This window comes from Budorcas taxicolor, chromosome 11, assembly GCF_023091745.1.
Source record: "Budorcas taxicolor isolate Tak-1 chromosome 11, Takin1.1, whole genome shotgun sequence".
NCBI lineage: Eukaryota > Metazoa > Chordata > Mammalia > Artiodactyla > Bovidae > Budorcas > Budorcas taxicolor.
Genome location: NC_068920.1, coordinates 19,718,766 through 19,840,661, shown reverse-complemented (window position 1 = coordinate 19,840,661; position 121,896 = coordinate 19,718,766). Strand labels below are relative to the sequence as shown.

General features: G+C 45.0%; 1 protein-coding gene across 2 annotated transcripts; it reads right to left on the bottom strand.

Annotated features, from left to right (window-relative positions):
* Positions 1–1,740: 1,740 nt before the first annotated feature.
* Positions 1,741–62,128, bottom strand: GMPR (guanosine monophosphate reductase). Of its 2 annotated transcripts, XR_008200153.1 has the most exons (10): positions 61,955–62,128; positions 52,340–52,459; positions 48,718–48,801; positions 43,629–43,802; positions 31,844–31,925; positions 28,143–28,249; positions 10,963–11,005; positions 8,262–8,421; positions 3,301–3,368; positions 2,088–2,225 (listed from the first exon to the last, which is right to left on the bottom strand). XR_008200153.1 is itself a non-coding variant. In XM_052648909.1 (9 exons), exons 1-9 carry the CDS (start codon positions 62,039–62,041, stop codon positions 2,045–2,047), a joined length of 1,038 nt encoding a protein of 345 aa, XP_052504869.1. In that variant the 5' UTR covers positions 62,042–62,125; the 3' UTR covers positions 1,741–2,044. The 2 variants fall into 2 exon arrangements, 1 of the variants encoding a protein (XP_052504869.1); XM_052648909.1 differs by lacking the exon at positions 3,301–3,368 and having other exon boundaries at positions 1,741–2,225; positions 61,955–62,125.
* Positions 62,129–121,896: the final 59,768 nt, after the last annotated feature.

Below are 121,896 nucleotides of genomic sequence, written 5' to 3'. Positions count from 1 at the left end.
GACTACTTACTGGCAGTCCCTTTTTAAGAGCTTTAAGACTTCTCCTCCACTTCTTTCCCTTCTTTTGCCATGAAGGATCTCTTAAAACTAATGAACTCAAGGGCTCGAGTGGGACATACATCTAGCTCAGGTTACAGGGGTTCACACCTCAGACAGCCAGACAGAAAAGGTGGAGTACCTCCAGCAGCAATGCACATCCTGCCAGAGGTTCAGTACCCTTCAAACCCTCAGGTGTGTGGGCATTTGTGTTCCTACAAGAATTACTCTGGGTGGATTTAGGAGGAAAAAGTATTACCACAGAGCTCAAGTTGCTGAATTTTTTAACGTATTCTTCTAAGACTGTAAGACTGGACCACGAAGAAGGCTGAGCGCTGAAGAATTGATGCCTTTGAATCATGATGCTGGAGAAGACTCCTGAGAGTCCCTTGGACAGCAAGGAGCTCAAACTGGTCAATCCTAAAGGAAAACCACCCTGAGTATTCATTGCAAGGACTGATGCTGAAGCTGAAGTTTTCCAATACTTGGGCCACCTTACGCGAAGAGCTGACTCATTGGGAAAGACCCTGATGCTGGGAAAGATTGAGGACAGGAGAAGGGGGTGACAGAGGATGAAATAGTTGGATGGCATCACCAACTCAACGGACATGAATCTGAACAAACTCTGGGACATAGTGAAAGCCAGGGAAGCCTGACGTGCTATAGTCCATGGGGTCACAAAGAGTTGGACACAACTGAGCAACCGCATGGACAACAAAGACTATAAACTCAGGCCTGTAAGTCCCTGGAGTGTGGTGGTTTGTTCGGATTCCTCGTACAGTGTCAGTCACCAGGAACGTCAGGCTGTTAATTCGCTCTCACGCAGCAGGAAGGAGTGGCTCCTCTCTCCTCTAGGGCCGTCACTTGTCTCTCCAAAGAAGAATTAACTCCTGTATCTGCTTCTTTAGCCTCATTTAAAAGGAAATGAAGCAAAACATCCTGGGCTGCATACACTTCCCAGTCCTAATACTCAAGTAATGCTTCAAAAGAAGTGGCCGGTCATCATTAATGCATGCGGGTTCACCGTTTAGACAAGTGTCACCGGGCACTGGGGTGGGACTCCCACCAAGGCCATGAGTCTTTTCTCCAAGAAAGTACAAATGTCACCAATGAATGCATGGACCCTTAGCCATGCCCACGGTCCCTCCTGGAGAGTATTCATTGCTGTGACGAGGGGATGCTAGCTCTGATGCTAAACCAATGTCAAGGCTTTAGCTGCTTTTCACTGGGACTCTACCTGCCAAAACTTTTTAGTGGATAACCTTGCACTGGAAAGATCCCCTGGAACTTCCTTAAAATAATGTTCTCTAAGAGAGAGGAAAGCCTGGAACTGAGGGGGAGAGAGATGGAGGAAAACGAACCGAACGAAAACCCAGGACAAGACTAGAAGCAGTGTGAGCACAGTGACAGAGGCCCTTTTCCCCAAAGGCATGGGTAAGAGACGTGGCGTCAGTGCGTCCCCGCACCTTGGGGACACTGAGAGGAAACCAAGTTCAGCTGTCCGGGTGATGATTGCTCTCATTCTTCTGCAGCACCTGTGATCTGGATGGAGCGGGGGCTGGTTCCCCTGGCTGCAGCCCCCTCCCCCCACCCTGCCCACCCTGGTACCTTGACCACCAAGAGCCAATCGTGGGAAGGAAGCAGAAAACCCCCAGCCCCCCAACAACGTGGTCCTGTAAATGCGAACTCCAGCACGCAAGCAAGTCTTTGTAACATTATATTAAAGTGAAACCATTTTCTTAAAAAAAAAAAAAGGCATGAGTTTTAGTTTTACCAATGAGGTTACACATTTTGGGTAGGTAAGCTCCAACCGCTGAGCCACTGAGTGCCTGACTTCTGGGCCCCTAGACCTAGGGGAGCCCTGCAGCCTCCAGGTGATGGGAGGAGGAGGGGGGCCCCCCCCACACCCCAGGACCTGCTGGAACCTCTGCCCTAACATGAGGAGGGAGATGGAAAAGCAGGCGTGTGTGGATGCCTCCGCCAGCCGGAGGTGGCCTCGTCCGCAGGGTTAGCTGAACACGGTGTTGTATTGCTGGGTCACTCGGATGAACGTCGCCCTCCTGCTGAGCTCTTTGAGTTTGGCGGCCCCCACGTAGGTGCAGGTAGACCTCAGTCCCCCAAGAATATCCAGAATAGTGTTCTCGACGTCACCTTTGTAAGGCACTTCCACAGTCTTGCCCTCAGGGGCCCTGGAAGAAAAAGGAGGTGTTTCTTTCAGTCTGGTTCTTTTCCCTGAACTACCCAGCCGGGATCCCCAGCTTTGGCACTTGAACCCACCCCAAGGCACTTGGGCGGCTGCATGCCACCCTCTGATCCAACCCACCCTGGGAGGACCTCGGCCTCGCTGCACACGCCACGTGGGTCAGGCCAGCATCTCAGGTGAACGCACTCCTCCCACCCAAGACGCACAACCTGGCTGCTGACTGCCCAGAGTGCCAGGAACACAGTCTCCATCAGCAACTCCTGGAAGAGTTGCAGACCCGGCCCGCACCCCACTATCTCCTGCAGGTACGCCACACCTTCCATCAGAAACCAGCCCCCCCTTTCCATCCTCTGCTAATCTGTACACGGGCCTCCAGCTGACCCAGAGTCCCGAACACCAATGGGGTTAGGGGAACAGACCTCCCGGCCACCTCCCACCACGGCCTCTCCTGCTGGCCCGCCCTAACCAATAACAGAACAAGCCCAGAGTGTCCCCTTCCCCCGTACCCCTGCCAGCCCTCCAATCGGCATCAGACAGAGCATCTTCACAGGAGACAATTGAGAGAGGAAGAAGGGACAGGGAAAATGGACGGGCACTGTGAGGTTACATGGAGACCTCCACAAGTAAGGTAAGTGACTCCACTCACACGGCCTCTCTTGGGCACCCCTCAGCTTACTTCCCTGCGTCTGCACAAATCACCACGCCTAGATGTGCTGCGGGGCCTCTGCAAGGTGGACCCAGAGCAGAACTAAGGACCTCCTCAGCACCCAAGGCTTTGGTAAGCATCCTTCATGTTTTCTGAGTGACACTTAGAAATCCAGGTCTGGCTCATGGCACAAACGTTAAACCACATCTGACTGTCCGGCTGAGTCCTTGTCCCACTCTTCCTAAGGCCACCAAGCAACACTGCCAGATTCCGTGTCACACCCCCTTACTGCAGGTTTTGAAGATACCATCTAGACTTGCGTTAGAAGGGGCATTGCAAGAAGGGAATCTCCAGTCCACACAAAACTCTACCCCCCATCCAAGGGTCAGGAAATCTGGAAATTCTAACAATTTACCAAATACCGGAACTTTAGCTGGTCTCTTCACATGAAAAAACAGCATCTCTTGATCAAAAAGTCATTACCTAGAATTTCAAAAGGGTATTAACTCTTGTGCATTGAAATCTACACATGCAAGACTACCCTCAGGTAAGATCTAGCAGTTTAAACCATTGACCAGAACAAGACAAGGATGTCCATTCTCGCCACTTGTTATTCAACCTAGTTTTTGAAGTCCTAGCCTCTGCAATCAGAGAAGAAATAAAAGGTATCCAAACTGGAAAAGAAGTAAAATTGTTTGCAGATGATGATACTATACACAGAAAATCCTAAAGAGGCCACCAGAAAGCTACTGGTGCTAATCAATGAATTTGGTAAAGCTGCAAGATACAAAATTAATGCAGAGAAATCTCTTGCATTCCTATACACTAACAATGAAAGATCAGAAAGAGAAATTAAGGAAACAATACCATTTTACCATTGCAACAAAAAATAAAAATACCTTGGAATAAACCTACCTGAAGCAAAGACCTTTCCTTGGGTAAAGGAGAACAGTATGGAGGTTCCTTAAAAAACTAAAAATAGAGCTACCCTATGACCCAGCAATCCCACTCCTGGGCATATACCAGAGAAAACCCTTAATTCAAAAAAGATACAGGCACCTCAGTGCTTAATTACTGCAGCACTGTTGACAATAGCCCAGACATGGAAGCAACCTAAATGTCCATCAACAGAGGAATGGCTACCGACGTGGTACATATACAGAATGGAATGTTACTCAGCCACAAAAAGGAATGAAATTGTACCACATGCAAAAACATGGATAGACCTAGAGACAGTCATACAGAGTGAAGTCAAGTCAGAGAAAAACAAATATGCAATAACACGTATATGTGGAATCTAGAAAAATGGTAGAAAGGAACTTATCTACAAAGCAGAAATAAAGTGGGAGGGAAATCTAAATAAAGGGGATATGGGTATACATATGGCTGATTTACTTTGCTGTAAAGCAGAAACACAACATGGTACACAAACAACTATAGTCCAATAAAAATTAAGGAAAAAAAAAACAAAAACACAAACCATTGGCCAGACCAAGGGCTGGCCTAGTGGCTAGTTTACAGCACCAAGTTCATGAAGCCGGTCACTGGTCACACCCAAGATGACTGGCATTGCTGTATTCTCTGACCACAGACCAACATGTGCATGTGTGCCAGAAATGATAACCACTTCATTTTTCAATAAACATTTCCATGGCCTCCCCAGGCTTACAGACACCCTCCAGATCCTCAGCATCACTTCTTCTCTAAGTGGCGATGGTACCTTTTGCAAGTCATTTATCATTGACGCCCAAGTCTTCTCATCTGTAAAATGAAGGGCTTGGATGTGTCTCCCAAGGACAGTGTGAGAACTAAATGGGTCATGACTGGGAAGGAACTAGCAAAGCATAAATAACTCTGCCTTAATTAAATACAATGTCAAACTAGGAGAACCAGTCTTCGGAGGAGATCAGATGATGGGGGGGCAGGGTGCGGGTCAGGGGGGTGCAGAGACGGAACACGGATGCAGCCTAGAGGGCTCGCGCTGCCTCTGGATTACGCTTCTCACTCCAGCAGCACTTTCCTTCCGTGTCTAAGATTTGATTGAATCCACTTCCGGAACTGAGTCTTGGTATTCCCGAATCTTCTATTTTCTGTTTTGTCTAAACCCTGCTGGAATCACAGAAGATGGTTTTTTGTTCAGCTCCTTGGTTTCTGTTTGTGCTCTAGCCTGGTCTGGCCTTCCCTACCTGCTTTTCTTAGAAACCCAAAACAGATGCAGTGGCTAGAGGGGAAAAAAAGTCCTCCAGGCACAGCATCTGGCTGCCACGCAATCACAATGGTTCCTCTCCCAGTCCAGCACATGGAAGAAGGCACAGGCCCTTGAACAGTGGTACTGGTAAAGCATTAAGCTGCTTGGCAGAGGTTCAGGTCGAAGGGGAGGCAGTAAACCCCTTTCTCTCTCTCCCCCGACACTGTCCGGCCTCCTCCACTAGTCATCACACAGGAGAAAGAGTCCTTTGGAGGCTGTGTGGGACGGGGTGTCCCTCTTGTCCTAAACTGTCTGCAGCTTCCAGGATGAAGGTACGAATGTAGCCCCCAGCTCCTTGTTCCCACCCCGCTGTCCCCATAACTACAACATATTTTTCTTATTGAGAATGCCCCCAAAAGAGAAAGACTGCAGAGAAAGAGGAGTGAAGTTAGACTACCAGTACCCGAGGAACAGAGCTCTGGTGGGGGACCCCACCCCTCCCACCAGCCTGCCCACCTGAAATATCTCAGTGACTGAACTGTGTACCTTGAGCTTGGCTCAGACCTTACATAATGCCTCCAAATCCCACATCCTCATGATAAGCTTTTGGGTGTGGAATACGTGATAGGAAATTGAGGGTATCGGCCCATGGAAAGGGGCCTGAATTCCCATTCTTCTAAGGATTCAGGAGCCCGTCCACATGGTGCAGCCTGTCATCACTGCCAACTCTGATGAGAAGCAATGGCAGACTCTATGGAGGAGGGCGAGGTGGTGAGCAAACTCTGCCACAACGTTCTTTAAACACACGTACAAACAATTAAAACGGAAGTGGAACAGATAAGCAGACGTGAGCATCCCTTCCGCAGACTGATGTGATTAAATGCCTACAAAAGCTGCCTGTGTCAACTGTCTCAGCCTGCAGGCAGGGGCGAGTCCTGTGGGAGCTGCTGCAGGTGACCCAGGGCATTCTTCCCAAAAGGTCTGACCTCCGTGAGGGGGTCTCACCCATGCCATCTCACATGCAGTGGGAGACCCTTCAGCCTGACTCACACCAGGCTCCACAGGGGCTCTCTCAGGACAAGGCTGGGATGTTCTGGCCTAGCCCCTTGGAAGCCTAGTGGGTTCCCCTCCAGGGCTGGCTGAACAAAAGTCATACTACTCACACATACCCCTAATTCCATTTCCAACTCGACCCCAAACACTGCCAATGCTAGTTGGGATAAAAATTATGGCTGTTTTGAAAGAGGCCAGGATGGGTTTTCTAATCAAAGATGATATAAATAGATGGAAAGAAACCACGTTCTTGGATTGGAGGAATCAATATTGTCAAAATGATTATACTACCCAATGCAATCTCTTATCAAATTAGCAATGGCATTTTTCACAGAACAACAACAAAAAATTCTTACAATTTCTATGGAGATACAAAAGACCCCAAATAGCCAAAGTGATCTTGAGGAGAAAAATGAAGCTGGAGGAATCAGGCCCCCCGACTTCCGACTATACTATATACAAAGCTACAGTTATCTAAACAATATGGTACTGGCACAAAAACAAATGTAGGTAAATGGAGCAGGACAGCAAGCTCAGAAATAAATCCACACACCTCTGGTCAATTAATCTATGACAAAGGAGGCGAGACTACACAATGGAGAAAAGACAGCCTCTGCAATAAATGGGGCTGGGAAAATTGTGGGGAAAAAAGAACATTGTTTAACATCATACACAAAAAGAAACTCAAAATGGATTTAAGACCTAAATGTAAGACCTGATACTAGGAAACTCAGAGGAAAACATAGGTAAAACTCTTTGACATAAATCACAATATCTTTTGATCCATCTCCTAGAGTAATAGAAATAAAAATAAATGGGACCTAATTAAACTCAAAAAGTTTCTGCACAGCAAAGGAAACCATAATCAAAATGAAAAGACAACCCACAGAATGGAAGAAAATATTTGCAAATGATGGCAACTAGCAAGGGATTACTCTCCAAAATTTACAAGTAGCTCATGTGGCTCAATCTTAGAGATCACCTCACACCAGTCATAATGGCCATGATCAAAAAGTCTACAAAGAGTAAATGCTAGAAAGGGTGTGGAGAAAAGAGAACCCTCCTACACTGTTGGTGGGAACGCAAACTGGTACACCCGCTACAGAAACAGTATGGAGACTCCTTAGGAGAGTAAAAACGGAGCTACCGTATGATCCAGACCCACTCCTGGACATATACCTGGGGAAAAACATGGTTCTAAAGGATGCATGTACCCCAGCGTTCACTGCAGCTCTGTTTACAATAGACAGGACATGGAAGCATCCTAAATGTCCATCGACAGATAAATGGATAAAGAATACATGGTACATATAACATGTACACGATGGAATATTACTCAGCCATTAAAAATGAAATAATGCCACTTCAGCAACATGGATGGACACACTAAGAAGTCAGAGAAAGACAAATATCATATGCTAGGGCTTCTATGCACAAGCTAAAAAGAATGATACGAATGAATTTACGAATAAACTTACGGTTACCGGGAAGGAAGATGGGGGACAGACTCAGAGTCTGGCACTGATATGTACACACTGCTATGTTTACAGTAGGTAACCAACAAGGACCTACTGTATAGCACAGGGAACTCTATTCAGTATTTTGCAGTAACCTATAAGGAAAAAGAATCTGAAAAAAAAAGTATGCGTATGTACAACTGAATCACTTTGCCATACACCTGAAACTAACAATGCTGTCAATCAACTATACTTCAATTAAAAAAGTGTAAGCCATACAGTTATTTAATTAAATCTCTTAATTTTAAAAATGTTTCCCAGGCCTTTCCCGTGGTACCATAATATAAACAGACTCATATTCTTGAGACCTACTTCCATCCCCCAGGTCTCCCTCACTGCAGGTGGATTCTTTACCAGCTGAGCCACCAGGGAAGCCCAAGAATCCTGGTGTGGGTAGCCTATCCCTTCTACAGGGGATTATCCCAACCCAGGAATCAAACCAGGGTCTCCTGCATTGCAGGCGGACTCTCTATCAGCTGAGCTACAAGGGAAGCCACCATAATATAAACCAACTTGTGCTCTTTGAGACCTATTTCCATCCCATTTCTGTAAGAAGCAAGGGAATGTAACCTCACCAGTTATGGCGCTGTGCCCACTCCCCATCGAACCCCCACATACCTATACTCCGCAACCCCTCCCGAGTGTTTCTTCATCGCCGTCTCTGAGCTCATCCCATAGAAGAGCTTGAGCTTCTGTCCATTCCTCTCGATCACCTCTCCGGCACACTCAGTATGGCCTGAAAACATTCCTCCCAGCATGACAAAATCTGCTCCAGCCCCTGTACCCCAAAGTGGGGACAAAAAGCAGCAGCAGAGAAACGAGTCAGGGAAAAATCAGCTCCAGAAAGATGCAAGGACTACCAACCCCCCCTGTCTCTCCTGGCTATAGTGAGAAAAAGCTCGACTTCCTTACTCAGGGGAAAAAAGTTAGGAACAGACGAGCACCAGACAGTCTGAGCAACAGAGCCTACTGAAGCTTGGTGACTGGTACACTTGGCAGTCCTTAGTGGTTATTGTTGACTTCCTATGACCATCTTCCACAGGTCTAACTCTCTTAAAATCAGAGAAACTTTAGAAGTGAGCAGCATCTCAGTGTGCTGTCCAATCTCATACTTAATACGATACGTCCTCTGCCATGTCCCCCTTGGGCATCTGGTCTACCAAAAGGTCTCAGCACTCTCACATTCTGTATAGATGGGAAGGGACCTCAGAACAGACAGAACTTCCTGCCCTAGAGCTTGGGCATGGAGGAGCATTTGTGTGTACACATGTGTCTGTCTGTGTACATCAAACATATACACACATCTGCCTATAGATATATCCTGTAAAACTCGACTCACACCTCTGTTGTGATAAACATTTGACTTCCAGTGTAAACAACAATGCATATAAACCACCAAATTACATGAAACTTCCAGGACAGGTACAGAGGACACTGGGGTGTTGCAGCGGCCTTTGGAGGTTATGTTGGATCCGAACCAGGAGTGGTAGGACCCGGGCTGGCTCACTGCTCTGTCCTCAGTGTTTATCACAGCACATGGCAGAGGTGGCACAACTAGCTGTCAGGAAAGTAGAAGGCATACACGGAAGAAATAGAAACAGTCACCGTTCGCCATCCTGACCATCCTACTGAGGGTTTACATTCAGAATCAGGGGATATCAGGGTACAGAAGTGTTACACAGTCAGGATGAAGGACCAGAAGGAGCAAGCACAGACTCCCCTAAAAACTGGCCTTGACCACTTCCAGCTGGTCGCTTAAATATTTGTAAGAGGACTTTGACGTGTGCCTCAGGTGTCCCAGGCCCTTCCGTCCAGCATCACAGAAGGCCGGCTCTGCAAGGCTGGACCCTGGGCCTGGCAAGCAAGACATAGGGCCTCTCGACTTGGCAGCAAGCTTTGACGACTTCCCTGCAGGGTCCCCAACACAAATGCCAGCTCCTCCGTCCCCCTGCCACGATGATAAGGGGGCAGGGACAACTGGTGTCCGGTCAGGACTCCTGATGACCACAACTCAGGAAGCAGTGCTTTGAAGTGGCTCCCAATCACTTCCCTTTCTGAACGCTCTTGTGTCCTTTCCCAACCAGCATTTTTCCCTAAAGTGGTTCCTCTCCGTCCGAAGGCATGGCTACACTTCCTGGAATGGGGGTGGGGGCAAGCCTTCAGTGCCCGAGTGCAGAGACCACTCTGCACAGGGTGCCCGTGTGCACTGTTAGAGGGGAGCCCGAGACAGAACACCCTTCAGTGTTCAGTACATCCAGCTGAAAACCCCACAGGAGAAATGTCCTTGGCTGCTGATCCTTATTATAAGAGGTGAGTGAACAGACCAGTGGAGCCGGAATCCCGACTCCGCCCCCGAGTCCGGGACCCTTAGCTTGTCACTCGCCTCTGGGGGCCTCCGTTCTCCAGGGTTGCTACAAAACCTAGCTGCTAAGAACAGCCCCCTGCATTGTCATGAGCAGCATTCGAAAAATAATTTTAAAAATGAACTCATTTTAGATAATTTAGAATTATCTAAATATTTAGAAAAAATAATTTAAAACATGAACCTAAGATGATTTACGACGGGCTGAACTGAAACAGCAGTAAAGAAGGACAAGAGGGGATGTCACCTCTTACAGGTGAGAGGAGGGGCCCGCAGCATCTCTGAGGGGTGCCCAAGGCAGAAAAGTTCCCTCCAGCGAACAAGAAAAAAATAAACCAGCAGCAAACCCGGTCCTGTTATCAGGAAAGGAAGGAGGGGCTGCCTCTGGCTGGTACACCTCACAGCTGCGGACCGCAGTTGGCAAAGGTTCAGTGGCGGGCACGGGGCACAGCCTGCAGAGATGCTGCATGGCCCAGTGCCTTCCCAAGAAAACCCCTGGCCAGCCAGCCCGTGGTCCAGCCCCACCAGACCACAGCCGGAAGCTGCTGCCCCCTAGTGGGAAACAGGCTCCTCAGCATCTGGTATGTGAAACTGCGGCTTGGCTCTCAGTCCCTCCCTGGGGATATTAACCCTAGGTTAGGCTCCAAACACCCCCTGGCTGAAGTTTGAAGTTTCGTGGGGCATCAGACCTGGTACAGTCCTCTTCCAACAGGTCCCCTGAGCCTTCTCAGTGGTGACTTCTGGGCTCTGACTTTGCCCACTATCTATCCCTGGGCACTCCGCCTGCTCTGACACCAATTAGAACCCAAGGGCCAATCAGAGGCTGAGATCCAGGGAGAGGAAACTCAGGATTAGCCCCGATCCTCTCCCAACGTGTCTGCCCCCTCCCTCCGGCACCCCCTCAGGGAGCTCACCGCCCCCTTTCCTGCACGCTCCCTCCCCTCCACGGCCTCTTACCAAAGGCTTTGGCGACATCTCCTGGACACGTGCAGCCTCCGTCCTTCAAAAAGGGGAAGAGCAAAGAGAGGAGGTCAGTGGGAGCTGGGCCAGGCCATTCCCAGCCCCCACCATCTCCCCTGGGCGGGGAATGAGATGGTGTCTGCTGACCTAGCCCCCTCTGGCCACCCTCCCTGCAGACAACCACACAACCAGCAGAGCCCAGGCCCAACACTCCCCTTGTAACCAAGCCAGACTGTGTGGGTAGCTCTGTCAAGTTTACGATTAACCTCCTTCTCTGAACTTTTATTCCTTTTCTTGTTCAAAAACTTGTTCTCCTCAAGGCTGAGGAGTATCAGAAAAAAAGAGGAACTGTAACCCAGCAGGACCCCATGGGGCCCTTCCTGGGAGACAGGCCTCCGCCCGTATTGTGTGCTCAAGCTCCTCTCTGAAGTACCTAGATAATAGTATTTGATGCACAGTTCCTGAGTTGCTTTGCAGATATGAAAGTGAAAAGTGAAAGTGTTAGTTGCTCAGTCGTGTCCAACTCTTTGTGACCCCGTGGACTGTAGCCTGCCAGGCTCCTCTTGGCCATGGAATTCTCCAGGCAAGAATATTGGAGTGGGCTGCCATTCTCTTCTTCAGAGGATCTTCCTGACCCCGGGATTGACCCCAGGTCCCTTGCATTGCAGGTAGATTCTTTACTATCTGAGTCACCAGAGAAGCCCCTATTTAATGCACAGTTCTTGAGTTGCTTTGCAGATACGAAAACCCACCACCAAACAGATGTTAACTACTCTATTAATATTTGATGACCATGAGCACATAGCCCCAGGCTAGGACCAATAACATGAACCCCTGTGACATCACCCTGTTCCCTCACCATCAACCAATGCGATAATTGTGCACAAGCTGATCACGTGACCCTGCAATCTTCCCCCAACACCCGAACCTGGCTTTTAAAAGTGCTTTGCCAAAACCTTTCCAGGAGCTTAGGTTTTTTTAGGGCATGAGCCACTGTCTCTTTGCATGGCCCTGCGATTAACCCTTCTCTGCTCCAAACTCCAATGTTTCCGTTTGTTTGGCCTCTGCATTGGGCACCCCAACTTGTGCTAATACCCTCACCATTGCACCTGCCATTCCCAGGCCCCGTCAGTCATGTTTCAGGCCAGTACACACACCCCGCCCCCCACCACCTGCCCCCGCTCCACCACCGGGCATCAGTACTTCGCTTAGGATGCAGGAACCACTGAGCAGGCAGGATCGGGGGGCCGGACCTCACCTCCACCAGCCCCCGTACAACATGCCTGGCCACTGGCCATCCCCACGTAACTAGCATTCAGTCATCACCTCTCCCCGCTGCCCGGCATGAAGTGAAATTTATTTAGCACAGGAGCACTGGTATTTCATGAGCCACAAAGGACACTGAATTTGTTCCTTTATATTTCGAGCCTTGTGTCTCCGTGTCACTTCCTTGTAAGGTCCCCAGTTTCCTTCAAGTCAAACACAGGCTCCCGAAATCCACTTGACCCACAGAGCGCCCTGACTGGTTCCGTGCCTGTCACCGTGGGCTGCTGGCACAGTTTGGCCGTGGGGGTTATGTTTCAACACCAGGGACCCAGTATAAAACCACAGGACACAGACCTACTGGGTTTTCTTACAAGTATGAGAGGCACAAAATAACCAGGCTGCTACCTGCCGTTGGCAGTGCGGCCTGTGTGAGGTCCAAGGAGGAAAAGGCCAGCCACGGGGCCTGGGGTAGCCGCCCACCCAACAGAGAAAGGCAAGGAAGCAGCGGCCCTGGGAAGCCGGGTCAGTCCTCAGGTGAGACGTGACAGAGCCCAGGGCTGGTCTTGGAGGGAAGTGCCTGTCCCTAGGAGAGGGGACACACTCTGGGAAGGATGCAGAAGACGCAGGCCACCCGAGCTACCCATGTAGTGATGGCAGGAAGGTGGAGGGCATCTCCGTGGAACTGAGAGGAACCACCTTACAAACAGAGTCTCTGACTGAGGACGTGGGTCCCTATGACTCAGTTCTCCTTTTCTGGTCTGCTTTTAAGCCTGTCCTTCCAGGAGCTAGACCTCAAACACTCAGTTCAGTTGCTCAGGCGTGTCCAGCTCTTTGCAACCCCATGGACTGCAGCACGCCAGGCCTCCCTGTTCATCAACAACTCCCAGGGCCTACTCAAACTCATGTCCATTGTGTCGGTGATGCCATTCAACCATCTCATCCTCTGTCATCCCCTTCTCCCGCCTTCAATCTTTCCCAGCATCAAGGTCTTTTCCAATGAGTCAGTTATTCGTATCAGGTGGCAAAAATATTGAAGTTTCAGCTTCAGCATCAGTCCTTCCAATGAATATTCAGGACTGATTTCCTTTAGGATTGCCTGGTTGAATCTCAAACACTGCTTCATTGCAATTCTGATCAAAAGGCAGGGGTAGGGGTTCAGTCTCTTGTTTTTATGAATATTTACTGACTGCAATTACCTCCTCCATCAAGTGCATCATTCATGTCTGGCTTTCCTGACCCAGGAGGACCATGGGGTCACAAGCAAGGATTTATTTCAGAAGCAGACTCTCCATAGAAGGGCCAAAGCCCTTCATGTGAATACAGTCACACACATGGCCGTCTGTCTTGTTGCTGCTTCAAATTTCCTGCATATTTTTACTTTCTCTTTCAAAGGTGCAACTCCTCTATGCCCTTCACTTGACTTGCCAATTATTTTTAAATTGCTTTATCTTTTTATCAAAACCAGTTCTCCACAATAGGGTTTCAAACTTATAACCTCGAAAGAATAAATAGGGACTGGCCCTGGCAGTCTAGTGGTTAAGACGCCCAAGCTTCCACTGCAGGGAGCATGGGTTCAATCCCTGGGTGGGGAACTAATATCCCATATGCCATGCAGTATGGCCAGAAATAAAGAAGATTAAATACACTCATGCTCCCAATAAGAAGGTCCCTAGCATGGTCTGACTTAAAACCAAAAAATGTGTGCACACCTCCACACACACACAAGCGTGTTCTTAAGTCTTTATCTCACTTGTGAATAGTTCGTGACTGCTTGTGCAGGCTCTGAAAATGTCACACCTGTGTGGTCAGTGATGCAGCCTGACTCAGAAAGCCTGCACTCTAGGGACCCCCAGAAAGCAAGCTCTTCTCCTCCCAGGATGTCCACAGATGTCAAGATGTCCACAGTTAACAGGACTTCATGATGTGCTTGGGAGACGAAACCATACATAGCGCTTCATCTACTCGCTGTGCCAGGGTGGGATTTAGGAAACAGAGAAGGCATGGCCAAAAGGCAGGACTACAGTTTAACCCAGTGCAACCCAACGTCACACAACGCCTTAGGGCAAAGGAGTCTGCCCCCGACTACATTTACAGGTAATCTCCAAAGGAGGTTCAAAGCATCCTTTCATGTTCTCAGGAGGCAGAGACATGCATTTACTTTCATACATAAACATGCACAGCTGCAGGGAGTTTTTTTTATTTTTAATGCAAATATTTCAAGGGTTACTTGTTTTGTTTTCCAAGAGTGTTAAAGTCTTTTAGTAGAAAAGGTATCACATAACATGAGTGGTGATTCGATCTGTGAGCTGTCAGCATGACCTCTTCTTAAAAATACCTGCCCAGCCCTAAAAGAAGGGGCAGTGAAAACAAGCACGTGTGCACAGAGGGGACTGAATCGAGCACCAACTATGAACAAGGGGTTCTTACAAATTTCATTTTTCTATTCAAACACCACAAGTACCGGAAGTTGATACTTTGTAGGTTGGGGAAACTCAAAGAGGGAGGCTCAGAAAGGTGGAGTGACTTGTTCAAGGTCACACAGCTATAATAATGGATGAATGAGATTAGAACCCTAGTTAAGAGTAACCTCTAACAATGTCTAGAAGCATACATATCAAAACATTAGCAGTGGTTATCTTAAGATGGCATTTCTATAGAAGCAAAAACAGAGAAATGGGACCTAATCAGGCTTCTAAGCTTTTGCACAGCAAAGGAAACCATCATCATAACAAAAAGACAACCTACAGACTGGGAGAAAATATTTGCAAATGATACAACTGACAAGAGCTTAATTTTCTAAATATACAAACAGTTCATACAACTCCAAAACAAACGACCCCATCAAAAAATGGGCAAAAGGCCTAAATAGACATTTCTCCAAAGAAGATGTACTGATAGACAACAGGGACATGAAAAGATGCTCATCATCTCTAGTTATTAGAGAAATGCAATCAAAATTACAATGAGGTACCCCTCGCACCAGTCAGAATGGACATCATTAAAAAGTCTACAAATGACACTTGATAGAGAGGGTGTGAAGAAAAGAACTCTCCTACACTGTTGGTGAGAATCTAAATTGGTACAGTCACTATGGACGAGGATGGAGTATGGAGGTTCCTCAAAAAACTAAAAATAGAGCTGCCATGTGACCCAGCTATCCCACTCCTGGGCATATATCCAGACCAAACTCTAATTTGAAGAGAAACACGCACCCCTGTGTTCATAGCAGCACTCTTCACAATGGCCAAGACATGGAAAGAACCTAAACTGTCCACTGACATATGAATGGATAAAGCTCTCTCTACACACACGCACGCACACACACAGAGGAATATTATGCGGCCTTAAAAAGAACGAAACCATGCCACTGGCAGCAACATGGACGGACCTACAGATTATCACAAATGAAGCAAGTCAAAAAGAGAGACAGGGGCTTCCCTGGTGGCTTAGTGGCAAAGAAGCCACCTGCCACTGCAGGGGCATGGGCTCAATCCCGGATCCAGGAGATCCCACATGCTGTGGAGCAACTAAGCCCGTGCACCGTAAGTACTGCGCCTGTGCCCTAGAGCCCAGGAGCCGCAACTCCTGAGCCTGTGCACCCTGGAGCCCACGCTCTGCAACAAGAGAAGACACTGCAGTGAGAAGCCTGCGCACTGCAGCTAGAGACTAGCCGCTGCTTGCCACAACTAGAGAAAAGCCCACGCAGCAACAAAGACCCGGCACAGCCAAAAACAGAGTATGTTTTTCAAAAGACAAATACAGTACCACTTATATATGGAATCTAAAATATGACACAAACGACCTTATCTACAAAACAGAAACAGACTCACAGACATAGAGAACCAGACATCTTGTGCTTGCCAAGAGGGAGGGGTTGCAGGGAGGATAGATTGGGCGTTTGGGATTAGCAGATGCTGACTATTATATATAAAATGGGTAAACAACAGTGTCCTACTGTATAGCACAGGGAACTATATTCAATACTCTGCAATACACCATAATGGAAAAGTATGTATACATATGTGTGTGTAACTGAATCACTTTGCAGCGCAGTAGAAATTAACACACTGTCTATCAACTATACTTTAATAATTTTTTTAAAAGATGGCATTTCTTGTAATATTTATTTCCTCTATATTTCTAACTTGTACTAGGCTAAATGTATTTGGTTGAGGGATTTTTCAAGCCTCAAAAAAATGAAATTTTTTGAATGACTTTGTTTAGTTCAGTTCAGTCGCTCAGTCGTGTCCCACTCTTTGCAACCCCATGAATCGCAGCACACCAGGCCTCCCTGTCCATCACCATCTCCCGGAGTTCACTCAGACTCACGTCCATTGAGTCAGTGATGCCATCCAGCCATCTCATCCTTGGTCGTCCCCTTCTTCTCCTGCCCCCAATCCCTCCCAGCATCAGAGTCTTTTCCAATGAGTCAACACTTCGCATGAGGTGGCCAAAGTACTGGAGCTTCAGCTTCAGCATCATTCCTTCCAAAAAAATCCCAGGGCTGATCTCCTTCAGAATGGACTGGTTGGATCTCCTTGCAGTCCAGGGGACTCTCAAGAGTCTTCTCCAACACCACAGTTCAAAAGCATCAATTCTTCGGCACTCAGCCTTCGTCACAGTCCAACTCTCACATCCATACATGACCACTGGAAAAACCATAGCCTTGACTAGACGGACCTTCGTCGGCAAAGTAATATCTCTGCTTTTCAATATGCTATCTAGATTGGTCATAACTTTTCTTCCAAAAAGTAAGCGTCTTTTAATTTCATGGCTGCAGTCACCATCTGCAATGATTTTGGAGCCCAAAAAAATAAAGTCTGACAGTTTCCACTGTTTCTCCATCTATTTCCCATGGAGTGATGGGACCAAATGCCATGATCTTCATTTTCTGAATGTTGAGCTTTAAGCCAACTTTTTCACTCTCCTCTTTTACTTTCATCAAGAGGTTTTTTAGTTCCTCTTCACTTTCTGCCATAAGGGTGGTGTCATCTGCATATCTGAGGTTATTGAGATTTCTCCCGGCAATCTTGATTCCAGCCTGTGCTTCTTCCAGCCCAGCGTTTCTCGTGATGTACTCTGCATATAAGTTAAATAAGCAGGATGACAATATACAGCCTTGACGTACTCCTTTTCCTATTTGGAACCAGTCTGTTGTTCCATGTCCAGTTCTAACTATTGCTTCCTGGCCTGCATACAGATTTCTTAAGAGGCAGGTTAGGTGGTCTGGTATTCTCATCTCTTTCAGAATTTTCCACAGTTTACTGTGATCCACACAGTCAAAGGCTTTGGCATAGTCAATAAAACAGAAATCGATGTTTTTCTGGAACTCTCTTGCTTTATTCATGATCCAGCAGATGTTGGCAATTTGATCTCTGGTTCCTCTGCCTTTTCTAAAACCAGCTTGAACATCAGGAAGTTCACGGTTCACGTATTGCTGAAGCCTAGCTTGGAGAATTTTGAGCGTTACTTTACTAGTGTGTGAGATGAGTGCAAGTATGTGGTAGTTTGAGCATTCTTTGGCATTGCCTTTCTTTGGGATTGGAATGAAAACTGACCTTTTCCAGTCCTGTGGCCACGGCTGAGTTTTCCAAATTTGCTGGCATATTGAGTGCAGCACTTTGACAGCACCATCTTTCAGGATTTGAAATAGCTCTACTGGAATTCCATCACTTCCACTAGCTTTGTTCGTAGTGATGCTTTCTAAGGCCCACTTGACTTCACATTCCAAGATATCTGGTTCTAGATGAATGATCACACCATCGTGATTATCCAGGTCGTGAAGATCCTTTTTGTACAGTTCTTCTGTGTATTCTTGCCATCTCTTCTTAATCTTCTTCTTCTGTTAGGTCCATACCATTTCTGTCCTTTATCAAGCCCATCTTTGCATGAAATGTCCCCTTGATATCTCTAATTTTCTTGAAGAGATCTCTAGTCTTTCTCATTCTGTTCTTTTCCTCTATTTCTTTGCATTGATCTCTGTAGAAGGCTTTCTTATCTCTTCTTGCTATTCTTTGGGACTCTGCATTCAGATGCTTATATCTTTCCTTTTCTCCTTTGCTTTTTGCTTTTTTGCATTTCTTTTCCATGGGGATGGTCTTGATCCCTGTCTCCTGTACAATGTCATGAACCTCATTCCATAGATCATCAGGCACTCTATCTATCAGATCTAGGCCCTTAAATCTATTTCTCACTTCCACTGTATAATCATAAGGGATTTGACTTAGGTCATACCTGAATGGTCTAGAGGTTTTCCCTGCTTTCTTCAATTTAAGTCTGAATTTGGTAATAAGGAGTTCATGATCTGAGCCACAGTCAGCTCCAGGTCTTGTTTTTGCTGACTGTATAGAGCTTCTCCATCTTTTGCTGCAGAGAATATAATCAATCTGATTTCGGTGTTGACCATCTGGTGATGTCCATGTATAGAGTCTTCTCTTGTGTTGTTGGAAGAGGGTGTTTGCTATGACCAGTGCATTATCTTGGCAAAACTCTCATTAGCCTTTGCCCTGCTTCATTCTGTATTTCAAGGCCAAATTTGCCTGTTACTCCAGGTGTTTCTTGACTTCCTACTTTTGCATTCCAGTCCCCTATAATGAAAAGGACATCTTTTTGGGGTGTTAGTTCTAAAAGGTCTTGTAGGTCTTCATAGCACCGTTCAACTTCAGCTTCTTCACCGTTACTGGTTTGAGGCATAGACTTGGATTACTGTAATATTGAATGGTTTGCCTTGGAAACGAACAGAGATCATTCTGTCGTTTTTGAGATTGCATCCAAGTACTGCATTTCGGACTCTTCTGTTGACCATGATGGCTACTCCATTTCTTCTGAGGGATTCCTGCCCACAGTAGTAGATATAATGGTCATCTGAGTTAAATTTACCCATTCCAGTCCACTTTAGTTCGCTGATTCCTAGAATGTCGACGTTCACTCTTGCCATCTCTTGTTTGACCACTTCCAATTTGCCTTGATTCATGGACCTGACATTCCAGGTTCCTATGCAATATTGCTTTTACAGCATCGGACTTTGTTTCTATCACCAGTCACATCCACAGCTGGGTATTGTTTTTGCTTTGGCTCCATCCCTTCTTTTCAAATAATGGTCTGACCATTCCTAAACTAACCATTCCTAAGCTAATGCATTAAATCAACAAAATAAATCTGCGGATCAATGGATCCCTCTTTGCGGAAGGTCAGTGAAGTGGATGAGAGCCCTACTGACTGGGTGGAGACAAGCAGGGGGTTGGGGGTTACTCTGAATCAGCCTCACCTCTATCATTCTCTCCTCAGACTGGAGAAGCATGCTCTCTCGGTCTTTATCAAATACAATGGTTAAAATTTTGGCCCTGAGTAGGGAGACAACAGTGATTCCAGCCAACCTCATCACAGGACTTTTTTTTTTTAGATCCTGCCTGGGAAGCACTACAGAGTCCAGACTATTTTGGGTATGGACAGTGAACTCATCTGGTTCTTCAAATCCCTCCCCTTCCTCAGGGTTCATCAGGTACTGACTCTGATCTCTTCACTGGAACACAAGCTTGGGAGCCCTGAAGGAAAGGCTGAGCTATAAGCACAGATTAAGCTGAAGCTCCCCACAAAGCATGGGTGGGAAAGGGGCAGACCGGGAATGCTGGGCCAACCCTGCATTCTTGTTGATTTCAGCGAGCCCTCACCCTCTGAGTCCCCACATTTTCTAAATGAGGGTGATCAAGGGAAGGCTTGGAACACAGGAGACAAACAGGCCTCGGTTTCAAAGCTGGCTTTGCCCTCCACCAGCAGTGTGATGCTGAGCAAATCACTAAGGTCTCAAAGCTTCAGTCTCCTCACCAGGTGTGATAATGTTATATGCCAACTTAACTGGGCTGTGGAGTGGCCTTTGGTCAAAAATTGTCCTGGGTGTTTCTGGGAGGGTGTTTTGGCAATAAGAGTATGTGTGTGTTAAGTCGCTTCAGCCGTGTCCAACTCTTGGCAATCCTATGGACTGTAGCCCACCAGGCTCCTCTGTCCATGGGGTTCTCCAGGTAAGAATACTGGAGTGGGTTGCCATACCCTCCTCCAGGGGAGCTTCCCAATCCAGGGATTGAACCCATGGCTCTTACACTGGCAGGCAGATTCTTTACCAGTGGCACCACCTGGAAAGCCCTTTGTGGATGAGATTAATATGCAAATCAGTAGCATAAAGCAGATTGCTCTCCCACATGTGGGTGGGCCTCACCTAATCACTTGAAGGCTTGAATAGCACAAAAAGGCTGAGACTTCCCCCAAGGGAAGAGGATTCTTCCTCAATGACTGCCTTAGAACTGTGACACCGACTCCAACTGAAACACTGGCTCTCCCTGGTTCTCAGGTCTTCGAACTCAAGATTGGAACCACACGATCAGCTCTCCTAGGCCTCCAGCTTGCCAATTCACCCTACAGATCTTGCGATTCTTTTCAGTCCCATCATCACACGAACCAACTTATTTCCTTATAATAAATCTACTTCTATCTAAACACACAGGTGCACACACACACACACATACCCTACTGGTTCTGTTTCTCTGGAGAACCCTGACTAACACACCTGTCCAAAGAAGATAACAGCAGTATACTTAATACCTAGACCATTCCAGGGATTAGAGATTATAGGTATACTGTGCCCAGAAGATAGATGTTCAATACCTGACAGCCATTGCGACCTCTAAAGCTGTTTCTACCTTTAAAATGCTCTCCTTTGTGCCACGTCCCCAGCAGATGACAAGACAAAATGAACCGGTCACACCTTACTCTTCACCTATCCCAGGGGGTGTCTTGGATTTCTCAGCCCTCTGCCTCTCAGAAGCCCACATGGATCACAATAAATGGAAACCCAGCTCAAGTCCAGCCGCTTGGCCATGGCCAACCCCCTGCTGTGGCTTCCTTCTGAACTTCAGTAGCAAACACGTGCAAATTCAGCAATGAGAGTGTAAAATGAGGCAGCTGGACAAAGTGGCAGGATCCAAACAACTGACAGGTTTCCACTGGGTTTAGGTCTCTTGGCAAGTGGGAGAAACCTGTTTGTGAAGCTCCATTAGGCAAACGGTCAGCAAGTAAAACAGCTGCTCTGAACCACAAGATGCTCAGCTCATCAGAAGGAATGAACTGAAGTCAGGGGTCCAGAACCTATGTAAGTCTGTGAACTTCACGGGGTCTCTGCTGGCTACAAATTGAACTTCTAGCCCTATCTAGGAAAGCTCTGGCCACCCATGGAAAAATAAGAACCTCAGAGCATCAGGACCACCAGCCTGGGCTGTCACTGTCCCTGACAAACTCAGAAAAGCTGTTTTGTGGTTGTCAAAAGACGGCTCTGGCACATGGACCCAACCTGTGTGTGCTAAGCCTCGACTGTAGAAGCCAGTGCCTCTCAAGCTTGAGAACAGACCCAGATTACTCGGAGGGCTTGTTAATTTCACCTTCAGGGCTTCCCATTCACTAGGTCTGAGATGAGGCCTGAGAACTTCTCACAAAGTTCTCAGTTGATACTGGTACTGCTGGTCTGTCCACACACTTAGTGGACATACACTTAGGCTGACATAAGCTATAAAGTAGAGGGTGCTGGGTAAGGAGATCCTAGGTTGATTTTCCGAGTCATCTGTGGTGTGAGCAGAGCCTCCACCCCTACTCTCCCCAAAGTCCTATAAACTAAGCCAGTGTGAAATTTCCAGAAAGACACAAGTATGGGATCTCAGAGTAAGTCCATAGTAAAACTTCATTAATTTGACCTCTACTGATTTAAAAATGGTGGCCTTTGAAGGAATACATATAAGGTCTAAATTGTTACTAAGACTCTTGATGGTGAACGGAGAAGTATGACTAATTACCTATGGTGCTCTAGGACACCAACTATGAGCAGTTTAATTCAACAGGATTGAGGGAATGTAAACTGATATATGCACTATAGAGAACAGTATGGGAACGCCTCAAAAATCTAAAAATAGAGCTACCATATCATCCAGCAATCCCATTCCTGGACACATACCCAGAGAAAACCATAATTCAAAAAGATACATGCGCCCCAATGTTCATTTCAGCACTATTTACAATACCAGGACACGGAAGCAACCTACATGTCCATCGACAGATGAATGGATAAAGAAGGCGTGCTACACATGCACAGTCACACACACAGTGGGATATTGCTCGGCCATAAAACGGAATGAAACCGTGCCATTTGCAGAGACACAGATGGACCTGTATGCAGAATGAAGTCAGTCAGAAGGGAAAAGCAAATATCATATCTTACCACATATATGTGGAATCTAGAAAAATGGTACAGATGAACTTATTCGCAAAGCAGAAACAGTCACAGACGTAGAGAACAAACGTAGGGATACCAAGGGGGAAAGAAGAAGGTGGAATGGATTGGGAAATTGGAATTGACATTTATACACTATTATGCATAAAATAGATAAGGAGTGAGAACCACAAGGAACCCTACTCAATGCTCTGTGGTGACCTATGTGGGAAGGAAGAGGGGCTATATGTATCCACGTGGCTATGCTGTACAATAGAAACAACATCGTAAAGCAAGTATACTTCAATAAAAACTTTTTTTTAAATTAAACAGAATGGGGACCAGGAATGTGTACAGTGAAAAGCCTCCCTGGTGACTGTCATACAACTAGCCCAAGAGGCGGCTATGGTGAGTATTCAAGAACCACACTGGAGGACAGCACTGTTTGGTAACTCCAATGATATCTCTCCCTAAATCAACTCACTCCATAAATGTAGGATGATGGCTCTATATCAGCCTTTTATGCACAAGTTGTTCAATAAATGGGTCTTAATTTGTTCACTAGGGCAAAAGCTAAAAGAGAAAGATACTGAGTTGAAGACCTTAGAACTGTTGTGCATGTATGCTAAGTCGCTTCAGTCATGTCTGACTCTGTGTGACCCTATGGACTATAGCCCACCAGGTGAGAATACTGGAGTGGGTTGCCATGCTCTTCTCCAAGGGATCTTCCCAACCAAGGGATCGAAGCTGCATCTCTTATGCCTCCTGCATTGGCAGGCAGGTTCTTTACCACTAACACCACCTGGGAAAGAACTCTGTCAGCACCTGATAAATATTCAGTCATTTATTCCAGCCCCAAGCACACAGTAGATGCTCAATGAATATGAACTAACTGAATGGATGGATGGATGGAAAGCCTGGATGAGAAACCAGAAGGAGCACAGGAAGTGAGCGTGGGACCATGAATCAAAGACCTAGATCTTCATTTCGGTTTACCAAGTCGTGTGGGGGGAAGCACTGGCAGCAAGGCTCAGATGCTGCAGTAAAATCTGAAAGAGATTGTGTGCGTGCTCATAGGGATTTTTAAAGTATATTATTATACCCTCAATACCGAAATCTGATTGATTATATTCTTTGCAACCGAAAATGGGAGAGGCTGTATACAGTCAGCAAAAACAAGACTGGGAGCTGACTGTGGCTCAGGTCACAAATTTCCTATTGCAAAATCCAGACTTAAATTGAAGACAGTACAGAAAACCACTATTCTGGTATGACCTAAATCAAATCCCTTATGATTATACAGTGGAAGTGACAAAGAGATTCAAGGGATTAGATCTGACAGAGTGCCTGAGGAACTATGGACAGAGGTTCATAACACTGTATGGGAGGTAGTGATCAAAACCATCCCTAAGAAAAAGAAATGCAAAGAAGCAAAATGGTTGTCTGAGGAGGCTTTACAAATGGCTGAGAAAAGAAGAGAAGGGAAAGGCAAAGGAGAAAAGGAAAGATACACCCATTTGAATGAAGAGTTCCAAAGAACAGCAAGAAGAGATAAGAAAGCCTTAAGTGAACAATGCAAAGAAATAGAGGAAAACAATAGGATGGGAAAGATTAGAGATTTCTTCAAGAAAATTAGAGATACAAAAGGAACATTCGATGCAAAGATGGGCACAATAAAGGACAGAAATAGTATGGACCTAACAGAAGCAGAAGATATTAAGAAGAGGTGGCAAGAATGAAGAAGAACTATACAAAAAAGGTCTTCATGACTCAGATAACCATGGTGGTGTGATCACTCATCCAGAGCCAGATATCCTGGAGTCTGAAGTCAAGTGGGTCTTTGGGAGCATTACTATGAACAAAGCTAACAGAGATGACGGAATTCCAGCTGAACTATTTCAAAGCCTAAAAGACGATGCTGTGAAAGGGCTGCACTCAATATGCCAGCAAATTTGGAAAACTCAGCAGTGGCCACAGGACTGGAAAAGGTCAGTTTTCATTCTAATCCCAAAGAAAGGCAATGCCAAGGAATGTTCAAGCTACCACACAATTGCATTCATCTCACACGCTAGCAAAGAACTGCTCAAAATTCTCCAAGCTAGGCTTCTTCAACAGTCTGTGAATTGAGAACTTCCAGATGTGCAACCTGGATTTAGAAAAGGCAGAGGAACCAGTGATCAAATTGCTAACATCCACTGGACCATGGAAAAAGCAAGAGAATTACAGAAAAACATCTGCTTCGTTGACTACGTTAAAGTCTTTGACTGTGTGGATCACAACAAACTGTAGAAAATTCTTCAAGAGATGGGACTACCAGGCCACCTTACCTACCTCCTGAGAAATCTGTATGCAGGTCAAGAAGCAACAGTTAGAACCAGACATGCAACAACAGACTGTTTCAAATGGGGAAAGGAGTATGTCAAGAGTGTATATTGTCACCCTGCTTATTTAACTTATATGTAGAGTAAAATCATGCAAAATGCTAGGCTGAATGAAGCACAAGCTTGAATCAAAATTGCTGAGAGAAATATCAATAACCTCAGATATGCAGATGACACCACTCTTATGGCAGAAATCGAAGAGGAACTCAAGAACCTCTTGTTGAAAGTGAAAGAGGAGAGTAAAAAAGCTGATTTAAAACTCAACATTCAAAAGACAAAGATTGTGGCATCCAGTCCCATCACTTCATGGCAAATAGATGGGGAAACAATGGAAACAGTGACAGACTTTATTTTGGGGGCTCCAAAATCACTGCAGATGGTGATTCCAGCCATGAACTTTAAAAGACACTTGCTCCTTGGAAGAAAAGTTATGACCAACCTAGACAGTGTATTAAAAAGCAGAGACATTACTTTGCCAACAAAGGTCCATCTAGTCAAAGCTATGGTTTTTCCAGTAGTCATGTGTGGATGTGAGAGTTGGACTATAAAGAAAGCTGAGTGCCAAAGAATTGATGCTTTTGAACTGTGGTGTTGGAGAAGACTCTTGAGAGTCCCTTGGACAGTAAGGAGATCCAACCAGTCCATCCTAAAGGAAATCAGTCCTGAATATTCATTGGAAGGACTGAAGCTGAAACTTCAGTTGGCCACCTGATACAAAGAGACAACTCACTGGAAAAGTCCCTGATTCTGGGAAAGATTGAGGGCAGGAAGAGAAAGAGGCAACAGAGGATGAGATAGATGGATGGATGGCATCATTGACTCAATGAACATGAGTTTCAGCAACTCCAGGGGACAGTGAAGGACAGGGAGGCCTGGCATGCTGTAGCCCATGGGGTAGCAAAGAGTCGGACACGACTGAGCAATTGAACAACAATAAATTATGTCCTCAAAGCAGGTCTAGAAATCAAATCTCACTAGTTTCAATGCTGAACCAAAACCAGTAACAGATCATTCCACCAGAATGTTAATTTACTATATCCATTTTTTTTTTTAACCAAAATAGCCTGTCAATTATTTAATGTGAGAGCTTGGCTTAGCAACTGAACAAGTGAAAAGGACTGAAGATTTAATTTACTATATTTAATATGAGTCCATTGTTATAGCACTGCTAAAAACATGCCAAAAGTTCAGAATTTAGATATATGTTATTAAATATATATAATTCAAATGTTTATAGGATATATACGGGCTTCCTTTGAGGCTCAGCTGGTAAAGAATCTGCCTGCAATGTGGGAGACCTGGGTTCATTCCCTGAGTTGGGAAGATCCCCTGGAGGCGGCGAAGGCTACCCACTCCACTATTCTGGCCTGGAGAATTCCATGGGCTATACAGACCATGGGGTTGCGAAGAGTAGGACACGACTGAGAGGCTTTCACTTTCAGGATATACATATATAACCCCCATAAACTGAAGCCATAGCTCTGTCCAAGTCCATCCAAATATATCTGACAAGTTCTGCCCTGTTCTGAGCATCTCCCCTAGAAGGAGACACATGTGATGACTACTTGAATGATGGACATGTCGATAAAGGTAGAGAAGAATGACGGATAAACTGAGGGTTAAATTGACAACACCTTCGATCTGTAAAATTTAGTCGCTGAGTACTGGGGTGTTTTTCTTCCAGAAGCTCCATAACAGTGTTGTTAGATCACTGACTCTCTTCACCTCCATCCATATACCCCTCCACTTGCATAATCTAACTTCTGCCCCCAGCATCGTACCAAACCCCCGCTCACTACAGAAACCAGTGACCAGCCGGAGCACTGAAAGCACTGCAGATGTGAGTAGCTAAGGTGAGGTCACCTTGGAGTAGGGTGGGCTCTAGTCCCATACAACTGATGTTCTTATAAAAAGGAGAAGTCTGGACACAAAGGCAGATGTGCATGCAGGGAGGATGCCCTGTGAAAACCAGAGCTCTGGTGCCCTTAGCTGAGGAACTACCAGAAGCTCTGGAGGCTGGAACAGGGGTCCCCCTGGAGGCTTTGTGGCCCTACTGACACCTTGATCTTGGACCTCTGACCTCCAGAAGAGTGAGACAATATACTTCTCTTATTTGTTCAGTTCAGTCACTCAGTCGTGTCTTACTCTTCGCGACCCCATGGACTGCAGCACACCAGGCCTCCCTGTCCATCACCAATTCCCAGAGTTTACTCAAACTCATGTCCATTGAGTCGGTGATGCCATCCAACCATCTCATCCTCTGCCTTCTCCTCCTCCTGCCTTCAGTCTTTCCCAGAATCAGGGTTTTGTCCAATGAGTCAGTGTTTTGCATCAGGTGGCCAAACTATTGGAATTTCAGCTTCAGCAACAGTCCTTCCAATGAATATTCAGGACTGATTTCCTTTAGGATGGACTGGTTGGATCTCCTTACTGTCCAAGGGACTCTCAAGAGTCTTCTCCAACACCACAGTTCAAAAGCATCAATTCTTCGGTGCTCAGCTTTCTTTATAGTCCAACTCTCACATCCATACACAACTACTGGAAAAACCATAGCTTTGACTAGATGGACCTTTGTTGGCAAAGTAATATCTCTGCTTTTTAATATGCTGTCTAGATTTGTCATAACTCTTCTTCCAAGGAGCAAGCATCTTTTAATTTATGGCTGCAGTCACCATCTGCAGTGATTTTGGAGCCCAAAAAAATAGTCTGTCACTGTTTCCATTGTTTCCCCATCTATTTGCCATGAAGTGATGGGACCAGATGCCATGATCTCTTGTTTTCTGAATGTTGAGTTTTAAGCCAACTTTTTCACTCTTTTCTTTCACCTTCATCAAGAGGCTCTTTGGTTCTTCCTCACTTTTGGCCATAAGGGTGGTGTCATCTGCCTATCTGAGGTTATTGATACGTCTACCTGTAATCTTGAGTCCAGCTTGTGCTTCATCCAGTAAGGGGCACTTTGTTACAGGAGCCCTAGCAAGCAAACACGTGACCCTCTCATTTTCTCAAAGCTCCCCATGTATCCCGTCATGATAAGCACCACCTCCAGCTATTACTGACTACAGAGTAGTTACTTGCCAAGGAGCCGCCCCCTTCTCCACAGTCCCTAGGGAGTAGGGGCTGTATCTTTGTTGCGTGTCACCGTCAGCGAACGCTGCGAGCGTGGTCCCCAGCTGGCTCCCGAGACCGCAGGGTCACCAACGAGGTGAAAGGCGGCAGGGGGCAAGGGCCTCCCGGAAACGTCCCCCCACAGCCCCCTCCCCCAGCCCCGCCGGGACACTTACGGAGATGATGTGCCCCTTCAGGCCGTGGGCCGAGTCTGCGCACTCGATCACAGCGCTCAGCTGGGGGTAGCCCACCCCTGTCTTGGTGCGGGTGGTGCACACGGAACCTGGATGGAGGAGGAGGGGGACCCCAGGGAGAGATGGTTAGGGCTGAGCAGACAACGAGCCTCCTCTCCCATCACACAGCCATGCCCCCATTTCCTGGGGTGGAGGGGGGCGGGGCGGGGCGGCCCCCGCAGCTCAGCCGAGGTGGTTATAACAGCCGTCATGGCCACTCGTCCTTTCCGGGCCCATATCACCCTCATCCGCTCAGGTCCAGGGCACGGCTCCCTACACCGGTCACCGTCAACTCTCCACGATATCAGCTCCCTCTTACCGACTTCCCAACCTCCAACTCCACTCCTTCCCACCTTCCCTCACTTCCCACACAACCACAAGAGACCTTCAGATGCCTTCCATGGTCTTGAGCCTCCTTGACCTTCAACTTCTGTCAAATGACTCACTTCTCTAAGCCTCAGTGCCTCACTCAAAAGGTGGAAATGAAAGCATTGACCTCATGGGGCTGTGATGGAGATGAAATGGCATGAGGGATGAAGACTGCCCGGCCTCCAGTAAGCCGCTGAGCAAAGGGAGCCAGCGCTCAGGGCATGCTCGCAGCCGCCCTGACTCGGCTCTGGCCTCTACACACGCCAGCCTCCTGGTCCAGCCTCCCTCTGACCTGGCTCTGGCCTCTACACACGCCAGCCTCCTGGTCCAGCCTCCCTCTGACTCGGCTCTGGCCTCTACACATGCCAGCCTCCCAGTCCAGCCTCCCTCTGACCCAGCTCTGGCCTCTACACACTCCAGCCTCCCGGTCCAGCCTCCCTCTGACCCAGCTCTGGCCTCTACACATGCCAGCCTCCCAGTCCAGCCTCCCTCTGACCCAGCTCTGGCCTCTACACACGCCAGCCTCCCGGTCCAGCCTCCCTCTGACCCAGCTCTGGCCTCTACACACGCCAGCCTCCCGGTCCTCACCCTCTCCTGGTCCATCTCTCACCCTGTCCAGCCCGGCCTCTGAGGTGAGCTGCCACTGCAGAACTCAAACCAGCCGCCTCAATGCCTTCATCCCCGCTGACCTCTGCCCTCCCCATGGTCAACTCCAGCCCTAGTTCACTATCTGCAGTGCATTAGCCCAGTCAGGTCCAGGCCGAATCAGACGGGCCTCTCCAGCACATCTCCCTGCTCAAGCCTCCCCTTCCCTCCCAGCAGACCAGCGCCTGCTCCGAGGCCACCCAGCTCAAGCTCTGCACTGCCTACCCACCCACCCCCTCTTCTCTCGGCCCGCCCCGCTCGGCACCCCCCAGCCTCGCTGACCTTTCCATTCTTCCCACCTCGGGGATCCCCTGTACGTGATGTTCTGTCTCCCGAGCGCTCCCCTCTGCACCAACCCCCTGGTCTGGCCAACCCTTTCTCATCTTCCAGGCTTCATCTTCCATGTCACTGCCTCAGGAACACTGTTCGTCACAGCAGCTCGTTTCAAAAAGAGCATTTAAGTCATTATTTGTGTAAGAACCGAGGATCTGTTTTCTCCGCTGGAGGGTAAGCTCCGTGGAGATTCATTGTTGTCAATCTAGTGCTAAGAACAGAGCTTTGTGCATAATAAGGCCGCTATAAATAGTCACTGAAAGCATGCGTGAACTCAAGAATGAATGAGTCACGTCGCTGTCTCCACCGCTTCACCACTCACTCTCACTCCGTCCCTCCTGCCTGTCTGGAGGTGTCGCCTATGGGCCCATGCAAAAGCTTGGCATGAACTCCTCCACTCCCACCAGACTCATGCAAAGCCTCTGCCTCCTCTCCTTTTCCCCACCATCACCAGTGGCTTCCCAGATGCCCACAAACCTCTCCCGACAGGTCGAGAGCCAAGGCTATATATACTTTGAGGCCTGGGTCCAGCAGAGTCACCTGGACCAGGGGAGCCGCCTTCTCCCGCATCTAGTTGCAGAGAGGAGCTGTCTCCCTCTGTCCATCCTTACAACACGGCCACTCGCTCCCTGGGGGCTGTGGTGCTTCCCTCCCGACCAAGGCACCCCTGCCCCAGACACGCACTGTGCGAGGCACAACTGGAGCTTTACAACCTCTGGTTCTGGTTCAGAATCGGCCTTTCTCCTTTCCCACTCCACTGCCAGATCCTGGTGGGCAGGGACTCAGCTGCAGTGGCCTGGAGCTCTGCATGGGTGGGGGACAAGGCGGGGAGTGGTCCTGATGAACCCCCAGGTTGATAGGAGAAACTGGGTACCCACTTCTTCCCAGCCCCAGTGGCCGTGAGGCACATTTTTAATGCTTTTTTTCCCCCAGGTCCCAGGAGTTGTTCTGTGATGAACCTTATTTAATGCTTTCACCTGGGCTTCCCTGGTGGAGCTCAGTAGTAAAGAATCCACCTGCCAAGGCAGGAGACACAAGTTTGATTCCCGGTCCAGGAAGATCCCATGTGCCAGGGAGCAACCAAGCCCATGTGACACAACTACTGAGCCTGTGCTCTCGGGCCCAGCAGCCCTTGCTACTGAGCCCACGCGCCTGGAGCCTGGGCTCCGTAACAGAAGCCCCACAATGAGAAGCCCCTGCACCACAGCTAGAGAGCAGCCTCTGTCGACCAAACCTCGAGAAAAGCCTGCACAGTGGTAAACACCCAGCACAGCCAAAAGTAAACAGATAAAATTATTTAAAGAAAAAAAGTGCTTAGGGCCATTTACAAGCCTACAGGGCTCTCCTTCCCTAAGAGTCCCTTCCTGCCCATCCTGGTCCCTCAAGGCTGAAGACTGTGCCAGGTCACAACACAACCATGGTTTCTGCCTCCCTCTCAGACTATGGTTTGCTTCCTTTTTTGGTAGTGTCTTCTGAGAGCATGGTATTTGTTAAAAAAAAAAAAAAAAACACTTTGCTGTTTTTTTATTCCCAAATGAAAATGTATATCTCTTTTCCTTCTCTCCCATTTTAGTGTTTGGTTAATCATGGATGTGCAAGGAGGAATTTTTAATATGAAGAAATTAAAAATATGGAAGCTCATGCACCTGTCTAGCCAAAAGGGAAGGTCAGCATCAAGTGGCCCTGAGAGGAATAGGTCTACCCAGAAGAGGGTAGAAAGGTGCCACCTTATTCCTCCACTCAGAATGCCACCGGTGGTCCTGGGAGAGAAGGCCTGGGAGGATGCAGCAAAATCTGAAATGGATATGTATCAGCTGAAGAGCCAAAGGTGATAACTGCCTGGACCATGAGTCAAGTTCAAACGTGGCCTCAGCTGCATGCTTATTTGTAATGTTTGGGGTCCCTCAAACATTCACATAAACTGGAGTCATTCACATCCATTAACTGTCCCTGTGAGCTCTTCATACCTCACCTTCCTCTTCAAGGTGAATGGGATCACTCGTGAGCTTTCATTCTTTTCTTCCACAGGAATGTTCTGAAACCAAGACCTTATCTGAATCGAACCATATTCAAGTTCACTCAGAACTTCCCAGAGGCATCAGAAAGTAGCTCAGTGATATTTCTAATCAGGAGACTCTTCTGATCAGAAGCTCAACAATACTTCCAAAAGAAATGTGCTTTAAACCTGTGGCTGGATCATTCCTGAGGTCCCTTCTGGGCATCTCTGGTCCCCCCAAGCGCTAGACCCCAATCCTCCCCAACAACACACTCTCAGCTGAGCTCCCAGCAAGTCTTACCTGGTCCAACTCCCACTTTGATGATATCTGCTCCAGAAAGAATAAGCTCTTCCACCATCTCTCCCGTCACCACGTTCCCTGCCTGGGATAGAAAGAATATAGCTTTATGATCATGAACTACTCCAGGAGGAACTTGGTGAGTGACGGAGGAGCCCCACTCCTGAACACAAGGAGGAGCTGGTTCTGAAGCCATCAGACAGCCAAGGGGACAAAAGTAAAAAACAGAGAAGACAAGGGCCCAATCCCTGAATCAACTTTTAGCCAATTGGTGGCTTGGGGTTTTCTCCAGGTTTCCTTTCTTCTCAATTAACTACGATGGTGTGATCATTCACCAAGAGCCAGACGTCCTAGAGTGTGACATCAACTGGGCATCAACTTAGGAAGCATCACCACCAACCAAGTGAGGGGAGGTGATGGAATTCCAGCTGAGCTATTTTAAATCCTAAAAGATGATGCTGCTAAAGTGCTGCACTCAGTATGCCAGCAAATTTGGAAACAACCCTAAATAACAACAATTAACAAGAACACAGAATTGGACACCCCAGGCTACCACTGGGTGAGCAGACAGCATGAGGAATTTACAGAACTACATGACTTCAGAACTCCAAGAGACCTTGGTCTTTCTAGGTCAGGCAAGACAAACTCTTACAGAGAACCCAAACATATAAAATAAGCAATGAAACACTCTCTCAGCTGATTAAAATGTTAATTGTGGTTCACAGTTTGTAAAACCCCTGAAGAACTTCTATGGAACCAATAGAACCCAGAATTAGGGAACTACTGGTCACCTCATAGTTGGGAAAATACCTGGATATCCCATCCTAAAGGAAATCAGTCCTGAATATTCACTGGAAGGACTGATGCTGAAGCTGGAACTCCAATACTTTGGCTACCTGATACCAAGAACTGACTCATTTGAAAAGACCCTGATGCTGGGAAAGATTGAAGGTGGGAGAAGGGGACAACAGAAGATGAGACGCTTGGATGGCATCACCGACTTGATGGACATGAGTTTGTGCAAGCTCCAGGAGTTGGTGATGGGCAGGGAGGCCTGGCATGCTGCAGTCCATGGGGTTGCAAAGAGTCGGACATGACTGAACGACTGGGTTGAACTAAACCCATCATGGGGTCAGTGGTTCCCACTGAGATATGAAAAGGCAGATGAACCCTAGGCACCTTGGGGACTGGTACATACTTCATTTCAGAACAACATGAAACTGTGGGCCTAAGAATAAACCCATAAGCCAGGAAGTGGTAGAAACTAAAAACCAGAAGGATGCATCTGGTTTGAAAACAGTGCATGTTCTTTCACTGCAGGAGCCTGGGAACGTAAAAATAGCCCTTTTTATTACAACTCACTGGCCTGTGGATTCTTCAGTTGGTACATAGAATACTTGGCAGGATGCCTGTCTGAATTTTCACAACTGTGCAAAGTCTTATTTTGGGTAGTACATCCCTAACTCATACAACTTGTTTTTTGGCATTGAAGCCCCAAAAGTGTCTTTTCACTGAATTAATTCCCAGGGGAATTTTTCTTTCTCCACCTAGACAACGTGACTTTTAACTTTGTATAAAAGGATCTTCCAAAGGGGTGATGAGGATGGCTCAAAGTTACTTTAATCCCAACAGCATTTGACAATGGAAAATGTTAGCCCAGAGAAAGGATAGGAACATATGAGAATACAGTACATGATAAAGATGGCGTTTCACATCACAGAGGAAAGGAACAATATTTCAATAGACAGAAATATTGAAATTTGGGGGGAAAGGGATCTTTTGGAAACAGATATGGATTATCACTCATACCTTGCACCAAAATAAGCTTCAGATAAATTAAAAGTTGTCTCCTCCCAGATTTAGAGGAAAATTTTGAATACTTGTAATACACATACAAGTGAAAAAACATAAAGACAGATCTGTCTACATGAAAGTTAAAAACCTGCATAAACACACACTCATGCATATAATCAACAAAACTAATAAACAGCCTGGTGGAGAAAAAGATTCACAATTACGAAGAAGACTAACATTATGAGAGCTTTCCCAAATGTACAAGAAAAATGCAAGTACTGCACGGAATAACTTCTGAAGGACATGAACTAATGAGAGAAATAAAAGTGGGCAATAAACACAGGGAAAGTGTTTAACCTTCACCAGCAATCAAATTTCAATGAAGATATCACCAAGGTATCACTTTTCACTTAACAAATTGTCAGTGATTATAAAAACTAAATGCTGAAAACAGACACTCATTCTCTGCCAGTGGAATGCCTACTCCAGGACAAGTTTTCCTAGAAAATAATTTGCCCATATACAGAAATGAAAAGTATGTATATCCTTTGATCCAATAACTTCCAGGATTTTCTCTCAAGGCAATAATTATGGATGAGGTCAAAGATTTAACTACAAACATGTATTACTGTTAACAGTGCAAAACTGCAAATATATTCCCCCAAAAGGGAATGGTTCAACAATCTCTGGCCAACCCATGTGATGTTTATAAGGTTGGTTTGATGCCATGGGAAAATGCTTAAATGCTTTCAGTATAATGTTAGGAGAAACAGAAGGAAATAGTAAGATCTCAGTTTTGTTAAACAAGTATATGTATAGATGGAAATATACACCAAAACGCTGATAAAACACATCCTGGTGAGGGAATATTCTGACTTTTATCAGTAATTCCTTACAATTTCTTAGATTTGACAGTAGAAACTGCATTACTTTTACAATTGAAAGTTATAGTTTCTGTTTCCTTAGGGTTTTTATTTTCTCCTAAGTATACAACTCTGAACCTGGAAAAGAACTTAGTAGGAACCCAAGAAGGGCTTCCCTGGTGGCTCAGTGGTAAAGAATCTGCCTGCAGCGCAGGAGCTGCAGAAGACATGGGTTCGGTCCCTGGGTTGGGAAGATTGCCCTGGAAGAGGGCATGGCCACTGACTGCATACTCTTCCTTGGAGAATCCCATGGACAGAGGAGCATGGCAGATACAGTGCATAGGGTCGCAAAGAGTCAGACACAACTGAAGTGGCTTAGCACACACACAGGAACCCAAGAAACAGCACGCCAAGCCCTCATTCTTCCTCCCTGGTTGACTTGCTAAAAATTCAAAATAGATTTTACAAATAAAAATTAATTAGAAGTTAAAAATAAAACATCTAAAGAAGCTACTCGAAGCTCCCTACAAGGTTTCACTTTCATTGTGGATTTTTCTCCCCATTCTGGTACTGCCTACAGACCAGTTTAAAAGGGTTCACTTTATACCAAATAAGTCAATTCAAATCACCTCAGATGGACATAGCAAGTATAACCATGTGAGGTGAAGATAAGGTTAAAAGTGTGGAGGGAGCTGATGCCATTAAGAGCCCAGGGGCTCCCCAGGTGTCCCCATCCCCTCCGAGCTGCCTTCAGGGCTCCTGAACCAGAAGCAGGCACCACAAAGAGGACTGAGCATGGGAAAACTCAGACTGATGACAAAAAGCCTCCAGCCCGAGGACCACACAACAAGGATGCCGATGACCAGGCGAGGACGGTGAGTGTCCCCTTGCAGGAACAAACACCAATCCAAGTTTGAAACCAAGATGGGCAAACACAAAAGCTGAAAGAAGTCAAGTTCAGAAATGCGAGAGGCCCCGGGAGTGTGGTTAGGCTCTGGGGGAAGCCCAGCCCACAGCGCAGGCAGCAGCGGGCTCCGGGTGGGATGCGCTGGGGTGGGGGGGTAGTTGGCCGGGGGTGATTAGTGAGCAGTCGGCTTATCTTGGCCAGAAACAGCTCCTGTGGGGAGTGGATACCAGAGGCTCAGAAGTTGGCAGCACGTCCGGCCTGGTCATGATGGGGGCAGCCAGGACAAATAGAAGCTGCAGACCCTAGCTGGGTCCCAGAGCAGACAGGCGGAGGTTTCTGTGAGGCCCCCCTCTCCCCAGGGAGGCCAAGCACTGTCCGGGCACCACCTCCTGCTCCTCCGAGTCCAGGGCAGGTGGGAGGACCCAGAGAACACACAAAAGGAACAACAAGAACATTTCACGTACGTGTGTAACGTTTAAGAAAGGCCTCTAGGGGCCTCCCTGGTGGCTCAGTGGTTAAGAAGCCCCTGCCAACACAGGAGACGCGGCTTCCATCCCTGGTCCAGGAAGATCCCACAGGCTGAGAACTGACTAAGCCTCTGTGCCACAAGTACTGTAGCCTGAGCACCCTAGAGCTCAGCTCTGCAACAAGAGAAGCCACCACAATGAGATGTCCGCCAGCCACAGCTAGAGAAAAGCCCGCGCAGCAGCCAAGACCCAGCACAGGAAAAAATTAAATTATTTTTTTTTTAAAAATGAAAACTTTAAAAAATAAATTAAAAAGTCCTCTGGGCAAAAACCAACCCCAATTTTTCCAGTTCTCCTTTGGACCCAGACATCTATGGTAAGATAACTTCAGAAAGCTGGGGCTGACTGAAGGCCCTCCCACTCACTGGGTAATTTTAAGAAAATCGTATCCACTCCAAGTCTCCATTTATCCTATAAAGCGGGGCTGATCAGACCCACCTGTCCTTGTCACTGGAAGGTTTACAAAGGAACTTCACCAATATCCATCTCCAGAACTTTTTCATCATCCCAAACTGAAATTTTGTACCCATTAAACAGTAAGTTTTCTACCCACTTTTTACTGGCTCTTCGGAAGTCTTTTGCCAAGAAAAATCCTTTCTGTAGAATGAGAAAATGTGGAAAACTCAGCAGCAGCCACAGGACTGGAAAAGGTCAGTTTTCATTCCAATCCCAAAGAAGGGCAATGCCAAGGAATGTTCAAACTACTGCACAATTGCACTCATCTCACATGCTAGCAAGGTAATGCTTAAAATCCTTCAAGTTAGGTTTCAGTAGTATGTGAACTGAGACCTTATAGATGTATGAGCTGGATTTAGAAAAGGCAGAGGAACCAGAGATCAAATTGCCAACATCCGCTGGATTACAGAAAAAGCAAGAGAATTCGAGAAAAATATCTACTTCTGCTTCATTGACTATGCTAAAGCCTTTGTGTGGATCACAACAAACTGTGGAAAATTCTTAAAAGAGATGGGAATACCAGACCAACTTACCTGTCTCCTGTGAAACCTGCATGCAGGTCAAGATGCAACAGTTAGAACCAGACATTGAACAACAGACTGGTTCCAAATTGGGGAAGTCAAGTCAAGGGGAGGTACATCGAGGCTATATATTGTCACCCTGCTTATTTAACTCACATGCAGAGTACATCATGAGAAATGCCAGGCTGGATGAAGCACAAGCTGGAATCAAGAATGCCGGGAGAAATATCAATAACCTCAATAACCTCAGATATGCAGTGGAGAAGGAAATGGCAACCCACTCCAGTATTCTTGCCTGGAGAATCCCATGGACAGAGCAGCCTGATAGGCTACAGTCCACGGGGTGGCAAAGAGTCAGACACGACTGAGTGACTTTACTTCACTTCAGATGAGATGGTTGGATGCAGATGACACCACACTAATGGTAGAAAGTGAAGAGGAACTAAAGAGCCTCTTGATGAAAGTGAAAGAGGAGAGTGAAAAAGTTGGCTTAAAGCTCAACATGCAGAAAACTAAGATCACGGCATCCGGTCCCATCACTTCATGGCAGATAGATGGGGAAACAATGGAAACAGTGACAGACTTTATTTTCTTGGGCTCCAAAATCACTGCAGATGGTGACTGCAGTCTTGCAATTAAAAGACACTCGCTCCTGGGAAGAAAAGCTATGGCAAACCTAGACAGCATATTAAAAATCAGAGACATCATTTTGCCTACAAAGGTCCGTCTAGTCAAAGCTATGGTTTTTCCAGTAGTCATGTACGGATGTGAGAGTTGGATCATAAAGAAGACTGAGTGCAGAAGAAATGATGCTTTTGAATGGTGGTGCTGGAGAAGACTCTTGAGAGTCCCTTGGACTGCAAGGAGATCAGACAAGTCAATTCTAAAGGAAATCAACCCTGAATATTCAATGGAAGGACTGATGTTGATGCTGAAGCTTCAATACTTTGGCCACCTGATGCAAACAGCTGACTCATTGGACAAGACCCTGATGCTGGGAAAGGCTGAGGGCAGGAGGAGGAGGCGATGACAGAGGATGAGATGGTTGGATGGCATCATCAACTCGATGAACATGAGTTTGAGCAAACTCCGAGAGACAGCAAAGAACAGGGAAGCCTGGTGTGCTGCAGTCCATGGGGTCGCAAACAGTCGGATAGGACTGAGCAACTGAACAACAAGCCAACAGCAGCAGACTGAATCTGGCCTGAGGGCCAACTCCTAACAGAAAGTGCTAGAACATTAATACCAGAGACTTCCCCCATGCACCCGAGGATATCCCTCTATTTACCGGGGCATTCCAGGGAGTAGGAGATGCCACCAAGGCAATAACCACCTTTCACATGAAAAACACAAGCAACCAAATTTACTGCATGACTCTCAAAGGCACACATCAGCCGAATCTTGGGGGCCCTTCCTAGCTTCTGCCACAGTTTCAGTTGACACTGGTTCCAAAGAGAGGATGAACCAGAAAATCTAGGCTAACTAGGCCTGAGAGGGTGTCTGTGCTTCAGGGAGGTAAATTAGGGTGCCCACGGCTGCCACCTTCAAGAACACTGAAGAGCATCACCCGCCCCCACCCTCTCGCCTCCCCAGGAAGAGGCATAGAGCAGGTGGGGCCTCCGTGTGACTCAGAACCTTATCTGACCATAAAATGCTGGAGAAAGGATCCAGACAGGTGTCTGAGCCACTGGCCACACACGCAAAGGCCAAGGACATGCCCACAGCTTCCCAGGGTTTGCCAACAGTGGCTGACTTGACATTCCCCAGGGGAGCAGAGCTAGTCTCCTCTGAACAGATTAGGTGTCACAAGCCTGTGTCCTCAGGGCCAGATCAGAAAGAGCCACCAGCACAAAAGCACTTCCCGGACCCAACCTGGGTTTTGCAGGCAGCTCTCGTGGTAAAGAATCTGCCTGCCAATGCAGGAGGCACGGGACACTGCGGGTTTAATCCCTAGGTTGGGAAAAGCCCCTGGAGGAGGAAATGGCAACCCACTCCAGTGTTCTTGCCTGGAAAATTGAATGGACAGAGGAGCCTGGTGGGCTACAGTCCATAGGGTTGGACACGACTAAACACACACAAGAGACCCCACACAGGAACCTCTCGGTCACAAGGAGCCTGAGCTGGTAGGGGGTCTGGCTGCTGCAGGGTGCAATGGGGGGGGGAGCCTGGAAAGGGGGATTCTAGACCCTGGGGACACACTCTTTAGCTCAGTCCCACCTCTCACTGGCTGCGTGAACATCAAAAAGTTTCTTGACCCCTCTAAGCTGAAGCCTCCCAACTAAAGTAGGTGCTTTTAGCCTTACTCGAGCACCAGTTATCATAAAAGACAAATGCCTGGTCCTTGCTAGCGCCTCTTTCCACAGTCCCTGGAATCCACCCAAGAACACACCATTCCCATTCCTCTCAGAAAGCCACCAGGCAGAGGCCCAGAGGACTTGTCACACTCTAACACCCAGCACCTTCACAAGACCCTTTTCTGCCAGTGACGTTCTCTAAATATCCCTGCTTCCTCCCTCCTGACCTGCAGTGGTGCTTTCCTTAGGTGAAAGGTAAGAAGCAAAGGGTCCACGTGAATCCCAGATGTGCTGGGCAATGGGAGCAGCAAGCCTGGAACTGGGGCTCTGCCAAGACGCTTCTGAGCTGCCCTTCTGTTCACTGCAGAGTAAAACCATCAGGACAGCACTCAGCATCCCCTGAGTTATTTACCTTTCAGTTCCCCATCAGTGGACAAGCGCATCCTCACAATGCCTCCAAACACCACGAGAAAAATTATCTTCCTAAAGACCAAGGGTGTTAAGAATACTGGAGGTTTCCACGTGAACCTGAGGAGTCAATGTAGGTAAAGCAGCCGGGAGAGAGAGGCTAGAGCCTCCTGCTCATCCCTGGGGAGACCAATGCCAACACTGGGAATACGCCCCCTGGGCAGTCGGCAGGCACTGCAGAGGAATGCTGAAAAGCATCACCCCGCATCCCCCACCCACCCCGCCTCCCCGGGGAAGAGGCACAGAGCAGGTGGGGCCTCCGTGTGGCTCAGCACCCCTGGGTGCCCAGGGGGCGTGGGAACTCAGTGTCACTCTCCCCCTCCCCGCCTCACCCCTACCCCAGCAGCCCCCGGGCACTGAACTAGGCCTGGCGCCCTTTCCCTGCCCTGCCAGCCCGCCTCCTTCCTGTACCGCCCATCTCCCCTGCTCCTCTCCCTGGAGCTGGAAGCCAGGCTCCACAACAGGCAGCCCGCTCAGCCCTAGGTACAGCCAGCTGTGAGCTAAAACTCACTGGCAACTGTAGGCAGGGTGCACTGGAAGCTCTGGGGTGCTGGGGCATTTCTGCTCTCACTATCCTTATTTCAAAAAGTGGCTCATGTTGTCTCCTTCTTCTTAAAACCAATATACACCCCCTCATCCCACCCCCATTTCTTTTCTCCATCAGCCTTCAGCCTCTGGTTCAGTTCCCAGCGCACATGCCCAGTCACTCAGTGGTACTTGCCCACTTGCCACTGGGTGACTACTGCACCCTTCCCATCAGCCCATCTGATCCCCATGATGATGCTTCAACCATTTTTATCTTGACCAGCTTTTCACAGGGGGGAAGAATGAGCTTCAGAAGGTAGGTGATGTCCCCAACGTGGTTCGGCCGAATCATGTTGCTCATGTGGCCACAATGACATCCGGGACCCTCAGCGATGTTAATGCTGGTACAACCAGCATCGAAGCAGAGCAAGAGGTCAAGAGCAAGGGAGGTGCCTGGGAAACGGGATTAAGATTCACCCCAGGAACGGTATATGACCCCACAGCTTCCATGAAACAATGTGGGCCATCACAATGGACTACAGAGGCAAAGACCCAGAAGACAGGCAGTAGAATCACCATTTATATGAGGTTCAAAAATAGGCAAATTCAGTGGTGTCCTTTAGGAATGCATTGGTAGATGGCAAAACCAGGGACACTCGAGGAAGGAAAAGAGCACCAGGAAGGGTGGGGCTTTTGTCCAAGGTGGGAGGAGGGGCTGCAGAGTACAGGTATGCTGAAGGGCCCCTGCTTTTATGACCGTTTATTAAACACCCGTGTTTTATGCACTTGTTGGTATGTATGTCATATTTCACAACAGAATACGTCAATTATCCAAAACAAAAAAGTAAAGCCACTAGGTTGCTTCATTCAAAAAGTGTAATTTCTGGTCCCTAACTACTGGAGGTGAACTGGAATGATCTGGAAAGATCTAGATCCCACTACCTCAGACCAGAGGAGACATCAACAGCAACCCAGAAGTACTCACCAGAAGGAATCAATGAAGGCCTCCTCCTGCTCAAATATTTGTCCTGCTCTTCCTACCATCCCAGTCATCACTGCACAGAGTTTGTGTTTAACACCAAATGTTTGCAGGGCTCCCAGGTCCCAGCTGAGGGGAGAGGGCATCTGCCCTCCTGGGAGGCCAGCTTTCTCATTCCTCCGTTTCCCCAGGGGACTAGGGGCAGAGGAGCCAGCTGGGGCCTCAGGACTAGATACATACGCCTTGCTGGGTGATGACAGGAGCCTGAGGAAGCTGCCCAGCTCAGGACTGAGAAATAGGAAACTGGTCACGTGTATGGCCCAGTGGAAGGAGGGAGCTTCATCAGTAAAGTTAGCAAGGATGGGGCATGTTTGCAGGTCTCCAAGGCAGAGCCTGGACTCTGAATTCTGACCGCCCTGACCTCAAACCCCAGCTCCACCACGCCACAGGGTGTGCCACACTCACAAGGGTGTGAGCTTGTGAAAATCGCAAAGTCTAAGGATCAGGAATAAGGATTTCTCATCTGCAATAAACTTGGGACAACAGTTCCTTCTCTTCACAGAGATGATGTAAAGAAAAAGAACAGAAGGAAGCCTCCTGAAACATGGGAGTGAAAGTATCAGTCACTCAGTCGTGTCTGATTCTTTGCAACCCCATGGACCGTGGTCTGCCAGGCTTCTCTGCCCATGGGATTCTCCAGGCAAGAAAACTGGAGTTCATTGCCATTCCCTTCTCAAGGGATTGAACTTCTGTCTCCTGCATTGCAGGTGAAATCTCTACCTTCTGAAAGACATGAGAGGAACTCAACAAATGGTGTTTCTTCATCAAAACACAACAATGCTGGCAGCACTATGATGAGGGTGAAACGAATCTTGCTGTTCCCCACCCCCCCCAGCTTCAAACATGGTACAGCTGGTTGACCTCGGGACAATACTTGATGCGCTCTTCTCACTTGATTGGAAAGCATAAAAATACTTATCTCAAAAATTTGGTGGGGGCGGGGGGGGGCGGGGTGCTGCGCTGGTGGCTCAGTGGTAAAGAATCCACCTGCCAATACGGGAGACACGGGTTCAATCCCTGGTCCAGGAAGATCCCACATGCTATGGAGCAACTAAGCCCGAGCACCACAACTACTGAGCCTTTGCTCTGGAGCCCGAGAGCTGCAACTACTGAGCCCACGTTCCCTAGAGCCCGTGCTCCACAAGAAAAGAAGCCACCACAGTGAGAAGCTCGTGCAACGCAACTAGAGAGTAGCTCCCACTGGCAGCAACTACAGCAAAGTCTGAGCAGCAGCAAAGACCCAGCACACCCAGCACTAAATAAAAATATATTTTAAAAATGTTTTGGAAATCCTTCACAGGTGATTTAGCTTTGTCAACAGAAATACCTTCCTTAAAATGATGAAATGTGAAGATAAATTAAAAATTTGTAAAAGGAAAACATAGAGAACAGACTTGTGCTTGTCAGGGTAGAAGAGGGGCTGGGGAAGGATGGTTTGGGAGTTTGGGATTAGCAGATGCAAACTATATGTACAGAGTGGATAAACAACAAGCTCCTACGGTATAGCGCAGGGAACTATATTCAACATCTCGTGATATACCATAATAAGAAAGACTATGAAAAAATGTATATATGCACACATGTATAACTAAAGCACTTTGTTGTAGAACAGAAATTAACACAACATTGTAAATCCACTATACAATAAAATAAATTTTAGAAAAGAACTGGGTTCAAAAAAACTTATAAAAGGAGAGTTAGGTAAATTATCTAGTGGTCAATCAATAATCACCATGTTAATTAAGACCAATAAAGATACATAATTACAATATAGATTTTCCGGAAGCCCAAATTTAACCCTAAAGCTTCTAGTTCATTTTTCTATAAATCTGTGTCCCAACGATAACAGATATACATTCTCACCAGTAATGGTGTTAAAAATTAGTAAAAATAACCCCCTCAAAAGGTAGGAAAGTTCAAAGATAAAGATCCTAGATAAAACAATACACCAATTGATTTGAAAATAGCTGACTTTTGTGAAATGTTCATATTGTGGATTTCAACTCTCACAGCAGACTTTTCTACTAGCAAGGAGAGTGGCGCAGAGATGACAAATATGATAAAGAGAAAGCCAACTGCGTTGTTTTCATTTTTTTAATAGACTGTTAAGCAGTGACATGCACCTTGGTTTAAAGATCTCACATGGTACGAAACCCTTGATGATATTTAGCAGAGACAAGGAGCCAACACCCTACGGCGTTGATCTGGATTTTACTTTTTATAGTGGAACCACTTTTCAGATCTTCACAGCTGCTGCCTGTGCTTTTCCCACTGATTCTCAACTATTCTTCTAGAAAGAAGGCACCAAAAGCTCCCAAGAGAACACAGCTCTCCCAACACACCGTGTAACTCTTCTCTGCTTCCCCATCTAGAGGGTCATCCCATCACACTTACCATGATGGTATGTTCTGGAAATCTGGACCGGACCAGCTTCACGAACTCCACAAAATGTTCCGAGTACCCATTGGCCACATCCAGGCAAATAAACTTAACCTGCGGCACAGCTTCCAGGATGTCGCTCATCTTTTCCAGATCATTCTTCCCACTGCCCGAACTCACGGCTACATGCTGTACCAAATAAACCAAGAGGTGTAAGACAGGAACGGTAAGTGGCATTCAGAGGCCAGACCCTGCCTCCATCCACCCTCCAGTTCTGGGGACAGTACCGTGCCTGTCTGAGGTTCACCCTGATCATACACACAGCAAACCAGCTCAAGAAACCTGCAGCAGCAGAGGCAAAGGAGATTCTCACGGTCAGTTATCTAAACTGACCGTTGTCTTTTCCAACACTAAACTGCATATAAACGCTAAACTGAGCCCTGCGCCTTGGCCACACAATCTCATCCGTGGCTTTTGTTTAATTTCCTCAAGCTTTCCACGCGGCCATCAAACCAGTCGATCTTAAAGGAAATCAACCTTGAATGCTCATTGGAAGGACTGATGCTGAAGCTTCAATACTTTGGCCAGCTGATGTGAAGAGCCAGTCTTGGAAAAGACCCTGATGCTAGCAAAGACTGAAGGCAGAAGGAGAAGGGGATGGCAGAGGATGAGATAGTTGGGCAGCATCATCGATTCAATGGACATGAGCCAGGGTAAACTCTGGGAGACGGTGAGGGACAGGGAAGGCTGGCATGCTGTAGTCCATGAGGTTGCAAAGAGTCGGACACGACTTGGCAACTGAACAACACCGCCACATGGAACGCAGAACCATGGAGTGACTGGTGCAAATCCTCCTCTTGGAGCAGAGGAGAGGCAAGGAGAATCAGGGTGGCCAGTCTGCTCGGGTTCCTCATGCCAAAGCTGTGGCTGTTACCCTGAGCATCCCACTGAGATGGGGGTGGGGGAAGAGAGAGTGAAAGATGTCTAAAACCTCCCTGATAAAACTCCTTCCTGTTCTCATTTTTACTCCCAATACAACAATATCACAACATGCAAATTGTGCTCTCCCAGTGCAGGAGGTCCAAGTTCAATCCCTGGTCAGGGGAACTAGATCCCACACGATGCAACTAAGATCCAGTGCAGCCAAATAACTAAATATTTAAAAAGAGAGAGAGAGAAGAAAAATGACATACAAGTGTTAATGTCTCCAATAAAAAAGACAAAATGTCCCAAAGCACAAGAATGAACGCGACTGAAAGGATCCTTCCTGTCTGTGCTGGGACATGTTTCCATCTGATGCCGCCACCTCCTCCTCCGTGATACCCTCTCCCCCAACCTTCCTCAGCACCCGTGCCTCCAACCCACCCCTCTGAGGCTCTCAAAATCTGCTCTGTGCGTTTTAGCAGTTTATGCCTCGTTAAAACTAGCCCGTGGGACTGTGCCCAGAGTTAGCGTCTCACCTTCTACGACGTATTTATTTTTTATAAATTTAAAATTTGTAAATTCAATATTTTAACTCACACCTCTAAACTATAAACTGCCGGTGAGCAGCACATCTTACTATCCTTTGTTACTCTCCCCAAGCCACAAATCACAACGGTGTAGCTACACCCCGCAGACTGAGTGTAAACCTACTGGTAATGTGATACATACCGACTCCCACCTTCACTCCCCAGGACAGTCTGACCGGTGCCCCAGGTCCACAGGTTCTTTCCCTCCCACTCAGCTCTGCTATCTTTTTAATCTTTCATTTCTGTTCAAGTTTGGCAGGTGGAACTGGAAACTGGTTACGTTTCTCTCAGTACCCTTTTTTAATGAGCTTTAACTTCGGTGGCAGTGGGGTAGTGAGTGGCATGATCGCCCTTGGTAATGAAAGCCACGGTTCTGATTCACAGTATGCTGCTGGAAACGTACGCTCCCCAAACTTCCTCCAGAGGAGAGGGGGAGAAGGTGAAACGAGATAATCCATTAGAATAAATTATGCCAAAAAGAAAAGACTCAAGTGTGAGCCAGAACTGTTTTACCTCTGAAACCACCTCCTCGCCAATCAAAACCCACACACAGCCACGGCACAGCACAGAAAAATAGCCAGAAACTGGTCTAACTTCAAAATCAGTACAATAGGAAGTCACTTTCCAATCCAGATGATCTGACCATGGAGGAAATCATCTGCAGTGTAGAGATGTCTCTTTGGCATGGATGCAGGACCACCAAGGGTGCCAGGATCAAGATGCAGGATCAAAGACTGGCATGTTCTATTGGGGCCTTTATCATTTTCAAACCGCCTGTATTTTTTCTCAGTAACACCTTTATTGAGATCTAGTCACACACACTTCCTCTATTTAAAGTGCACAATTTAGTGGGTTTTAGTATATTCAGAGCTGTGCAACCATCACCACAATCAATTCTAGAACATTTCATCAACTCCCCAGAGAAATCTCCACACCCTTTAGCCCTCACTCTCAACTAATCCACTTCCGTCTCCAGGTTTCCCTTGTCTCAACATTTCATGTAAATAGAATCATATACAAGGCTTTTTGTGTCTGGCTTTTTCACTTAGCAAACTGTTTTTGAAACAAGAGTGAAGCGGGCAGGGCATGAGCTTTAAAAGAATGACACAGACCAAGGACACAACGTAAATGGTCACCGTTGTTGTTCAATTACTAATTCGACTTAGCACGTCACAGTGATGGTGAGCAAAAAGGACGTGTGCTTATCTTCTGCGAGAACATCAAAATCACAACTAGCTGCTGAGTAACCATGGACAGGAGGATGTTGGAACCCATCAACATCAACTGATCAGAATCAAATGCATTCAAGATGGAGGACGAGCAGACTTCCACTAGAAACTGAGCCTCAGTACATGCTCACTGTGACACATCGGCAAGCTAAACGACACACCCACAGGCACCATGACAGTTCCAAGGCTGCCCATCAAGGACCAAAGAGTTGGCAGTGGCCCAGTTCCTGGAAATCTCCACCCCCTCACCAAAAAAGTTGGAATAATCCTCCCACTCATTATCCTATGAAATTACCCAAGCCATAGAAGCTAGTGAAAGTGCAAAGTTGAAAGTGTTAAGTCACTCAGCTCAGTCGAGTCTGATTCTTTGCGACCCCATGGACTGTAGTCCGCCAGGCTCCTCTGTCCATGGAATTTCTCCAGGGAAGAATACGAGAGTGGGTTGCCATGCCCCTCTCCAGGGGATCTTCCTGACCCAGGGATCAAACTTGGGTCTCCCACATAGCAGGCAGATTCTTTACCAACTGAGACACCAGGGAAGTACCCCATAAAAGCTAACCACACCACATTTCAAACTTCCCAGGTGACGCTAGTGCTAAAAGAAACTGCCTGCCAATGCAGCAGATGTAACAGAGGTGGGTTCAGTCTCTGCGTCGGGAAGATCCCCTTGAGAAAGGCAAGACAACCCACTCCTGTGTCCTTTCCCGGAGAATCCCATGAACAGGGGAGCCGGTCAGGCTACAGTCCAGAGACTTGCAAAGAGTCAGACAAAACCGAGGCAACTGAGCACTAGTACCACCTTTCAAGGCCACTCCTGCCTTCTGAGATGGCCCACACCCTGTGGCATGTGTTCCTTTCAAATAAATCCGCTTCTTACCTATCTCTCTGGGCTTCCCAGGTGGCATGAGTGGTAAAGGACCTGCCCGCCAATGCAGGAGACATAAGAGAAGTGGGTTTGATCCCTGGATCAGGAAGATCCCCTGGAGGAGGGCATGGCAACTCACTTCAGTATTCTTGCCTGGAAATCCCTACGGACAGAAGAGCCTGGTGGGCTACAGTCCATGGGGTCATAAAGAGTCAGACCCAACTGAAGCCACTTGGCAGGCAGCACACCTATCACTCTGTCTCTCGCTGAATTCTTTCTGCGATGAAACATCAAGAACTTGAGCTTCATTAGGTCCTGAAACCCCAGTGTGTGAGTTCAGCTGAAAGACCGTGGGTTTGCTTGGGTTTGAGTCCCAGCTGTGTGTGTCCAAGTCCCAGTTTGAGGTGAACAGTTTCATTTCCAAGGTTCATTCATGTTGTAGCATGAATCAATACTTTATTGCCCTTCTTAGCTGAATATTCCGCCCTATGTGTATACTAGGTTTTGTTTGTTCATCAGCTGATGGGCACTTGGGTTGTCTCCACCATTTGGCTTCCATGAAGAGTGCTACTGTGAATATCTGTGTGGGCTTCCCTGGTGGTTCAGATGGTAAAGAATCTGCCTGCAATGCGGGAGACATGAGAGACCGGGGCTCGATCCCTGGGTTGGGATGATCCCCTGGAGGAGGGCACGGCAATCCACGCCAGTATTCTTGCCTGGAGCATCCTCAGGGACAGAGGACCCTGGTGGTCTGTAGTCCATGGGCAATATTCGTGTATAAGGTTTTGTGTGAACATACATTTTTATATCTGTTGGGTCTATTCTAGGAATAGAATTGTTAGGTGATATGGTAACTCCTATGCTGAACCTTCTGAGAAATTGCTGAACTGTCTTCCAAAGCAGTGGCACCATGTTACATTCCCACCAGCACGGCAGAGGGTTCCAACTGCTGCACCAACACTTGGTGCTATCTGCCTTTCTCACTAAAGTCATCCTGGAGAGCATACTGTTTATTCTGCTCCATCATATTCAGCTCCATTTATAACTTATTATAATTAGATGTTTTTGTCTAGATAAAAGGCATGTTTGGAATGGACTCAATCCCTGGCAGGATTGACCTTGCTGGGACCTCCGCAAGCTCTCATGACAAAACACTTCACTTTCCAAGGGAAAAAAATATGTTCCTTATAGGTAAATCATATTTTTAAAAAGGAGTATAGAACAGGTTTCCTTGGCAAATTCCTAGCAACAATCAAGGGCTGGGGATTCACTATTGCCTTCCCCAATATCTCTCTGGGACTGCGTGTCTGTTGTTATTGTTCAGTTGCTAAGTCGACTACAGGGCACCAGGCTTCCCTGTCTTTCACTATCTCCTGGGAGTCTGTGTGTCTATCTGCTGCCAACTCAAATCCTTTTGACTACCCTGACCATTTCCTTTCCTGGAAATCGTTGTCGGTTTCCTGGGCAACAAAGGTCATTTATAACCAGGGTAGTCTTACCTGCAGGCATTCTGGGTGATTAGCTGCAAAGAGCTTCCAGTCATCCAGGGTATAATGCTTGTGAATCGCTGTAAACATGGAGTGCTAGGAAACAAAACAGAAAGGCACCTTTAGGACGAGAAGCCAAGGGAACCCTGCCCCGCCTTCCTCCATATTGCGAGGTTAAACCACCAAGACAAAACCATCCAGTGTTCCAGCCATTCACGCTTCACTTGCTTTGAATCTGCTCCGAGGAGCCCCAAACAGAGGAAGGTGTAACCAGGGAAATCACAGGACCGTGTTTTCCATTCTAATCTCATCAGCCAACACAGCATTCAAGATTTAGGAGGCAATGCCAGGAGGCAGGGGTGGGAGAGGATGAGAGAGGGTTCTGAGAGCCCTGGTCCAGCCCACATGTGACAGGCCAAGAGCAGCCCAGAGGGCTGGTCTCCTGCTAGTCAGCAGCACAGCCCGAAGGCAAAGTGATGCTTCTTCTTCTTGTTCAGTGGCTATGTTGTGTCTGACTCTTTGCAGCCCCATGGACTGCATCATGCCAGGCATTCCTGTCCACTCTCTCCCAAAGTTCACTCAAACTCATGTCCATTGAGTTGGTGATGCCATCCAACCATCTCACCCTCCTCTGTTGCCCCCTTCTGCCCTCAATCTTTCCCAGCATCACAGTCTTTTCCAATGAGTCAGCGCTTCACAGCAGGTGGCCAAAGTATTGGAGCTTAGTGATGCTTAGTCAACCCAAAAGAACCTCAGCTTCTACCCGAAAGCTTCTCTTTGTGTTCATGACCTAAACATTTCCTGCTAAAACCTAAACCCATCAGGCAGCTGGTATTCTTGAGGGAAGGAAGCACATAAATCCTAATTCTAAAACTATGACCATCAACCCAGCAAGGGGTTACTGAACATCTATTTTGCGTAAGAACTTCACATACATTATTTCATGTACTTCTCAGAACAACTTTGTACAATAGCAGTAACTTCGTGGGCAAAGATGGGACTTAAGAAACTTACATTTAAGACATTTAACAACTGCTTGGCAAAAAGGGGGCAAAGGACAGAATCAAACTCAAATCTGAATGCAGAACCCAGGCTCCTCCTCCTCCTATATAGGGGCCTCACTCCAAAATTCTCTCAGTCTCTCCCCCATTGAAAAATTCTCTGACTTCACTGATGCAAGGAACTAACTCAGCATTCTAGAAACGGAAAATTCATAGGACCCACACATGATTAGTTATTTCAATGAACACTGTCTCATTTATGGAAAGTCTTTCCTGTGCAAATGGGAAGAGCCTAGCAAGTTCTCTGTTTCTCATGAAACAGTAATCTGATATGTGAATTAATCAGGGCTATTAATCGCTCCCTGATTCCATGCACTTTTACACAAATACATAATTCATGAAGAGCAATGGCTGATCACAGCAGAGTGAGGGGAAAGATAGGGAGAAAAAAAAAACAACCACAAATCCCTTTTCCAATTAAATTGTTAGCCTCCGGCCCAAAGCTCAACAGGGGCTGAGGGTGGACCGACGATGCAACTGATCCTGGCCTCAGACCTCAGGCAGACCACCCCCTTCACTATTTGGTGAGTTCGTAATTTGTTTGAAAATCTTCCTTCTAATCACTGGCTAATAATGAATCCCAGCACCTCCTGAAGTTAGACGTGCTGCCCACAGCAAGAAGCTCTTTCAACTAACTGGATTTATCTTTTCACTTGGCAGGCATTGTCTACGGAAATAGATGCACAGACTCTGAGCATCAGAAACACACATTTCACATCGATGATGAGTTAAGATGCACTGAACCTTGAATCCAAATGCAGACACAGATGTGTGAGATGAAGGTTCTGCCCACAGTAGCTTTGCCTTTATTTTCCCAAGCCCAGGATACTAGTCTCTTTGCAGGCAGAAAGAGAGCAGCCGGCTCCAGGGACCTTGAGCTTATATCAGTACTATGATCTGCCAGTGTAAGTTGGGAGGCAGGTCCCTGATGCTGGAGTCAGTCTGGGTTTGCATCTCAGCTCTTTGTCTATTTGCCTAAACGCCTTGGGCCAAGTGACCTCTCCTGTCTGTCTCTGGTGGAGTTGTGACCACCTCATCCACATTCCATCCAGTGCTTGGCACCTACAGTTTCTATATTGTGATATAATAAATGCTACAGAGCAAAGTGATTCTGTCTTTTTAAAGGTGCTGTCGCTCTTCTACTAAATGTGACACTTCTCTAACACTGTAATATGGCATGACATCCAACTTCGTTTTGTATCTCTAATTTCCAAAACTATCACAGGCATTTTCAAGGAAGAAATGGATGCAGGTCTGAAACTGAGTGGGGTCCTGTGAGGCTCCTGGGCACAGCTTTTCAGTGTCCCCCATTGCTTTGATTATAGGAAACAGCCTTCACTCAGCCTCCATAACCTTCCCTGAGTTCCAATGGGCAGATTCAAACAGTTACTGATTAGGCAAGGGAGGGGAGACCAGCAAGCAACAACAGTGAGGAGCAGCCTGGGAGCAAGGTCCTGTTTCCCCATCAAAGGATACACACGACTGTATCTTTGAGCTATTTTGCAGATACCGAAACACCTCCCAGGTGGCAGAAGTTAATGATTAAGGATGGTATGCTGCCCACCCTCCTAGTGGCTCAGACGGTAAAGAATCCGCCTGCCAGTGCAGGAAACACGGGTTCGATCCCCGGGTCGGGAAGACCCCTAGAGAAGGGAATGGCAACCCACTCTAGTATTCTTGCCTTGAGAACATCATGGACAGAGGAGCCTGGTGGGCTACCGTCCAGGGGCCACCAAAGAGTCAGACACGACTGAGTGACTGACACTACTTCTCATGGTGCCCACAAGCCTGTAGACCGCACACAGCTGGACCTGAAGGTTGAAAACACTGACTCCTTACCTTACCACCAACCCATCAGAGGAATGTCTGAGAGCTGATCACACCCTCTTTGAACAATTACTACAAAACTTGTCACTATCATCCCCAAGTGCAGACACACAGTTTTGAATTCATTAGTCCATTGTGTCCCCCTTTGCCTGGCAAAGCAATGAGTATGTTAGTCGCTCAGTCATGTCCGACTCTTTGTGACTCCATGGACTATATATAGCCCCCAGGCTCCTCTGTCCATGAGATTCTCCAGGCAAGAATCCTGGAGTGAGTTGCCATTTCCTTCTCCAGGGGATCTTCCTGACCCAGGGATTGAACCCAAGTCTCCTCCATTGCAGGTAGATTCAATGGCAAAGCAATAAAGCTATCCTTTTCTACTTCACCCAAAACTCCCCATCAAGGGATACACACGACGATATCTTTGAGCTATACTGCAGATACTGAAACACCCTCCAGGTGGGAGAAGTTAATGATTAAAGATGGTCTCTGAGATTTGATTGGCACCAATGTACAAAGAAGCTGAGCTTTGGGCATCAGATCTAGACCATCTCATTGAATGTGAAGTCCAGACTCTACCCACCTTCTGATGGAAGAGAGAAAAAGAAGGGCTTCCAAACAACAATCAGACTCAGAACCAATTAGTTTGGCCAAAGTGAATGACCTGAAATGTCTCACTTTTCTCCTCTCCCCTATGTATGACAACCTGTCTAGTGTGAGCACCAGAGGGAAAAAGCCCACCGTCCTACCTGTGACATCACCACTGCCATCTCAAACGTCCCCACGGTGTCCATGTTGGCCACAATGATGGGAATCCCCGAGTAGGTCTGCTTCGAGTTCCGAAATGTGAAGGTTCGCTCAAGGTCCACCTATTGCAAGAGGGAAAAGAAGTCCTTGGTTCTTTATGTGATTGGGGCAGAATTTCTAGAGTTTGCAGTGAATGAAAAGACACGAAGGAAGTGTATGTCCCTGGGTCCTCTTAGGGGTTGGGCCAGGGGTTCCAAACACAAGCGAGTCCCTGAGGAAATGGAATCATGGGTTGTTATCCCGGTGCAAAAACAGAACCCAGCTCCTTGCGATCCTCAAGAAACCAGGACAAGGCACCGCATGTTCTGCCATCAAGCCTAGCCTCCAAAGGGGAAGCTCTCTCCTTCCCATCCCCTGCCACCTTCTGTCGCCAGCCTGCTTCATGCCAGCCTCGAACACCACACACAAGTCACTGTTCTCCACTTCTGGAGGGACAGTTTCCCTTCTGGGAAAATCCACTCCAGTCTTCCCTGCCATTCAAGACTCTCCCTTTAATTCCCACCTTCGGAGAGAACCAGGCACTTCACCTTCACCCTGCAGTCAGCAACCCCCATTAATCCCCTTGCCTTCAACCTTCTCCACTGTTTCATGACAACCAGCATCTTTCAAAGATAGCCACGACTGTGCACATAACCACTGGTTTCTGATTTGCAAACACAGCTCCAATTCTACCCTAATTCCAGCTTCAGGGTATTTATGACTAACTCAAGTGATCAAGAATCCAGAACGAGAGCTAAGCCAGGAAGGTGGGCTCAGCAAAAGCAGTGAGTAGGGCCAGGTGTTCGCCAAGAGCTGCTGCTGCTAAGTCACCTCAGTCATGTCCAACTCTGTGTGACCCCATAGACGGCAGCCCACCAGGCTCCCCCGTCCCCGGGATTCTCCAGGCAAGAATTCTGGAGTGGGTTGCCATTTCCTTCTCCAATGCATGAAAGTGAAAAGTGAAAGGGAAGTCACTCAGTCGTGTCCACCTCTTTGCAACCCCATGGACTGCAGCCTACCAGGCTCCTCCGTCCATGGGATTTTCCAGGCAAGAGTCCTGGAGTGCGGTGCCATTGCCTTCTCCACGCCAAGAGCTAGCAGAATTTAAATCACGGCCTCAACGTGGGCCAGATCTCCGGCTGCCATACAAAGGCAGCCACGTATGTGCCCAGATGCAGTGCTCATCCTATGCCTGCTCTTATCTAAGTGCTCTGCTCTTATCTAAGGACCCCCCAACACACACACACACCACCATAGGCTCCACTTCCCACGCTGGTTTCTGGCTGGGTTTGGCCAATGGGGTCACTGGTGGGGCAAGGGAGGAGACAGGCCTGGGTCCAAGCAGAGTAGTTCTGCAGACCCCCTCGGCCATGGCCTGCCAGGTTGAGGTTCTAGCTCAGAGTGATCCCAGGCCTTGGGACCCTCCCCTTTGGAAGTGGTTTCTCTGCAGCCAATCTCTGGGGTCCCTCATATCCCCTCTGGCATCTCTGCTGAGCCATGCTGCCTCGTATTAAATTTCCTGTTTTAAATATTCAGTCCTGTTTCCTCAGTTGGACCCTGTGGGACACAGCCTGCACGGAAGCAAGGGGGCGCTTCCCCAAGCCAGAACTGGCAGCACAAACCCAGGTGTGAATCTTAAGCTGCCGCAAGAATCTGGACCTACATTAATCCTGGCTTACTAAGGACCATGGCAATAATCATTTCCTACCAGTGTTTATCTAGAGCCTTTTATTTTTCGTTGGAAGTAACTTTCTATTTTTTTTATTTTTTAATAAAAATTGCTTTACACTGTTGTGTTGGCTTCTGCCATACAATGTGAATCAGGCATAATTATATTGTCCCTCCCCTCATCCACCCCATCCTTCTAGGTCATCACACAGTGCCAGGCTTAGCTCCGTGTTATACAGCAATTTCCCACTAGCTATCTGTTTTACACACGGCAGTGTACACATGGCTTCCCTGCTAGCTCAGTTGGTAAAGAATCCACCTGCAGTGCAGGAGACTCTGGTTTGATTCCTGGGATGGGAAAATCCGCTGGAGAAGGGATAGGCTACCCACTCCAGTATTCTTGGGCTTCTCTTGTGGCTCAGCTGGTAGAGAATCTGCCTGGAATGCAGGAGACCTGGGTTCAGTCCCTGGGTTGGGAAGATCCCCTGGAGAAGGAAATGGCAACCTGCTCCAATATTCCTGCCTGGAGAATCCCATGGGCAGAGGAGCCTAGCGGGCTACAATCTACGGGGTTGCAAGAGTTGGACACAACTTAGTGACTAAACCACCACCACCACCACCAGTGTATACATGTCAATGCTATTTTTTTTTCTTTTTTTTAAATTTAAATTTGTTTATTTTAATTGGAGGCTAATTACTTTACAATATTATATTGGTTTTGCCATACATCAACATGAATCTGCCAGGGGTGTACACGTGTTCCCCATCCTGAACCCTCTCCCACCTCCCTCCCCATCCCATCCCTCTGCTTCATCCCAGTGCAACAGCCCCAAGCATCCTGCATCGAACCTGGACTGGCAATTCGTTTTTTATATGATATTATACATGTTTCAATGCCATTCTCCCAAATCATCCCACCCTCGCCCTCTCCCACAGAGTCCAAAAGACTGTTCTATACATCTGTGTCTCTTTTGTTCTCTCGCATACAGGGTTATCGTTACCTTCTTTCTAAATTCCATACATATGTGTTAGTATACTGTATTGGTGTTTTTCTTTCTGGCTTACTTCACTCTGTATAATAGGCTCCAGTTTCATCCACCTCATTAGAACTGATTCAGATGTATTCTTTTTACTGGCTGAGTAATACTCCATTGTGTATATGTACCACAGCTTTCTTATCCATTCGTCTGCTGATGGACATCTAGGTTGCTTCCATGTCCTGGCTATTATAAACAGTGCTGCGATGAACACTGGGGTACAGGTGTCTCTTTCCATTCTGGTTTCCTCGGTGTGTATGCCCAGCAGTGGGATTGCTAGGTCATAAGGCAGTTCTATTTCCAGTTTTCTAAGGAATCTCCACACTGTTCTCCATAGTGGCTGGACTAGTTTCCGTCAATGCTACTTTCTCAGTTCGCCCCACACCCTCTCCTTCAGCCGCTGTGTCCCCAAGTCCCTTCTCTGCGTCTGCGTCTCCATTCCTGTCCTGCAGATAGGTTCCTCAGTACCTGGGTCAGCTGTAGTGAGGTGGATAAACCTAGAGCCTGTTACAGAGTGAAGTGAGTCAGAAAAACAAATACCGCATAGTAACACGTACACACGGGATCTAGTAAAAAAAAACAGTACCGATGAACCTATTTGTAGGAAGGAACTCTCGCTTTGCCATCAGCATGTCAAGACACCAGGGGATACCTAGGTCTTTGGGCCTTTTCGCATCTCCTGTTCCTCCACACACACAAAGCTTCCTGAGCCAAGGAGGTCATCAACATGACGACATCGGCCTTAAACAGCATCAGCGAGGGGAAAAGAGATGCTGTGACTGCGGGGGCACTGGTGGGAGGCGCTCATCCCTTTCCCCCACTTCCTTTATGACCATGCTTGGTTCTACTTCAGTGAAGCAAGTTCAATCTGCATCCTGAAAGATAACTGATGGGAACTATTAATGGCACCCTTCTGGGCTGCTAATGGCCCTCTAACATTTTGGCTTCGCAGGCTCAGGACAATCAGGATTTCTTGGTCTCGAATTACTAATACTCCTTCCAAGAAGCATGGGAAGAGCAGCTACACTCTGCACCTGGCTGAGCTCACAATGGTATTTTTTTTTTTTCTTGGCACTCCAAAAACCTATAGGCAGTAGGCAAAAAACTGTTCTCCGTGGAAGAGGTCAGCCTTGACAATGAACTCTTCCCCTCATGTCTAGTCTCTTCCACATGGCAGAGTCTATGCAATCCTTAATTCTAGGAATGAGAAATAAAACATCTGCTCTGACCTTATGTACACAGAAAGAAAGACACACAAACACACACCCCAAAACAGACCAGTTGTTTGCTGAGAGAAATATTTTAAATATCCTAGCCACCAGAAACTAAACTTGGCATTTAATCTGCCACAGCTGGTCAAGGCACCAAATATAGCACCTCCAAACCCCCTCTCTGCTAAGCCTGATTTGAAAGGGCACATTAAGTAATAAGCCACCCCTCTTCCACCTCAAAAATACACGTTTGAACTGCTCTTGCTTCCCTAGTGGCTCAGACAGTAAAGAATCTGCCTGCAAGGCAGGAGACCCAGGTTCAATCCCTGGGTCAGGAGCATCCCCTGGAGAAGGGAATGGCAACCCACTCCAGAATTCTTGCCTGGAGAAGCCCATGGACAGAGGAGCCTGGTGGGCTACAGCCCATGCAGTCGCAAAGAGTCAGACATGACTGGGCAAACAACACACTTTCACTTTTATCACAGTCAGTCCTACAGCCCATTGTTTGAGGGCCCCAAAGTACAACCAGAAGCCCATCTACCACGTTTCCACATATCTCAATGTCAGGAGCAATGTATAAGAAGCTGCTGCACAAATTTTGCTCTGTCCTCCTTCCTGGACAACAGTTTCATTAAGGGCCTGGAAAGCACTAGAACATGGCATCATGGGAGCCAGTCCTGGCCATCTCCTCTCACACACATCCTTTTGTGTACACAGGGACACTTCAGTCTACCTGCTAACCTCTATGTCCACACGCCTATCCCTCAAACAGCAGTGACCTGGCCACTCTCTGAGATAGACAGGCAAGCATCTGAGCAGCATGGCTGGCCGCTAGAAAACACACCTGGGGAAGGCTCCCCACCCCCCACCCACCTGCCCCCTGCCCTCTTGCCCTGTGCAGGCCCTGGAATCAGTTCAAAGTCATCTGGGCAGGAAATTCAGGATCCTGAGTATCTAGAGCACGGCCCAGAGGGAAAGGCCGAGCCTTCAGCTCTGTCCAATGAGAAGGGACAAAAATGGGGTCTGAGGCAGGGGCTTCTTTTGCCTAAATCTATGGATGGTGCTGATTAAAGCAATTCTCTGTGTTACTTGGTACCGGTCTCACGTGTGGACTATAAGTGCAGGGCAATGCCTTTCCCTGCTGTGGTCCGAGTGGCTCAGAAGGGTGCAAATAATTAATGTCTGGCTAAGGGTAAGGATGGGATCGTGTTTTGGCTCCCAGTCTTTCAGGGCAATGTGTGGTGGCCCCAGCCCGGCCCTCTGAACGTGCCTGGTCCCCTGGATGTTTCCCCATCAGTTGTCAGGATTCATGGAAGCACGTGCAGCCGCATATCACCACAAAATGACGATGCTCCACTGTGCAAAGGCTCCAGTGGCCAGCCCCTGGCACCTGTGTGCACATCAGAATCACACATGATGATTCCCAAAATACACATGCTCAATCCGCCCCAACCTCATAAATCAGAACCTTTGTGAAGGAGACACAGTATTTAGGAGTGTCTTCCTAGGTGATTCTGATGCATTCATGAAAAGCAAGCCTAGTCAAACCCTCCAGTGTTACAGAGCAACATTTACAGAGGCTGTTACAGTTGGAACTGTCTCTCCTCCAAAAGGCATTGAAATACCAACCAGTTCAGTACCTGTGAACATGACCTTTTTGGAGATAAGGTCTTTTGGGTAATCAAGGTAAGATGAGATCATTAAGGTAGGTCCCACTCCAGTATGACTAGTGTTCTTATAAAAAGTGGGACTTTGGACAGAGACACACAGCAAGGGAGAATGCTGATTGATGGGGAAGGCAGAGATTGAACAATGCTTGCAGCCAAGGAATAACCAGGCTGTGCATCAACAACCTGAAGGAAGGGGAGAGGCAAGGAAGATTCTCCCTCATAGCTCTCAGCAGGAACCCACCCTGCTGAAATCTTGACCCGGGGCTTCCAGAACTGAGAGACAATAAATCCCTGTTGTATGAGTCAGTCGGTCTATGGTACTTTGTTACAGTGGCCCCAGAAAACACAGAGCCCAGGAAATAACACAACTGGCTCAGAGCATGGAAGAACCCAGGTCTCCTTTCTTCCAGCCAATATCCTCTCTACTCTGCCACGGTCTTGCTCCTCTCAGACCAGCCTGCTGTCCACTGAAGCTGGACCAGAACTCACCAGAGCTGGTCCATTTCTCACCGGACCTCTGGTGAGAAAAAGACTACGGAGCATTTAGGAGATTGATCACTCATTGGGTTATGTCTTGTCTGCCCCAGCCCAAGTGACCAGTTTTCCGCTGCAAACTCCTTCACTGTCCGACTTCCAACATTATGGTTGTGCCGTTAGGTTTGTGGTTTTCTTTAAACATCTTACTAGCTTAAGGACAAGGATGGGACTCTGGAGCAAGGAATGGGTCCAAAGGAAGAAAATTCTCAGGCAGTCAGGGATGAGGTCACCCCGTCAGAGTGGCAGAGGTCTTGCCCAACCAACATGTCCCTTCCTCTGAAAACACTACCTAAATGCAGCCCTGTGGCCCTCTATTCCTGCGGCCCGAGGACTTGTGGAGACAGGAGCACAGACAATGGAGGGACAGCTGACAATGGCTGTTGACGTGGTACAACCACAGGAAGGCCACCTGGGCTGTCTCCACTTGTACCCTTAGCCTCCGGGAGCTGATCTCAGGTTCATTTCCTGTGACACTTGTGGCAATGCCCTGGCAGGAGCACTAACCTTGAGTGTGAGGGCACCCTGCCTTTCTCTCCATTTCCTGCTCACTTGTCTGGTGGATCCTGCAGCTGGTCCAGCTCTGAGCAAAGCTGCAGCAGCGATGCATCTTGTCAACAGTCACCAGGCTCCCCTCCCAGCCAGACTGCTATCATGGGGGCTGTTTGCTCTCCTGGCTCCACTCACATCTGCTCTAGGGCTGGGCTCAAAGTCCGGCCATTTACCATTTAGTTTCAAATTTACATTCAGATATCCCCGTGCCTGGGGGCATGCACTTCAGGATGATACCTGGTCGTACAATGCAAAGTTTTCCTCTGCCTATGGGAAACTTCAGGCATCCACAGCCCACTGAGCACACCTTGAGAGGGGGTTAGAGGTCCTCCTAGATCCCTCAGTATCAGTGAAGCAGGCAGCCAGGTGATGGGGGTAGCCAACAGGCAGCTAAACCATGATGGTATCCAAATGGGCTTCCCTGGTGGCTCAGATGGCAAAGAGTCTGCCTGCAATGCAGAAAACCTGGGTTTGATCCCTGGGTTAGAAAGATCCCTTGGAGAAGAAAATGGTAACCCACCCCAGTATTCTTGCCTGGAGAATCCCATGGACAGTGGAGCCTGGCAGGCTACAGTCCGTGGGGTTGCAAAGAGTAGGGCACAACTGAGCAATTTACTTCCTGCTGCTGCTAAGTCACTTCAGTCATGTCCAACTCTGTGCGACCCCATAGACAGCAACACACCAGGCTCCGCCGTCCCTGGGAGTCTCCAGGCAAGAACACTGGAGTGAGTTGCCATTTCCTTCTCCAACGCACGAAAGTGAAGTCACTCAGTTGTGTCCGACTCTTAGCAACCCTTCTCCGACTGCAGCCTACCAGGCTCCTCTGTCCATGGAATTTTCCAGGCAAGAGTACTGGAGTGGGGTGCCATTCACTTCCTAGGTCCCTCAATATCAATGAAACGGGCAGTCCGGTGATGGGGGTGGCCAGCAGGCAGCTAAGCCATGATAGGAGCCAAATGGAAAGGCAACGCCAGTTAATTCAGGTTTCCAGGAAGGGAGCTGGTAAACTCCCACAAACGTGGAAATCTGAAAACACTTCTCAAGGGCACTGAGATCTCACTGCTGTGTGTGCATGTAGATTGCAATGTATCATGGGAAGCTGGGACATTAACAGCTTCAGTCAGCCCAAATTACGAAACCAGATGACTCAAGACAACGTCATACTATTCCCTGGAAAAGAGTAATTCATTCTAGTGCAGAAGAAGGGGGTGACAGAGGATGAGATGGTTGGATGGCATCATCGACTCAAGGGACATGAGTTTGAGCAAACTCTGGGAGATAGTGAAGGACAGGGAAGCTTGGTGTATTGCAGTCCGAGGGGTTGCAAAGAGTCAGGCACGACTAAGCAACTGAACAACAACAACAAACACAAATTCTGAATGTTTTACAAGAGGTTTCCTGCTTCAGAAAATACACATAATACATCCTTGCTTTAAATATATGATTTTTCTCAAAATAACTTTTTCTTTACTAAGTGAACCCAATATTTAGATTATTGCTGCCACCAAATTATTAGTCTGCCCCAAATCCCCACATCTCGTCTCAGTGTGGACTCAGGTACCAGCTACTGCTGAGACTTCAGGAGTCTGGGCCCTGCCATCCAAGCTGTTCAGTGTTCTTCCAAGTGACACAGTGAAGGGCAGGAAGAGAGCTGACCAATCCAGAGTGACAAGGGTTACTCATTCCCCACCTCTTCCAGTCTGGGCTCCAGCTGCCAACCCTCCAGCTTGAGAAAGTGAGTTGATTAGTTCTGATTATTGGCTAAAGCAGGAGGCTTGTAGTTAATTCAAACAAGCCCTCAGCTGGCAGCACCAGGCACTGCAGTCAGGAGTCCCAGCCGCACAGGCAGGCAGGCAGGCAGCCCAGATCCTCGCAAGGGGATTTATTTATGGTCCTGGAAGGGGAGGGGGGGTGCGGTGGAGAAACCTATGCTGGCTCAGCCTCCCCCTGTTTACATCTGCAACCCCTGCCTCCAGACACAGCAGGTTCCTCACCTTGCTCTCCAGCTCAAAGCCCCAAGCAAAGCCACCATCACACATATACACATCTCCAGGGGATTCTGCCTATCTGTGCAACTAGTTTATCCTTCAAGACTTGACCTTCCTCCTGCCCCCACCCTCTAGCTCTTTCCAGTCTGGTCTCCACCTGTTCCTCAGGCTTTGCTCTCATTATTAAGGCAGAATGGGCAAAACTGCCCCCACCCCTGCCCCCCAGCGGTCCCATTAGCCCCCACACCCGCACCCCAGTGTTTCCAGCTTCTGGAAGACTGGGTTGGACTCCAGCTGTCCAGTAAGGGGGTGCCGCCAGGCACAGGTCCCCAGCCTGTGCCTCCCAGAAGTCACTGAAACGCAGAAAGTAAACCCTGAACTTTTGCCCCGGAGTTTCCCTGTGTTTCAGACCTCCTAAAATAAATTCCATGGCTGGACCTGATACTAAAGCTGTCGGAGTTCTCCGCAGGGAGACGCTGCCAAAAAAATCCCCGTCCCTGTACACCTGGGCTCTGCTGCGTCCTTTTCACCCTATATGCACCCCTCAACCGGCCCCTGTCGTCGCCGTCACTCTGAATCAGCTGATCACTTGGTCTTCGCTCCTCTGGGGTTTAGTTCCGCTGTCCCTTTCCCCTCGCCGCCCCAACCGGACGCATTGAAGATTTTAGGCCAGAGTCGGACCCCTTAAGGACAGCTCGGACCTCTTACAGACACCTCCTGTCCTGGCAAGGAACCAGCTGGTTTTCCCTCTCTCCGGTGGTGAGAAGAGCAGAAGGGGTCGGCGTCCCACCCACCCCTAGACACACTGAAAAGCAGGCGCGGTGGGCACACAGTACAGCGGCTCTCACCCACCTCCCCCGCGCCACCCCGGAAAAAAACAAACAATCCCACACCAATGCGGCTTTCCAAGGGCCCCACCTCGGCTCGACTCTTGAGGCTGCTTCGCTTGGGTCGGAGCAGGACATCTTTGAAGTCCAGCTTGAGGTCCGCATCTATGCGGGGCATGGTGCGGGCAGCGCGCTCGGGCCGGCGCGGCTGGAGCCCGCAGATCCTTCCTGCAGTACAGGCGGCGCGGGACACGAGCGGGGTTTGCGGGGAGCCGCGAAGGTTAGGGCGGGCGGGGCGGGGCTCCGGCGGGCGGGGGCGGGGCCTCCGGTGGGCGGGGCGGGGCTCCGGCGGACGGGGCGGGGCCTCCGGTGGGAGGGGAGGGGCTCCGGCGGACGGGGGCGGTGCCGCGGGAGCGCGAGGGTGGAAGGCTGTGCCGCGGCGGCTGCTCTGCCCGCGCGCACGCGGCCCCCTTAAGGCCTCGGGCCGCCCCCAGCCGCTCTCGGCCCCGCCCCGCGCCCCGGAGGCCCCGCCCTCAACGGCGGCGGCCGAGGTGAAGAGCAGAGCCGGGAACTGACGCGGTGGCGACAGACCAGATGGACGCTAAGGAGTCCGCTCGTGTGACACTTCTGGCCGCTGCCCGCCCCTGTTTACGGGCTTGCTCATTGCGGTGACCAAAGTGTGTGGGGAGGGGGAGGAGGAGTGCACACCGCCTCGTCTGTCACCGAGGTCCCCTGTAGGGAGGAGACTTGGCCTGTGACCCCCTCACCCACGGAAAAGTCCACTCCTTGAAAGGCTTCCCTTCTTTCATTTCAAGCCCCGTGTGCCCGTCAGGTGCTGAGTCACACCTCTCACATGCCCAAAACGAAGAAACCCCTGGGAAGTTGGAGAGAACCGGGAAAAGAGAGTGGGCAGGTGGCTCTATTTAGCCGTGGTGGACTTGTTGAGACAACCTTTGCGTTCCCTTTGGATTTCAAGAATGTGTATTAATATAAAAGCGTAACGTCTGTAGTCGGCGGAGATCCTGAGATTCGAGGGACCTTAGTCCTTCTGAGAATGAGTGATGTCAGTTTATTTTTAGTTCACTTGTTGACCACGCTGAGCCGTCATTATGCATTAGGAATGTGCTCAAGTGCCCGCCCTGCACCTGCTCATTCACTTGCACAACAACCCAATGAAGAAGGAGCCGGTTTGCAGATAAGGAACTTGAGGACATATAAAGGAAATAGCTTGCCCAAGGTTACAATAAAGTAAAATATAAATCTCTCGGTCCTTAAAACTTACTACAACCTTAGGTAAAGCTGCTTTTGTCTTGGGACCTCTCTCTGCCTGGGTTCAAAACCTGACCCCACCACATTCTAGCTGGATGACCTTGGGGGAGCCACTTAATAATTTATCTAAACCTGTTTTCTCATAAGTTAAAAGATGAAGAAAAACATTTAACGCTATTCTCTCCCACGTTTGGGAGAAAATTAAATTGTGTGTGTGGGTTTCCCGTAATTAATACATGGGAACTGTTTATTTGGAGTCACATGTAGCATCATGTGCTTTTTGCTTTGCATCCTCAAACTAGATTGCTAACTGCACAAAAGCAACTTTCATTTTCTTTCAGTTGTCTGCAGGCTTGACCTGTTCTCAGGGAACTCATATTTGGTACAGCTGACCATAAAGAAATATCACAATGTTCATTTAACACAAATGTCTGCACATGATAAAGTTCGCAGCCCGTCCCACTTGCTCTCAACACCTTTGCACCATAGGAAGTTCCTGAAGTTTCCTGGAAGGAAATGAAAGTTATCAGGGAGAGAGTGAAAGTCACCACAATTAGCTGGGCAGGCTAAGTATTTATAACCCTTATGGAATCATTTGTTGGGAGCCAGCCAGATGGGCTGCTTATTTTCAAAGTCTCAAGTTAATTCTGATCTTGATTCTGATCTTAAGTTCCTAACTAAAAACAAGGTAAAATGTAATTATTTATGGTATGGTTATTTGAAAATGATACTCCCAACAGTGAAGAGAAACTAAACTTACGAAGGATCTACCTGGGGTTACAGTAACGGGTGAATGTGGGCTTTATAGTTGTTATTACCTACCACATCTTACTCAGACGGTAAAGCGTGTCCCTACAATGCAGGAGACCTGGGTTCGATCCCTGGGTCGGGAAGATCCCTTGGAGAAGGAAATGGCAACCCACTCCAGTATTCTTGCCTGGAAAATCCCATGGACGGAGGAGCCTGGTAGGCTACAGTCCATGGGGTCGCAAAGAGTCGGACACGACTGAGCAACTTCACTTTCACATCTTAAAGGAAAAGCCTCCTTTGAGTGACCTTGCTCATTATTAACCAGGAAGGTACCTCTCCTCTTTGTCTCTTGCCCACTCCCTTTCTATAGGATAGAGACAGAAGACCACCTTGTGCATTCCATTTTCTTTCCTTCTGGAATGTTCCATCATACCTTTCCTCTTCCCAGGCACAAAATCATGTTCCAGGGGTCTTAGCTAAGAACTCAGAAGGGCAGAGGAACAATTATTTCTTCTCTAAAATTTGTTATTTTAAGTTACAGTCTAACCAAGTTTATATGCAGAGTTGAAATAGGAGAACATAAGGTTCAACCTATTTATAATTTAAATGTAATAGATTCACAAGTTATTTAAATACAGGGGAAGATTTGACTTAATTGAAGCACTAAAAGGAAAATGAATATATTGAATTTAAATATGTGGTGTAACATGTTTATAGAAATTTAATTACATTTATGAACAGGACTAAACACTTTCAAAGGCTTCTCGATGATAAAATGTACTAACTTTAGAAAAAGATGATTAGGAACCTAACTTTGAAAAGTTAAAGAATTTGAGGTTTTAAAAGTGCAACTTTGGGGGGGAGGTAGGTTTAGCAGTGGTCTTGTTGCTATATAACAAATTATCAAAAAAATTTAGCAGTTTTAAAAACACGATTTCTATAGGTCAGAAGTTTGCATCTGGCTTAGATAGTTTCTTTACTTCAAGGTTTTATCAGACTACAATCCAGGTGTTAGCCAGAACTGTGGTCTCATAAGAACCTCAACTGGGGAAAGACCGGCTTTCAAACTTTCTCAGATTGTTGTGAGAATGCATTTCCTGCAGCTGCAAAACTGAGGATTTCAGTCTTTCAGAGGTCTCTCTCTGTTCTTGCTCATACTCAGTCACGTGCAACTCTTTGCGACTCCATGGACTGTAGCCTGCCAGCTCCTGTCCGTGGGATTCTCCAGGCAAGAATACTGGAGTGGATTGCCATTTCTGCTTCCATGGGATTTTCCCTACCCAGGGATGGAACCCACGTCTCTTGTGTCTCCTATACTGGCAGGTGGATTCTTTACCAGTAGCTCCACTTGGGAAGCCCCTCTGCTCCTAGTGGCTGCTTGCAGATCCTTGCCATGTAGGTTTCTCCAACATGCCCGCGTATTTCCTAAAAGCGTGCTTCTTCAAAGCTGGCAATAGAATTTGAGTTTACTAGCCAGATGGGGAGAAGGCAATGGCACCCCACTCCAGTACTCTTGCCTGGAAAATCCCAGGGATGGAGGAGCCTGGTAGGCTGCAGTCCATGGGGTCGTCAAGAGTCGGACACAACTGAGCGACTTCACTTTCACATTTCACTTTCATGCATTGGAGAAGGAAATGGCAACTCACTCCAGTGTTCTTGCCTGGAGAATCCCAGGGATGGTGGAGCCTGGTGGGCTGCCGTCTATGGGGTCGCACAGAGCTGGACACGACTGAAGCGACTTAGCAGCAGCAGCAGCCAGATGGAGTCCTGTCTGTGTGTGTGCGTGTGTGCTAAGCTGCTTCAGTTGTGTCCGACTCTTTGCAACCGTATGGACTATAGACCATCGTGACAGCTCCTCTGTCCATGGGGTACTCCAGGCAAGAATACTGGAGTGGGTTGGCATGCCCTCCTCCAGGGATCCTCCTGACCCAGGGACTGAACCCGTGTCTCTTATGTCCCCTACATTGGCAGGTTGGTTCTTTACCACTAGAGCCACCTGGGAAGCCCAGAGTCCTGTTCAACAAAATATAATCGCTAGAGTAATGTCTCATTACTTTGCTATATTCTGTTAGAAAGAAGCTCAGGTCCTGTCCACACTCAACAAAGGGGATATTAAAAGGGCATGAGCTCTGGGAGGTGAGGGGCACAGAGGGAACTCTAGGGCCTGTCTGTCATTGCTGTTTTTCCACCTCTCCCCCCGTTCCAGGATTCAAACCGGAATTTTGAGCTGTATTTCATTTAGTTCTTGGCACCAAGAGCATCCTTAGTCTCCTCCAATCTGTGACAGTTTCCTAGGTTTTCCTTATCATTCATGACCTTGACACTTCTGAAGAGAATTGGTCATAGATTTTCTCCCTCAGTTTGGGTTTACCTCATGTTTTCTTAATATAAGACTTGGGTTAGGATGTGTATGTGTGTGTGAAGAATACAACAGACGTGAAGCACTCATCTCATTGTATTATGTCAGGGGCTCATGATATTAATGTGATTTGTTACTGGTGATGTGGAAGTTAATGACTTTGATAAGGTCGTGTCTGCCAGGTTTCTGTACTATAAACTGATCCTTTTCTATTCTCCATGTTCTTTTCAAAGCGAGTTACTAAGCCAGTCTACACTCAGGCAGAGGGGATTTAGCTCCACCTCTTGGAAGGAAGAGTGTCAAAAAATTCATGATGTATGTTAATGTGCTGTGTTCACTCATGTCTGACTCTTTGCGACCCCCTGGACTGGGACCCATCAGGCTCCTCTGTCCATGGGATTTCCCAGGTGAGAATGCTGGCGTGAGCTGCCATTTCCTTCTCCAGAGAATCTTTCTGACACAGGGATCAAACTCGTGTTTCTTGCATCTCCTGCATTTGCAGCTGCATTCTTTATCACTAGCACCACCTGGGAAGTCCTTCATATTGCTCAGTAATTAGTAAATTAATTTGGGGAGATATTTTGAGGCTGTACAACTATCCTATTTCTCACTGAAGCTTCTATTAATTTTAGCATTCATGATTGAAAAATTTTTACTATTTGCTTTTCTTCTCCTCTACTAATATGAAAGTTATATTCTCCATTTCTGTTATGTTTTTTAAAAGTCTTTATTAAATGAGTTACAGTATTGCTTCTGTTTCATGTTTTGGTTTTTTTGGCTGTGAAGCATGTGGGCTCTCAGCTCCGCAGTGAGGGATAGAACCCACACCCCCTGCACTGGAAGTCAAAGTCTTAACCACTGGACCACAGGAAGTCTCTGTTTCTATTTTTTTATTCAGTTCCTAGAAGTTATAACATGCGTCATATCTTTTTGCCTTTTCATACTGTCTTAAAACTCAAGATTCAAAAAACTAAGATCATAGTATCCAGTCCCATCACTTCATGGCAAATAGATGGGGAAACAATGGAAACAGTAATAGGCTTTATTTTCTTGGGCTCCAAAATCACTGCAAATGGTGAGTGTAGTCAAGAAATTAAAAGACGTTTGCTCCTTGGAAGAAAAGCTATGACCAACCTAGACAGCATATTAAAAAGCAGAGACATTACTTTGCTGACAAAGGTCTGTCTAGTCAAAGCTATGGTTTTTCCAGTGGTCATGTATGGATGTGAGAGCTGTAAACAAAGCTGAGTGCCGAAGAACTGATGCTTTCGAACTGTGGTGTTGGAGAAGACGCTCGACAGTCCCTTGGACTGCAAGGAGCTCAAACCAGTTAATCCTAAAGGAAATCAGTCCTGAATATTTATTGGAAGGACTGATGTCGAAGCTGAAATTCCAATATTTTGGCCATCTGTTGCGAAAAACTGACTCATTGGAAAAAGACCCTGATGCTGGAAAAGCGAGCAGGAAGAGAAGGGGATGACAGAGGATGAGATGGTTGGATGGCACCACTGACTCGACGGACATAAGTCTGACAAGCTCCGAGAGTTGATGATGGACAGGAAATCCTGGCATGCTGCAGTCCATGGGGTCACAAAAAGTTGGACACGACTGAGTGACTGAATTGAACTGAACTGAATAACGTGTATTTGGTTTATTAAGTTCTTAAATTATTAAAATCTTTACCCCATCCCCAAATAGACAAAGATTGCAAAACACTCCAAGTCCATTCATCACATTCATGACTTACATGCTATTTTTAGCACAATATTTTGAGTCTCTTTGTTATTAATAGTTATTTTACCCCAGTAGATAATGTCATTGCTGTTGCTATTTTTAAGTCACTAATTAGTTTCACCCATGTTACCACTTTAATCTTTTTGATCTCAGTTCTGCTAGCTGGGATGGCTGTCTAATTCTGAAGACTGTTCTTTAGGATTCTTTTTTTTTTTTTAGTGAGGTTTTCCTTGTGATGAACTCTCAGTTTTTGTTTATCTGCATGTCTTTATTTTGTCCTCATTTTTGAATAATATTTTTCCCAGGTATAGAATTCTAGATTGTTAGTTACTTTCATCAGCGCACTGATCATCTTTCTCTGAGAAGTGCCTTTGGGTGTCCATTATTGCTGTGAAGTCAGTTGTAGATCTACTTGTACATCCTTTAATGGAGACAGTCCTACATTGAAGCTATGATGGCTCAGGCATTTCCCCCTTTTGCTTTGCTGTTTCTTCTATTCTGCTCAACAGTCAACAGCTCTCTTTACACACAGCTGGGCAGTGGGGAGAAGCTGGGAGCTGAATGTAGATCCCCTTCATCCTAACACTGAAGATTTAGGGTTCCCCTTTGGGGGTCCCCATTTTGTGTGGGCAGGGTCTCCTATCAGACCCTCTTCCTTGCATGAGACCTGAGCGCTGACAGTTCACTTTCCCCTGACACAGATACTGAACCGAAGCAGAGGTGAGGGGTGTCAGCAGATTCTCCAATAATGTGTTTACCTCTCCAGTTACTGATATCTTGTGGAACACTGGCCCATGAGCTTCCCAGTGTGTTCAATTCTACCGTGCTGAACAGGCTTCAAGTTGTTGTGAAGTCTGATGTTTTTCACTATTTTTAGAGCGGGAGGGTTGACCGGTATGACCTAGTCCATCATTAACCAGCAATTAGAACCTGACAATGGTCGCTCAATCACTAAAGTTTAAGGTTTCCCTTATGGCTCAGTGGTAAAGAATCTGCCTGCCAGTACAGGAGACAGGTTCAATCCCTGGTGTGGGAAGATCCCACATACCGCCACAACTTCTGAGCTTGTGCCCTAGAGCCTGGGAGCCGCAGCTTCTGAAGCTGGCATGCCCTGGAGCCTGTGCTCATCAATAAGAGAAGGCCCTGCAATGAGAAGCTTGCACACTGCAACGAAGAGCAGCCCCCGCTGCAACTAGAGAAAGCCCATTGCAGCGACAAAGACTCAGCATATCCAAAAATAAATTCTTCTTAAAAAGCACTAAGGTTTATGGATTAACAGTAACTGGACCAGCTGTCATTTTTCAGACACAAGTTTGAAGGAAAGTCGCGTTTGGTAAAGTATGGCCACGGTCCTTTCCATTTCTCAAGTGATTACTCTCCACCTGCCCTTCTGCTAAACCCTTGCAGTGCATTGTCTCCTTGGATTATGGAAACAAAGCTATGAAATACAGTCTGTTCTTATTCCCATTTAACGGTTAAACAAAGTAAAATAGAGCTGTTCAAACTAGGACCTGGCTGGCTTCAGACTTCCCCTAGGCAAGCAGTCTTACCTATAGAAAAACAAAAATCCTTGTTGAATTGGATAGAGTTCAGTACAGTTTAGTCACTCAGTCATGTCTGACTCTGCGACTCCATGAACCACAGCACGCCAGGCCTCCCTGTCCATCATCAACTCCTGGGGCCCACTCAAACTCATGCCCGTTGAGTCGGTGATGCCATCCAACCATCTCATCCTCTGTCGTCCCCTTCTCCTCCTGCCCTCAATCTTTCCCAGCATCAGGGTCTTTTCCAGTGAGTTAGCTCTTCACATCAGGTGGCCAAAGTATTGGAGTTTCAGCTTCAACATCAGTCCTTCCAATGAACACCCAGGACTGATCTCCTTTAGGATGGACTGGTTGGAGCTCCTTGCAGTCCAAGGGACTCTCAAGAGTCTTCTCCAACACCACAGTTCAAAAGCATCAATTCTTCGGTGCTCAGCTTTCTTCACAGTCCAACTCTCACATCCATACATGACCACTGGAAAAACCATAGCTTTGACTAAATGGACGTTTGTTGACAAAGTAATGTCTCTGCTTTTGAATATGCTGTCTAGGTTGGTCATAACTTTCCTTCCAAGGAGTAGGTGTCTTTTAATTTCATGGCTGCAATCACTATCTGCAGTGATTTTGGAACCCAGAAAAATAAAGTCAGCCACTGTTTCTCCATCTATTTTCCATGAAGTGATGGGACCGGATGCCATGATCTTCGTTTTCTGAATGTTGAGCTTTCAGCCAACCTTTTCACTCTCCTCTTTCATGCTCATCAAGAGGCTTTTTAGTTCCTCTTCACTTTCTGCCATAAGGGTGGTGTCATCTGCATATCTGAGGTTATTGAGATTTCTCCCGCAGTCTTGATTCCAGCTTGTGCTTCTTCCAGCCCAGCGTTTCTCATGATGTACTCTGCATATAAGTTAAATAAGCAGGGTGACAATATACAGCATTGATGTACTCCTTTTCCTATTTGGAACCAGTCTGTTGTTCCATGTCCAGTTCTAACTGTTGCTTCCTGACCTGCATACAGGTTTCTCAAGAGAGACCCCATTAATTAAAAATATATCTTGGAGACATTACTTCCCACCTATTAGGATGGATCTTATTTTTTAAATATAAAGTATTGGCAAAGACGTAGAGAAATTGGAACACTTCATTCTTGCTGGTGGGAACGTAAAATGGTGAGGTTGCAGTGGAAAACAACTGGGCAGTTCCTCAAAAAGCTAAACACAGAATTACCATATGATCCAGCAATTCCAGCTCAGGGTATATACCCCAAGCACTGAAAGTAGGGACTCAAACAGACACTTGAACGTCAGTGTTCACAGTAGCATTATTCACAGTACCCAAAAGATGGAAATATGTAACTTGTCCATGGATGAGTGAATAAACAAAATGTAGTATATTCATACAATGAAATAGTATCCAACCTTTTAAAAAGAATGAAATTCTGATCCATTCTTTAACATAAATGAACCTTGAATATATTATGCTAAGTGAAATAAGCGCATCTCGAAAGGAAAACTATTGTGCGGTCACACTTATAGGAGGAATCTAGAGTACACAAATTCACAGACACAGAAAGCAGAATGGAGGTTACCAGGGGCTGGGAGGAGGGGGATTAGGGTTTGATAGGTACATACAGAGTTTCTGCTTGGGTGATGAAAATTTCCTGGAGATAGTGGTGATGGTTGCATGACATTATAAACGTTCATAACGTTGCCAAATTGCACATTTTAACACGGTTACAATGGTAAATTTTGTGTTATGTGTATTTTACCACAGTAAAAAGTCACCAAAATGTAAATGCCGTAAATCATGTTTTGTTTTTTTTAAAGTAGTTTGTTGATATAAAATATTTCATTCCCCCGACCCCACCATATTTTACCTTAATTCAGGACTTCTAAAGCAATGTCATTTGGGGTTATGGAAAAACATGGTCCCAATCCTAAAACCATTTACTGAGAAATGTTCTATGTGGGTTTTCCAAATTCCAGTTGGAACTCAATTAACGTATACTCAATTCTCAATGGATTTGAAATGGCACACACACACACACACACACACACACAAAATCTACTCAAAAGGATATATAGATCAGGGTATTAAGGAGAGAGGAAAATTGTATTAGGAGACTAATAAAAGCCAGTGTAAATTCATCACATAGAAATGCATTACATGGTCCTAAAGCTAAAAAAAGGCCTCCAGATATGGCATTCTGATTCCTAGGATCAAAATGTGGCTACAGTATTCAATGTCCATAAATATGAAAACAAAGTCTCAGATTCTTCCTGTTCCTGAACTGAGATTTAAAAGGCATTTTTCTCATGGGTCTCTGCTAAGAGAACATTGTGTGATGGAAATGTGAGAATTTCCCATGATTTTTTTATTATGACATTTGCCTGTATAAGTAAACCCACAGCAATAATTCAAAGGAAGCAATTCTGTAGGTAAAAGATTATGTTATATAACTCAACAAATATTTCTTGAATCGCTAAGCTGTTTGCATAAATATGACAAATTCTCAACCTATCCTCAAAGATTTCATTCAGGAACCAGGGTAGGAACTGCTGACTAAGAAAGAGCCAGTGCTATTTACAGAGCTTGCAAACTTGCTGTCTCACCTAAACTTCACCTGTCTGGTTTAACTAGCACAGTGCTTTTGTGTTTTTTGTTTGTTTGTTTTGCTTTTATTTATTTTCTTTCTTTCAGTTGAAAGTGCATGCTGTTTACAGATGACACATTTTCTGACTCAGAGCAGATCCTACCAATTTCCACCATATCACCCTCAGCCTGATTTATGTATTTATTTTGTTTACCTGACCTTTGCAGACATTTATTTGCAATGTTCAAATGACTTCACATCTGTTAATTATTGCTGTAAAAAAAATACATCCTGGCTTTTACTGTTATTACTCAGCTGATTAGGGTTGTTCTGCTTCATCACCTTGAGGATTTCACTGAGGTTTGTGTGATACAAAGCCAACAGTCAATCAGTGACCTTTCAGCATCACGTTTGGTTTGAGACTTTTTAATTTCAGTGTTGCAGACTTTAGGATCTCATAGGAGATACGCTTTTCTCTTTCTCATTGACCATTACTATAAGAAGCTGGGCTTAAATAAAAGTGTCCAACTTCCCCCCTCTCCCATGGCCTCTGTCCTCAATAGCTATGCGTTTGTGATGATAATGACAATCTCATTCCACATCTACTGGTTCACTGAATTCACAAGACACCATTCTCCAAAGCTGCTATGAAACTTTAAACAAAAGGCCATCTAATTTGATTTCTACTTCTAGAATGTGTCTCTGGGGTTTGTAACAGAACCCAGGAGCACCAGAGAGCTATTTTAGGCAGAACCGTGCCTTGGAGGGAGAGCAAACAGAATGACAAAGGTTCTAAGTATGTAACACAAGTATGTAACACATCTTTCGTACACCGTGTTAAATATTTTAGGATCTCTTCAAATAAAAGGTGCTGCTAAGTCTCTTGGTGGGGAGGACTTTCAGCTGAGTTGCATGGAGACTGGATGATTGTACTAGCTCAGTTTTTTTTCAATGCTGTGCCCTAGGTGAATACCCAGGCTCTCCTCATTTTTAAAACGTTGTTTAGTGTTCTCGCCAGCTTTGATGAAAGGAGAAAATCACCTAATTTCTAACATCTGCTATCAGCTGGCTACCAAGATGGCTACCTTTTTGTCTCCAGGACTAGGTGGCCTGGGACATCAGTAGGAAGAATTAAGCTTCTCCTACAGCTGAGAAGCTGATAACTAGTTTGCTTTTTTTCCCCTTTTCTAGTTGTTCAGACACTCAATCATGTCCAACTTTTTGCACCTCCGTGAACTGCATCATGCCAGACTTCCCTGTCCTTTACTATCACCTGGAGTTTGCTCAAGCTCATGTCCATTGAGTTGATGATGCCATCCAACCATCTCATCCTCTGTTGCCCCCTTCTCCTCCTGTTCTCAATCTTTCCAAGCATCAGGGTCTTTTCCAATGAGTCAGTTCTTCGCATTCAGTTCAGTTCGTTCAATTGCTCAGTCATGTCCAACTCTTTGCAACCCCATGAATCACAGCAAGCCATGACTCCCTTTCCATCACCAACTCCCAGAGTTCACTCAAACCCATGTCCATTGAGTCGGTGATGCCATCCAACCATCTCATCCTCTGTCATCCCCTTCTCCTCCTGCCCTCAATCTTTCCCAGCATCAGGGTCTTTTCCAGTGAGTCAGCTCTTCACATCAGGTGGCCAAAGTATTGGGAGTTTCAGCTTCAACATCAGTCCTTCCAATGAACACCCAGGACTGATCTCCTTTAGGATGGACTGGTTGGAGCTCCTTGCAGTCCAGGGGACTCTCAAGAGTATTCTCCAACACCGCAGTTCAAAGCATCAATTTTTCAGTGCTCAGCTTTCTTCACAATCCAATTCTCACATCCATACATGACCACTGGAGAAACCATAGCCTTGGCTAGACAGACCTTTGTTGGCAAAGTAATGTCTCTGCTTTTGAATATGCTATCTAGGTTGGTCATAACTTTCCTTCCAAGGAGTAAGCGTCTTTTAATTTCATGGCTACAACCACCATCTGCAGTGATTTTGGAACCCAAAAAAATAAAGTCTGACACTGTTTCCACTGTTTCCCCATCTCAGCAGTGGCCACAGGACTGGAAAAGGTCAGCTTTCATTCCAATACCAAAGAAAGGCAATGCCAGAGAATGCTCAAACTACCGCACAATTGTACTCATCTCACACGCTAGTAAAGTAATGCACAAAGTTCTCAAGCCAGGCTTCAGCAATACGTGAACCGTGAACTTCCAGATGTTCAAGCTGGTTTTAGAAAAGGCAGAAGAACCAGAGATCAAATTGCCAACATCTGCTGGATCATCGAAATGCAAGAGAGTTCCAGAAAAACATCTATTTCCACTTTATTGACTATGCCAAAGCCTTTGACTGTGTGGATCACAATAAACTGTGGAAAATTCTGAAAGACATGGGAATACCAGACCATCTGACTGGCCTCTTGTGAAACCTACATGCAGGGCAGGAAGCAACAGTTAGAACTGGACATGGAACAACAGACTGGTTCCAAATAGGAAAAGGAGTAAGTCAAGGCTGTATATTGTCACCCTGCTTATTTAACTTATATGCAGAGTACATCATGAGAAACTCTGGGCTGGAAGAAGCACAAGCTGGAATCAAGATCGCCGGGAGAAATCTCAATAACCTCAGATATGCAGATGACACCACCCTTATGGCAGAAAGTGAAGAGGAACTAAAAAGCCTCTTGATGAACGTGAAAGAGGAGAGTGAAAAAGTTGGCTTAAAGCTCAACATTCAGAAAACTAAGTTCTTTGCATTAGGTGGTCAAAATATTGGAGCTTCAGCTTCAGCATTGTCCTTCCGATGAATATTCAGGGTTGATTTCCTTTAGGATTGACTGGTTTGATCTCCTTGCTGTCCTAGGGATTTTTTTATTCCCTTGAAGTTATGAAAATTTGTAGAAAAACAATGGAGGGAGAGCAATCAAGGGGGAGCATTTCAGCACTCTTCTCATAGCACCCCCATCGTACTTTTGATTTATTATAATTTTTATCTTTTTTTTTTCTTGGTCATGTGGGATCTCAGCTTCCTGACCAGGAATTGAACCTGCACCTCCTGCATTCGAAGCACTGAGTTTTACCACTGGACCACCATGGGGGTCCCATTATACTTTTTAAGGGGAAGGGGTCCTCTTTGAGAACAGAGAGCAGTAAGAAACCAAGCACTGAATGATTCTGGGCTCCCTAAGCAGCAAAATTTTATTTCTTCCAGTACCAGAGGGAGCAAACTCAAATCAGATCTATTCTTCTGGCTCTTCCCATAACCTTTTGGGTATCTAAATAATTAGGTTCTCTGGACTTTCCAAAACCAAGAGTTGACTTTCTTCCCTGTGTTCTTCTTGTCCTTGCAGGGCAGCAGTTGTTAAATAGGGTGGCAAGAAAAACAACCTCACACTCAGACCACAAAAAGCTAACTATCCACACAGCACCTGGCTTCTGTAGACGTTTAATGAGACCACAATGTTCCCTCCTCCTGTGTTAATGAATGAAGACCTCGGCTCTCAGCTTCAGGCTGGTTTACTTGCAGAATGTACAAAACGAGGTGACGGCCACTCTTTTCTTCTACTTGGCTGTTGACCCTTAGCCTTTTCTTCCTGAGCTGAGCTGCCTTTATTTTGCTTCTGCTGATTCATGAAATCTCTTTTCCCCTAACTATTACTTCTCAAGAGCTAAAAAGACCCCATTTTCAAGAATCAGTAAGATCTCCAAAAAATCAGAGTCTCTTCCCCTGGACTAATTAGATTATTGTGTATTGTTGAGTGTGTTCATATAGCTAACGTAATATTGGACATAATGTAGTTTGGCATGGAACAGCCCAGAGCAATGCTAACTCAAGTTTCTCATTCTTCATCCAAACTGAATTCAATTTACACCAGGGGTCACACACACACACGTGTGTGGCAGGGGCAGGCAGGAAATATAAAAAAGTTACTGGTCCTGATAGAAGTCGTCATTTCTTAGCCACTTCTCTTAAGCCTAGACAAGAATAGAAATAAGATTGAGGGGATTCTAGGGTCCCTGTCAGTGTTTTTGGACAACAGCTGGTAAAGAATCTCCTGCAACACGGGAGACCTGGGTTCGATCCCTGGGTTGGGAAGATCCCCTGGAGAAGGGAAAATCTACCCACTTCAGCATTCTGGCCTGAAGAATTCCATGGACTGTATAGTCCATGGGGTCGCAAAGAGTCGGACACGACTGAGCAACTTTCACTTTCACTTTTCAGTGCTTTTGAAGAGACTGGAAATGAGAAGACAAAAGAGCGTTTATCCACAGAACAAGTGGTTCTCCTGTGGGAACAATTTTGCTTTCCCAGGGGATATTTGGCAATGTCTAGAGACCTTTGTGGTTGCCACAGCTGGGAAGGTGGGATGCTAGTGCCCTCTAGCAGGTAGAGGCCCAGGGTGCTGCTTAATACTATTCAACGTATAGGACAACCCCCATCACAAAGAATTACCCAACGTAAAATTTCATTAGTGCTGAGGTTTACACACCCTGCCCTGGATACATACAGATTGTGACCTTCAATTTTTTTCCCCACATGTCCCTCCAGAACTATTCTCTATCATATGTTTTAAATATTTATCTGTTTGGCTGAACCAGGTCTTATTTGCAGCTCGTGGGATCTTCAGTCTTCATTGCAGTACATGGAATCTTTAGCTGTGGCTTATGGTATCCTAATACCCTGACCAGAGATTGAACCCTGCCCTCCCCTGCCTGTATTGGGAACTCGGAGTCTTAGCAACTGAACCACCAGGGAAGTCCCTCTCTTGCATATTTTTAACTGAAATCTAAAACTTTTCATTGTAAGTTTAGTTGATAAAGATGTAACTCCTAGCTTATTTCAAGTGTAAACATTATATTATTTTAAAACATATCAAATGAAAACAACACTGGGACTACTTAGGGTTTATCATTATTCACTTGCAAAATACATGAAAAAAAAAAAACTCTGCTTTTAGCGTTGAAAATTCATATTGTTCTGTTTTGACTTGACTTCCTATTTCCATTCCATGTTCCCCACAGGAATTTATCCTAGTATAACCCATTTCAAGCTTCATGAAATGAACTGAATTGGGATAAAAGGCTTCTCTCAATCACCCCATTATGCTTCTCCATCAGAAAAATCTATATCTGCCACCACAATTTACATTTTATTATTTCCTGTGATTGTAATGATCTAATCACCCGTGTTTTCTTATGGGTTGAGTTATAACCTTTATTTGACACCACTGATCAGTTCAGTTCAGTTCAGTCACTTAGTCATGTCCAGCTCTTTGCAACCCCATGAATTGCACCACACCAGGCCTCCCTGTCCATCATCAACTCCCAGAGTCTACCCAAACACATGTCCATTGAGTCAGTGATGCCATCCAACCATCTCATCCTCTGTCGTTCCCTTCTCCTCCCGCCCTCAATCCTTCCCAGCATCAGGGTCTTTTCCAGTGAGTCAGCTCTTCACATCAGGTGGCCAAAGTACTGGAGTTTCAGCTTCAACATCAGTCCTTCTATTGAACACCCAGGACTGATCTCCTTTAGGATGGACTGGTTGGAGCTCCTTGCAGTCCAAGGGACTCTCAAGAGTCTTCTCCAACACCACAGTTCAAAAGCATCAATTCTTCGGTGCTCAGCTTTCTTCACAGTCCAACTCTCACATTCATACATGACCACTGGAAAACCATAGCCTTGACTAGATGGACCTTTGTTGGCAAAGTAATGTCTCTGCTTTTGAATATGCTGTCTAGGTTGGTCATAACTTTCCTTCCAAGGAGTAGGTGTCTTTTAATTTCATGGCTGCAATCACCATCTGCAGTGATTTTGGAGCCCAGAAAAATAAAGTCAGCCACTGTTTCCACTGTTTCCCCATCTATTTGCCATGAAGCAATGGGACCAGATGCCATGATCTTAGTTTTCTGAATGTTGAGCTTTCAGCCAACTTTTTCACTCTCCTCTTTCACTTTCATCAAGAGGCTCTTTAGTTCTTCTTCACTTTCTGCCATAAGGGTGGTGTCATCTGCCTAGCTGAGGTTATTGATATTTCTCCTGGCAATCTTGATTCCTTCTTGTGCTTCCTCCAGCCCAGTGTTTCTCATGATGTACTCACCACTGATCAAAACTACCTAAATAAAATATGTATATAAGTAATTTTAAGCATCAAAAGTAAAATAACATTAAGATGTACTTTTTATTAAACCATCAGTCTGGACATTTCTCCAAAGGAGACATATAGATGGCCAACAGGCACAGGAAAAAATGTTCAATGTTGCTAATTATTCAGTTCAGTCGCTCAGTCGTGTCCGACTCTTTTCGACCCCATGAATTGCAGCACACCAGGCCTCCCTGTCCATCACCAACTCCTGGAGTTCATTCAGACTCACATCTCTCAAGTCAGTGATGCCATCAAGCCATCTCATCCTCTGTCATCCCCTTCTCCTCCTGCCTCCAATCCCTCCCAGCATCAGAGTCTTTTCCAATGAGTCAACTCTTCGCATAAGGTGGCCAAAGTACTAGAGTTTCAGCTTCAGCATCATTCCCTCCAAAGAAATCCCAGGGCTGATCTCCTTCAGAATGGACTGGTTGGATCTCCTTGCAGTCCAAGGGACTCCCAAGAGTCTTCTCCAATACCACAGTTCAAAAGCATCAATTCTTCAGCGCTCAGCTCTCTTCACAGTCCAACTCTCACATACTTACATGACCACTGGAAAAACCATAGCCTTGACTAGACAGACCTTTGTTGGCAAAGTAATTTTTCTGCTTTTGAATATGCTATCTAGGTTGGTCATAACTTTTTTTCCAAGGAGTAAGTGTCTTTTAATTTAGAGACATGTAAATCAAAACTACAACGAGATACCACCTCAGATCAATCAGAACGGCCATCATCAAAAAATCAGCAAACAAATGACTTCTCTAGTGGTCCAGTGGTTAAGTCTCTGCACTTCCAGTTGAGAGGCTTGATCCCTGGGTCAGGAACTAAGATCCTCCCAAAAGATACATTGAAGTCTCAACTCCCAGAATTTATGACTGTGACCTTTTTTCCCTTGGTTATAGGATCGTTGCTGATATAATCAGGTTAAACTGAGGTCATTAGGCCCTAATCCAGTGGAGTTGGTGAACTTAGAAGAAGAGAGAGAAACAGGGAAAATGTAGGGTGAGGATGGCTGCAGAGACTCGAATGATACATCTCCAAGCCCAAGAAGGCTGAGCGCTGATCTTGTCCTTAGACATGAGGAGTGAAGCTTGAGACACTGGAGGAGGCCAAGGCAACCCACTCCAGTATTCTTACCTGGAGAATCCCATGGACAGAGGAGCCTGGAAGGTTATAGTCCAGAGAGCTGCAAAGAGTTGGACAGGACTGAAGCAACTTAGCACCAGCCTCCAGCACTGAGAGAATACATTCCTGCTGTGTTTAGCCACCGTGTGTGTGGCACACTTTGCCACGGTAACCCTGGCAAATGAATACAGAGTCTTGAAGACAACACACATGGAGAGGAGGGGGAAGGAGGATGGGGTCAGCACACGGGGCCCTGAGCCCAAGAGCCTCCTTCATGTCTGCACTGGAGGTGGCTTGCTGGCCTCACCCTGGCCCCAGGAGCACATTATGAAGTGAAGATGATAAGAATCCTAACTCACATTAGCTCCCGGCAGGAGGAACTGCATCGGGGCACCCACAGCACTCTTTAAAATCCCTGGAGGACAGGTGACCTATGGTCATGACCGGAGGGCGTCCTCCAAGTGCTAGAGGAACCGGGGGACTATGGCTCCTCTCATGTTATCTGCATGAGCAGTTGAATTGTGGCTCCCTGTTCAACAAGATCATTGGAAGGGTGACTGAAAGCAAATTTACTTAACCTTTGCTTTGAGATTTCAGTTTTTTCCTTTCTTCCTTGCCAGGGCTCTGAGGGTGGTACAGGTTACATGGCTGACATTCGCATGCATGTTGGAAAACCTATCTATTTAGAATGAGAACCTTGGGCTGAGCCTACGTTAAGAGAAATTCCCTAACAAGGAAATTGCCTAGTGAGAGTATTTCTGGAGCAATTTTTTGCTGTAATAATAGCATTGCCTTCCTGCAGGGGAGAGCCTCGGGCCATGTAGACTGAAGTGTTGTATCACAACTAAGACATGGGAATATCACATTGACCAAGGAAGTTTAAAAGAGTCAGTTGCCAGGTTGGGTGGACAGGTATGATAACGTCACAGTTGGGTGCTATGCTGGGTGGGACTGGGCTCCCTGAATGACACTGGGCACAAATAGGCCAAAGCACATGATAAGTTAATAACTGGAAAAATCAGACACAAACAAGTGTTTTTAATCTATTCCCTTGCCCTCTCTGTGCCCAAACATGCTGCTGAGTGTTACGCATTGTCTCAGGCAGAGAGGAGGACAAGGGGCCGTGGAAAATCCATCTGGTCATAGTCAGAATTTATGACCACATGGAGGAAGAAGCCCACTGAAGCACAGGCACCCTTCTAGGGCCTGGAGGTAGGCACGGGATCAGGAAATGGCAAAGGTGCCGAGGTGGAGGGCTGATGCTCTGCGGGGGAAGTGCCTTTAGCAGCTGCCTCAACCCAAGCTTTTCCCTCTTAAGTCATCAGTGATCTGATTTCCCTACACAACTTTCCTGAACACTAAGGAATTGTTATCAACAAAAATCCTTTAACTAAAGTAAACAAAGTTCTCTTAGCCAGGAAATGCCATGGACAGAAGGAGCCTGGTGGGCTATAGTCCACGTGTGGCAAAGGTGCTTGTGTGCTTAGACACTCAGTCGTGTCCGACTCTTTTCAACCCCGTGGACTGTAGTCTGCCAGGTTCTTCTGTCCATGGAATTCTCCAGGCAAGAATACTGGAGTGGGTGGCGGTTTCCTTCTCCAGGGGATCTTCCCAGGGATTGAACCCTTGTACCCTGCATTGCAGGGGATTCTTTACTATCTGGGCCACCAGGGAAGTCTGGGCCACAGTTCCTGGGGTGGCAAAAGAGTCAGACACAACTTAGCAACTAAATAACAACAATGAAGTTATCTTAGACGTTTCAATACTGAAAATGACTTTGGAAGATTTCACCTTAAAACCATATATTGAAATCAGTTACACAAACACATATTTCAAGTTATAGTCAAAAGGCAAAATACCAAATATGCAGACACCTTCTTAACATACAAGTGTTGACACTATGTTCCAATTCTCTTGAGCATTTCTATATTTAACTCTGAATCACCCCAGGTTGGAAAACACTTATTTGTTCAAGAAAGATGGTTTCACTACCAGTTAACCCAAGTGCTATACTGCGAGACATACAGCTGAAGGTCCCAGATTCTCATCTGGAACCATGATGAAATGAGCATGGCTCTTGCTCTTCATATATGATTCCATAACAACAAGAGAGCAGTTGTCCCTCACCCGCTTCCTTGGGTTTAAATTATGCACCTGACCTAATTCTTTCGAGGAGTAGGCAGGAGGCCCCAGCTCCACCTCACTGGTAAACTTTTAGATAAGTGAACTTTTTTTTTTTTTCCTATAACCCTGGAGACCTTGAACATGATGGGACCCTACCATATTTAAAGATCTCCAGGCTTCACAGAACCTCCTAGTTTTTCATATTTAAAAATGAGATGATATAACCCTGTCAGATATTGAAACATTATCAATTAAATTTTGTATTTTTAGGTGTTTTTCACTCACTGGAAGTTATTACATGAAGCTAACTAACTGATATTCTCTATCAGCCAGACAATGCTTTTTAATACTCAATTTTCCACATTCTGTATTCTTCATTGATTTAATAAATGAGCCAATAACAACAACAAGTCTTAATAAAAATGCGTCTATTCACCTGCTTATACAAATTTTTAAAATCCTGTTAATTCTCACTTTTTGCATCTCACTCTGGACCCCATGGCTTTCCAAATTTTACAGTATATCAGAGGGCACAGTCATTATTCTCTTTTTGAAGCTTAAATCATGTCAGCTTTGGCAAGTGAGACCTTTTCAACATGTTTTGTTGTCTAACATATGATCTCTATTCTGGCCAACTTTTAAAATTTTTGAACTTGATGGAATCCTGAAATGTTTTTATAAACTTCCTGCCTCTTAAGGTTATGCCACTCTTACAGATAGTACCAATGGTAGTGAGCTGACTTTTGGATTTCTCTCACAGCTTTATCTGATTGATGAATCCCAGCTTTCAAGGTCACTCTGCTGACAGGACACACCTAGGTTTGAAACCCAGCATTGCCACTTGTCAACTGTTCCTGGGTAAGTTTTTCATCTGTTCTGAGCCTGTTTGCTCATGTAAACACTTAGATAATACTGATACCCAGTTCAATGAGAGAATTAAGTAAGATAATGTATATATATTCTTTATCACTGTGCTTGGAACATATAATTTAATAAATAGTAGCTGTAATAATGTTATTTTTAATATTATTTTATGTAGAAATGAACTCAGACTAATTAATGAGTAACGTGGATTTGTGTGTACATGTTAAAGACTAAACATATGTTGCAACCTAAGTGTCCACCAACAGATGAATGGATAAGGAAGATGTGGTGTATATCTGTACAATGGAATACTACTCAGCCATTAAAAATAATGAAATAACACCATTTGCAGCAAAATGGATGGACCAAGAGATTATCATACTAAGTAAGCCAGACAAAGACAAATGTGGGTTCTAAAAAAAAAAAGATACAAATGGACTTCTTTACAAAACAGAAATAGACTCAGAAACATAGAAAGCAAACTGGTGGTTACCAAGGGGGAGGAGGGGAGGGGTGAATTAGAAATCTGGAATTAAAATATGTATACAACTATATACATATAATAGATAACCATCAAAGACCTACTGTATACGTACTGCACAGGGATTATACTCAGTATCTTATAATAACCTATAATGGGAGAGAATATAAAAAAAGAATATACACACACACACACATATGCACACACGCACATATATATATATAGGAATCACTTGGCTGTACACCTGAAACTCACACAACATTGTCAATCAACTATATGTCAATAACATTTTCTAAAATAAATTGGAATAAAAAAATGATTGACCATAGACCTTCACATACATTTCACTCTTCCCCAGTCTTGGGTGTTGCCACCCCGGCTCCTGAGAAGTGTTTGCCATCCTTGAAGAAACTCTAGCAGGAGATGTTACCTCGCGTTGAAACTCCACAGCCTCTGCAAGAAGCCGAGAGTTTCAGAGTGTCTGGTCTCTTTCTGTAGTGAAGTTTCCCAGGAGGAGGAAGAGCCGTGGAAGCCTGCGAGGCCCGTGAGCTGGGAGGGGAGCTGGGCGCTGGGAGCTGGGGGAGGGCGGTTTGGGGTGCTCAGTAGCAGAGGCTCGAGTCGGGGGCTCTTATTCTCCGTTTGGCCCTCTTTCTGTTCTCCGTTTTCTCTCACCTCTCTCTTTGCGTTAGTCAGATGCTGTCTCCTTCAAATCCATAACATATCATCCTCCCTTGTTGCCCTGGAAACAGCTCCTCTTTTCCCGCCAAGAGGGTTTTATTGATCTCTCTGCCTTCTTTCAAGCTCTTTTTAAAAATAAAAATGGCATCAACGAAAAGCCTGCATCCTAAGAAGTCTTCCTTGAAAAACGCAAACACATACAAATATGCCTATTTACTTTTTCTTTAGGAATGAACCAAACTCTTCCTTTTTTATCTTTTTTGTTCGTGCATTGTCTCCTCTGTTTCTGATCAAATTCAAGGCCACCTGTAATTTTTGTTTGTGGTACCTAGTGTGTTGACGGAATGTATTTTTTCAGTTGTCATGTTGTTGGTATTTTTTAGTCGCTAAGTCATGTCCATCCAACTCCTTATGACCCTGTGGACTGTAGCCCACCAGGCTCCTCCGTCCATGGGATTTCCCAGGCAAGAGTACTGGAGTGGGTTGCCATTTCCTTCTCCAGAGGATCTTCCCAACCCAGGGATCAAACCCATGTCTCCCTTATTGGCAGGCAGGTTTTCTTTTTTTTTTAACCACTGAGCCACCTGGGAAACCGGTTCTTTAGTGCATTTATACTAATGTTTAAATTAATTTGGGGCATGTGCTCCATCTCTGACCAACAACTTCATATAGAAACTTAATACATAAACCCGACCACACACAACTTTGCCATATGATAGAAAGAATTCCACATTTCAGGTGGTGAGTTGCCGGGGTCCAGCCCCGGTGGGTCCAGGGTAATTCGAAGGTGGGGACGGAGTTGGCGTCCTGGAAAAAACTTATTTAATTACAGATATAGAGGGAGATTAGAAACAGATAGTGTAGTAGAAAAAGAGGCTGAATTCAGCTAGGAAAACGGGGAGCGAGAAAGAGACGACACGGGGGAATCAGTCTTTCCAGAAACTGATCCGATTTCTTTATTTTTCAGGTTTGTTTATATACCTTTTTGTTATACATAGGGATGAATACAGAGTCATGCGGGGGTCAGCAGACCTGACCCTTGTCACAGTCAGGTGCTTCATATAAAATTATACAAAGGTCTTATGAGTTTCATCATCTTTTAGCCATGAGGCCTGCTGACATTTTATGGCTCTTTCTGATACTGGTCAGTTAACCAGAAAACTTATTTTTCCAGGGGTGATTTTTTCTTAAATCAGGCGCCACCCTCCAAATAAAGTTGCATTCCTATAGGGTGAGGGTGTAGCGAGTTACAATCAAGAAAGGAATTTACTTAACCTAAGGTTTAACATGATTTATCTTAAAGGTTAATACTTATTTCTCCTATATGCTAGTTATATTCATTATAAGGGCAGGAATATGGAGATTTAGCAGCAAATATTGGCTCAACAAATGTAAACCCTTCACCAGTGTTCCCCTTAAAATCTATTTTGTCTTAAGATAGTGATAAAGTTACATTATTGCATAGCAAGGACACAGTGATTTATAACAAAGTACAGTGGTCTATAATAAAAGAGAAAATTCATTAACTCAAAAGTCTAGTATTGCTAACATCAAAAAACTACTATATTTCCTTTTCTATATTCCAAATACATTGATTAATATATTCCCAGGTGCCTAAGGATATGGAGGCCTGATGGCAATCATTGACTCATCAATGAAAAAAGCCCTACGCTAATACTGCAAACTCTCTGTGCTGTTTATGATTGAGAGGTTGTCACACAAGCTAATCTGTCAGCAGAGAGGTTTGACCTGAGACACCCTTGTCACACCCAGGGCAGGGAATTAGCAGTAATTATTGGCACGACAAATGAAAAAACCCTTCACCAATATAATTCCTAATCAACCCACTATACTATACTAATGATCTCCTAACTTCTCAAAAGAGTCTGTATTTAGAAAGTTTTAAAACATCTCGTGCCTCTCACAGTTGGGAGGCTGTAAACAATCACATGTGGCCGGACGAGCCTGATCAGGCAGGCCAGAGAACCTTCAGAGTTCATAAGTTGAAACACTCTTATCACGCCCAGGAATTTTTATTAACTAGAGATGCAGGTTAACTCCTCTGAGAGAAATGGTTATGGGGGAGAGCTCCCCATAAAGTACTCTGGTTTTTGGGGTAGATGCTCGGGAACAGGGGGTTTCCTGAGGCTTGATCACGCCTTTGCATATGCCAAGCTTCCTTCCTCGTGACCTTTGCCATGTGTGGAGTTCCTCACGCTGGCCCCCAACACTGAGTGACCCATCTTAAGTAATATTTCATATAGTAAAATTCTGGTACAAATAAGCCTATTTTAAGGCCCAACATATAACAACCTACGCTTTGAGAAGACCTAGAATACTTCTATTTCACATGTGAAAGTGTTATTAGAAATCACCAAAGCCTCAGTTTCTTGCAGGACAATTCATTCAACTGAGAAAGGAAATCAACTCTATAGCCAAAGCTGCTTCCCATTTTAAAAAAGGAAATAGAAAATTCCTCACAAACAGGACAGACTGGTAAAAACTGATGTGCACACGTCTCCATGTCCATCACTGGTGTTGCCAAGGACGCCTGCACAAACCTGTGGGCTCTGCCGTGGGCTCTGCCGTGGGTCAGTGGCAGTGGACTGGGGCCCTTCTCGTGGACATCTGCCCAACTTGTCCTCTTCAGCATTTCTGCGGTTGGGGGAGGGGTAAAGGAAGTGCTCCCTTTATGCCGTGACCTCACATGTAGCATCCGCGCCCCACCTCTGTTCAGGAATGACAACTGAGTCCAGGATGGGGTTCTCTGTGGGTGGTGAGTCTGTGGGTTCACACACAGGAGGCTGATCCTTCCTGCTGTCCCTTCCTGCTGGGTCCTGACCCTAATGCTGAAAAGTTCCAGCTCTTCTTTCCTGTCTCCTAGCTCCACCCATCCTGGCTTTTTGTTCTCACTTGAGTAACTCTATCACTCTTTCTTCCTTCCCCTTTCCCCAGCCCTTGTGTTTTCTAGGTTCAGGAATAGGAAAGCTGTCTCTCTAGGATGGCATCCTACTCTTTGTCTCCCTCTTAGTTCACCTGCTTCTTTGAATTTTGGTTTCTACTGAGGAGCAGGTTAGGAGAGGGTTCCTGAAATCAATAAAGGAAAAATACACACACAAGACAAACAGTACTTCAAAATGCACATGTACTTGCTCAGTCGCTTCAGTCGTGTCGTCTCTGTGACTTTATGGACTGTAGCCTGCCAGGCTCCTCTGTCTATGGAATTTTCCAGGCAAGAATACTGGAGTGGGTTGTCATGCCCTCCTCCAGGGGATCTTCCCAACCCAGGGATTGAACCAGTGTCTCCTGCATTGCAGGAAGATTCTTTACCGTCTGAGCCACCGGGGAAGTTCTCATGCTTCAAAATACCACCTGCCAAATGATTTTTAGAAATTTTACTATTTTAGAGCTGAAAAAGGTAACCAATTATTAGTCTAGTTCTTGCATGTATTTATGGGGAAACTGAGGCCCTGAGATGTTAAAGGATTTGCTCAAAGTCACCTCGTTAGTGGTAGAGGCAATGCCATGGTCCATATCTGCTTGTCTTCAGGACAGTATTGTTTCCAGAAGACTGTGTTGCCCCTTAGGGAAGAACTCAATTACTATATCAAACCCTAGATTAGGATTTCTAATCAACCCTAGATTATTTGTACTGGATTTCAGTTTTAACGAAAATGGTACAATCTTGTTACCTGTACCAGAAGAACTTCAATAACTAAAATCAGCATTCTTCTCAAAGAATTCAGAATGGAATATTTCTTGGGTTATTTGTCGTCAAACTGAAGAAATGGCCTAGAGGAGGTGCTCCCTCTAAGTCAACGTGTAATGAAGCAATGCATCATTAACCAATCAAAGAGTGTCGCTCCTGGATGAAAAACTGCTAACCGGAACTCAACTTTTCTGCAGACTGCAAGAGATACTGAGAAGGCTTATCCTTAGGATACAATGAGTGTTTTCTGCCGCGCTTTGGTATTCATTATTTCTTCCTGGTCTTGGGTACTGGAAGTCTCTTCCAGTTAACTTAAATCTTCGTGCGTCACATCTTGTCTGAACCTCAGACAGGAAGAAAATAGGATTCAAGAAGCCAGGCATCCAACCGTCCTGCCTCATTTGCTACCTGTGTCTCCTTTGCTCCGGACAAAGGGCACTGTGTCAGTGTGCCGTATTGACCACTAGAGGGCACTTTGACACTTGTTTTTGACTCTACAGTTCTTCAGCCTCCCGAATGGCAAACATCCGTACCTGTTGTGTTCACACATGAGTAGTATTTCCTAGCAGCTCTAACGAAATGCTCTCCCTGTCTAAGATAACAGTCTGTGTGATTCTTAACAAATATTAGTTGATGATGGGGATAGTTGCAAGGGATTCTAGTTAATTAAGAAGAAATTGATAAGTGTTACCTTCTAGTGGTGGGAAGAATTCTAAATGCAGGAATTAGGGGAGAAAAACTCGGGAAGAGATGGTGCCTGCCTTTGGTTGTCTGCCTTAGCAGGAAAGCACCCGGAATAATACTATGATTTACCAGACAGTGCAGACTAAGGGTAAGCTCTGTCTAACACAGGCATACGGCTGGCAGTCATCAGAGTTTAATTTTCTCATATTGTTCTCTCAAGGTCTTTTAAGCTCAGTATATTATATTATCCATGATATATTAAATCTTCATTTGCCCTTTTTTTGTGTTTCCTGGGAGATTTAATCATTATGCCAGTAACATGTTTTCTAGTTGCGACTTTATACTGTATCTACTTGCCCCCACATGATTTCTGCTTAGATGGGGAGAAACAAAAGACAGTTCCTGAGATGGTATCACTGCTCCCTTCAACGGAAAGGTCAACCCATTGTACTTTTTATGAGATGGTAACTGTTTTGGGAGGAACCGGCTTTTGCATGTAGGAAAGTCCAGGAACTCCCAAATGAGGACAGTCAAAGAGCTGAAAACCCCTGATAGAAAGATACCCTTTGGCCTGAAGCATGGGTTTTATTCACTAAAGATGCTTCTTATGACATTAAAATGCAAATTCAAACACTGCCTGTAAAATCTGACACCAGCATATGGTTTCAGAATTCTTCATTCCATTTGCAAGCTCATGTCCCGTAAAAGATGGTTTAGTCTTTGAAATTGGCTCCATTGGCATGCATAGCAGTGTTAGAACTTGTTCAAATGTTAATGCAAGCAATTGCTGTTAATTTCCTGTTTACCCTAATACAAAAATGTGAGACTATTCATTCAGCCAGCATTTATTCTCCTGCAAGATTCATCTCCCACCCAGCTCTGTCATTCCTACAGAAATGCTTTCCATTCCCTGCATTTCTCCCATGCTTCCACTATTTTTGTTTGATTATTTACCACTGGGTTTTAAAAAATAAACAAATATCATAAAACTTTATATTGATTAACACCAACATTTAATCTAAACAGAATAATAATTATTCTGTACTTCAACCTGTTTCTTTGTTGCATTTTTATAGGAAAGATTTTTTTTAAATACTTATTTATTCAGCTGTGCTGGGTCTTAGTTACAGCACGTGGAATCTTTAGTTGTGGCATGTGGGATCTAGTTCCCTGGCCAGGGATCAAACCTGGGCTCCCTGCATTGGGAGCAAGGAGTCTTAGCCGCTGCAGCTCCTGAACTGGCAGGTGGATTCTTTACCACTGAGCCACCTGGGAAGCCTATAGTCTGACTTTAATATGCCATAAAATGCACCATTTTGAAGTGCACAATTCAATGGTTTTTAGTATACTCACAGGTGATGTGAGGTCCATGAAGGTACTCAGGAGGTGATGAATGAAGGGCGTGCAGAGTGGAGTCTGGGAGAGTGGGCAGCCCTATGATGACGTCCTAAAGGATAGAGAAATAAAGGAGTGTGCCGAGGTGAAAAGGAAAGTCACGGGAGCGTGTGATCCCTCTTTACTAAGACAGACATGGAGACAGCAGAAGGTCCAGCAGGTGGAAGAAGTCAGTGAAGGGGTCTTTAGCCTCATAAGAGTTTAAATCCAATTGCAGAGCAAAGCATATTCATGCCCAAAGCAACTGGGGGTCCTTCTGCGTAAATGTGTTGGTGAATCTCAGGGTAGAGACAGAGTCCACCACTTAGCTGATCAGGTTTGCCTTATGTCTGCTCACAGTTGGCACAGTTACGGGCTCTCCTCCTTGGAGCCATGGGTCATACTATCCTTCCGTCCTAAATGCCACCCCTAGAACCCTCCCACCTTTCGTTGCTCACCTCCATCCTCTATGAAATATTCCCCAGTGATCCTGCCCACAGTGAGTGCTCTCTTCTTATTGTGTCTTTAAGGAAATCTCACCATACAGAAGTGATTGCATATCTGCTGGCAGTCAGATCACCAGCTGCCAGGGTCATCTTGGTCTTGCATTCTACCTCATAACCCTGCCCCACCTGTAACTGTTGCCAGCTTGCATTATCAACATATCTTTCCAAGTGATCATTTAAAGGATCATCACCATGTCTATTGGTCTCCTAGGGATACTAAGACCAAATGCCATAGACTGAGTGGCTTAAACAACAGATACGTATTTTTCTCCCAGTTCTGGAGGCTGCATCTCCCAGATCAAGGTGCTGTCGGAGTTGGGTTTTGGTGAGATCTTGCAGGTGGCTGCCTTATGGCCAAGTTCTCACATGACCTTTCCTCTGAATGTGTGTGGGGAGAGACAGAGAAAGCAGAAAGATCTCGGGTATCTCTTCCTCTTCTTACAAGGACATCAGTCCAATCATGTTAGGATTCCATCCTTGTGACCTCATTTAAACTTAACTGCCTCCCTAAAAGCCCTGTCTCCGAATACTATCACACTGGGGTGTAGGGCTTCAACATACACGTTTGTTGAGGATACAATTCACCCATAACACCAGGAAAGGACTGGGGAGCCCTGACACAGGAAAAAAAAAAGAAGATCTAGAAAGTAATACTTGGCTTCTATGCAGAGCACATCATGTTAAATGTCGGGCTGGATGAAACACAAGCTGGAATGAAGATTGCTGGGAGAAATATCAACAACCTCAGATACACAGATGACACCACACTAATGGCAGAAAGTGAAGAAGTACTCTTGATGAAAGTGAAAGAGGAGAGTGAAAAAGTTGGCTGAAAGCTCAGCATTCAGAAAACTAAGATCATGGCATCCGGTCCCATCATTTCATGGCAAATAGATGGGGAGACAGTGGAAACAGTGGCTAACTTTATTTTGGGGGGCTCCAAAATCACTGCAGATAGTGATTGCAGCCATGAAATTAAAAGACGTTTACTCCTTGGAAGGAAAGTTATGACCAACCTAGACAGCATATTAAAAAGCAGAGACATTACTTTGTCAACAAAGGTCCACCTAGTCAAGGCTATGGTTTTCCCAGTAGTCATGTATGGATGTGAGAGTTGGACTGTGAAGAAAGCTGAGCACTGAAGAATTGATGCTTTGAACTGTGGTGTTGGAGAAGACTCTTGAGAGTCCCTTGGACTGCAAGGAGATCCAACCAGTCCATCCTAAAGGAGATCAGTTCTGGGTGTTCATTGGAAGGACTGATGTTGAAGCTGAAACTCCAATACTTTGGCCACCTGATGGAAAGACCTGATTCATTTGGAAAGACCCTGATGTTGGGAAAGATTGAAGGCAGGAGAAAAAGGGGACAACCGAGGATGGAATGGTTGAATGGCATCACTGACTTGATGGACATGAGTTTGAGCAAGCTCTGGGAGTTGGTGATGGAAAAGGAGTCCTGGCTTGCTGCAGTCCATGGGGTCACAAAGAGTCAGACATGGCTGAGTGACTGAACTGAACTGTTATTTCCATGGACAGTGGTAAATAGTCACCTGCAATGCAGGAGACGCAAGAGACATAGGTTCAGTCCCTGGGTCAGGAAGATCCCCTAGAGGAGGAAGTGGCAACCCACTCCAGTATTCTTGCCTGGAGAATCTCACAGACATAGGAGCCTGGTAGGTTACAGTACATAGCATCTCAAAGAGTCAGACATGACCGAAGTGACTGTGACCACAAGGAAGGTAAAAAACTGTCTCAAGGAAATAATTACATGCACACGTGCACATAGAACAGGTCTTCTCCAAACATTTTCCACACATACCATAGTAATTTTGATAGCAATAGTAATGCTATCCAATTCCTTGTATTTTTAGACTGTCATTTAAAAGGTTTTATCAAAAGTTTTAAGTTGTTGCCAAAGATTAAATGTCTGGTCTGATGTATTGGGAACACTGAAATTTTAAAATAAAAGTAAGAACATTGCTCATTTACTATTTTTAAAAAAAAGTTCTTTTTTTAATGAACATAAATTGTAAATTGCTCCTATTTCTCCTTGAAATTGTATCTCAATTCCACTTCCCCAAATAATTACATCGTATTGTAATAATACATTTTATACTTCAGAGTCATTTACTGATCACCCTATTATATTTTTCTTCAACAAAACAAATGAAATTAGTCTTTAAAAAATTTCTGTGACTAATGGTTAAAGTGTTAAACAGTAACCTGGATTGAGTTATTATTAATTTATTATTCTTACACAACGGATCAAAACAATCTACAACTTTAGTATGTTTTGAAAAGGATACCTACATGTAAAAAGTAAAATTTTATTATAAATTCATCTATTAATGAGATGTGTGTTTCCTCCACTTAGTTCATATATCAATGAATGAATATTACTTACTTTTAGAGCTCTCAGACACAGTTAAACATTAATTCTATTCCTATTCTTTTATAACTAAGTGTAAACACTGAATGACTAGCTCATAAAAATAGTTGAACGAGAATTGGTATACTTCTGTTACAGCAAATTGCTTGTTCTTGGAAACAGAATTATATGCTAAGAATCATATGATGTTCTCTTTCCCTCCTCCTCCTCCTCTCTCTCATATGCTAGGTTCTCTCCAAAGCATGATACATGAGTTATTTTATGTAGTCTCCTAGCAACTCTATGAAGTATGGGCTTTTATTATTCCCATTTTACAAATGAAGAAATTGAGGAGGAGATTGACTCTCCAAGTCACAAGGTTAATAGGTGGCAGAACATGAATTCAAAGCCAGGCAGCATGACCCTGGAGCCTGCCCTCCCAGCCATGACCCATCACAGCAGGTGGCACCACGAAGTCCAGTTCTGTCCCAGCACTTGAAGCACATATTTGCCGGCTAGTTCTCTAATGAAGGCAAAAACCCCAGAAATAGGAAAGCTCCATAAATGTTGTTTAAAAGTTCATTCAACCCATCTTCAGTCTCCTGGAGATCTGCTACCCAGCAGCTCCTGAACAAAAGACCTAGCTGCCTGGCCGGTGATCTTTAGACTGCTAGCTAGCTGGAGGGATTGCTGTGATGTAAGAGCCTTTCACAGTATTTTCAGGGATTGTCAGGCAGTGTTTTTCACCCTTTCTGTCCCAGCAAAGTACAGACTGGCTCTGACTCTCCGTCCTGGACAGCATTCTTCCTAAATCCAGGGCTTCAAATGCCCATAGAGTTGGTCTAATGCAGCCTTGTTGCCTCCTGCTGAGGTCGCTAGGTTTCAGTTTCTCTGCCAGGCCCCACTGAAATGCTGTCAATTAAGTCAACCTTGTGTTAGGATCTCGAGGTATTGGATGGAGGTCAGCTGCATATATCTCTATTTATTTTCATTGGATTCTAGTAGTTACCCCATGGGCAGCGTGAATGTACTGGGGCTGCAGTTGCCTACTGTTTAAGAAAACGGGGATTGGAGCTGTTGGCAGAGGTCCCGTGGGCATTAGGGAGGGAGGGGATGAAGGGTGGGTGGAGTCATGTTTGGAAGAAAGAGGAACCAATGGAAAAGCTGTTTTTTGTTTTTTACTGTGCCCAACTGGCCAATGAAATGATCCCACCTGGGTAACTGGCTGTGTAGGCCTGGAGTCTGGCTAGCAACAGCCCTGGACATCTGGCCACACTGCAGCCTGTCTCTGGGGCAGCTGATTTTGGGCTTCACGGCTATTACCCAGAGTCAGGAGTAATGTCTTTCATTCTGAGACGTCTAAACCCCACAACCACAGGCCTGTGTTCCTCCAGGGCAGAGGGCAAATGCAATTACATCTGTGACCAATTTACACAGCTGGGAGCTCAGTCTCCTGACAGAAACATTTATTTGAGATTCAAGTCTCCAGGGAGCTGGGGAACCAGACAGGAAGTGAGGTCCAGCAACCCTTTGTTGCTTGCTAGTCTGAGCCTTGAAAACAAAACACAACAGAAAACATCAACTTCGGCTTTTACCAGCCAAAAGTGAGACCACTCTCTCTACAAACCAGGAGGATTTTCATAGGGGACAAAAAGAAGAATTAAATAAGGCTTGGCTTCCACTGAGTAAAGAAGGCTCATCCACACGAGTGTGGGCAGGCATCATTGAATCCACTGAAGGGCCAAACAGAACAAAGAGTCAAAGGAAGGACACATTTTTTTTACTTTCTTCTGGGCTAAGACGTACATCCTCTCCTGCCCTTGGACCTCAAGCTTTGGGTTCTCAAGCCTTCTGTCTCTGGGACTTATGCCAGTGGCCCCCTTGTTCTCAGGGCTTCCTGGCCCCAGGCTGAATTAACTACCAGCTTTCCTGGTTCTCCAGCCTGCAGATGGCAGATTCTAGGACTTCTGGCCTCCATAACTAAGTGAGCCAATTCCTATAATAAATTTCATCTTACAATAATACACCTTTATATATTCCATTGTTTCTGTTTTCTTCAGAACCTTTCCTAATACATCTAGCAATGGACGTTTGGGTTGCTTTCACTTTTAACTGTTATGAACAATGTAGCTTTGAATATTAGTGTATAAATGTTTATGTGGACATACCTTTTTTTTTCAAACACTGTGTCTACCTGACGTTCTTCTTACCCCTCAAGCTGCTCTTTCTAAGGTCTTGGGACAGTTGAGCCTCCTATATTTGGCTATTTTATTTATTTTTTAAAAAATATTTATTTTTATGTATTTATTTGGCTGAACAGGGTCTTAGTTGTGACATGCAGGCTCTTTAGTTGTGGAATGTGGAATCTGGTTTCCTTACCAGGGATTGAACCTGTGCCCCCTGCATTGGGAGCAGAGTCTTATCCACTGGACCACCAGGGAAGTCCCTGGACATACATTCTCATTTCTCCTGAGGATATATATGGGAGTGGAGTTGCTGCATCATGTGATAACTCTGTTTAACTATTTAAGGACCTGACTGTTTCCCAAAGCAGTTGTCCCATTTTATGTTCCGATGACCAGTAGTATATGAGGGTTCCATTTTTTTCTACATTCTCGACAACACTTGCTATTTTCTGTTTTTTTTTTTTTCTTAAATTGCAGCCATCTTAGTGGGTGCTAATTGGTATCTAACTATAGTTTTGATTTGCATTTCCTGACTGCTAATTAAGTACAGCATCATCTGCTTGTTGGATATTTTTATATCTTCTTTGGAGAAATGTCTATTCAGATATTTTGTCCATTTTTCAAATAAGTTGTCATTTTGTTGTTGAGTTGCAATAGTTCTTTGTATATTATAGATATGAGTCCCTTATCATATATACTATTTGCAAAAACTTTCTCTCATTCTGTGGGTTTGTTTTCACCTTCTGGATGATATCCTCTGGAATACAAAAGTTTTAAAATTTAATTATGCCCTGTTAATCTTTTCTTTAGTGGCTTATGCTTTTAGTATCATATCCAAGAATCCACTGCCTACCCCAAGGTCACAAAAATTTACTCCTATGTTTTCCTCTAAAAGTTTTAGTTTTAGCTATTGCATAGGTTTTGATCCATTCTGGTTTGTGTATGGTGTTTGAGAGGGTCCAAATTCTGGTTTTAAATTTATTTTTGTGTATGTCTATTCCATTCTAAGGGAGATCAGCCCTGGGTGTTCTTTGGAAGGAATGATGCTAAAGCTGAAACTCCAGTACTTTGGCCACCTCATGCAAAGAGTTGACTCATTGGAAAAGACTCTGATGCTGGGAGGGATTAGGGGCAGGAGGAGAAGGGGATGACAGAGGGTGAGATGGCTGGATGGCAGCACTGACTCAATGGACGTGAGTTTGAGTGAACTCTGGGAGTTGGTGATGGACAGGGAGGCCTGGCGTGCTGCGATTCATGGGGTCGCAAAGAGTTGGACATGACTGAGTGACTGAACTGAACTGATGTCTATCCACTGTCCCCACACCATATGCTGAAAAATTCTTCTTTCCCCATTAAATGGTCTTGTATCTTGGTTGAAAGTCAACTGACTATAAATGTGAGAGTTATTATTTATTTCTTAAATCTGTTTTATTGATCTATACATCTGTCCTTATACCAGTACCACACTGTATTGATTACTGTAGCTTTGTAATAAGTGTTGAAATTGGGAAGTATGATTCTTTCAACTTTGTTCTTTTTTTCAGGATGATTTTGGTTGCTCTGGATACCTACAATTTCTATTTAAATATGAATTTTATGGTTAGCTTGTCAATTTCTGAAAACAAGTCAGCTGGGATTTTTATAGAAATTGCATTGAATCTATAGATCAATTTGGGTAGTATGACCATTTTAACAACACTAAGGCTTTTGACCCACGAACATAGGGTATCTTTTTACATCTTATTTGTTTCAATGATGTTTGTAGTTTTCAGAGTATACTGGTTCTATCCTTTTTGGCAGGTTAAATTTACTCCTAAGTATTTTACTACTTTAATGCTATAAGTGAAATTAATTTCTTCATTTTATTTTTGGTTTACTCATTGCTCCTGCATAAAGATACAATTGATTTTTGCATAACCTTGATATACTCATTTATTAATCCTAATGGTTCTTTAGTGGATTTCTTAGGATTTTCTATCACCAGGATTAGGTCTTCTGAAAATATAGTTTAACATCTTTCTCTCCAATCTGGATTTCTTTGTTTCATTCTTACCTAATTGCCCTGGACAAGGTCTTTTGTATCCCAGCTGTCCAAGCAGCTGGATTTCTGTTATCAGCCATCACAGAGGATAAATTAAATGCTCCAGCTCCTTCAACCAGTCACTTAATGCTTAATATTTGGCCTACTACCCAAATCGAAAGATACACACTCCTCAGGGTATATTTCAGTAGAGAAAAACAAGCCTCTTGCACTAATCAGACACATGCTCATTCAGTTTATTACTGTGTTCCTAGATGGGATGTTGGGACACCAGAAAAGAAAGAGAAGAGGGATGGCTTTGGACATGGAGCCCTTTTTGGAGGGCCAGTTGGACCATAAGGAAGGGTGAGTGCCAAAGAACTGATGCTTTCAAAATGTGGTGCTGGAGAATAATACTCTTAAGAGTTCCTTGGATAGCAGGGAGATCAAACCAGTCAATCCTAAAGGAAATCAACCCTGAATATTCATTGGAAGGACTGATGGTGAAGCTGAAGCTCCAGTATTTTGGTCACCTGATGGGAAGAGCTGACTCGCTCTTGGAAAAGACCCTGATGCTGGGAAAGATTGAGGGCAGGAGGAGAAGGGGATGACAGAGAATGAGATGGTTGGATGGCATCACTGACTCAATGGGCATTAGTTTGAGCAAACTCTTGGAGATAGTGAAGGACAGGGAATCCTAGCGTGCTGCGGTCCATGGAGTAGCAAAGAGTCTCAGACATTACTGAGTGGCTGAACAATAACATGTGGAGCTCACAGAGGAAGAGACTGGGATTCACACACATACATGGAACTGCAGCCATGGCCTGGACAAACCTCCCAGCTTTAGCCATCTGCACTGCCCACAGCAGGTCGGAACAGAAAATAGAATCACTGCTTTTTCAGGCTGCTAACCAAGTAGGCTCTTTTCTTCTCAGACTTGGAGTCAACAAACTCTGTAAGCCATCCTAATTAATGAGGAAAGTGCCAAGCCGGGCATGTTTTTCTATTGCTTTCAAGCATTCTGTGCTCCTAACACTTCCCTGATTGGCTGGGCTCAGGAAGATAGCCAAAGAGAGCTGAGATTGTATATCTTTGCGGGGGGGCTGTTTGCTGTGAGGTGGTCACAGATCCTTCTCCCTCACTGGAGGCAACATCTTGTCCCCCACAACTTCAGCAACAAGATGAAATCAGCGTTCTGGTTCGTGGGCAAACTGTGCAGAGCAGGCTTTGTGGGGGAGCCTGCAAAGGTGGAAGAGCTATTCAAAGGTTGCCAGAGCCTGAGAATAAACTGGCTTTGATGCAGCTTGTGGATACAATCCAGTTTTTAGCAAAATCCATGCCCAACCTCCCTGAAGTGCCCCATTGAGAAAACGGCTTGAAAATAGGTTGAATGACATGGGGAGCAACATCGGTAGAATAGCTTTAATGAGCCAAAAAATGTGGTTTCAAATGCCCCTCTGAGTACCGCTGCCCAGCTTTGCCAGCAGATGTAAAATCTGTGCACTGGGGCAAACTCAGAGAGCCATGATGCGGTGCTTATGCAAACTCTAAGCCAGTCAATTGCATTCCTGTTCAAGTCCAGAAGATTTACTCATGTGGAGAAAGATATGTCTGAGCTGAAGGGCAATTGTTTATGGTCCTGCATGCACTGTAGGGGTGGGGGCAGGGTGCATGCCGAAGGAAATCTCTCGGATCTCCTGCAGAGAGAGTTTTTGGCTGTGCTTTGCCTTTGGCTCCCAGAAAGCGGGGCGAGGAGTTGTTTACGGTACAGTCAGATCCTGATTATTGAGGGGCTGATTATCCATTTCATGGATTCACTGGCCTTGGGCTTCTCCTCCTTTTAAAGGGTTTTCTGACTTTTAGGGATGTTGCTGTTCAGCTGAGGCCAAAGAGTAGAAAGAATGAAAAAGAGACTAAAAATATTTTTACCATATGTGAGCAATTCCTGTAAGCAATCTGATCAGGAAAAGGGAGCAAATTGTGTGGTTAATATAGAATCTGGGGCTTGCTGGGGGGGATTTCCTTTCCTGTTCTCTGTATGTGGTATCTTGGGCCCCTACTGCTGTTGAGACTCCATAGCAGATTTGCTGGGGAAAGCTCTGGAAGGCAGTGCTCATGAAGTGAGGATGGGAGAGAGCAGCCAGCCAGGCTCACAGTAAGGAATGTTGACTGCAGAGTCAAGCAAGGCAACGGACCCTGAAGAAACATCTGGGCTCTGACTGTGCTTGGCCTGCAGCTGCTTATGTCTTGAAGTGTGCGTGTGCTGTTGTGTCTGACTCTTTGCGACGCTATGGACTGTAGGCCGCCAGGCTCCTCTGTTTATGAGATTTTCCAGGGAAGAATACTGGAGTGGGTGGCCATTCCCTCCTCCAGGGGATCTTCCTGACCCAGGATTGAACGCGTGTCTCCTGTATCTCCTGCACTGCTGAAGGACACAGGCTCCATCCAATTCCTTGACACCAAATGATCAAGCACTTGGTAACAATGACTTGAGGGGCTCAGTAACCAAGGCCCAGAGGCCAGAAGTAGAATTACAGATCTGCGAGGACATCTGGTGAAGCCAAACACCAAGAAAGTCAAGGAAATGGAAAATGAAGATATTACTCCACAGGAGCCTTAGCCACTGGGGAGGAAAGTAGGTTGACCTTTCCTAGAATTAATGGTGGAAGAGTCTTATGACTTAAGAAATACCTTCCTTTAATAAAGGCTTCTTAGAAGGAACTAACTTTTATGTTAATATACTGAAGGCGTATTACATTGGACTGTAATCTCTTCATTAACCTCTCTCACTTTCCTTTATGAGTGACCATTTATATTTTTAATGTATATGATACGTGTAATGAAGTGATTGCAATTATACTTTAAATTTTAATTAGGATTTTTAAATAATTCAAACGGAGCTTTTCAAAGACTTCTTCCCTGCTCTGTCACTCTTGCCCCTTCTTCTAATCTCACCACTTAATTCAAAACACAAGTTTGTATTGCAATTGAAACAGAACAGGGATTATCTTTCAGTCTTAAGTCTTTGACATTGATCTTGGTTTTTTTTCCCTTGTTATCAAACTTAAGAAAGCTCCAGACTTTTGGTTCAAATGTTTATTATTTTTACTGGTGAGGTTGACAGAAGAACCCACCAAAGACAAGGTGTATTGTAAACTAGAATAACTGGTCCTAAGAGCTTTCTCCACCTCTCACTACTAGGATGCTGCAGGAAAAAGCTAGTTTGACAACAATAATAATCCTTAAGTTTCTTTAGTCCTAGTTGACTTTGAGATTCAAAAAAAAAATTTATGGACCTTCTTCCCAGAAAATTCTTAACGAACACAAAAACACAGATTCCCTAAAGCTATTCTATGGAAATAGAACAGATTGGTTGAAGCCTCCTGATGCAAAACTATGGTTCTACAGCTGCATCTTTGGAGATGAGCTTTAAGTGGGAGCATACTCAGTTGCTCAGTCATGTCTGACTTTTTGTGAACCCATGGACTGAAGCCCGCCAGGCTCCTCTGTCCATGGGACTGTCCAGGCAAGAATACTGGAGCACGTTGCCATTTCCTACTCCAGGGAATCTTCCTGACCCAAGGATCAGACCCACATCTTCTGCATCTCTGGCATTGGCAGGTGGATTCTTGACTGCTAAGCCACCAAGGAAGCTCTGAACTTTAAGGAGCATTTAGAAATTTTTTTCTTTATAATTGAAATAAAGAAATGAAGGCTTGCCAAAAAAATTAGGAAAGGAAGATAGTTGGGGAATTCAAAGGAAACCGAGGTGCCAAAAATGAAAATAAGCAAATATAGGAAAAAAGGCAAAGAGAAGATTACGGGGAACCTCCTGTGGCAACATTACCTGGGAGTTCATTCTGCCCTGACCTCAGCAGTACCCAGGGAAGGGAAGATCGTGGGGTAAAATGATCTGCAAAATTGCTTTTTGGAAGCTGACAGTTTGAAGTAAGCATGTGAGAGGACAGCTGGGAGAGGGAAGTCTGAATTCAGAAGACCCCAGCAGGAGATGCCCTGTGACAGAATCAGACTTGACAGGCAGAGGCATCTACTTCTGCTGCCATCTCTAAACAGAGATCTCAGACGACGTATTTAGTATGCTCTTGAGATGCCACCGTGTGTCAAAGGAAGAGAAGGCATATGGTCAAGCCACAAGGGAGAGCCTGCCATGAGTGGTCGAGGTGACTCAGGCTTCTTTGCTATTCCTAATGAAACAAGGGCAGCTCTCTCCTGCCATGGTTGATTGAAGGTGCATTGCAAGTGTCTACTTCCTTCAGACAAACTGTACTTTGAGGTCTTTCCACAGAGCTAGCCAATGGTCTAGCAATAATCTATATTAAAGGGGTTTGGCAAAAACATGTCTAGTCAAGCAATTTGAAACTGATAGGTTTGTGTCGAGGAGTCTGTTACTGGATGCTTCCTAAAATAGCAGCAAATGAATCAAGAGCTCCTAACAGTTATGCTTTGCTTCAAGTACAGTGTGTTGCTATAGTGGTAGAGATAAAATTCACAGAAACAATGTTACGAGTTTTCAATGACAATACTATTTCATATTTCTGTGCAGTTAATACTTGTCTTGATCAGGAATAGAAAATGTTATGCCTGGAATACTCAGACAGATAAGTAAATTATATCCATGAACTAGAACAGGAGATCATATTTCTAAAATTAGCCAAATATAAACTGGGAAGGAATGAAAAATAATCAATTAAAAATTTTATAAATAGATATTAATTTAAATAAAAATCATCAGTAAACATTTTAAATACTGGGAGTTTTTGAAAAAGTGAAATTACTGCATCTCAAGGACTGAGCATGTAATTTAAGTGGTAGACACAAATATACTAAGTAAAAAACAGGAAAGACTGAAAATAAGATTTAACTCTAGAGGCTAGGAAAACAATAACAGAATAAACCTGAAGTTGGTTGTTGCTTTCTTAGTAGAACAAAGAAATAATGAAGGAGAGTATATGAAGGGAAATGTTTTTACCACCATGTGATGCCATTTAAACAAAAGGAGTGTATTTCATTCTTTTTGCTGGCTGGAATGTTGAGGTGAACAGTGAGAGCTGGATACAGTATCTGGCTAATGAAAGTAAAAGGCGCTCAGTCATGTCTGACTCTTTGCAACCCCTTGGACACATGGCCAGAATACTAGAGTGGGTAGCTTTTCTCTTCTCTAGGGAATCTTCCCAACCCAGGAATCAAACCCGGATCTCCTGCATTGCAGGTGGATTCTTTACCAACTGAATTATCAAGAAAAACCCTGGATACAGTATCTGAGAGCCTAGGATAGAAGCCACAAATTGAGGATGGTGGAAACCACAGAGTCCGTCTTATCCTGACGCCATGAAGTCTCAAGATTTACCTGGAACGCTGAAACTGTGAGGAGAGAGAAAATACATTTCTATCATTGTTAAACCACTGTTCTTTTAGCCATTGCACATTTCATATGCATAAAGGTATATACAAAATAATAAAAATATGAAGATTCAATTCAGCAATACATAAATCTTAGGAAGGATGGGTGCACTGTTTTTTTTTCTTTTTTAAATTTTATTTTTTGGCACTGCAGCATGCTGGATCTTAATTCCCCAACCAGGAATTGAGAGAAATTCCCTGTGCCCTCTGCAGTGGAAGCATGGAATTGTAACCACTGGACCACCAAGGAAGTCCCCATTTTATTTTTATCCTTCAAACTGTACCATTGATGTGAATTTTTAGTGTCCTCAAGGATGGCTTTTGTATGCCAACAGAATGGTTTTGACAGATACTGAAATAGAAGAGTAGATGCTGTATATAGAAAAGTAGATGCTGTATATATCCAACTCTTTGAATACTGGAGTGGGTGGCCTTTCCCTTCTCCAGGGTAACTTCCCAACTCAGGGATCAAACCCAGGTCTCTCGCATTGCAGGTAGATTCTTTACCAGCTGAACCACAAGGGAAGCCCAAGAATAGTGGAGTGGGTAGCCTATCCTTTCTCTAGCGGGTCTTCCCAACCCAGGAATCAAACCAGGATTTCCTGCATTGCAGGTGGATTCTTTACCAAGTGAGCTGGCAGGGAAGGCATGATATTTAATTACGATTGTGTAACACAGGTATAGGTATACATGAATAGTTCAATGAAACAGAATAGAAACCTAGAAATAAAAGACCATCCTACGTGGAAAATGTATTTGTCAGAGTTAATATGACATATCAGTGGGGAAAAGGATCGCCTATTGAATAAACACCTGAAGCTGAAGCTCCAATTCTTCGGCCACCTGATGCAGAGGAGAGATGGTTGGATAACATCACTGACTCAATGGACATGACCGAGCAAACTCTGGGAGACAGTGAAGGACAGAGAAGCTTGGCGTGTGTGCTGCAGTCCAATGGGTCTCGAAGAGTCAGACATGACTTAGCAACTGAACAACAAATTAAATAAATGGTTGTGGAAAAACGGGTAATCCATGTAGAAAAAAACTTGGGACTCCATCCAACATTAAATGTAAAATAGATCCCTGGTGCAATAAATATATAATGGTAAACAAGCAAAAGTTTATATTTATTAAGAAAATAGGGAACTCCCTGGCAGTCCAGCGGTTAGGACTCCAAGCTTTCATTGCTAGGGTTCAATCCCTGGTTAGGAGCTAAGATCCTGTAAGCCTCAAGGTACAGCCAAAAGAGAAAAAGAAAGAAAGACAAAGAGCATCTTTATATTCTGTAAATACAAAATGATTTTTTAAAGCAATGTATCAGACAAGCACAAACTACAGAGAAAAAGATATGTTCAAATACATTAAAATTAAGAATTTCTACACAGTAAAAGACCAAGAGCAAAGGTCAAAACAAACTTAGAATGGGAGAGGGTATTTGCAATAAATACAAATAAATAACAAGAATTATATAAATAATATATAACAAAAATCAACATGAGAAAGAAGAATTATCCAGTGGAAACATAGGCAAAGGATATAATTAAGCAGCTCACTGAAGGGGAAATCCAATTGGCTAATACACATACAGAAAGGAATTTCAGCCTCCCTAATAATCAGGGAAATGTAAATTAGAGGAGATGGACAAAAAAATGAAACCTTCTTATAATTCTATGTGATGGCAAGGATATAGTTCCTTCACCTAATTATCAAGAGTATCTCGGAAGAAGAAAGTTTGCCAACTGCAGTTTGCAAACTCAACTCTTAACTTTCACTTTAAGTATGAGGAGGCTTTTGGATCCATCTGACAAACAACGGTGTTTAAAAGGGTCTTGTTACTGGCCCCTGTTCTTAACGCTGTTCTAGAGTCAGCTTTGCCCTATGGCTGGGCACCTTTCGAGCAGGGCTGTCAGCAGTATTTGAGGCCCAAGCTTCATAATTCACATTCACAGGGGGAAAAGGAGGCTCTTTGTCATCATGGAATAAAGGGTCTTCCTTGAAATCTGATAAAGCCAACGTGGATCACTTGCCATCACTGGATCCTGTAACCATCCCAGACTTGAAGATAGGAAATGGGTTTCCTGAAATTAACTTAGATGTATGGAAAATGAAAGCGTTAGTCATTCAGTCGTATCTGACTCTTTTGTGACCCCCTGGATGGTAGTCTGCCAGGCTCCTCTGTCCATGGAATTCTCAAGGCAAGAATACTGGAGTGGGAAGCCATTTCTTTCTGACCTGGGGATCAAGCCCATGTCTCCTGCATTGCGAGCAGAGTCATCAGGGAAGCCCTAGATGTCTGGAGTTGGGTCAATTCCCAAGAACAGTGCTGTGGCTGAGGAGTGGATGGGGTAATATGAAGTCCATTGCACCTCCTGTGAGTACAGGTCTCCCAAATACTAAAGATATAGACCTACCAACCCCAAGAAACAGCAACAAAAGGTGACATCAATTTCGAATACAATTACATGACACTTTACATGAGGTTTCATGAAACTGGTTTAGTTATTCCTCAGGGCAGTACAGTGGGGAATCTCTGAGGGGAGTGAGAAGTCGAGGTTTGCAAGCATCTCGCCTTGAGAGGCAAAACCTTGGCATGGTCAAAGTTCACGGCGCCAAACAGCACTCGGGGCTGCTGTTTTTCCTCTCACAGGTGACATTGACAGGAGAAACAAAGCTTGTACTGCAAGCTTTGTTCATTTTTATGCACTGCTGGAATTTGAGATCCTTAAATTGCCTGGAGTGGGACCACAACCATAACTGCCAGCAAAAATATCGTTGCAGTAATCAGAAGCTCTATAACTATTCTGATTCTAAACTTGACCTCTGTCTTATGCTTGTTCCAGAACTCTAGTGCCCAGTCTATACCTAACAGCTCAACTTCAGAGTTCTGAATGGCTCCTCGTCCATGGCTCAGCCCACCACACTAGAGTTTACTAAAATATGTTGTGTGGAACACAATCCTATAAAAGGATATAAAAAACTTACGTGGACCAAGTTAAGTTAGGAAACTTTACACATTATATCCTCTTGAAGAATGACAGTCACATCTTTAAGATTCTGAGCAGTGAAGAGATCTGTTTAATTTGGTATTTTCTAATCTAATTGCTCACTTGGTAAAGAATCTGACTGCAATGCAAGAGATCTGGGTTCGAGCCCTGGGTCGAGAAGATCCCCTGGAGTAGGCAATGGCAACCCACTCCAAAATTCTGGCCTGGTGAATCCCATGGACAGAGGAGCCCGGTGGGCTATATAGTCCACGGGGTCACAAAGAGTCAGACATGACTGAGTGACTAACATACAGGCACACAATCTAACAGCAGAATCTATTACATGAAGGACATTTATTAACATCTTCAGAAGTAATGTTACAAAGAATGTACTTTAAGAAACATTGCATTATATCATGCTGGCAGTGTTATTGTTCAGTTGCCAAGTTGTGTCCGACTGTTTGTGACCCCATGGACTGCAGCATGCCAAGCTCCTCTGTCTTCCACTACCTTCTGGAGTTTGCTCAAATTCATGTCCATTAGGCTGGTGATGCTATCCAACCATCTCATCCGCTGCCGCCCCTTTCTCCTCTTGCCTCCAATGTTTCCCAGCATCAGGGTCTTCTTTAGTGAGACAGCTCTTTGCATCAAGTGACCAAAGTATTGAAGTTTCAGCCTCAGTATCAGTCCTTCCAATGAATATTCAGGGTTGATTCTTTTTGAATTGACTGGTTTGATCACCTTGCAGTCCACGGAACTCTCAAGAATCTTCTCCAGCACTACAGTTTGAAAGCATAAATTCTTCAGCGCTCAGCCTCCTTTATGGTCCAAATTTCACACCTGGACATGACACTGGAAAAACCATACCTTTGACTAGACAGACCTTTGTCAGCAAAGTAATGTCTCTGCTTTTTAATACATTGTCTAGGTTTGTCATAACTTTCCTTCCAAGGAGCAAGCATCTCTTAATTTCATGGCTGCATTTTATCATATAACAAAATAAACAACAAACTTTCGATTTTAGATGTATGAGGCAACTTAGAAAACATGGAGTAGTCCAACCATATGCAAAAGCAGAGAAGCTAGTATGATAAATTTCATGCGCATATCACCTAACTCAGCACTTGTTAGCTATCCTTCGTACCACCACTCATTTCCCCAACCACTCATGATTATTTGAAGCAAATCCTAGACACATGATTTCATCTGAGAACACTTCAGTATGTATCTCTAAAGACAAGGAATCTCTTTTTTAAACACAATTTCAATTATTAGCACACCCTGAAAATGGCAACTCTAGTCCTTAATTTCACTGTCCTTTTTTTCTTGATTGTCTATAAATGTTCTAACACTTCTGTGTTTAGCATGTTTTGTTGTGTTTTGTTTTACAGTTTGTTTGAAATAAGATCCAAAAAGGTCCACATGTTACTATTGGTTTATAATTGTTTAAGTCTATTTTAGTAAAGATTCTCCCTCTTTACACTTCATGCATGCGTGCTAAGTCACTTCAGTCAAGTCCCACTCTTTGTGACCACGTGGACTGTAGTTGCCAGACTCCTCTGTTCATGGGACTCTCCAGACAAGAGTACTAGGGTGGGTTGCCATGCCCTCCTCCAGGTGATCTTCCCTACCCAGGGATCGAATTCAAGCCTCTTACATCTCCTGCATTGGGAGACAGGTTCTTTACCACTAATGCCACCTTTATACTTCTGCTTTTGTTGTTGTTTAAAAAAACAAAAACAAAACTGGCCCCTTTGTCTAAAGTTTTCCCTAGTCCAGATGACATCCCCATGGTGTCTCTTAGTATATTCCTCTATCCTCTGTATTTCCTATAAGGCACAGCAGCTTACACAGATTCTGGTTTGATTTCTTTGGCAACACTCTTTTATAGGTGAGTGGAATACTTCCACTGAGAGACACGCAATGTTCCTTTTTTGATGTTATCAGTCATGGTTGATCATTGCCTAAAAACACTAACTCATTAGGTGTTTCGATTCGTGATGTTTCTATCATCCCGTCTTCATTTATTATCTAGATTACTTCTGCAAAAATAAACACCCTCTTGTTAAATACTTGGTTACATTGAGATACAATTTCTATAGACAGGGCAAGAAAAAAAATCCGATTCTTTCTACTTTTAAATTTTCAAAATATCGTATTGGCTCCCATGAGCCATTAAAGAATTATCAGTGTGTTACCGTTTTCTTCTTATTGTGGACCACTGTATACCCTGGAGAAGGGAATGGCTACCAACTCCAGTATTCTTACCTGGAGAATTCCATAGACAGAGGAGCCTGGTGGGCTATAGTCTGTGGGATCATAGAGTTGGATACAACTGAGTGACTAACACTTGTGTATTTATATAAACATATTCTATGTGTTAAAATTTTTTTTAAATTATCACATTACTGATGCTCAAATTTGTCCCTTTTTGCACAAAGGTCCCGAGTCTTTTTCACACAGTCCATATAGCTTTTGATCTGTTTCTGGTATTTTGGTATGACAAGATATACCAGGTTCTTGTACATTTCCAGCACCAGACCTGGAATGAATCATTTTTTTAAGGTGCCCTGGTTTTGTTTTGTTTCTGTTTTTTAACTGGGAAATGTATTTATAAAACACAGTATAAATATGATTTTTTGGAGCTTAATAAAGATGAAATTATATCAATAGTATCAATTTTAAAAATGTAGGGCTTCCCAGGTGGCACTAGTGGTAAAGAATCTACCTGCCAACACAGGAGATGTAAGAGACACAGGTTCGATTCCTGGGTGAGGAAGATCCCCTAGAGGAGGGCATGGCAACCCACTCCAGTATTCTTGCCTGGAGAATCCCATAGAGGAACCTGGTGGGCTACAGTCCATAGGGTCGCAAAGAGTTGGAGACAGCTGAAGCAACTTAGCACACATGCACATAGGTCTCTTGGTCCTTCAGTGAAGTATTTCATATAACAAAAGAGAAAAGCATTTATTTTGAACTTGACTGATACACTCTCCAAATCTGTTTTTTCATTTGTCAAATGCAGACTATGATAATCCTTACTCATATGTTTACAGATTAAACAAGTCAATACATGGGTAGTTGTTAGAATAGTGCCAGTGATAGTGAGTACTTAATAAACATTAATTATCATCTGACACTTAGCATTAGTTTTGTACTCAGATAACATATGGTGATTTATTTTAAGATCAAATTATTTTTCTTCGACAACTCACAGTTCCCTTTGACTATCCAACACCCCAAGTTCCCCTGACCTACTTTGAGGAGTTACATTCCCAGGCAGCAGGGTTCAATTAAGGAAGCCGGGAGAAAAAGCAACCAACTCCAAAGTTATTTTTTGCTTCTTCGAAGGCCATCTGCTGCTATGACCCATTTCGCAACATGGAAATTCATCAGCTGAGTGCAATTTCCCTTCAATCAGTGGCCCACTAAATGGAATTATGTTGCTATCTTTAAATTTGAAATGATCAGAAATGGGTTAAAAAATGCCCATTCATCAGTCAAGATTCTGCAGTCAATTGTGAAAACAGAGGGTCCACCACATACCAGAATTTTGACAGAGAAGTGGGAAACGGCTTTGTTTTCCTTCACCCCTTGGCCCACAGGCACATAGCAAACAGATAGTTTCAAATCTTTCCCTCTGAATTATTTATTTATTTATTTTTGCCTTGATGCTTCAGTGACTGGGTAAACAAATTTATCTTCGCAAACCTGGTCCTTTCGAGACTGGACTTATCTCTTTAAGGGGACTCGGTCAGTTGATCTTTGAAGAAACTTTATGAAAATCCGACATTAAAAATAAATTCAGGACAACAAAACGTTTTCAAAATAATATACAGATGTCTTAGTTATTCTAAAAAGTATCAGTATGTTATTGGACAGGATAATGTACCCAAAATTGCTTTGCAGAATATTATTAAGACAATGGGTGAAATTCACATAATATGGTAGATTAAAGTATTATGTCAGTATTAAATTTCCTGAATTCGATAGCTGCCTTGGTCTCAGAAAATACACACTGAACTAGTAAAGGGGCATGATGTCTGCAGAGTTCTCTCAAATGGTTCAGAGAGGATTAATGTATGTTTGTGTGCAGAGAGGGGGAGGGAGCGTGCAGGACACACAGCACAAATGTGGCGCACGCTGAAAATGGGTAAAAACTCAAGAATTCGGATGACAGGTACAGGAGAGTTCTTGATATGATCCTTGACACTCTTCTGTAAATTTAAAGTTATTTCAGAATAAAATATTTAAAATTAGTTCATTAAAAAATGAGATAATGTACATCAAGTACATAGCTCAATGTCTACTACATGGTCATATTAATATTAAGTCTGCAGAACTTGGATATGCATCTTTGTGCTGCCAAGTTGTACTACAAGAGGTTTCGAAATTAAACAAAATGGTACTTTTTCCATCAAGATGAACTTTAAAACAAAAAATAGAGCTACCATGTGATCCAGCAATCCCACTCCTGGGCATATATCTAGAGAAAACCATGGTTCCAAAGGATACATGCACGCAAGTGTTCATTGTAATGCTGTTTACAATAGCCAAGACATGGAAGCAACCTAAATGTCTATTGACAGATGAATGGATAAGGAAGGTGTGGTGCATATATATATATATATATATATATATATATATATATATATATATAAATACACACAATGGAATATTACTCAGCCATTAACAAGAATGAAATAATGCCATTTGCAGCGACGTGGATGGACCTGGAGATTTTCACACTAAGTGAAGTAGGTCAGACAGAGAAAGACAAATATCATATATCACTTCTATGCAGAATCAAAAAGTGATACAAATGAACTTATTTACAAAACAGAAATAGAGTCAGAAGTGTAGAAAACAAATTTATGTTTACCTAAGGGGAAAGGTAAGAGACACCTGTATGAGAGTCAAGAAGCAAGAGTTAGAACCCGGTATGGAACAAATGATTGGTTCAAGATGGAGAAAGGAGTATGACAGGGCTGCATGCTGTCACCCTGATTGTTTAACCTATATGCTGAGCACATCACGAGAAATGCCAGACTGGATGAGTTACAAGTCAGAATCAAGATAGGCGGGAGAAACATCAACAACCTCATATATGCAGATGACATCACTCTAATAGCAGAAAGTGAAGAGGAACTAAAGAACCTCTTGATGAGGGTGAAGGAAGAGAGTGAAAGAGCCAGCTTAAGACTAAATATTAAAAAAAAAAACTAAGATCATGGCATCCGGCCCCATTACTGCATGGCAAATAGAAGGGGAAAATGTAGAAGTAGTAACAGATTTCCTCTTTTTGGGCTCCAAAATCACTGTGGACAGTGACTGCAGCCATGGAATCAGAAGACAATTGCTTCTTGGCAGGAAAGCAATGACAAACCTAGACAGTGTGATGAAAAGCAGAGACATTACTCTGCTGACAAAGGCTATGGTCAAGGCTATGGTCTTCCCAGTGGTCAACAATGGTTGTGAGAACTGGACCATAAAGAAGGCAGAATGCCATAGAATTGATGCCTTCGAACTATGATGCTGGAGAAGACTCCTGAGAGTCCCTTGGACAGCAAGGAGATCAAACCAGTCAATCTAAATGGAGATCAACCCTGAATATTCACTGGAAGGACTGATGCTGAAGCTCCAGTATTTTGGTCATCTGGTATACACAGATGACTCACTGGAAAAGTCTCTGATGCTGGGAAAGATCGAGGGCAGAAGGAGAAGAGGGTGTCAGAGGATGAGACAGCTAGGCAGCATCATTGTTTTAATGAACACAAACTTGGGCAAACTTCAGGAGATGGTGAGGCACAGGGAGGCTTGGAGTGCTGCAGTCCATGGGGTCACAGAGTCAGACACGACTAGGTGACTGAACAACAAGTGGAATGGTGTGTGCATGTTCAGTCACTCAGTTTTGTCCGACTCTTTGTGAGTCTCTTCATGGACTGTAGCCCGCCAGGCTCCTCTGTCCATGGAACTTTCCAGGCAAGAATACTGGAGTGGGTTGCCATTTCCTACTCCAAGGGGGAAGGTGGGGAAAAAACAGGAGCTTAGGATTAACAAACTATTGTACATAAAATAGATAATCAACAAGGACCTACTATTTGGCACAGGGAACTCACTCAATATTCTGTAATAACCTAAATGGGAAAAGAATTTGATAAAGAATATATATATGTATAGCTGAATCTCTTTTCTGTACACCTGAAACTAACACAACATTGTAAATCAACTACAGTCTAATATAAAACAATTTTTAAAAACTCGGGGGTGGAGTATGGCAATGGAAGTGTATTCCATGTTCCAAATGATATCAGCTTTTACAGAGAGCCTTCAGTGTGCCAGCTGGTGACCTCCTAATTCATACTCCTCAGCTCATCAGTTCCTAACAGATCCATGAAGGTCTTGTTATAGAGTTTTACATGGAAGCTGAATAACATGTTCAAGGTCCCACAGCTGGTAAAAAGCTGGGACTTCATCCAGACCTAGATCACCAACTTAAGAGCACATGCGATTTCCATGAAGAGATGGGAAAGAGCATGGGCTAGAGAAGACGAGGCCCAGAATTTGTCGCTGATTGACAGGACGCCGATGATCAGCAGTACTTGCTCGTGTGTGCTTGGGTCACTTAATGAAAAGGTAGGTAAAGGGCTCAGACCTGTGGCTGACTCCTGGTCAGTTCAGTTCAGTTGCTCAGTCATGTCCAACTCTTTGTGACCCCACGAATCGCAGCACGCCAGGCCTCCCTGTCCATCACCAACTCCCGGAGTTTACTCAAACTCATGTCCATCGAGTCAGTGATGCCATCCAACCATCTCATCCTCTGTTATCCCCTTCTGTTCCTGCCTTCAATCTTTCCCAGCATCAGAGTAAGAGTCAGCTCTTCGCATCAGGTGGCCAAAATATTGGAGTTTCAGCTTCAGCATCAGTCCTTCCAATGAACACCCGGGGCTGATCTCCTTTAGAATGAACTGGTTGGATCTCCTTGCAGTCCAAGGGACTCTCAAGAGTCTTCTCCAACACCACAGTTCAAAAGCATCAATTCTTTGGCCCTCAGCCTTCTTCGCAGTCCAACTCTCACATCCATACATGACCACTGGAAAAACCATAGCCTTGACTAGACAGACTTTTGTTGGCAAAGTAATGTCTCTGCTTTTTAATATGCTGTCTAAGTTTGTCATAACTTTCCTTCCAAGAAGTAAGTGTCTTTTAATTTCATGGCTGCAATCACCATCTGCAGTGATTTTGGAGCCCCAAAAAGTAAAGTCAGCCGCTGTTTCCACTGTTTCCCCATCTATTTGCTATGAAGTGTTGGGACTGGATGCCATGATCTTCGTTTTCTGAATGTTGAGCTTTAAGCCAACTTTTTCACTCTCCTCTTTCACTTTCATCAAGAGGCTCTTTAGTTCTTCTTCACTTTCTGCCATAAGGGTGGTATCATCTGCATATCTGAGGTTATTGATATTTCTCCCGGCAATCTTGATTCCAGCTTGTGATTCTTCCAGCCCAACGTTTCTCATGATGTACTCTGCATATAAGTTAAATAAGCAGGGTGACAATATATAGCCTTGACGTACTCCCTTTCCTGTTTGGAACCAGTCTGTTGTTCCATGTCCAGTTCTAGCTGTTGCTTCCTGACCTGCATATAGGTTTCTCAGGAGGCAGGTCAGGTGGTCTGGTATGCCCATCTCTTTCAGAATTTTCCACAGTTTATTGTGATCCACACAGTCAAAGGCTTTGGCATAGTCAATAAAGCAGAAATAGATGTTTTTCTGGAACTCTCTTGCTTTGTCCATGATCCAGTGGGTGTTGGCAGTTTGATCTCTGGTTCTTCTGCCTTTTCTAAAACCAGCTTGAACATCTGGAAGTTCATGGTTCACGAATCACTGAAGCCTGGCTTGGAGAATTTTGAACATTACTTTACTAGCATGTGAGATGAGTGCAATTGTGCGATAGTTTGAGCATTCTTTTGCATTGCCTTTCTTTGGGATTGGAATGAAAACTGACCTTTTCCAGTCCTGTGGCCACTGCTGAGTTTTCCAAATTTGCTGGCATATTGAGTGCAGCACTTTCACAGCATCAACTTTCAGGATTTGAAATAGCTCAACTGGAATTCCATCACCTCCGCTAGCTTTGTTCATAGTGATGCTTTCTAAGGCCCACTTGACTTCACATTTCAGGATGTCTGGCTCTAGGTGAGTGATCACACCATTATGATTATCTGGGTTGTGAAGATCTTTTTTGTACAGTTCTTCCGTGTATTCTTGCCACCTCTTCTTAATATCTTCTGCTTCTGTAGGGCCATACCATTTCTGTCCTTTATCGAGCCCATCTTTGCATGAAATGTTCCCTTGGTATCTCTAATTTTCTTGAGGATATCTCTAGTCTTTCCCTTTCTGTTGTTTCCCTCTTTTTCTTTGCATTGATCACTGAGGAAGTCTTTCTTATCTCTCCTTGCTATTCTTTGGAACTCTGCATTCAGATGCTTATATCTTTTTTTTTCCCCTTTGCTTCTCATTTCTCTTCTTTTCACAGCTATTTGTAAGCCCTCCCCAGACAGCCGTTCTGCTTTTTTGCATTTCTTTTCCATGGGGATGGTCTTGATCCCTGTCTCCTGTACAATGTCACGGACCTCCGTCCATAGTTCATCAGGCACTCTATCTATCAGATCTAGGCCCTTAAATCTATTTCTCACTTCCACTGCATAATCATAAGGGATTTTATTTAGGTCATACCTGAATGGCCTAGTTGTTTTCCCTACTTTCTTCAATTTAAGTCTGAATTTGGCAATAAGGAGTTCATGATCTGAGCCATAGTTAGCTCCTGGTCTTGTTTTTGTTGACTGTATAGAGCTTCTCCATCTTTGGCTGCAAAGACTATAACCAGTCTGATTTTGGTGTTGACCATCTGGTGATGTCCATGTGTAAAGTCTTCTCTTGTGTTGTTGGAAGAGGGTATTTGCTATGACCAGTGTGTTCTCTTAGCAAAACTCTTATTAGCTTTGCCCTGCTTCATTCCATACTCCAAGGCCAAATTTGCCTGTTACTCCAGGTGTTTCTTGACTTCCTACTTCTGCATTCCAGTCCCCTATAATGAAAAGGACATCTTTTTTGGGTGTTAGTTCTAAAAGGTATTGTAGGTCTTCATAGAACCATTCAACTTCAGCTTCTTCAACGTTACTGATTGGGGCATAGACTTGGATTACCATGATATTGAATGTTTGCCTTGGAAATGAACAGAGATCATTCTGTCATTTTTGAGATTGCATCCAAGTACTGCATTTCGGACTCTTTGTTGACCATGATGGCTACTCCATTTATTCCAAGGGATTCCTGCCCGCAGTAGTAGATAGAATGGTCATCTGAGTTAAATTCACCCATTCCAGTCCATTTTAGTTCGCTGATTCCTAGAATGTCAATGTTCACTCTTGCCATCTCCTGTTTGACTTCTTCTAATTTGCCTTGATTCATGGACCTGACATTCCAGGTTCCTATGCAATATTGCTCTGTACAGCATCAGACCTTGCTTCTATCACCAGTCACATCCACAACTGGGTATTGTTTTTGCTTTGGCCCCATCCCTTCATTCTTTCTGGAGTTATTTCTCCACTGATGTCCAGTAGCATATTGGGCACCTACCAACCTGGGGAGTTCCTCTTTCAGTATCCTACCATTTTGCTTTTTCGTACTGTTCATGGGGTTCTCAAGGCAAGGATACTGAAGTGGTTTGCCATTCCCTTCTCCAGTGGACCACATTCTGTCAGACCTCTCCACCATGACCCGCCCGTCTTGGGTGGCCCCCATGGCATGGTTTAGTTTCATTGAGTTAGACAAGGCTGTGGTCCATGTCATCAGATTGACTAGTTTTCTGTGATTATGGTCTCAGTGTGTCTGCCCTCTGAGGCCCTCTCGCAACACCTACTGTCTTATTTGGGTTTCTCTTACCTTGGACGTGGGGTATCTCTTCAGGGCTGCTTCAGCAAAGCACAGCTGCTGCTCCTTACCTTGGACTAGGGGTATCTCCTCACGGCCACCCCTCCTGACCTTGAACTTGGAGTAGCTCCTCTCGGCCCTCCTGTGCCTGTGCAGCCACCACTCCTTGGATATGGGGTTGCTCCTCTAGACCCCCTGGTCAGTTAGTGCTCCATAAATATTAACTTATTATTAGTCTTGTGAAAAGACGTTTAAACACTGGATGGTAACATTGTCAGATGGCTTTGCGTCTTATAGAACATTCATTTCCAAAGAGTTTTGGTCTGTGACTAAATATTGATAGAGAGTTCTCTGTGTGGCTCTCTCTACTGTCACTGAAAATTTCTACCATTTTGCTTTTTCTAGCTTCAGAAATTCCACCATATGCCAGCATTGTGGGTTTGGGTGAGTCACTTAATCTTTCTTGCCTCTGTTTCTTCATCTGTAAAGGGGAATAATAACCCTACAATATCATAGGGTTCTTAGGACTCTGTCATACCTGGCTTCCTTTGTGAGATTCGCCCACGCTGATGTTTGGTGTTATAATGTGTTCATTCTTACTCCTGTACAGTATATCAGTAAATGGATATGACGATTCATTTGTCCATTCTACTCTTCGTGACTGTGTAGCTTCCAGTATGCACAGTGCTCTGGTCAACATTCCTCTACACTTCTTCTGGTGAACATGTATAAACATTTCCGGTGGGCATATACCAAGGGTGGTATGAATGCATCACAAGGCATACATATGTTCAGATTTAGAAGACAGGGACAAACAGGTTTTCAAGGTGGCAGCATCAGTTTACACTTCTACCAGGAGTGTAGTTCCCTGCTTTTGCTTGTTTCCTGCTTTTGCCAAAACTTGATATTTTTCTTGTATATAAGTTTTTTTTTAAATTTCTGTGGGATAGATTGTCAGAAGTGAGATTACTAAGTCAAAGTGTATATGTGTTTTTAACTTTAACAGATATGGCCAGACGGTTTTCCAAAGGTCTGCATAATTGCACATTTTCACCAAGAATATAAAAGAATACTCTTCTCCCTACATCTCTACCAACAATAAACACTATTCTTCTTTTTAATTTTTGCCATTCTGATGGGTATAAAATAAAATGTTATTTTAACTTATACTCCATACTATTAATGTTTATATATTTGCGGCCTCTGGATTTGACCTTCTATTGATTGTCTTTCTGATAGAGGGAAGGATATTGAATTTGTGACTGATCAGAAAGATTAAGGGCTTCCTGGGTGGAGCTAGTGGTAAAGAACTTGTCTGCCAATGCAGGAGACATAAGAGATGCAGGTTCGATTCCCAGGTGGGAAAGATCTCCTGGAGGAGGACATGGCGACCCACTCCAGCATTCTTGCCTAGAGAATTCCATGGACAGTAGAGCCTGGTGGGCTACAGTCCATGGGGTTGCACAGAGTTGGACACAACTGAAGCAACTTAGCATGCAAGAAACTAATAGTGTTATCCCATTAAAAAAACAAAAACCCATGCACAAAAAAATCCTCTCTGTGAAGTTGTAAATTCTCTATCTCTGCATGTGTCCAGGATGAGGCTGCTTGTTCACATGTCAGAAATGTGTTGGGTGGATTCTTCTGTTGAGTTGGAGATAGCCTTGGAAATGTGGTTCTAAAAGCACACCATGAGGAGAATCAAATTAGAAGCTTTAAAATGTAGATTCCCAGTATCCGGCCTTGAAGACTTTGCTGAAGAAGACCTGGGAGAGGCCCAGGAATCTTTATTTTTACAACACTGACCAAGTGATTCTGATTAACCTGTGTACAGACCACTTTTGGGAAATACTGGACTAGAAGACGTCTATCTTTGAATTTCAAAATGATCGATTTTTAGCAGCTGCTATTGGCAGCTCAGTGGTAAAGAATTCAGGGGATGCAGTTTTGACCCCTGATCTGGGAAAATCCCCTGGAGATGGAAATGGCAACTCACTCCAGTATTCTTGCCCAGAGAGCCCCACAGCACATAGTAGAGTCTCAATAAATCCATCTCAGATAGATAAATGAATGAAAGAAATCAGAACTAGGAGCTAAGAATTGGAAATAAGGAATACTGAAGTGAAAGGACAAAAAAGAAAAAAAGTGCACAAATCTGACTGATCTGGTTCTAAGAATATGGAAAACCAGAAGACCTCAAACAGGCTCCTTATATCATAGTTCTATGGTTAGGTGGCATCACCAACTCAATGGACATGAGTTTGGGTAAACTCCAGGAGTTGGTGATGGACAGGGAGGCCTGGCGTCATGGGGTCGCGAAGAGTCGGAGGCGACTGAGAGACTGAACTGAACTGAAACAATGGCATATAGTTAGGCAATGAATGGAGAGAATATTCTCCAGAATTCTTCATATAAAACCAGTGTATAGGTCTGGAAGAAATACTTTAATAAGTCCTTTGAGGTAGTAGGTGAGAGCCCCAAGGAATCTGGGATGGGCATGGTGGCCAGTGTAAGAGGAGGGATTTCTTGATAACTCCAGGATGGTGAGGAGAGGAGAAAAGGGAGTGTGGGGAGTGTAGAGGAGCCCGGATTTGCCTGAATGCCCCTGTGCTGTGACTGAAGGACGTCTGCAAAACCACCAGGGCTGCTTGCTGTGGTTGAACTCCTGCTGAAATGAGAAGAGACAGCTTGGCAAGCTGTTTAGGAGTCAGCAGGCCTGGAGGCAGCTCTAGCGGTAAAGAATCCGCCTACCAGTGTAGGAGACACAGGAGTCGTGGGTTCCATCCCTGGGTTGGGAAGATCCCCTGGAGGAGGGCATGGCAACTCACTCCAGTATTCTTGCCCGGAGAATCTCATGGCCAAGGAAGCCTGCGGGGCTACGGTCCATGGGGTGGCAGAGAGTCAGACATGACTGAAGCGACTTAGCACGCACACACAGGCCTGGAGGTGGTGAGACTGTTGAGGCTGAGAGACAGAAGGGAACAGGATGCAAGATTTGCAGACATTATGAGGTGGGTTTTGCGTTATCTCAGGCCATAGAAGTAGGAGTTTGATGAGGTTATCAGACCTCAGAGGGCAGGGAGACTGCTGACATCTTGATTGCATGAGTGGGTCCAAGAAATTACATTCTTAGAGGAAAGTTGAACGAGTCTGTCGATAGCTGGGTCGTTCCCTGTGCCAGGCATGGGGCTAATTTTTTTCTTTTTTAGGGTTTTGTCTTTATAACTTTTTATTTTCTATTATTTAAATGAATTTTTAAAATTGGGGTATAATTGCTTTACAGTTTTGGGTTAGTTTCTTCCATGTAACAAAGTGAATCAGCTTTGCATATACACATACTCCGTCTGTTCTGGATTTCCAAAAAAAAAAAAAGCATGAGCAGAATTTCAACAGGTAGAGGGTTTAAGTGAGGGCATTTCAAGTGTGGAACAGTGAGAGTAAAGAGATGGGGATGAGAAGTGGCATGTGGTCTGAGTAGCAAGTAGTGCAGATCTGTTGGGTGGAGCAGAAGGACCATAACTTCCTTCCTTCTTCTGTTTCTTGACTCTAGGAGTCTAACCATCAACTTACCCCTACTTCTCAGAAGAGCCCAACCACAATGGTTGCCAAGCTCTGGCCAACACATACCAGTGGCTGCACTGATTGTTCACTTTGTGCCTGACCTAGACCTGTGCCTTTATTTTCTGTTCATTTCACCCGTGTCCTTCAAGCTAAGCTTAAGTTCTTGGATTTCTTACCTCTGGAGCTTGAGGAGGAAAATGGATCAAAACACTCTCTGGAACACCAGAAGGCTTATAATAATTGACTGAGGGCTTCTACCACATAAAATTCACCATTCCTTCATTCATCAAATATTTACTGACCTTATTTATTGGGTCTAAATGTTCTTAATTTATATAGAGGGCAGTGTATTAACTGTGGCTCACAGTTTACATGAAGAGCCAGAGAGATTGCCATACCCTAACTAAATGCCCCAGGCCTTTGGGGCTTCACTGGTTCTTGAGTTTCCTGATATTCTAAGACTATTAGTTCAGGGACACCCTTCCCTCTTCTCATATTGTACAAGGATCTCAAGCCTACAGACTCTGACATCACTTCTACCAAGCAAAGGGAAAGCATGTTGTCTTAAGTGCTGTGGAAATTCTACTGGAGACGATGAGCAGAGTACCAGAGTGGGTCTCCTATCTGAGCTTTGAGCTTTCTTTCTGCCATCTGCACCAGATAAGCAATTGTTCCTTTGAGCTTCTTGATGATGCCAGGATTCAGTAACTGCTGCCAAAGTCCCAAATCAAGCTGGCGGGTTGCGGTTGAAGGAATAGCTCTTTCCTCTGCAGGCAGAGGTCACAGCATGCTTCCTACTTGAGGCTAGAGAACTCCATTTTCCTCTCCTAGATCTCTGAGCACCAATGGCTGTCATGGAAAGCTTGAAGTTGGGCCTTGAGCCTCGCTTGTTTCCTTGCAATTTTATGTGAACTGAGCAGTGAAATCTGCTCAAAGTCTGTACTGCTGGAACACAAGATTTTGGTTTTATGAACTCAGATGGTCCATGTTTCTGGAAAAGATTCCACCCAAGAGCAAAATGAATAGCCAATTCTGTAACACGTACATTGCTTTCAAAAGCCTCATTATTTTAAAGCATTTCCCCAAGATTCCTCTGATGTAGCTCTATTTTGAAATTCTTTGGTTGTGTAGAAATACACATAAATAAAATTGAAAAAATTTTCAAATTGCTAAATTTTAGATGTAATTTTTCATTGTTTCCAATATAGTTCCCTCTCCATTGCTATAATAAGGAAGACTCTGTCATTCTTACTTGGAAGTCTGGGCTCTCCATTTTTGGATTTTTCAGTGCTTTCTCCATCCTCATTGTAACCTTGGGCGTATTTTCTGAGAGACATTTGCTTGGCCGAGAGCTTCACAATGGCAGAATTTTGTTGCATGAATAAACGAATGATACATGTTTTCCCCCCAAGTATGAATCTGCCATCATTCTAAACATTTCAATTCATTTCTGTTCAACTCAATTCCAAGTTAATTTTTATTAACCAGTTAAAGAATGGGAAACTTGGCAGAGTGACCATACTTTAACTCCACAGGTATCCAGACCTGGTTTGGGAAGATTTTGCCAGAAGAGCAGCCTAGGGGTCGCTATTACCTGTCAAGCATATAGACTTTGAGCTACAGGAAGAATGGGACAGCCTTCAAGTTGAGAATGCTTGTTGCTGTTGTTGTTCAGTCACCCAGTCGTGTCCAGCTTTTCATGATCCCATGGACTGCAGCACGCTAGTCCTCCCTGTCCTTCACCATCTCCCAAAACTTGCTCAAACTCATGTCCACTGAGTCAGTGACGCCATCCAACCATCTCACCATCTATCATCCCCTTCTCCTCCTGCCTTCACCCTTTCCCAGCATCAGGGTATTTTCTAATGAGTCGGCTTTTTGAATTCAGGTAGCCAAAGTATTGGAGTTTCAGCTTCAGCATCAATCCTTCCAATGACTATTCAGGATTGATTTCCTTTAGGATGGACTGGTTTGATCTCTTTGCAGTGCAAGGGACTCTCAAGAGTCTTCTCCAGCACCACAGTCCAAAAGCATCAATTCTTTGGCGCTCAGCCTTCTTTTTGGTCCAACTCTCACATCCATACTTGACTACTGGAAAAACCATAGCTTTGACTGTATGTACAAATCACTGTTCTTTTGTATCAATTTTTTAACTTAAAGAATTTATAACTCGTGGTGTCTTGGTGTGGAAGTGAAAAGAAAGCCTGGTCTTCTAGAAGGGACAGTTAGATGCTAAAATGGAAAACCCATCAGCGAATCCAGTCTTTCAGTGGTGCAGGAATATGTGAACGTAGCACATCCAAGCACACCCCCTACCAAGTGACATTAGCCTTTATATGTTCAAGACCAGGTCATTGCACAAACAGGAGGTTAGCACAGGCTCAGGCAAGCATAATTAAAATTCCACAGGAAAGCTAGACCTCACTGACCCAGAACCATAGGCAGGGAGAGGATCGGGAGAGAGTTGTATTCTGCAGTCGGTATAACAGGACAAGAGTCAGGAGCAATGTCCACAGTAAGACGACACCCTGGATTCCCCTGAATCTCTCCATTAACAATGCGCATCTTCGTCTCCGCATGTGTAAACATGCACATTCTCAAGGGATGTCTGGGGACTGGTTCAATTTAAAGTGCTAGGAAAGCAAAAGTTGAAAACACCAAATTCCTTAAGCCAGGTGTACCACAGAGCCCATGAACCCGATACTTCAAGTCATACCTAGCAATCCCCCAAAATGGTTATAATTAGCTATAATAATCCTGACCACCAATCACCATCAATATAGAAGAGCAAACACTCCATTTGAAACCCTAGAGGAATGTGAGAGCTCCATATAATAAAGTCCCAGGTACTTTTTAAGAATTCTTATTTCTGCTTCCTCCTACTCTCAAGCCTTCCAAAAAAAAAAAAAAAGAATCAAATTTCTCAGGCATTTCTGTTTGGAACCACTTTACTAGACGTAAGCCTCTGTAAGTTTTAGTTCAAGGGCCTCAACTTTGGCAGTGTAATTTAAATAGATTCTGAGTCGTACTTTTCTTACCGAAAAACACTGCCTGGAGAGCTCTTAGAGGGTGAAAAGCAGTTATTCTAGTCAGAGTGTATCCACCAGGACAGTGGATGCTTTGAGCCCCAACTCTCTCCTAGTTTTCCCCTTCTAACTTCCCCTAAAGGTTGAAAAGTTTCCCTTTCAACGAAACAACCTACCCTCAGTTCAGCTCCTTGACTTACTCACGGTTGAGGAGACCCCTCTGAGAATCTCTCTTTGTGTAACACTGGTCTTTCTGTCATTGCTCTGCTGCTGCTGCTTCAGTTGTGCCTGACTCTGTGTGACCCCATAGATGGCCTCCCACCAGGCTCCCCCATCCCTGGGATTCTCCAGACAAGAACACTGGGGTGGGTTGCCATTTCCTTCTCTAATGCATGAAAGTGAAAAGTGAAAGTGAAGTCGCTCAGTTGTGTCCAACTCTCAGCGACCTCATGGACTGCAGCCTACCAGGCTCCTCCATCCATGGGATTTTCCAGGCAAGAGTACTGGAGTGGGGTGCCGTTGCATTGCTCTAGTCTGCACTTAAGTGAAGTTGGTCAGTCATGTCCAACTCTTTGAGACCCCATGGACTGTAGCCTACCAGGCTCCTCCATC

Bases quoted from the DNA above. Each gene is read 5' to 3' on its own strand.
- GMPR (XM_052648909.1), bottom strand. From the start codon at position 62,041: ATGCCCCGCATAGATGCGGACCTCAAGCTGGACTTCAAAGATGTCCTG. The intron at 52,460-61,954 runs GTGGGGCCCTTG...CTCTTGCAATAG, and splicing joins GCCTCAAGAGTCGAGCCGAG to GTGGACCTTGAGCGAACCTT. The intron at 8,422-10,962 runs GTAAGAGGCCGT...TTTGGGGTACAG, and splicing joins AGATGTCGCCAAAGCCTTTG to GGGCTGGAGCAGATTTTGTC.